Genomic DNA, 144,179 nt, shown 5'->3' with positions numbered 1-144,179 from the left:
GGCCAGCGGGTGCTAAAATTTGCCTCAGTTAAAATATAGGGAGCCTATGGCGCATGCGGTCGCTGGCCAGGCGTGCCGCACGAGTCATAGCCATCCCGTCTATTGGTTCATGGGCTTTGTGATGCGGTTGCAGTGCACAGAGAATCTTGACCTGTCATGTCAGCTAAGATGACTTACAAGATCTATGAACACAATTAATTAAACACAATAAAAGCAATATTATACCTAATAAAATATACAAGAATAAAAGAAACCCCGATTTTTAACAAAGATACAAATCAACTCCTACGCCCCCATCCCATAGCTAAATGCTCTAAGCCGAAATGGCAGCTTTCTTAATTGCGTTGAAACCCTTGCAGTCCTTTCTTGCCTCTGCAGTCCTGTTGTTTTATTGATTGCTCCACTGTCTTAATCTTCATATCCTTTGTTTCTCTGGGGGTTCAAAAGTCCGTTCATATTGCAGCTGTCACGTACTCCGGTCCACTCACGTTGACTGCGGCGTACTTAACTCTAAATAATCAGGTTCAAAGAAATGTCCCCTACTTTCCATGAAATCTCCCACAATTTCCTTCTTTTGTTTATGAGCAATCCAGACTTGACCAATAACTTGGGATGCCATTTTCCTCAACAAGCTAACTAAACAAGGTAAAATTATTGCAATAGCTAAAATCACGATAACTACAACAATACCCATGCGACATAATTCTTTAAACCAACCTGTTATCCCTAATGACCCAAACCATTCATCCAAGGGGTTCTCCTCTATTACCACTTTATTCATGTTATCTTTCAACTGCTGCAACTTTTTATGTATGGACTTCGAATGACCTGATATGTTCATACAGCACATTCCTTCAAAATCCTCACAGCCATGTCCTTGTGCTAACAATAAAAAATCTATAGCCGCCCTATTTTGTAAAATAGCATGCCTTATGTTTTCTGTGTCTTCTAAAAGATCACCTATAATACTAGATGTAAGATTTAACTGTTTTGACGTCCAACATGCTAAACGTTGCAACTCCCGTAACGCATTACCCGCTGCAGCCCCTGGTGTAAAAATAGATAGCAGCACTCTTGTGGCCTTGCCCAACAGTCGTACGTTATCGTTACAATCAGGCCCAAGATTTTCTATAGATCGCTTGTGTCTTCGATTGTCTGTTAAATTCAGTAACTGAATAATAGAGGGTGCAAACAATGTAAGCTTACCCAAGTAACGTGGTCCGCCAAAAGATCTCACTGGGATGCCGTGCCAAGCACGATCACCGCATATCAAAAAATATCCGCTTGGTAAAGCCTTGGCGGTATAATTAGTACCTATAAATATCTTACTCCCCTGGGTTTCTGCTCCCACGGCTCCTACACAATAATCCCTACTATCCATAAACTTATACCAAGAGCTTGGACTAGATACATTTGTCCACCCCGACATGTTGTGTTGCCGATAATAATTAATTCCTGTGCTGAACCCTCCTGCCAAATATACACATGACTTATTACCATATGTTGATCCTACTAAATCAAGCTCTTGCGGATCCCAGGGCAATGTAACATTAAGAGAATTGATAATCTTTGCAGTTGCTACCCCTGTAAGATTTTGACAATGCTGCTGTGGGATGTGCGACGAATACAAGCTGTAACAAGTCTCATTAATCTTTGTTTCATTCAAAGCACTGCCATCAGAAACCCATGCTCGAAAATCTGGCAGGTACAAATATGGCACTCCCACCAAACATGTTCGAAATGGATCTGAGGGTGTACTCATTGAGAGGCAAAAAGACTGTTGACCCATCTGGGTGGCCCAGGTTATCCACATATTTTGCCTTGGGTTAATTCGGTGTAATGGCAATGCTGGCTGTACCACCACACATATGGCGATGAGGCAGCAAAGTGTTTCCACCAACGGTGGCACACCTAATACCTTCTTGTCGTTCCATGTCTTGTCAATAATCTGATAATTTCTGGGCATCCGGACGTTTACCCCACATTATTTCCCCACAATCACTAATCAAATTATATTCAGCACACTCCTACCTAATGCAACCTTCTATAAGCGATAAATCATATACTTCACTATAATGTTTTAATCGGCTGGATCAGCAACTTCAGCACCCGCCGATATCGTGCCCGTTGCTGTTGGAACGATTCCGGATTCAGCATCAGCGCGAAGCCATGGCTTGACCCACTTGGCTGGGATCCAGCGAATGCCTCGATCTGTAAGCAAACACATATATCCCCTCCCAGTAAGCTTTACTTCTGCAGGTCCACGCCATTGTCCGGACTCTGGGTCCTTATACATTACCATGATTCCTGTATTCTGAGGCGTTCTTTCCGCCTGTAAAAGAGCATGGTGCACTACCATCGGTGGATCTTTGTGGTCACCTGTCAATCTAAGATAATTTAGCACAAATAAGGCTTTGGCCAGTCGCTCCTCTGGAAGTAGGCCTTGAGTTTCCCCCCTTTGTTTTTGCAACATGCTCTTCAAGGTTTGGTTAGCTCGTTCGACAATAGCCTGTCCTGTGGGAAGATATGGAATACCCGTACTATGGTGAATCCCCCACAAGTTACAAAACCGAGCAAATCGTGTGGAACCATAAGCCGGGCCATTATGAGTCTTAATTTCTTTAGGCACACCCAGTACTGCAAAAGAAGCGTGAAGATGTCGTTCAACATGTAAGGCCTTTTCCCCAGATTGAGCTGTAGCCCACATGGCAGCAGAACAGGTGTCAATAGACACATGCACATAACGTTTTGCACCAAACCACATTACATGGGTGATATCCATTTGCCATAACTGCAATGGCGAAAGACCTCGTGGGTTAACCCCACAGCCCAGGCCCAACCCTTCCTTTTGACACTCGGGGCATGCTTTAACGATGCCTTGGGCATCAACAAGTGGTAAATCAAATTGTTTTGCTAACATTCTAGCGGGTTGGTGCAAGAATGCATGTGATTGTTGTGCCTGCTGAAAACAATTCCCTAGAGGAGGCTCCCATGCCGCTGCAACTAATTGGTCAGCTCTTTTGTTTCCTTCTGACAAACCTGGTAATTTTTGATGACTCCTTATATGTGTTATAAAATACTCTACACTCCGGGAGTTTAAGCAGCGTAATAGTGACAAGAACAACAGTCCTAATTTTTTGTTTGTGACCTCCTTTATCATAGCCCTTTCCATTCTTTGTACCACCCCAACTACATAAAGAGAATCGGATACGATATTCAGTGGCTCCTTAGCCCAGTGTTGTAATGCCCAAAGTACCGCTTTTAACTCTAACACCTGTAAAGAATCCCCAGGTTCACCCTGTTCAATATGCTCACACCACTGGCCATTAGCATCTTGCCATGTACAGGCGGCTGTGCCTGTTCTTTTCCCGGCATCAGTAAATACCGTTACCCCGAATACAGGTATTTCCGACCGCCATGGTTTTTGCTCAAAAGTTTGCTGTTTCAATAGCGACCATAATTTATGTTTTGGATATTGGTTACTTACTGTACCCCCAAACCCAACTAATGCTACTTGCAACGTTACAGAATGCCGAATTCCCCATTCCAGATACCATTTTACCAGGGGTATCAACAAGATTTCCGGTTCCATCCCTGCAATCTCTACAATCCGTGTTCTTCCCTTAATGATCAGTTGTGCAAACAATTCCAATCGGGTTACAATAGACTTGTCTGGTCGCATGGCTAAGAAGACCCATTCCAAAATTCTCAAGGGATCTGGGCGCTTTGTGTTCCACTGACAGATTATTGCGTAGGGGTGTTGTCCTTGAGATTCCCCTGTATTAATGATCATTAGTATTATTGGTAAATCCTCATTATATCTAGATGCAAAGCCAAATGCAATCTTCTTTGATATGTGTTCTAAAGCTGCTTTCTGTTCTCGTGTCATTTCCCGTTTCTCGTCTGCGTGTACACTCGTACCCAGGAGTTTTACCAAAGGGGCCATATCGTCATTAGTGATACCGCAAAGATTTCGCACCCACTGGATGTCTCCCACAAGCTTCTGGACATCATGCACCGTTGAAATTTCTGATCTTATTTGAATCTTCTGAGGTCTAACACTGCTAGCCTCTATATGCCACCCCAAATACTTCCAAGGCGCTGTTTTTTGCACCTTTTCAGGAGCAATTATTAACCCGCGGTGGCTTAAAGTGTCCTGTAATTGATTTAAAATTTCTTCATGTGGCAGGCTCTTTCCTGCTATTAAAATGTCATCCATATAATGATAAATGATTAATTGGGGAAATTGCTTTCTAACAGGCTCTAATGCCCAGGCTACATACACCTGACACATCGTGGGGGAGTTGCGCATTCCTTGCGGTAACACAACCCAATGGTATCTTTTGTAGGGCTCTGCTTTATTGATCGATGGTACTGCAAAGGCAAACCGTTCCGCATCATCTGGGTGTAAGGGTATGGTGAAAAAACAATCTTTCAGATCTATAATTAACAAATCCCATTCTTCTGGAAGCATAACTGGAGACGGTAAACCCGGCTGTATGGCCCCCATATTGTGCATCACTGCGTTCACAGCTCTAAGATCCTGCAGCAGTCTCCACTTCCCACCCTTTTTTGGGATAGTGAATATTGGTGTATTCCATGGACTAGTAGAGGGAACTATACGTCCCGCTTTCAATTGTTCCTCAACCAACTCTTGTACTTTTTGCAGCCTTTCAGAATTCAGCGGCCACTGATCAATCCAAACAGGTTCATCTGTTTTCCAGCTAATTTTTAGGATTGGCTGCCTCTCAGTGACCGCTCCTAAAAAGGATGGGTCACTAATGTTGCTTTCATTTGGCTCAGTAAGTCACGGCCTATGAGGCCAAACAATTCCTTTGGGGTAGTCATGACATAGGGGCGTGTCGTAACACGCGTACTGTCGGGGAACACAAACGTAATCGGTAGCTGGCTTACTAAGGTGGTTTGTGTGCCCCCTATCCCTGCAATACCAAAATTTGGATTGATCAGTGGCCATGATGGAGGCCAAATATATCGCGAAATAATTGTAACGTCAGCTCCTGTATCGATTGTCATCGGTCTCTTGATGACAACTCCGTCAGGCCCCTCTAACTGCACTACCTTTTCTGGTTTACCTTTTGTTATGTCCATGGCAAAGTATACTTGCGGTTCCCCGGTGGAGCCGAATCCACCATCTCCACGCTGTGCTTCACCTGGGTTCGGAACACACGATCTGAATGGAACTAATTGTGCTAACCTAGTACCTTTAGGAATGGAAACAGGAGGGATTAAAACATGGATCATAATTTTCACGGTCCCACAATAATCTGCATCAATGAGTCCTGGGATCACCAGAATCCCTTTCAGGGCTGTTGAAGATCGTCCTATTAGAAATGCACTCAGCCCAAACCCCAATGGTCCCTCTATGTTGCTATCCACTAAGTGGACTCCTGTATCCACCAGGGTAATGTCTACTGCGGTTTCCACGTCCACTCCGGAGCTTCCTGCAGTGGCGGATCTGGCAGTTGTGAGGCTGCCTGGGGGTTGGCAGCCCAAGCCCCTTGCATTTGTGTCGTCGCGCGAGGGGCCTTCGCGCTCAGTGTAAAGTTTCCCTTCTTTCTACTATCTTGAGGGGTATGTTTATCTTTCTTACAATCGTTGCACCACCTTTTACTAATAAAAGCTTTACATTGGCTCCTGACGTGTCCAAGTTTGCCGCAATTAAAGCACCCGACCAAAAATTTCTTATTGGCTTTGTCAAAAAACGGCCTTATAGCTCCTTGTACAGTCGCAGCAACATAAGCTGCTTTCTGCGAATCCACTGATCGATTCATGTATTCTATCATGTCAGCGACCTCCGCAGTTTTTGGCAAATTACCCAACGCTTGGCGTGTCTTCTCATTCGCATTATCAAAAGCAATCATTTTAAATACTTTTTCTTTCATAGCATCGTCCATGTCAGGATGATCAAAAATTGCCTTATGCAGTCTATCAATAAATTGTGAGAAAGGTTCATTAGGGCCTTGTTTCACCTGAGTAAAGACATGGGCTCGTATCTTGTCTGGTAAGGTAATAAGGGCTTGATATGCCAAACTCTGTGATAGATGATGAACCTCGGTAATGCATTGCACCTGGGCATTCCCAGCTGCAAAGGGTCCAGTACCCATCAACATCTGCGTGGTTACCCCCCATAAGGGATCTGTTGGCTGTCGAGGAGCTGCCTGTTCCCGATCACAGAGCGTTTCCCAATGTCGCAAAAATACTAACATTTGTGAGGGTTCCAAAACTAATCGTACTATTTGCATAATATCTTGAGGGATCAGCGTATCAGCAGAAAAAATGAATTGTAGCAACTGTTGGGCTAGCGTAGATTTGATACCATATTGACTCACAGCGGTCTTTAATTTCTCAAGGACTTTCCAGTCAAATGCCTCCCACTTTTTCTGTCCGTTATTCTGTATAACAACTGGGAATGCTTGAATCATAGTCCCTTCCACAAGGGCATTTTTTATTACCCCCCTCCAATGCCTCTCTCTTTCATTTGCAGCGGCTGCTGCAAGCGGTTCCGCATTTATCGCGGACGCTGTTGGTTTCACCGTCTTCGGCTCCGAGAGGCTGGATGGATTAAAGTGCGATGGTGGTGAGGACAATGAGACCGGTATACGGCCAAAATCTTTACTGTCTTGTCTTCTCTGCTCACCCTTTCTAGAGGGCCCTCCCGGCTGGGAGGATAAACATCTCCTTGCTTCTGGTTCTTTTGATCGTACTGTCAGTTCTTGTAACTGGCTCACCACCTCTTTCAGGAGCTCTTCCACCGTACCACTTGATAATGACGATTCCTTCCCTTCTACAATCTGCCTATCCATATTAATTACTTCCGAGTCTGCCACGTCCGAATCAATCGGACGAGAAACGGCCCCCCCCATTTCCTCCGTCTCTCGTGGAGTAACAGGCAGGGGGACACTTTCAGCACCCACGACCTGGTTGGGTATAGGCAAAGGCTGTATCTGTACAGACGTCTGAGCACTAGCAGAAATGGATGCTCGGGGGGGTAGAGACAGCTGCGTAGAAAATGTTCCTCTAACTGCAGCGGGATAAGCCGACGCGGCTGACATGGAGGCATCAAAAGGGGTCACGGCCGCGCAGACAGCAGCGGCTGCCTGCCGTTCCGCCCTCATTGCCTGCAGCACATCCCGAACTACCTTCCAGTGCATTGCATATTTAATTGCTTCTTTTATCTTATCTCCCCCGGCGCTAATAGAGTCCCACAGCGCCTTGCCTACATCGTCCCAAGTCGTTACTTCAAATGCAACATTTATACTCGGAATAAGTTCTTTCTCCCAAGCCCATAAAAGTAAGCCCTTTATAATGGAGCTATCATATTTCAATCCTCTCTTAGAGAGAATATGTTGAAGGAGGTTTAGGACCGCTTCTTGCTCTTTGTCCAACCCCATCTCCTTCTCCGACCGCTCACCTGATTAGGGCGAGATTCACCAGGGTAAAATTCCCCTATTCCGCCGTGCGCACGGTCTTTGTCAGCCCCAGCTCAGCTGGTCATCCTGCCGGGGCAGCAGGGATAATTTCGGCCGGCTTCTCCCCTCCCTCTCTCCGTCGGCTCTCGTCGAAGAATTCAACACCGATCCGAGGGTCCCTGTTCGGGCGCCAATTGCGGAGGCACAGGACAGCACACACAGACCAATGTGATCAGGTGAAGTCCCCTTTACTAGAGCATCAGACATCATTTTATACATTAGTTACATCTGTACATGCGTTTAGCTATTTTACTATTGGTTGCACACATTATTCACGCACTGTCCACGCGCCTAGTTACACTTAATGATTGGTTATATCAACACTGTACACGCGCATAAACATAAAACATAATTGGTTCCACTAACTAAAACATACAAGACTTGTCTCAGTCTAATTGGTCAAGATAAACTGCCGAAGTGAGGTTGTTTGTGTCAAGTTCTCTTTATCGTGGAATGTGCACCTGTGTTTTTCTAATTGCTATCTTTCTTATTTTTGTCTTCTGTTTATACTGTTCAAGGCCTTCTAAAGGCGTCTGGAATGCTCTTGTGATTATTAGCTAAAAATGTTCCGCAACACCCCACAATCGAAGGGTCTTGAGAGAGACCAGGCAGGGTAGACAGCTGTTCAATTTCCTCCGTCTCCAATGCAGCTATACCAAAAGCCCATCGATACCCCTTTGGGTCCTTGAAATACCCTCTCCTGAGATAGTCTATGCCAAGGATACACGGAGCCTCCGGACCAGTCACAATGGGGTGTTTCTGCCATTCATTCCCAGTTAGGCTTACTTCAGCTTCCAATACAGTTAACTCTTGGGATCCCCCTGTCACACCAGAAATACAGATGGGTTCTGCCCCTTTATAACTTGATGGCATTGGAGTGCACTGTGCACTGGTGTCTACTAGAGCCTTATACTCCTGTGGGTCTAACGTGCCAGGCCATCGAATCCACACAGTCCAATAGACCCAGTTATCCCTTTCCTCCACCTGGCTGGAGGCAGGGCCCCTCTAATTCTGGCCAGAGTATCCGGTATTCACTTCTCATAAAATTGGCTCAGAAGTCCCTTCAAGAGGATCAGAAATAAGATCAGCCCTTCTACTCTGTTTGGAAACTGGAGCAGCATTTTTCCTGGTAGAATCCCCTTTTGTGGTGTTTTTTCCTCGCAGCTCATGTACCCGTGCATTTAGCACCGAGGTAGGTTTTCCATCCCATTTCCTCATGTCCTCTCCATGATCACATAGGTAAAACCACAGGGCACCTCGCGGTGTGTACCTTCTATATTCTCTCTCTTGGGCAGAGGAGCGCTCACTCCTAATAGCTGAGACATTGGCCCGTACAGGTGGGCAATAGGACATATCCTCTTTGAATTGCTGGAAATCCTCGGACAGCTTCTCCACAGCCGAAATGCAGGCTTGTAGGGAGGAGGAGAGATTTTCTTCGTATTGACGGAGTTGGCGAGCCACTTCATCCACTGTCGGTGCCTCTTTGTCTTTCCAGGTCATTATTGCCAGTGAGTTGGCATAGGACGATGGTGCGCTCCGTACAAATTTCCACCACATGGGTCGTGTGCATGGGACTTCGTCTGGATCTTTGGGTAATTGTGGGTTGTCCGGGTCATGATGAATCATCTCTAGCATGGTTAATTCCCTCAGATATTGGATACCTTTTTCCATGGTGGTCCACTTGCTTGATTGACATATAACATCTTCCTTTAAAGGGGTACCTTTCCTTCATGTTTGACAGGAGTCGCCTCCAGAGGCTGAGGGCTTGTGTTCCTCTTCCAATTGCCTTGTTAATGCCACCTTCCCTGGCAAGTGATCCCAGCTGCTTGGCTTCCCTACCTTCTAATTCCAAGCTATTAGCCCCATTGTCCCAGCATCGGAGGAGCCAGGTGATAATATGCTCAGCTATACGGCGGCCAAAATCTTTTCACATATCCCGCAGCTCACTCAAGGATAGGGACCGGGTTATTACATCTGGTTCTGCCTCTTTCTCCTGTTCCCGTGATGACCCTGGTTCACCTTCATCCTTTGCTAAGCGAGCTGATTTTTTTGTATATTTCTTTTTCTGTACGGAGGCAACTGATACTGGTGCAAGTTGATCCGCTGGTTCAGTTGCAGGATCGCTCGCCGGGTTTTGGATAACTGCAGCGTCTGTCGCCAAGGTTTGGTTAGCAGCGTCTGTCGCCAAGGTTTGGGTAGCAGCAGTGCTCGTCGCTGGGGCTGGAGGGACCGCAGTGCCCGTTGCCAAGGTTTGGGTAGCTGCTGTGCTCGTTGCCGCAGCTGGAGGGGTCGCGGTGCCTGTCACCAAGGTCTGGGTGGCCGCAATGCTCGTCGCCGGGACTGGAGGGGCCGCAGCGCCCATTGCCGGGGTTTGGGTGACCGCAGTGCTCATCGTTTTGTTGTTAGGTCCAGAGACCTTCTCTTCCCCTTGAGGGTGCTGAGTTGTGTCGAACGGGGCTCGATAGGCATGGGCCAGGCCCCAGCACGTTGCAGTGATTTGTATCTCTCTGGAGTTGCCGGGGAGACAGCATACCTTTTCCAAATATTTTACTAGTTCTTCTGGATTCTGCACTTGTTCAGGGGTGAATTTCCAAAACATTGGAGGTGCCCACTGTTCTAGGTACTTGCCCATACTACCCCACACACCCTGCCACTCATCATTATCCAGCCTCAGGGCAGACCTCTGGGTGATCTTCAATAGTTGTTTAACCTGAAACAAGAGCTGAACCACATTCAGGAGCATGCTAATTCCCAGCAGTAGGGCTAGGACCATGCTGGCCTCAACATCCCAAGAGTATTCAAATTTTTCAAAATTCCCAAACACCATTGTAACTGGACTGAAGGAGAAAGGAGAGGGGAAGAAAGGTACCCCACTCATAGACTGGTTTTCCAAGGAGGAAAGGTAAATGGTGTAATTATTAATAGTTTCCCACAGATGGCTCCCGCAGTATAAAGGTGACAATGCTGAGTGCAAATACCAGATTAATCCCTGTGATGGGTTGACCCTGGCTGGTTGCCAGGTGCCCACCAAAGCCGTTCTATCACTACCCCTCCTCAACTGGACAGGGGAGAGAAAATATAACAAAGAGCTTGTGGGTCGAGATAAGGACAGGAGAGATCACTCACCACTTACCGTCACGGGCAAAACAGACTCAACTTGGGGAAAATTAACTCACTTTATTACAAATCAACCAGAGGAGGGTAATGAGAAAGAAAACCAAATCTCAGAACACCTTCCCTCCACCCCTCCCTTCTTCCCGGGCACAACTTCACTCCCGGCTTCTCTACCAACCCCCCCAGCGGCACAGGGGGACGGGGAATGGGGTTTACGGTCAGTTCATCACACGTTGTTTTCTGCCGCTTCATCCTCCTCAGGGGGAGGACTCCTCACACTCTTCCCTGCTCCAGCGTGAGGTCCCACCCATGGGAGACAGTCCTCCACGAACTTCTCCAACGTGGGTCCTTCCCACGGGCTGCAGTTCTTCACGAACTGCTCCAGCATGGGTCCTTTCCACGGTGTGCAGTCCTTCAGGAGCACACTGTTCCAGCGTGGGTCCCCCACGGGGTCACAAGTCCTGCCAGAAAACCTGCTCCCTGGGCTCCTCTCTCCACAGATCCGCAGGTCCTGCCAGGAGCCTGTTCCAGCGCAGGGTTCCCATGGGGTCACAGCGTCCTTCGGGAAACCCACCTGCTCCGGCGTGGGGTCCTCCACGGGCTACAGGTGGATATCTGCTCCACCGTGGACCTCCATGGACTGCAGGGGGACAGCCTGCCTCACCATGGTCTTCACCACGGGCTGCAGGGGAATCTCTGCTCCGGCGCCTGGAGCATCTCCTCCCCCTCCTTCTTCACTGACCTTGGTGTCCGCAGGGTTGTTTCTCTTACATGTTCTCACTCCTCTCTCCGGCGGCCGAATCCCGCCTGTCCCAACTTTTTTTCCTTCTTAAAAATGTTATCACAGAGGCGTTACCACTATCGCTGATTGGCTCGGCCTTGGCTGGCAGCGGGTCCGTCTTAGAGCCAGCTGGTATTGGCTCTCTCTCTCGAACGCAGGGGAAGCTTCCAGCAGCTTCTTACAGAAGCCACCCCTGTATAACCCCCCCTGCTACCAAAACCTTGCCACACAAAACCAATACAATCCCACAACTTATGACTTTATCATCCCATAAACCAGTGTTATACAATACATCAAAGCGAAAACCTTAATCCACCTCCCACGGATGATAAGCAGCAGAAGAGGGACTACATATAGCAAGCGAGGTGATACATAACAGAACTTTAAAAACCAGAGCAACAACTCTAAGAACACATAAATCAACATAATGACCAGCGACTATTAGACCAATATAATGAATGCTTAAAACAAATTTGTTTTAACGAGCTCTGGTCAGGTTTGTCGTTATCTCAACCCTTCGGGCCCCACGTTGGGCGCCAAAATGGACTGTCGTGGTTTAACCCCAGCCAGCAACTAAGCACCACGCAGCCGCTCACTCACTCCCCCCCCACCCAGTGGGATGGGGGAGAAAATCGGGAAAAAGAAGCAAAACCCACGGGTTGAGATAAGAACGGTTTAATAGAACAGAAAAGAAGAAACTAATAATGATAATGATAACACTAATAAAATGACAACAGCAATAATGAAAGGATTGGAATGTACAAATGATGCGCAGTGCAATTGCTCACCACCCGCCGACCGACACCCAGCTAGTCCCCCGAGCGGCGATTCCCCCCCCCCACTTCCCAGTTCCTATACTAGATGGGACGTCCCATGGCATGGAATACCCTGTTGGCCACTTTGGGTCAGGTGCCCTGGCTATGTCCTGTGCCAACTTCTTGTGCCCCTCCAGCTTTCTCGCTGGCTGGGCATGAGAAGCTGAAAAATCCTTGACTTTAGTCTAAACACTACTAGCAACAACTGAAAACATCAGTGTTATCAACATTCTTCACATACTGAACTCAAAACATAGCACCCTACCAGCTACTAGGAAGACAGTTAACTCTATCCCAGCTGAAACTAGGACAAATAACCAATGGGGAAATTATGGAAGTCCAAAAATTCGAGCATTTGGTCCTACAGGACCGTTAAGGGGTGATGACTCTATACCAGATGACCAGAGACACCAGTTCCCACTGGGGACATACGTGGGCCAACCTGTCATGGTGAAACTGCCCTCCATTGGTATTGTTCCTATGACCTTAGCAAAACCCAGAGGCTTGTATGCCTGGGAAGCCTTAGACTCACCGCACCAGTGCCTGGTGGATAATTGTGGGAGCAGCTCAGAACACCTGGCATTTGTTCTCAAGAGTGACCGTTAGAATTTGTTGGGCTGCATGTTTGCCAAGCCTTTGAAGAACTAGTTTCACAAGGTCAGGTTGGAGGATGGCTTGGTGTAGGCCTGGGAAGATGTGGCTGAAGACAGTCACGAGTATGTGTATGGAATGTTTTTATCTTTAACTGTTCTGAGGACTGGCAAACATCCCAGCTGAGCCAGGTATGCCCTCCTGTGTTGGTAGTATTGGCTGTATGCCGTTAGTTCTTTCTAGACCTTTGTTGAAACATATATAAGTTTGATCCTTTTGTGAAATAAAGGGAATGTTGCACAGAGAGCTTGAGCTCTTGATTCAGTCGCCACAGATAATCCCTTACTTCTAACCCTGTGACCTGGTTTTAGGACCGAGGCCTAGTTTTGTGCTTTCTTACAGGACAATGAAGAAACGAGCCATTCCAGTGCTTCTACTGGTAGTGATGATGGTGGTAGGTGTGGATGGTGAAGATCTGGATGACAATGTTGTGGCAAAAACGATGGACATCAATATATCATGAGCCCTTGAGCTCATATGGGAGCAATGTAACAATTGTAGTTGGAGGTTCAGATTGGATGGGGGAGGAGGTTATACTCATGTTGTTTATAGTTGGTCACCAGGTGTGATAAATGCTAGTTTGGTACGGAACACCAGATGTGACTATATCCTCCAACTAACCCATGAGATCACGGGGTGGAGTTGGAATGGTACTACACTATGCCCCGAAATTCCATGGGGGACGACTGCATATGGTACTCAGTGGAACACCGACAGAGCATTCTAGAACTGAGTTTACAACTATCAACCTTAGCCAATGTTACATCTGCCAGTTTGGGACTCTTGAACAATCAGTTACAACATACCGGTAAAATGACTATCCAAAATTAAGCCATATTGGATTTGATGCTACTGAAAGAGAAGGGTGTATGTGGAGTTTTGAACCTGTCAATGGACAACTGCTGTGTTCACTCCAAATGTGTCAATGTAGCTTCAAGATCAAATCAACAGAAGAAAGTGGCAAGAGACTCAGAGGCAATTGCTTCTGTACCAGGGACTAATTGGCTGGGAAAGGTTTTGATATGTTAGGATTTTCTTTGACGGGGTGGATGACCAGCCTTCTCCAATTTTTAATAATGTTTGTAGTTATGATTATTAACTGTATTGCAATAAGTTGTATCAAACGCGTGCTAGTGAAGTCTGTACTAACAGTTAAGTATACTCCCTTTAAAACCTGTTTGTGCACTGGATATTCCTGTGTCAGATATTCCACTCTAATTCTAGACCAGAATGGAATGATGACCCACAATGAGCATCAAATTCATCAGACTGCGCTGCTTTTAACTTTGGAGGCAAGAGGTGACTGTACCACCACTCCAAGGAAACCAGTTGAATCGTGACTGTGGTCACGGGGTGGATTGTGTGGCAGTACACCCCCAACCCCCCCGATAGGAAACGAAACTTCTCCAGACAGGGAGGAGAGGAAAAAAAACCCAAACCCTAGAGGCCACAGGTTGAAAATTGAACTGACCAATCAAGATGCGCCAGGTACACAGAAGTGTTGACCTTTTGGCGAATAGGGATTAAAATGACCACAGATCAGATTCAACAAGAATATAAACGGGGTCCCACCAGAGGACATTTTTACGCCAGTCCTCCTTGGAGCAGCGGGTCTGCAGTCGGGGACTTTCCCCTTGGGTTGGGACGCTGCCTGAGGTAACTCCTCGAGGTTGAGAGCCCTCATCTTTTAGGTGAGTGATATGCGCATTTTGAGTCATCGTTTTAAATCTTAAGAATTCTTAAGTTGGCTGTGTAGTACTAATTCCCCTTACATCATTGAGCCTGTGGTTTACAAATGTTATCGGAGTTCTAACTAACTTTTACTGAAGAATAAATCTGATCTGTAGCACCTGTTGGATTTGATTGTGTGTGCCTCCGTAACACTTATTATCATCCAATTTCAGATAAATCCAAACACCTTGCCTTCTTTTGTTGAGCACAGCCATTTTTGAGTTTAGAACTTCACTGAGCTACATAGAATGATGCTTCCTCTTTATACTTCTGTTTTATTTCATCAACTTTCACATTGATTATTCAGCTAGTTTTGTCAGGTCATTCTGAGATTTTCATAGTCTTTTGGAGACTCATGTCTGAATAGCTTTCATCACCACTGAAAGTTACTGTCGATATGTTGTTCGTTAATAAAGCTGCATGCAATCAAAGTGAGGCAGTCAGAGACTTTGGGACTAAATGGGGATTCTGGAGGACTCTGAATGAACTTATTGAAAACACTTTCTCTTCTCAGCATGATTAATTGAAAATATGATATAGGAAAAACTATTTCAGAGTTGCTGTTCTGGGAATTGTAGTGATGTGTGATCTTGTTGAGTGGCTGTTTTCTGAATGACTATTAGAGACAAGAATTAATGTGAACAAGAATGTTTTTATTGTCTTCAGTGAACCTGCTGAGGTCTCAGTGTGTGTACACAGTGTTGAGACTTCACTTGCTATTTCTTTCTGTGACTGTCCTTGCTAAACTGAATGGTTTATTTCCAGAGCTCAGGAGTGCTGTTCACAACTTCTTCCTGTGGATGCCTACTTTTTGCTATCTAATATTCAGTTACAAAATGGTAGGCTCATGGTTAGCTAGCTATGCTTAATAGCTTCCTACTCACCCATAAGCTGAAATGCTGTGAAAAATGTGGAAGAGGATTTGGAAGGGCTACCTGGGACATTACAACTCTACTGGGTTACCGCTGACTTGCGAGAGAAATGACTGCTCGGATGACAGGCAGCTTTCCCAAATCCAGTTTATCCAATATATTCAGACAGCTGTTTGGGCACCTCTTTCTATCCTGTGCTTTATACTCAGGATTTGGGGTGCTATTTTCTTTACTGACCTGCTGTTGTGGTTTAACCCCAGCTGGCAACTAAGCACCACACAGCCACTTGCTCACTCCCCCCCCACCCAGTGGGATGGGGGAAAGATTTGGAAATAAAAATAAAACTTGTGGGTTGAGATAAGAACAGTTTAAAAGCACAGTAAAAGAAGAAAATAGTAATAATGGTAATACTACTACTAAAAATAATAATAATAATAAAATAATTAGATTTTACAAAACAAGTGATGCACAATGCAATTGCTCACCATTCACTGACCGATGCCCAGTTAGTTCCCAAGCAGTGGCTCCCGGCCAGCTTTCCCCCCAGTTTATAGACTAGACGTGACGTTACATGGTATGGAATATTCCTTTGGCCACTTTGGGTCAGCTGCCCTGGCTGTGTCCCCTTCCAACTTCTTGTGCCCCTCCAGCCTTCTTGCTGGCTGGGCACGAGAAGCTGAAAAATCCTTGACTTAGTCTAAACACTATTTAGCAACAACTAAAACATCAGTGTGTTATCAACATTATTCTCATACTAAATCCAAAACACAACACTATACCAGCTACTAGAAAGAAAATTAACTCTATCCCAGCCGAAACCAGGACACCTGCTTGTACGGTCATTGATATTTTTTCAAATTTTTTGGTAAAAAATACTAAAAAACCCAAAATGCAAATCTGCAGCATTTAGCTCCCTTTGCGTGACTGTAGTTAGTAGCACAAGCAGTTGAGCAGTAATAAAATAGGCTGTTTATGCCCAAATCCCATTCTTTTCAGTTAGTTTGTGAATTTCATCATCTGCAAACATCCATGCCAAAATCTGTCACCTGGATGTTTGTAATTTGAGGACTCAGAGCTGTGCAGACTTCTGCGTAAGGAGGCAAACCCACCTACTCATAAAGGGAAGGCACACTAAAAAATCCCCCTGGTCTGCAGTGATGCAATTTTGGGACACAGTAACACAAGAAATATAAACAGTACTGGAGTCTTCCATTCCAGACACTCTGTCTCCCTAATGATACATCAGAGTATTTTCATCTAACCTCTCCTGCTAAATCATTGGTAGTATTGGCTAGATATTGATGATAAATGTATCATATATTGATAGCTAAATATTGGTAGCTAAATGTATCATAATGCATCATTGTAACATCTCCAGTACCTGCTGATAAATGGCTTCAATCTCTTGCTACAACAGCAATTTATGAAAGAATATCATATAAACTTCAAGATAAATTCCCACAATTTGAAGAGATTACCTCTTTTTACACTTTATAAATAGAAGAAAAGATTCTATATCTCCTCCAATATATGTGTTGAAATGGTCTAGTCTAATTCCCAAAAGGACAAGTATAGAGCTCAAAGGGGAGCTCTTTGCTGGTCTAAATTGTCATAACTCCGGGAGAGCTATGGCAATTTACTCCAAAGAAGGATCTGTCCCTAGGAGCCTGTCTGCTGTTATCTCTCCAGTTCTCAAGCTTTACCAATGTGATTTCTTTTTTCTCTCCTTTTGAAAGGAACTCTCACCTGAAGACACCTAGCTGCTTTGGGATCCCCAAAATAGAACAGATGAAGAATCCCATACTTTTAAAAGAAATTATCTTAGTGATATGTAGTAAGTGCTTCACCTCTTTCAAATTATTTCCAAAGGGGCATAATATTTGTTTCTAATCATAAAAAGTCTTAAGGCATTTATTCTGTGGTAGGAAGCTTTTCTGAGCCAGATAAAACATTGACCTGATTCCCCTTTTGGCTGAACTCACACTCGTTAACATCTTGTGCTGGGCAGGTGGAGGGGTAAAAATTCCAAATCAAAGAAAATGCTGTCAAAATCTTTTTGAAACATTTCAATAGCCATTTTCCATGAAACACAACTGGAAAATGCAAAACAGGTGACAGTGAGGCACATAGTTTATATCATTGCTCACATTTCCACCTCTAAGTAGTTAATTTATCTCCAAGTTGTACTTGTAAAACCTTTATGTATCACCATCATTTATTTCTGGTATGGAATAAATGTACACATGCATTTCATCTAATCAAGGCAGTGTACAGACAGGAACTAGCTGACAAAGTGTTCCTCATGATTTTTTAATGTACCTCTTCTCTTTCCTATATTCCCTTCAAATGTCATCTCCTCTTGTCTTCTGTCAAACTGTTGCAAGCATGAAAATAATAAATAATACATACTTTGTATTCCAGCAACTTTATACAAATGCTCTTAACATATAAGCTCTCCAGTGAGACAAGGGAGAGAAAATTTGAGTTGTAGCGCTCTCATCTTAAAATGAGTGAGAAACCATTATGTTCCATTTGTGCCACATCCCACAGCCAGTGCCTGGGAGCTGAGGGAGGGAAAATCTTCCCACAGTACATACAGCATCGGCATATTGACAGTAACACTAGTCCTTGAAGCAGAGACCCCCCCAACAGCCTGCAGGGAAGCCCCCAGGAGGTACAGGTCCATCTGTTTCCCTGAGTCAGCTCATCTCACATCCCAGCATCGCTACAGTGATGTGGACTAACCCCTACCTGAGCACAGTGACAGGCCAGGGGTACGGAAACCTGCTAGCAAGAAGCCTTGGGGAAGGTTGCTAACATGTGAACAGCTCTTCCTAGGAGAAGAGGACCTTGTTTTTGTTGTGCTGGGGACTGCTGGGCAGCGAGGAGGACTTGCTCTTTAAGCTTTGCTCTGCCCTGTGTTTGTGTGCAGGACAGAGTCAGTCCTCCCTTTCTTCCTTCAGATATTCCAAACTCTCAGGAATTTGGCTAGGCATCCCTGGGCTCTCCTATCTCCACTTTCAGGGTGATGCAACACCAAATTAAAATAAGAATTAATGAAAGGTGCCAAGAATCCAGTGTCACTTTGCTGCTAGTGGATCCTCTGGCCAGTTAGGACAGCTTTAAGGTCCCTCTTGCTTTTCTTTTAACACAAAGAGAAAGCCAAAAGGGCCTTTATGTGGCCCACAGGCTCCCCTGTGCAGAAGGAATAGTGATTGTTGGAGGGCAAAAGGGGCTGATCAAGGACTTCATAATGAAGTAAAACAACAAATGCAGGACTCAACCACTGGTTCTAATGAAATGGTTTAGGGTAAATAAACACTCATGCATTTATACATAAAACCAAAGCTTGTATGGAGGAGATCAAGCCAAGCAAACCCCGTAATATTCAGCTATATGTTCATATAGTAAACTTAAGCACATTTCTTGGCTCTCAGACAAGACAGTTCCCCTAAGTGCACCTGTTTGGTTTGGGTTTTTTTTTTTTTTTCCTTTCCTTCCAGCTGCTCACAAGACCAATAAATGACTAATTAACACCATTATTGTAAAACAAGCTGCACAGCACAAAACCGTATTTACTGGAATGATGTCACATTATTGTTTCCATTCCATTAAATGTTTAATTTAGGCCTTTTATAACCCTTAGAGGTATAAACGTTATTCTTCCAGCCTCAAAGAAATGCAGTAGGAGGCAATTTTCCAAGTGGCGCAAAAAAGTTATGCACACAAGTCTCGTTATGCATACACTCAATAAGAAAATTTAGCTCCCTGCCCCCCCAGCTTTCTCAGCAAGACGAAGCAAGATTTAAAAAACAAAGAGATAAAACCTTTTGACCCAAGTGTCAGTGAAAAGAAGAGGATGTAATTTTTCATCAAATTATTCTTCATTACGATTTGACCTACTTCATTCCCTGTACATTTTAAGCAAAGCATTTGCAGAGTATAGGGTTAATACATACAAGCTGCATCATGTATATGCCCTTTTCAACTTGATGGCACAAGATTTGGGCTATGTTCTTCCCTTTTGTAACAGCAGGGTGTTTTAGTTTATTTGCCAGACAGACAGAGGAGGAATATGTCAAGGGTTCTGAAAATCAAGGGATTAAAGTAACTCAAGCATTCAAAGGGCCCAGCTGTTACTTGGGAAGAGTTACACAGAAATGAAAAAGCTCCAAATATTATGGGTTATTGCTGGCAAATGTTACCTGTGATATGCTGGCAATGGAGCTAAGGGTAATCATAAACTCAGAGAACAGGTCACGTACATTGTGTTATGTTTGCATTCATTAAGGCACAGAAATCTTCATAGATGTGGGTCAATAAACAGGAGAACAAGGTGCAACATTTCCTGTGATTCTGGAAAGAACAGATTTAAGAGATTCTGACTGTATTTCATGGGGCCGTATCTTACAGATCCTTGTTAGTCTTTACCTGCTCATAGTAATTTAAGCTTCCAATTTTAATCAGGATTAAAACCAGTGAGAAAGAAACCTTGATTTACATGGCTGATTTTATTTTTGCTTTGCATTTGCACTTAGTAATTATCTTCGTTCTCATTGACTGGCATAATGATAAACACAAGCTGATTTGCAATGTATATTTGATACATTTCAATATCTTTTTTATTTTAGCATATAAATATACACAGTGAAAGTGTGAGAATTATTGTAATTGTTCAGATGCTTATGTTTTACATTCATATTATCTCAGAAAATGGCAAAAGACTTCACTAAATGATGATTTTATTTGGAGTTTGTATCAAAATCCATTGGGGTGGAAACTAAAAATAAATTTAAATGCATAAAACTAGTTTAATTAATTGTATTTAACTGTCTTAAACATATGGCATCACTTTTTTTCCTTATAAACAGGAAATGTATTTAAAACTAGCCAGATTACTAAATGAACGAAGCAGATAGATAGATACATTATTTAGTGAACTGAGAAATTATTTCCTGTCTCCAGGAGCTAATACTTAGATGCCTAAGATGCAGATAAATGGCTAGTGAGATTATCAGAAGTGCCTATAGGGCACTCATTTCCCCTCATTTCCCCTGAAGTCAATAGGAGTTAGACATTTAATCTGTAGGAGGGATTTTGAAACTCCCACTGGTCATCTGTCTCTATCTCCAGGCACCAAAATATCTTTGGAAATCTGACCCTTCACCATTAGAGTTTTGACCATGTTATCTTCTCCACTTTTTTATTCATAGACTGGAAAAGAAAACAATCCTGCATTTTCAGCCTTCAATCCACTTCCAAATTTTGCATGAGCAATGCTAATTAAATGACAAAAATATTTGCTGTACCTGCTAGTTCAGCTAAAACCAACATCAAGGAAAACAGAGGCTTTTCTGAACAATAAAACATTTGAAAAAGTGCAAAAACCAGTATCAGCTTCACAATAAAGGCAGAAAAAAGAACAAATTTCTGGATTTCAAGACATAGTCATTATTTTAGGCAGGTCCTGCTTGACCAACCTGATCTCCTTCTATGACCATGTGACCCACCTAGTGGATGAGGGAAAGGTTGTGGATGTTGTCTACCTGGACTTTAGTAAAGCCCTTGACATTGTCTCTCACAGCATACTCCTTGAGAAGCTGGCGGCTCATGGCTTAGACAAGTGTACTCTCCGCTGGGTAAAAAACTGGCTGGATGGATGAGCCCAGAGAGTTGTGGTGAACGGAGTTAAATCCAGTTGGTGGCCGGTCACAAGTGGTGTCCCTCAGGGCTCAGTATTGGGGCCAGTTCTGTTTAATATCTTTATTAATGATCTGGACGAGGGAATCGAGTGCACTCTCATTAAGTTTGTGGATGACACCAAGTTGGGAGGGAGGGTTGATCTGCTCAAGGGTAGGAAGGCTCTACAGAGGGATCTGGACAGGCTGGATCGATGGGCTGAGGCCAATTGTATGAGGTTCAACAAGGCCAAGTGCCGAGTCCTGCACTTGGGTCACAACAACCCCATGCAGCGCTACAGGCTTGGGGAAGAGTGGCTGGAAAGCTGCCTGGCAGAGAAAGACCTGGGGGTGCTGGTTGACAGCTGGCTGAATATGAGCCAGCAGTGTGCCCAGGTGGCCAAGAAGGCCAATGGCATCCTAGCCTGTATCAGAAATAGTGTGGCCAGCAGGAGCAGGGAGGTGGTTGTTCCCCTGTACTCGGCACTGGTGAGGCCGCACCTCAAGTACTGTGTTCAGTTTTAGGCCCCTCACTACAGGAAAGACATTGAGTTGCTGGAGCGTGTCCAGAGAAGGGCAACAAAGCTGGTGAGGGGCCTGGAGCACAAGTCTTACGAGGAGTGGCTGAGGGAACTGGGGTTGTTTAGCCTGGAGAAAAGGAGGCTGAGGGGAGACCTTATCGCTCTCTACAACTACCTGGAAGGAGGTTGTAGTGAGGTGGGTACTGGTCTCTTCTCCCAAGTAACTAGTGATAGGACGAGAGGAAATGACCTCAAGTTGTGCCAGGGGAGGTTTAGATTGGATATTAGAAAAAATTTCTTTACTGAAAGGGTTGTCAGGCATTGGAACAGGCTGCCCAGGGAAGTGGTGGAGTCACCATCCCTGGAGGTGTTCAAAAAAAGCGTAGACGTTGTACTTCAGGACATGGTTTAGTGGGCATGGTGGTGTTGGGTTGATGGTTGGACTTGATGATCTTAAAGGTCTTTTCCAACCTAAACAATTCTATGATTCTATGATTTTAATAAAGTCCATGCTGACCTTAAAAATTTAATATTTTTTTACTAATTCCATGAGTAGCTTTGTTTTAGCCACTGAGAAGTAGGAGCATCTTTCTGATATACTGAAATAATGCTGAGAAAATCTAAGCTTTAATAGAGTATATCAGTGGTTTATATCTGATTTCACAGTTTTATTTTTAATGCATTTAATTTGACTAGATTTTTTAATTAAATCATCCATGTTTAGTCTAACTTCTGAGCACCTCTAGAAATTCCTAGCAACCACATTAGGTGCCTGGGCTGCTGGTACAGTCACAGGGGCATTACATATTTCCAACTAGAATCTAAGCAGGGCACTGCTGAAAGTACCAGTGTGAAAACCATACCTACCATCTCAACTGTGGCCTTTCAATGCCTTCTGTGATGTATTTTGAGGTACCCCCTTATACTCAGGATGCCCTGCCTGAACTCTCTAATGGATTTCGATAGCTACATCTTTGCTTTAAAAACCTAAATGTATTGGCACCCCTGCTTTACTCAGTAGGTCAGTGGTTTGAGCTTTCACCTCGCTTAAATTCCCTCTTCTGCCAAGGAAGTACTCCTAAGACAGTGTCCATATGACCAGGTAAGCAGGGACTTTCTCAGATGGGAGCCCTTCCTAATCCACCTGCTGAGGTTTTACCATTTTGCATACAAATATTTTCCCACAGGGAGATAACCTAACCACTTGGCTGCATTGTCACTCTTCTTTCTCTCTCTGTTTCAGTCATATGAAATTGTTACAGGAAACACAAAGCAGCATAAACAGGAGAAAAAAGGAGTGTTTTCCATGCCTAGTATTTTCTGTGCTCCCACCAGGGGCGGTCTCCTAGAAGGCAAAAGTGTGCATTGACCTACATTCTTCTAAATCCAGAGCAGGTTTGGTTAAGCTGTGGAGTAAAACCAAGAGCAAATAACCACTCCAAAAATGAAGTAGGGACAGAAAGCCTCGCTGGGATTTCTAAACTAGTCACAGATGTGACATGATGTGTATGGTGAGCACTGACATTTCTCTGCATGCCTAGAGGAATTTTCCCCATGGTCAATGTTGGAAATGTAGTGCCTACAAACTGTAAACATCTCCAAGATTAAAAGGGAGTTGAGTTGGGGGGTTACCTTTTCAATTTAAGCATTCAGTGTGGGATTCATCCCATCTAACTTCAGCCATTTGTAGATGATGAGTCATTGTCCTGGGTTCAGCTGGGATAGAGTTAATTTTCACAGGAACCTGGGAGAAGGGGGGGCACAGCCAGGACAGCTGACCTGAACTAGCCAAGGAGCTATTCCATACCATGTGACATCATGCTCAGTATATAAATGGGGAGCGGGCTGGGGGGGGGTTCTCAGCTTTTCGGTGGGGCAAGTGACGGACCGTCGGGTTCCGGGTGGTGAGCAGTTGCACTGTGCATCACTCGTTTTGTATATTCTTTTATTAGTACCGTTGTTGTTGTTGTAACTTCTCTTTTTGTGTTGTCCCAGTAAATTGTCCTTATCTCAACCCTCGAGGTTCCATTTTTTTTCTTTTCTCCTTTCTGATTCTCCTCCCCATCCCACCGGAGGGGGGTGGGAGGAGTGAGCGAGCGGCTGCGTGGTCCTTTGTTACCGGCTGGGCTGAAACCACGACAGTCCTTTCTGGCGCCTAAACAGGGGCAAGAAGGGTTGAGATAACGACAGATCTGGCCAGAGCGTGTTAAAACAAATTTGTCATACGCATTTCTTATATTAGATAAATAGATGCTAGTCACAATGTTGGTTCATTTGTTCACATGGTGACGTTTTGTAAGTTCTTATATGCTCTATGTATTCCCTGTGGTTACGTTTATCACCTCTGGGAGAGGGATCGGGATTGGGATTATCATTTTGCTATATTGGGCAATGTCGATTTGTGAAATGATTACATCACTGGTCATGAGGTTAAGCTGGTATCTGTATGCGGCAGTGATATCATTTCCATACTTCGGGCGCCCTCTATCTGATTTTATTGGTAATCGCACCCAATCCATGGGGAAGTCAAGGGGGGATACTTTCCCCCGTCCATTCACCTCCCTTCTCTCCTTCCAGCTAATTACAACAGCTTTTGAGAATTTTGAATATCCTTGGGATGCATAAGCCAGCATGCTGTTAGTGCTATGTCTCCCGAATATGTTTTGGGCCTTGTTTAGGGCTACAAAAAGGTTTTTTAAGAATACCACCCAGAGATCTGCCCCAAGGCTGGATGTTCATGGGTGGCTGTTACAGATGCACGACTAACCAAATCCAACAGGTGTTAAAACTCAGATTTATTCTTCAGCAAAAGTTAGTTAGAAGTCCGGTAACATTTTATAAAACCACAGGCTCAATGATGTAAAGAGAATTAATACTACACGGCTGACTTAAGAATCCCCAAGATTTAAAGTGATGGCTCAAAATGCGCATATCACTCACCTAAAAGCTGAGGGCTCTCTCCCTCGAGGAGTTACCTGGGGCGGTGCCCCGACCCGAGGGGGAGTCCCCGACTGCAGACCCGCTGCTCCGAGGAGGACTGCCAACGCGTCCTCCGGCGGGACCCCGTTTATACCCCTGTCGAATCTGACCTGTGGTCATTTAATTTTATTGGCTAGGAGGGTCACCTCGGTGTACCTGGTGCATCTCGATTGGCCAGTTCAAATTTCAACCTGCAGCCTCCAGGGTTTCCTTCCCCTTCTCCCTTCCTGGAGAAGTTTTGTTTCCTGCTGGCAGGATGGGGGGGGCGGGATGTACTGCCACAGTGGCATGGCATGTGGGAGGATATGGGCAGGTATCTAGAAAACTACTCACCTCCAGTGGCTTGGAAGTTCACTCCTGAACAACTACAGAACCCTCATGAAGTGATAGAATATTTGAAAGGAAAATGCTGTGGCTATTCCAGAGACGTACAACTCACTGCACTGTGCTGGGCCCTGGCCAGTATCTACCAAACACTGCTTGATATTAGGCAGCACCCTCAGGGGGAAGAGAGGGAAAACAGAGTGACAGGCACTGTGGCTACCCCAGCCCTGGCAACAGGCACTGCAGCTAAACCACAGAACCATCCTGTGCCAGTATCAGTCGCCCCTGTACAGAAGAAGAAACACACAAAGAAATCAGTTCGCTCAGTGAGAGATGAAAGTGAACCAGGGTCATCGCGAGAACAGGAGGAAGAGGCAGAACCTGAAATAATCACCCGATCTCTATCCCTGAGTGAGTTGCGCGACATGCGAAAAGATTTTAGCCGCCACCCAGGTGAGCACATTGTTACCTGGCTGCTCCGATGCTGGGATAATGGGGCTAGTAGTGTGGAATTAGAGGGTAAGGAAGCCAAGCAGCTGGGATCTCTGTCTAGGGAAGGGGGCATTGACAAGGCGATTGGGAGAAAGACACAAGTCCTCAGCCTCTGGAGGCGACTTCTGTTAGGTGTAAAGGAAAGATACCCCTTCAAGGATGAAGTTACATGTCACCAAGGCAAGTGGACCACCATGGAGAGAGGTATCCAGTACCTGAGGGAATTAGCCATGCTGGAGGTGATTTATAATGATCCAGAAAATGGGCAGTCACCCACAGATCCAGATGAAGTCCAGTGCACACAACCGATGTGGTGGAAGTTTCTACGAAGTGCACCACCAACCTATGCCAACTCATTGGCAGTAATGTCCTGGAAAGAAGGCCATGGACAAACGGTGGATGAATTGGCTGTCCAACTCCGGCAATACGAAGGAAGTCTCTCTTCCTCCCTACGGGCCTGTGTCTCAGCTGTAGAGGAATTATCCTGGGAGTTCCAGCAATTCAAAGTGGATATGTCCTCCTCCCCACCTGTACAGGCCTGCATTGCAGCTATTGGGAGTAAGCGTTCCTCTGCCCAAGAGAGAGGAGAGAGAAAGTACACACGACGGGTTAACCTGTGGTTTTACCTCTGTGACCATGGAGAGGACATGAGGAAGTGGGATGGAAAACCTACCTCAGTCCTGGATGCACGGGTATGGGAGTTACGAGAAAAAGCAATCAGAAAAGAGGATTCTTCTTGGAAAAATGCTGCTCCAGTTTCCTGTGAGCAGTCCCCCAGACAGAGTAGAAGGGCTGATCTCATTTCTGATCCTCTTGAAGGGACTTCTGATTCACGTTTGGGAAAAGTGAGTACTGGATACTCTAACCAGGATTAGAGGGGTGTAAGAGGCTGAATTGTTATCTCGAACCATTTGCCTCAAAGATTGTTAGGTATGAGGGACCGGGCTGTCATCAAGGAACTGTGAACTGCTCATCCAGAGCCCTTTGTCTCCAAGATGGCCGGTTTAAGCGGGACACTCCTCTGTCCATAAGGACGATTACCAGGCCATTGAGGCATTCAGGGGAGGAAACTGGGCTGGAGCTGATAAGATATTGGTTTCTGGTATCGATCACGCGAAGGTCGTGTGATGAATGAAACCTGCAGCGCATGACATCATCGAAATATGCCCTATAAAGAACCCCTAGAAACAAGTGGTGAGGGGGGCCTTTTCTTCCTCACCAAAGAATTGAAGATTGAGGACCAACGGGACGCCGCTGGATCCGTGCTGGTGACCATCCTTGCAACTCCCACCACCGACTGCTTGCCTGAGGGCCGACGGGACGCCGCTGGATCCATGGTGGTGACTATCCTTGCAACTCTATCCCGACTGCTTGCTTAATTTCTACCTTTTCTTCCATTCTATCCTATCGCTACCATTTTCCACTTTTGATACTTTTGATAATAAAACCTCTTTTGACTATACGGCATTTGACCTCGTTTGTGTCTTAATCTCGCTCTTGGGATCATATCGAAACCTTCCCCGACATTGGATCGGGACAAGGGGCCCTGTCTCCAGCCAGGTGGAGGAAAGGGATAACCGAGTCTACTGGACAGTGTGGATTCGATGGCCTGGCACATCAGACCCACAGGAATATAAGGCTCTAGTAGACACTGGTGCACAATGTACCCTAATGCCATCAAGTTATAAAGGGGCAGAACCCATCTGTATCTCTGGTGTGACAGGGGGATCCCAAGAGTTAACTGTATTGGAAGCTGAAGTGAGTCTAACTGGGAATGAGTGGCATAAACACCCCATTGTGACTGGTCCAGAGGCCCTGTGCATCCTTGGTATAGATTATCTCAGGAGGGGTTATTTCAAGGACCCAAAGAGGTACCGTTGGGCCTTTGGTATAGCTGCATTGGAGACAGAGGAAACTGAACAGCTGTCTGCCTTGCCCGGCCTCTCTGAGGACCCTTTGATTGTGGGGTTGCTGAGGGTTGAAGAACAACAGGTGCCGATTGCTACCACGACGGTGCACCGGTGGCAATATCGCACCAACCAAGACTCCCTGATTCACATCCATAAGCTGATTCGCCAACTGGAGAGCCAAGGAGTGATCAGCAAGACTCACTCACCCTTTAATAGTCCCATATGGCCCGTGTGGAAATCTAATGGGGAATGGAGACTAACAGTAGATTATTGTGGGCTGAATGAAGTCATGCCACCGCTGAGTGCTGCTGTGCCAGATATGTTAGAACTTCAGTATGAACTGGAGTCAGAGGCAGTCAAGTGGTATGCCACAATTTACATTGCTAATGTGTTTTTCTCAATCCCTTTGGCAGCGGACTGCAGGCCACAGTTTGCTTTCACTTGGAGGGGTGTCCAGTACACCTGGAATCGATTGCCCCAGGGGTGGAAACACAGCCCCACTATTTGCCATGGACTAATCCAGGCTGCACTGGAAAAGGTGAAGCTCTGAAACACCTGCAATACATTGCTGACATCATCATATGGGGTAACACAGCAGAAGAAGTTTTTGAGAAAGGGAAGAAAATAATCCAAATCCTTTTGAAGGGTGGTTTTGCCATAAAAGAAAGTAAGGTCAAAGGACCTGCACGGGAGATCCAGTTTTCAGGAATAAAATGGCAAGATGGGTGTCGTCAGATCCCAATGGATGTGATCAACAAAATACCAGCTACGTCTCCACTGACTAATAAAAAGGAAACACAGGCTTTCTTAGGTGTCGTGGGTTTTTGGAGAATGCATATTCCAAATTATAGTCTGATTGTAAGCCCTCTCTGTCAAGTGACCCGGAAGAAGAATGATTTTAAATGGGGCCCTGAGCAACAACAAGCCTTTGAACAAATTAAATGGGAGACTGTTCATGCAATAGCCCTTGGACCAGTCCAGGCAGGACAAGATGTTAAAAATGTGCTCTATACTGCAGCTGGGGAGAATGGCCCTACCTGGAGCCTCTGGCAGAAAGCACCTGGGGAGACCCGAGGCCGACCCCTGGGGTTTTGGAGTCGAGGATACAGAGGATCCGAGGCCCGCTATACTCCAACTGAAAAAGAGATATTGGCAGCATATGAAGGAGTTCGAGCTGCCTCAGAAGTGGTTGGTACTGAAACACAGCTCCTCTTAGCACCCCGACTGCCAGTGCTGGGCTGGATGTTCAAAGGGAGGGTCTCCTCTACACATCATGCAACAGATGCCACGTGGAGTAAATGGGTCGCACTGATCACACAACGAGCTTGCATAGGAAACCCCAGTCGCCCAGGAATTTTAGAAGTGATCATGGACTGGCCAGAAGGCAAAGATTTTGGAATGTCGCCAGAGGAGGAGGAGGTGACACGGGCTGAAGAAGCCCCGCTGTATAATAAACTGCCAGAAAATGAGAGGCAATATGCCCTGTTCACTGATGGGTCCTGTCGCATTGTGGGAAAGCATCGGAGGTGGAAGGCTGCTGTATGGATTTCTACACGACAAGTCGCAGAAACTGCTGAAGGAGAAAGAGAATCGAGTCAGTTTGCAGAAGTGAAAGCCATCCAGCTAGCATTAGACATTGCTAAAAGAGAGAAGTGGCCCGTGCTCTATCTCTATACTGACTCATGGATGGTGGCAAATGCCCTGTGGGGGTGGTTACAGCAATGGAAGCAGAGCAACTGGCAGCGCAGAGGTAAATCTATGTGGGCTGCCATACCGTGGCAAGATATTGCAGTTCAGGTAGAATTGCTAGTTGTAAAAGTATGTCATGTAGATGCTCATGTACCCAAGAGCTGGGCCAGTGAAGAACATCAAAACAACCTACAGGTGGATCAGGCTGCCAAGATTGAAGTGGCTCAGGTGGACCTGGACTGGCAACATAAGGGTGAGCTATTTATGGCTCAGTGGGCCCATGATGCTTCAGGCCATCAGGGAGAGATGCAACATATAGATGGGCTTGTGATCGAGGGGTGGACTTGACCATGGACACTATTGCACAGGTTATCCATGAATGTGACACGTGCTGCAATTAAGCAAGCCAAGTGGTTAAAGCCCCTGTGGTTGGAGGGCGATGGCTGAAATATAAATATGGGGAAGCCTGGCAGATTGACTATATCACACTCCCATGATCCCGCCAAGGCAAGTGCCATGTGCTTACAATGGTGGAAACAACCACTGGATGGCTGGAAACATATCCTGTGTCCCATGCCACTGCCCAGAACACTCTCCTGGGCCTTGAAAAGCAGGTCTTGTGGCGACATGGCACCCCGGAGAGAATTGAGTCGGACAACGGGACTCACTTCTGAAAGAACCTCATAGACACCTGGGCCAAAGAGCATGGCATTGAGTGGGTGTATCTTTTCCCCTATCGTGCACCAGCCTCCGGGAAAATCAAACGATACAATGGACTGCTGAAAAACTACATTGAGAGCAATGGGGGGGTGGAAACTTCAAACATTGGGATACACATTTCGCAAAAGCCACCTGGTTAGTTAATACTAGAGTATCTGCCAATCGGGCTGGCCCCGCCCAACCAAGACTTCCACATACTGTAGAAGGAGATAAAGTCCCTGTAGTGCGCATGAAGAGTATGTTAGGGAAGACAGTCTGGGTTAGTCCTGCCTCAGGCAGAGACAAACCCATCCAAGGGATTGCTTTTGCTCAAGGGCCTGTGTACGCTTGCTGGATGATGCAGAAGGGTGGGGAATTTCAATGTGTGCCTCAAGGGGATTTGGTTTTGGGAGAGAATAGCCAGTGAATTAGGCTGTATGATGTTAACTGCTAAATAACTTGCCAATGTATGTCATTGCATCTATAGTGTCTGTATGCCATATCAAGGGTATTACTGTAAGAATTACCCAAATGACTGAAGGATGGACTTTGAAACCGAGCCAAGTGCAACAGTGATAGAACTTGAACTGGTGCCCAGTGACTTCCTCAAGATCAACATCTTCGACCTGCAGACCACGGGCATGGGTTGCACCAAATGTACCAGCCGCAAGCTCCAGAGGCAGCATGCAACAATGCAACACCTCACACCATCTCTCCTATCCTGACGGACTGTTACAACAGATGGAGCCCCAAAGTCATGGACTAAATAAAATTGATGGACGCATTAGAGGGATGGCCCATAGACTAAGGGAATGCTATTTGTGTGTGTGTGTGGGGGGGGTGTCCATTTACATATATATATGTATATAAGACAAGGAAAGTGGTGGTGATTAATTGGAAAATGTAGGATCTGGGCATGATGTAGATGGTATAGAATAATGGGTGAATAATGTCCTGGGTTCAGGTGGGATAGAGTTAATTTTCACAGGAACCTGGGAGAAGGGGGGCACAGCCGGGACAGCTGACCTGAACTAGCCAAGGAGCTATTCCATACCATGTGCCATCATGCTCAGTATATAAATGGGGAGCGGGCTGGGGGGTGGGCTCTCAGCTTTTCGGTGGGCAAGTGACAGACCGTCGGGTTCCGGGTGGTGAGCAGTTGCACTGTGCATCACTCGTTTTGTATATTCTTTTATTAGTACCATTGTTGTTCTAACTTCTCTTTTTGTGTTGTCCCAGTAAATTGTCCTTATCTCAACCCTCGAGGTTCCGTTTTTTTTTGGTTTTTTTTTTTTTTTCGTTTCTCCTTTCTGATTATTCTCCCCATCCCGGTGGAGGGGGGTGGGGAGGAGCGAGCAGCTGTATGGTGCTTTGTTACCAGCTGGGCTGAAACCCTGACAGTCATCCAAACAGTTTTAGATATCCAATTTACAGAGCATGAACTGAACTGTTTCTCTTCAGTGTAAATGAAGCCTAATAGGCACAGACTAGACATGTAATCTTGATGCATCTTAAATTAAGCAAGATGAGACTTGCTACTAAAGTGTAATTCAGGTGTACTTGATATTTCAAGGGCTTAGTTCCCTGATATGCTCATGTTTTCTGCTGGATTAGGAATGATTGCTTCAATATGTACTTTGAAAGCTTTATATATATATTTAAAAAAATAAATTATATATCTGAAAAGAGGAAGGGTTTAATTCCTCACTGAAGACTAGAAATATGAAAATCTCATTAAAGTGGTTTGATCAGGCTAACTTTGGCAAAATCAGTATTGCTATAATACCTACAGCGTGATATTTTGTTGTAATCATTTCTAGCATCTCCTGCACCTCAATGCTCTGTGCATAAGAGAAAAGTAAACAGACCTCTCTCTCACTTTCCTTCCCCATAAAAAAAAATTAATAGTCTAAGAGCAGGACTTCAGTCTTACAGTTTGTTCTGAACAGGTGGATTTCTGATCCTGCAGCCAAGTCTGCAGTACAAGAGCCTGGTTCCTCAGTTTAGGTGCGTATGTTTTGACAAGAGACTTTTATGGATGGAGGGAACTATTGTGTGGTCTAACCTCCTGCACAGATTTCACCTGCTAATTTCTGCACTGAGCCTTAATTTGCAGTTAAGCTAAAACATATCTTACAGAAAAACATCTGATTGTAAACATCTCCCTTATCCATTGGTAGTTTTTCCAGTAGTTAATTGCTCAGTACTTAAAATATGGTCCCTTAATTCTATCCTGATTTTGTCTAGTTTGAGTTTGCTCTTGTATCCTACTGCTTATTCTTTCTGCTGGGTCGTGAACTTGCTGCTGTCAGAAATTCTTTCTCTATGTAGATTACAGATTGACCAAATCCCTTATTTTCTTTGCTGACTAAATACCCTTAGCTTCTTGTGCCTTGCTGTGTGGGATATGTTTTCCAGGTGCCGTATCAGTCCTGTAGATTTGTTCTGAGCCTTGCAAGCTTTTTTTCCATTTTAATGGTGTAGAACTGGGCATGTGATTCCAGCCAGAGCCTCACCCTTTTGGCATTTCTAGATATTAAGACTCCTACATAATACTGACATGTCGGTATATTCATGGATGATATCTGTTCTCTTTTAGCCATAGTATAGATGGGCTCATATTCAGTTGGTTAGCCATCTGTCATGGTTTAACCCCAGCCAGCAACTAAGCACCACAGAGCCACTCACTCCCCCCCCACCCAGTGGGATGGGGGAGAGAATCGGGGGGGGGGAAGAAAAACTCATGGGTTAAAAACAGTTTAATAGAACAGAAAAGAAGAAACTAATAATGATAACGATAACACTAATAAAATGACAATAATAATAATAAAAGGATTGGAATATTCAAGTGATGCACAGTGCAATTGCTCACCACCCGCTGACTGACACCCAGTTAGTCCCCGAGCGGCCATTCCCCCCAGTTTATAGACTAGATGTGACGTCATATGGTATGGAGTACCCCTTTGGCCACTTTGGGTCAGCTGCCCTGGCTGTGTCCCCTCCCAACTTCTTGTACCCCTCCAGCCTTCTTGCTGGCTGGGCATGAGAAGCTGAAAAATCCTTGACTTGGTCTAAACATTACTGGGGGGAATGGGGCTGGGAGGGATTGCCACTTGGGAACTAACTGGGCATCGGTCAGTGAGTGGTGAGCAATTGCATTGTGCATCACTTGGTTTGTATATATATTCCAATCCTTTTACTATTATTATTGTTATTATTATCATTATTAGTTTCTTCTTTTCTGTTCTATTAAACTGTTCTTATCTCAGCCCGTTACTTTTACTTCCCCCCCCCCCCCGATTTTCTCCCCCATCCCACTGGGTGGGAGCGAGCGAGCGAGTAGCTGCATGGTGCCTAGTTGCTGGCTGGGGTTAAACCATGACACTTCTCTATTGCAAAATAAACACTTGTGAGGATTCTCAGTGTGTTTTAGTCTTAATGGCTGCCAGGTCTCCCTTGATTGTCCGTGAATAAAATCTAACTGAGGGTGACAAAAAAATATGTCTGTCAACTTTGCTCATGCATTACAACAAAAATTGACTAGAGTCTTTGAATACAGGTAGCAATAAGCAAAACTACACAAGATAAATATTATGGTTTGTGGATACTCATTCACTTCAATTTCATCTACCACCTTGATTTTTAGATTGGGCATTCATGGATAAAAAGTGATCTGAAAATATCATGTGTGTCTTTTAAAATACAGTATCGTGTTATGTTACTCCCTTCACAGAAATTTGTTACATGGTGTTAGAACATGGGCTAAGCTTAATGTAACATGATGCATTAAAAACTGCACATCATGATTGTAATGTGTGTCAGAACAGTGAATTGTTATATCACATATCTCTTCATTTGTAGGTAGGGGACCCATGGAAATAATTCACAAAGGGTTATATTCTCCTTTTGATGCATGCACATAAATCCCTTTTTCTCTCACTGTTTCCAGCTCTTCACCTAATGGTTGGTCTGAGCTAGGAAAAACTGCTTTAAAAAAAGCCTTGAGTTAGCTAAAAAGGTTTGAATTGTATCTTAGCATTTATTATAGGCACAATTTAACCCTCAAAACTGTATGAGAGGGTTGTTTTGTAACATGTGCTCCCCAATAGTGTAATATTTGAGGAATCACCATTGCTGCCTTCTCTACCAAGGATAAATTGTACTCTCACTATGACTCTGCTGAAAATGAGTAGGTTTCCTTCTGATTTTATACTACCACATTCCAGTGGGCTACTTCCTTTTCACAGAAGCATTGATGAAATCAGAATCTGTCCCGGCAGTGTTGGTGAAGCTACAAAGGCAGAAATGGGAACGGACTGTGCCCCCAACTCTTTTCAGTTTCTGCCTGGTGACTCATTCCTCCTTTACCTAACTTCCCAACGTAAGCGAGCTTCTCCTGTAACAAAACACAGCTCCCATGTGATTCACTGTGTTCAGTAGGTATCTCAGAAACTCTGCAGCAGCAACCCATTTTATCCTTGTCCCATCCCATGGCTATGTGCTCATAACCTATGCCACTTGCCTGTATTTGTGGTGTTGAATAACTCTCTAAGCATTTTGGGGGGGGATATTTTTGGAAGATCATTTTGACCAGTGATGATCACCTAATAAGAAAGTGGGTCAAGAGATCTACACTACACAGAATACTGATACTGTTGTATGCTCACAACCAGGGAAATTCATTCTTGTGCACTTAAATGGTGTCTAGCTTTGTGTTGGCCAGCTGTACAGAGGTTAATTTTATCTACTGAATATATACAAAAAATTAAGGAGACACTACTAACCTTTATTCAAAATCTAATCTTATTTATGTAATAACCTTTAGAGAGGCTGAATGAAATTTGCTTTTCCTACAAAGAAGATAAAATTTGAAGACTAAACTTCCACATTTTGTTTTATCATAAATGAAAATGAAATTATATTCAAACTGCACAGATGGTTTCGATGGATAAACAAGATGATAGTATAAAAGCTCATTGAGCATTTACTTATTAAAGTAATGGTCTCAGTCCTCAGCTAAAGCAAACGTACATTTGGCACAGCTATGGCCATGGGTTTTTCAAGCTGTCTAAACCAACTGGTAATGGACAAGATGATGGAAACTGCCACTGGGGTTTAGTGGACTTCAGAGGTGACTGCACCTCTTTCTGCAAGATACGCTCTGACCTCAGCAGCATAGGTGGAAGTGGCATAATACCTCTAATTTTAACTATATAAGCTGATAAATGTGTTGGCTCTATAGTCCAAATGAACTAGTGGTATAACACAAAACAGCTCCACTGCAACAAATATCCATCCCTGTTATTTCAGGAACTCCCTTCCTAAAGCCAAGGAAACATCATGAATTTAAAGGGGAGGAAGGGATATGATGAGTATACAGGATTAATGAAATCTACTATTTACACAGCTTAGAAGTTGTGTGTTTCTTAAGGGTAGTCTTTAATTGGGAGACTGTGAATATTTCAGATCAAACGTCTATTATATAGTTGTTTATGTGTGTAGAGACCTGAGCTCATTAGTCTGATTAGCTGTTTCCAGTCCTTTGTTCTTAAATGAAATGGAAATGAGCAGTAATCACTATGTGTGCTCTTATCCAGAAGAAATAAATGAGATTTAGCTGGATTTTTTTTAGACAGAAGTACATCAGCAGTGACAATTGCACCCGCTCAAGTAAATTTGTGAAAACATGTAACAAACTGCCTTGGAAGTATTCCTTATAAGGAGCCAGATGAAAGCTGAGATGACCAGATGACAATGGTCAGAGGGAAGGAAGTCATATTCATGGCAGCTGCAGCTTTACATTTGAGATGCTGGGAGGGAGCGATACAGGAGAATATGGAAAGATACATATAAGGGTCCCATGTACAGAATTACTTGCTCCATATGTCAGCATAGCTAGAGCATCAGCAAATTATGTTTAGGCACCCGCCTCTATGCAACGGTGTGCACATAATGACTTAGGACTAATAAATCTTATGAAAAACATTCAACCAGATGCAACACAAGCAGAACGCTGCCAAAATTCATGGAAGAATCTACAGTTTCTGTACCACTCAAAAGGTACAATAGGGTTCACAATCTTCATAACGGAGTGTATTCACCTCTGGTGTAACTTCACTAATTTCACATGGAAACATATCTACAACTGACTAGGCTAGAAATTATTTCAAAGGAGTTCTGGAAAAAAACCCCAACAAACCTTTAATTAAAAAAGGAGTGCCTGTCTTGGAAAGCATTATGCATACTTTCCTGGATATCCAGATATCCAGACCCTTAGAAATAAAATCACTATTTTTTAAAGTGTTACTTTATAATTTTCAGGTACTAATACCAACTTTTATTAATAGTAAAGTAGATCATGCTTTTAGACACATTTTACACTATACTTCAGCATCCACCAGTAACACTTTTTTCATGTTATCATCATACATGCTTAAATATGAACTCAGATTTGATATATTATCATCTGTTTAGTTATCTGAAATAGCTGTAAGAAAACAATTGTATTCTAAAATTCAGTAGCTGAGCCTGAACACTGTCAGTGACGCGAGTTAATGCTTCAGGGCTAGAAATAAAACATTTGTAGCACTTGAAAACCTGAGTTACTTTTCTTAATACTGCTGCTTCTAAGCAATTTTTATTTTCATACTGTTGTTTGTTGTTGGCCTCCTCATTTATGGAACAACTATGTCAAATACAGAAATGACATCGAAGACTATTTTTGAAAAATTAATTGATGTGTAGGTGCACAGTGGTAATGGAGCTTCCCTTGTACAGGTCTGTATTTCCAAAGGGTATGTAGCGTAAGTGGAAATCGCACTGCCTTGGAATTGTTTAGAGAACAGCTTCAGCCCCAGCATGACTTGATACAACTTTCTAAAGCTGGATGAATAAGATTTGGGTTTCTGTCAAAGCAAGGGGCCATATTTTCCCTTATGCCTGCCAGAATGCTACTCTGCTTCCTCCTCTTCCTGCATGAGTGACGTAAGGTTTGCATATCAAATAAATAATACATCTGTAAACTTGTCTCCAGGTCACAGTCATTCATGGTGCTATGCAGGCTGTTCATTTTAAGACCTACATCTTCCTAGAGACAACCTGCCAAGCCAAGGCTGTTATTTGGGCTGGCCTAGCTTGTAGATACCCGGGAAGGTTTGCTGGGCTCTGTAACAGGGGTCATGTTCGTCCTCCTCTGCGAATAAGACACAACTCCATGGACTTGAGCAATCTTGGCCCTCCCTATACCATGTCTGAAGGAGGCCCAATAGTGCCAGCCACACTCCTACGGCTGCTGGCTTGTGGTAGGTTGACCCTGGCTGGGTGCCAGGTGCCCACCAAAGCTGCTCTATCACTCCCCCTCCTCAGCTGGACAGGGGAGAGAAAATATAACAAAAGGCTCGTGGGTCAAGATAAGGACAGTTTAATAAAGTGAAAGCAAAGGTCGCGCGCGAAAGCAAAGAAAAACAAATGATGTTATTCTCTACTTCCCATCAGCAGGCGATGTCTAGCCACTTCCTGGGAAGCAGGGCTTCAGTACGCGTAGTGGTTGCTCCGGAAGACAAAAATGCCCCCCTTCTGTCTCCCTTTACTTGGCTTTTATATCTGAGCTGACGTCATATGGTATGGAATATCTGTTTGGTTAGTTTAGGTCAGCTGTCCTGGCTATGTCCCCTCCCAAGATCTTGCCTACCCCCAGCCTTCCGTTGAGGGGGGCAAAAATGTTGGAGAGAGAGCCTTGATGCTGTGCCAGCACTGCTCAGCAGTAGCCAAAACACTGGTGTGTTATCAACACCTTTCTAGCTACTGATGCAGAGCACAGCTCTATGAGGGCTGCTATGGGGAGAATTAACTCCATCTCAGCCAGACCCAATACATGGCTAATGACCTATAACTGGCATGTCATGAAAAGGAATATGACATCCTCCCTCGCAGCTGGTTTTTCTCAAGAGGTATTGGTCACTAACAGTGTCAAGAGACAGGGCAAGTGACTAACAGAGGACAAAAGGATGTGAAAAACAAAAGGTCTATACAGACCTTCCTGAACTGTACTTCATCGAAGCTATATTTATCTTTCTTATTTATTCATTGAAGCTATTTTTTTTTCTTATTGATTTAGCTGCCAGTGCTAATGTTGCTTTTTAATTTGTTTCTACCTCAGAATAACTCCTATTGCTGCATCTGAGGGTGAATTCAGACTTTTTTTCGTGTGTGCTTATTAAGAAATGGTGAATTACACTTGGCCGCTCGAGGAGTGGTCGTAGCCCCACGCAGGCTACTGCGCGCCCGCGGAGCCCGCTCGCACCCGGTCCGGCCCGGCCCTTGCTGGTCGTTATGGGGACGCCTCCACCGGGCGAAGGAGGGAGGGACGCAGAGCTCCGCTCCCAGTGGTGCCGTCCAGGCTGGTGGCTTGGCGCATGCGCGGGATTGGGCTGTGCAGTCACGACGCTGCGCCGTACATTCCGTCCCTGCGCTACTAGGGCCTAGTCTGTGCTGCTCCTCCATCAGCTCCGTCATGGCCGATCCGCGCTTGAGGCAGATCAAGATCAAGACCGGCGTCGTGAGGCGGTGAGTGCGCGCGTGGGGGGTGGAGGGGGAAGCCGTTGGGAGAGGCTGAAGGTGGTCCCGCCGCTCTGGAGGGGGAGAGCGGGCTCGGGCCTGCTGCGAGCTCTGAGGGTACTCCCCGTCGCCCTGAGCGGGGAGGGGGCCCTGCCGCCGACGCGGCCCCCGGGAGCTCCGCCGGGCCGAGCGGAGGAGCTGCGAGCGGGGCTTCGTGCGCTGCCGGCCGTGCCTGCTGCGGGGTCTGGGAGTTGTTGTTGTGCTGGGGTGTTTTGCGGTGGGGTGGGGCTGCCAAGGTGTGCCGGAGGGTGGCCGTGGCACAAGTTCTGCCATGGCTGCTGGTTTCTTCCCCTTGTGCACCGTCGTCAGGAAAAGGCCTTTCTTTCCCGAGACCGCAGGTAAACGCGGGTTTTTGTCACGCTGCCTCGTCAGTGTACAGGGCAGTCTCGCCGTATACCTCGCAGAGGCAGGAAATCTTACCTATTTTAACAAAATAAATGTTGAATGGGATATTTTTGAATCGATAGTTCACACTGCAAAACCGATGGTAAGCTCACACCTGAGTCTCGGGTTTGTCTAGTTTTAACACAGTCTTCGTTTTTAAGAAAAGTCGCAGTTTATCTGTCTGAATCCCTCTTATTATGACTGTAAGCACAAGGCTTTGACATTAAATACTTGGTCACAGTGGGGTTTATTAAGGCTGCACCCTACAAAGACTGTACTGGTTCAGGGAGAGACAGGAATTAGTATGTGTGCTGGACCAGGATGTTAAATAGTCCAGTTTCATACAATCAACTCTGTATTATGACTTTTTAAAATTCAGTTAGTAAAAGACTAACAGTAAAATGGGTATACTTTCTAATACCTGATTAGCTTTTAAGGATTGGACTTCAAGACTAGAGAAGTAAAATGGATACAGGTTTATCATTATGTTTATGCTAGATAAAGACACTTTGAGTTCTCAAAAAAAAAAAAAAAAAAAAAAACCAAAACAAAACCTCAAAATGGGGAGCAGTTCTCAAGTACTGCAGCAAGCAAGAAATTGATTATATGATTGTAAGGTCCTGTTTCCTGTCACTGCAGGGCGTGCAAATCATGAACTTGTGTGTTATTTTTAAGCTAGAAAGTTTTAGTGTGGTCTGATTGAGCAGCTTGGTGACTGCTGCTCGCTCTGGGTCCCTTTCGTGACCTGTGTTATGGGTTTGTTGGACAGGAACATTGTAAATGTTCTCTTTGCATTTGTAAGTGGATGGTGGTTTGTGTCAGTTCTTGTAGACAAAGTATTCTGAGGTGTGGGAAAACTAGATTTACTTAGGTTAACATTTTTTTTCAGTCTCTCTATTCTTTCTGTCAGCCAAAAGTATAATTTATTGGTGTCTAGGTACTTTTGAGAAGACTCTTGTATCTATATATTGGGTTTGTGTGGCAAGGTTTTGGTAGCGGAGGAGGGGGCTACAGGGGTGGCTTCTATGAGAAGATGCCAGAAGCTTCCCTCATGTCCTACAGAGCCAGTGCCAGCTGGTTCCAAGATGGACCTCCTGCTGGCCAAGGCTGAGCCAATCAGCGACAGTGGTAGTGCCTCTGGGATAACATATTTAAGAAAGGGGAAAAAACTGCTGTGCAACAGTAGCTGGAGAGAGGAGTGAGAATATGCAAGAGAAAACCCTGCAGACACCAAGGTCAGTGAAGAAGGAGGGGGAGGAGGTGCTCCAGGTGCTGGAGCAGAGATTCCCCTGCAGCCCGTGGTGAAGACCATGGTGAAGCAGGTTGTCCCCCTGCAGTCCATGGAGGTTAACGGTGGAGCAGATATCCACCTGCAGCCCATGGAGGACCCCCTGCTGGAGCAGGTGGATGCGCCTGAAGGAGGCTGTGACCCTGTGGGAAGCCCATGCTGGAGCAGGCTCCTGGCAGGGCCTGTGACCCTGTGGACAGGAGCCCATGCTAGAGCAGTCTGTTCCTGAAGGACTGCACCTGTGGAAAGGACCCACACTGGAGCAGGGGAAGAGTGTGAGGAGGAAGGAGTGGCAGAGACAGTGTGATGAACTGACTGCAACTGCCATTCCCCATCCTCCTGTGCCATTCGGGGGGGGGGGGGGGGTAGAGAAAGTTGGGAGTGAAGTTGTGCCTGGGAAGAAGGGAGTGGTGGTGGGGAATGTGTTTTAATATTTGGTTCTATTTCTCATTACCCTACTCTGACTTTTGGCAATAAATTGAGTTAATTTCCCCAAGTCGAGTCTGTTTTGCCCGTGATGGTAATTGGTGAGTGATCTCTCCCTGCTCTTATCTCGACCCATGACCCTTTGTTATATTTTCTTTCCCCTGTCCAGCTGAGGAGGGGGAGTGCTAGAGCAGCTTGGTGGGCATCTGGTGTCCAGCCAGGGTCAACCCACCACAATCTAATAAGACACAATTTTACTTTTGTAGAATTTGTAATTTGTGGATGTTTCTGTACTGGCTTATTGCTGCTGTTTGATAGTTTTACTGAGAGAACTGTGTGGTAATACTGAACAGCACTTCAGATGACCATTGCTGTCCTGGTTTCATCTGGGATAGAGTTAATTGTCTTCCTAGTAGCTGGTACAGTGCTATGTTTTTGAGTTAGGTATGAGAATAATGTTGATAACACTGATGTTTCCAGTTGTTGCTAAGTAATGTTTAGACTAAGTCAAGGATTTTTCAGCTTCTCATGCCCAGCCAGCGAGAAAGCTGGAGGGGCACAAGAAGTTGGGAGGGGACACAGCCAGGACAGCTGACCCAAATTGGCCAAAGGAATATTCCATACCATGTGACGTCATGCCCAGTACATAAACTGGGGGGAGTTGGTCTGGGAGAGGGATCGCTGCTCTGGAACTAACTGGGCATTGGTTGGTGGGTGGTGAGCAATTGCATTGTGCATCACTTGGTTTGTATATTCTAATCCTTTTATTATTATTATTATTATTGTAATTTTATTATTATTAGTTTCTTCCTTTCTGTTCTGTCTTTATCTCAACCCATGAGTTTTTTACCTTTTTTTTTTTTTTTCTTCTCCCCCAATTCTCTCCTCCATCCCACTAGGTGGGGGGAGTGAGTGAGTGAGTGAGTGGCTGTGTGGTGCTTAGTTACCAGCTGAGGCTAAACCATGACAATTGCTTAATAATAAATCATCACAGAAGTTACCTGAACAAGCTTTTTCCTCATGTTTATAGACTGGGAAACAAAGGGAAAGTCTACATAAGGCAATGAACAACTGTGTGGAGATCCTGGTCAGAGCTGGTGCAGGCCTGCATGTTCACATGGTGAATGCTGTACCGTGTGGCTATGTCCCTTTGTGAGGAGATTGAAGTAGATGGACGCCTGTAATCTTGAGAGCAGACAACAGACGACCCTTTATTGCTAAAACACACACATAGTCACATATTCTGCAAAGTCACGGTACACGCGCACAAGCATAAAATATGATTGGTTATACTAACTCTGTACATGCATAAACATAGGACATAATTGGTTATACCAACTAAAACATGCGAAACTTGTCTCAGTCTAATTGGTCAAGATAAACTGCCAAATTGAGGTTCTTTGTGCCAAGTTCCCTTTATCGTGGAATGCGCACCTGTGTTCTTCTAATTGGCATCTTTTTTTGTCTTCTTGTTTATTCTGTTCAAGGTCTTCTAAAGGCGTCTGGAATGCTCTTGCAACCGATGTTAGCTAAATATGTGTCCACAATTCCCCCTTTTTTGTTTTTTGACAATTAACATGCTGTATTGCCCTTTGCAAATGCCTATGAACACAGTTAATTAAACACGGCAAAAGCAACATTATACCTAATAAAATACATAAGAATAAAAGACTGTTCAGGTAATGCCAATGCCACACAAAAAGAGGTTTGGTTAATAGCTTTAGCCAGTGTCACCCAAACGTTCTTACTGTCCCACGGCGTTAAACGATGTGGATCAATCACCGGTGTCACTGTCATGCTGCTTACTACAGTCAGTGTGTTCCATATCAATCTCAGCATAAGGTTTCATCCATGTAGTTGGAATCCACTTTGGCCCATTTTCTGTAATGACACAAGCATAACCTCGGCCCCACGTTATTATCAATGCTTCTTTGGCATCAGCATTATCTATTTGCTTTTCAATAGCATCTCGCAGACGATCAATAAAGGACATATAAGGTTCCGTATTACCCTGCCTTATACTTGTAAATGATTTTTCTGGCTTTCCAGCTTCAGGCAAGGTTACCATTGCCTTCAGAGCTAAGGAAGCTGATTCTTGTAATGCTTCCACCGGTAGCCTTGCTTGCCTATTAACATCTGCAAAGTCACCAGTCCCCATCATTTGTGCAGAAGTGATCACATACCGCGGATCTCCTTCTGGGCGGTCCAAATTTCTTAGTGCCGCTAAATCACATAATTCTGCCCATTTCACCTTCCATAATAGACGCTGAGTCGGGGTTAAAATCATTGTAGCCAATTGTGTACAGTCAAAGCCCGTTAAAATTTGACCAGAAAATATATTCTCCAATAACGCCTGACTAAACGGAGCAGACAGTCCATTAGCCATTACTGTTTTCTGTACTTCTTTTATTAAATCCCAATTGAAAGGTTGCCACACGTTTGGGGCATTCTGCCTGACTGCAACTGGAAAAGCCACAGGATTTAGACCTTCGGTTAATATTTTATCATTTATGTCCTTCCATTGCTTTTTTATAGCTTCTCCTGGGGATGTATCTGCCTCATAGGGAGGTGCAGAGGGGATAGGTCTCTGCTCGAGAGGCAGGTTACTTAAAGGTTGATCGTTGCCTCCATTAATGACATCTCCCTCGGTGTTTAATTGCTCATCACTGTCCGAATTATTTACCACCTTGCCACGTGCACTTTTCTTTTTTTCTGGGGTATCTTCAATTGAAATTTTTACAGCAGCAGCCACTTCCTTTTCTGCCTTAAGGGCTTTCAACGTTTCCAGCACCAATCTCCACGTAGCAGAGATTTTCTGAGCCTTCACGTCCCCACGCGATACCAAGTCCCAAATTACTTTTCCCATCTCTTCCCAATTTTTAATTTTAAAGACTTCTACATTCGAAGTGGGGGCACCATGGTCCTTAAGCCACTTCAGCATCATACGTAAAGTATTTGAATCATACTTAATCCCTCTCACGGAGAGGATATGCGAAAGCATTTGTACAATTGCCCCTTCTTCCACAGACATCTGAGCACCCATTTTAATCCTTCTAGCTGCTCACCTTACTTCCAAACGAGCAGGGTGATTGATCTCCTAGGAGAAAGTTGTCCGCTCAGTCCAGCTGGCTAGACGATCGTTCGGCTAGAGACTCCTCTGGACGCACTTCCAGCAATTCCAGTGTTTTCTCGGCCCGCAATCACGTCGGGGTCACCATTTGAGGAGATTGAAGTAGATGGACGCCTGTAATCTTGAGAGCAGACAACAGATGACCCTCTATTGCTAAAACACACTCATACTTATAGTCACATATTCTGCAAAGTCACTGTACACGCGCACAAGCATAAAATATGATTGGTTATATCAACACTGTACACGCGCATAAACATAAGATATAATTGGTTATACTAACTCTGTACATGCATAAACATAGGACATAATTGGTTATACCAACTAAAACATGCGAAACTTGTCTCAGTCTAATTGGTCAAGATAAACTGCCGAATTGAGGTTCTTTGTGCCAAGTTCCCTTTATCGTGGAATGCGCACCTGTGTTCTCCTAATTGGCATCTTTCTTTTTTTGTCTTCTTGTTTATTCTGTTCAAGGTCTTCTAAAGGCGTCTGGAATGCTCTTTTGACCGATGTTAGCTAAATATGTGTCCACACCTCTGGACGTGGAAGTGGTTTAATGATGCTAGCACAGAGCTAGCTCAGTGTCTGTATACCACTGTCCTTAGTGCTTCTAGCTCTGAGATTAGCTTGCATGTTCTTTGTCTTAATTTCTCTGCTGTTCCAGTTTAAGTGAGTCTGAGAGCTGAGAATGAGAGATTAGAAGTTAGTAGTGTTGTTATCCTGTGTGAGCAATTTCTTTACTGCTTAGCGTGGCTCTTCTGTTTGTTCACTTGATTTATGGAAATCCATGGATGCTGGTTTTGATTTTGTTACTAGTTTGTTGCATCCAAGTTAGAGTAGATTGCTTAAATTCCCACTGGATATTAGTTCAGTTACAATGATACTAACACAATTCAAATTATATACAGTCAAAATTAATAGACACAAAGCTTCTAATGTTTCTACTTTGTTTCTAATAGCACCCTTTCCCTGATGTTATACTCGCCTTTTTGCTGGCCCTCTGGGTCCTAAGGCCACTGGCTAAATTTGGTAGTGGGGAGGGGACAAATTCAAGCGAGTCATCAGCATCTCGAATTCTTTGCTGAGAGGAGTATGATGTTGATGGTTTTGTGCTTCTCTGAGTCTGCATATAGAAACGCGTATAAAAATCCACATCTTCATTTTTTTCATTGTTTTGTACTCCACACTTTATCTGAATTTACTGTATATGGTGTTTTGCATGTGTTGAATAGTTTTTCTTTGTTATCCTAAAACTGGTTTTACCTATCTCAGGGTTGCATTTCTTTGATGACCAGTACTTGACTATTGGTGAGTTGTTTATAGCATTGGGGCATTTCAGCATCTTCCTGTGCCTGTGTTTTCAACAGCAATGCTGTTACCCCATGCTCCTACTCTCATCAGTTTTGATCATTTCTGCTGCATTTTTATTCTAAATCAGAGATAGCTCATTCTTGTTAGTAACAAAAAATCAATACAGCAGTGTTATATCATGCAATTGTACAAAGCTGAGCAAAAACTAAAACCAAGTAGGTGATTGTTACCTAGGCATAATAGCAGTTACAGTTAAACAAGTAAAAGAAAGCTCTAGGCTGGCCAAGACAAGTCTGGGCAAAGTCTAACTATTCCTGAGAAATATTTTGTGAGCCTAATACAAATCCTGTTGCCTTTTAAAAACAATGCTTAATAAATTACATTATGTTTCAGGGGCACTGTATAGGTGGGCATTCCTCTGGGGTGAAACAGTTGCCAGTTGTGACAGAAGACTTGGTGTTGGTCCGTGGTGGCTTAAGCTAATCTAAATCTGAGTTGCTGTGTTACAGCTTCCTGCCCAGCACAAGGACTTAGGTGGCCACATATCTGTATATTTCAGGGAGCTGATCCACTGAAAAATAACCCAGACGTAAAAAGAAAAAGTTACTTTGAAGGATGAGGCCTGCCTGGATCAGCTTGCCACGCTGCTGTATACATTTCAGAGCTAGTATAAAGAAAGTGATGAAAACATCTGGGGAAATTATACAGGTGGAGTCAGCAGGATTCAGATTTGCTTTTGAAGAATGGCTGTGTGAATAAGCAAGTAAACAGCTTGTGTGATAACAATATGCACGTGTGCAGTCACTCTGCAGCAGCTGGCATACTGTAAGTGAAGGTAACTTTAAAAAAAAAAGTTATCATTTCCCCCACAAGGAGTGTAAGATACAGCAGCAGCTCCCACTTCTGTGACAGTTGTATGCAGATGCAAGAAGAGGCATAGCTCTGTCCCACTCCACCCTTCCTTCTCTAACTAGAAGCATAGTTCTGTACTATAGTGGGTGTGCATGTGACTTGAGTCAACTTAGGAACATTAATATTGCCCTCTCATTTGGGACTAGAGCAACTATATAGGTATTTATTCCTAGTGTGTGAGAGGACTCATGTAGAGGCTTATTAAACATGCTATAAAGTGACTGACTTAACACTTCAATTAATTTTCCTTAGTTTTTTGTGAATTTACTATTTAGAAAAGTGCATTGAATTTAGCCTGTAATACTGATTTTCAAGCACGTTCAATGCTTAGGCTATGAGTATATAAAATAAGGGTCAAGAACCATTAGGATGTATTGAACTTTTTTGACACTTCATTTGTCTTTTTTAAATTATCTGCTGTAGCCCATTCTTTTCTCTCATCAGTTACCGAACTCGTCACTTTTTTCAAACTAAGAAAAAAGCAGCTGTTTAATGTGGGATTATTTATTTATTTATTAGCTGTATATCATATATTCTTTGTGTACCCCTCTTGAGAGACAATATTCAGGCTGTGGATACTTTACTTTCATGCTGCTTACATGGGGATGTATCAATGAAAGAAATTTGAACTAGGAATGGGGAGAACCTTTTGCTTTTTCTGACAAATCAGATAGCCAGTGTTACAGAGGCATGCACAATCAAATCCAACAGGTATTAAAACTCGCATTTATTCTTCAGTAAAAAGTTAGTTAGAACTCTGATAACATTTGTAAACCACAGGTTCATTGAAGTAAGGGGAATTAGTGCTACACAGCCAACTTAAGAATTCTTAAGATTTAAAATGATGACTCAAAATGCGCATATCACTCACCTAAAAGATGAGGGCTCTCTCCCTCGAGGAGTTACCTAGGGCAGTGTCCCAACCCAAGGGGAAAGTCCCCGACTGCAGACCCGCTGCTCCAAGGAGGATTGATTCAAAAATGTCCTCTGGCGGGACCCCGTTTATAGCCTTGTCGAATCTGATCTGTGGTCATTTTAATCCCTATTGGCCAAAAGGTCACTTCAGTGTACCTGGCGCATCTTGATTGGTCAGTTCAACTTTCAACCTGTGGCCTCTAGGGTTTGGGGTTTTTTTCCTCTCCTCCCTGCCTGGAGGAGTTTTTTTTCCTGGGGGGGGGGGGGGGGGGGGGGGGGGGGGGGGGGGGGGGGTGTACCTGCCACAGCCAGGCTCTTGGTGATTGCATACTTTGATTAGCCAGTCTTTCAAAAAAGTAGATTTGATGAGCATGAATAATAATGTTTGCTGTACTTGTAGCTTATGTCCTAACAAGCAATGCTTCTGTTTAATCACTTCAAAGTGAGGATCAGGGATAACGTTGGTGCATTACTTGAGGAGGTCAGTCACCTCACAAATAGGGATGTAGACAAAGCAGAGACGTTTCATGCCTTCTTCGCCTTTGTCTTTAACACCAATGATGGGCCCTGGAGCCCTGTGTTTGGAAGACCATGACTAGGGGGATGATAAATTCCCAGCTGACCCTGAACTTGTTTGAGACTTGTTGCTCCAGCTGGATGTGCATAAATCTATGGGGCCTGATGGGGTTCATCCCAGGGTACTGAAAGAGCTGGCCGATGTCATTGCGGGATCTCCCTCCATTATTTTTCAATGGTCTCGGGAATCTGCAGAGGTCCCAGTTGACTGGAAGCTGGCAAATGTTGTCCCAATTTTCAAGAAGGGTAAGAAGGAAGACCCTGGTAATTACAGGCCTGTCAGTCTCACTTCAGTGCCTGGTAAAATTATGGAGAAGGTTTTTCTGGGAGTTACTGAAAAACACTTGAGAGACAATGCAGTCGGTCGTAGCCAGCACGGTTTCATGAGGGGAAAGTCCTGCTTAACTAACTTAATGTCCTTTTATGACAAGGTCACCCATCTAGTTGACCAAGGGAAGCCAGTAGATGTGGGGTTTTTTTGATTTTAGCAAAGTTTTTGATACTGTCTCTCACAGTATCCTTCTGGACAAAATGTCCAGCATACAGCTAGACAAGTCCATAATACAATGGGTGAGCAATTGGCTGACGGGTTGGGCTCAAAGGGTTATAGTAAATGCAGTTACATCAGGCTGGCAGCCAGTCACCAGTGGGGTTCCCCAGGGCTCAATTTTAGTACCAGTGCTCTTTAATGTTTTTATAAATGATCTGGACGCAGGAATCAAATGTGCATTAAATTAGTTTGCCAATGATACTACATTAGGAGGAGCTGTGGACTCCCTCAAGGGTAGAGAGGCCTTACAGGGAGATCTGGATAGACTAGAGAGCTGGGCAATCACCAACCATATGAAATTTAACAAGAGCAAGTGCTGGATTCTGCACCTGGGACGGGGTAATCCTGGTTATACGTACAAATTGGGGGATGAGAGGCTGGAGAGCAGCCCTGCGGAAAGACATCTGGGGGTTTGGGTTGATGGCAAGTTGAATATGAGTCACCAGTGTGCCCTGGCAGCCACAAGGGCCAACCGGGTCCTGGGGTGCATCAAGCACAGCATAGCTAGCTGGTCGAGGGAGGTGAGTGTCCCCCTCTACACCGCATTGGTGCAGCCCCACCTTGAGTACTGTGTGCAGTTTTGGGCCCCTCAATATAAGAAGGACATCAAACTATTAGAGTGTGTCCAGAGGAGGGTGACCAAGATGGTGAAAGGTCTCAAGGGCAAGACTTATGAGGAGCGGCTGAGGTCACTTGGCTTGTTCAGCTTGGAGAAGAGAAGGCTGAGGGGTGACCTCATCGCAGTCTACAACTTCCTCAAGGGGGGCAGCAGAGGGGGAGGTGCTGATCTCCTCTCTCTGGTGACCAGGGATAGGACACATGGAAATGGAATGAAGCTGCGTCAGGAGAAGTTCAGATTGGACGTTAGGAAAAGGTTCTTCACTGAGAGGTGTTTGGTCACTGGAACAGGCTCCCCAGGGAAGTGGTCATGGCACCAAGCCTGTCAAGAGTTCAAGGAGCATCTGTACGATTCTCTTAGCCATATGGTTTACTTTTAGGTAGTCTTGTGAGGAGCAGGGAGTTGGACTCTGATCCTTATTGGGTCCCTTCCAACTTGAGATATTCTATGATTCTGTGATTCAAAATGGTCTTACTCTTAGTAAATCCAAACTCAGACAACCTGCTGGATAGCGAGGGAATTGATTGGGGGGGGGGGGGGGAACAAACCCACTTTTAAAAATATCTTGTACTCATTTCAGATTGGCAATGATTTTGAAAACTACTGCGAACAAAGTCAGTTGGGGCATGTCAAAATAGCACTGACATTTGTCCATAGTTTCCATCTGATTAAATGGAAGTGACAGCAATAGATTAGAATGAGACTAAGACAATTCACATTGCAGTTGTGTTAGTTTAACTTAAACAACAGTGTTAAAAGATTGTTAAAATGTGGCTGACGTACCATAATTACAAATCTACAAGCCTTGATTATAGAATTTTGCATTATGAACCTATGGGGAAAGTGTATTGATTTTTGTGAAGCAGTCCTTTTTTAAAACCACCTTTCTAAAACTATGGAATCTTCATAAGATGTTCTTTTGCCTGTAGCACTGGTATTGATACTGGCTTTTCTCTTCGTAAAATATTCTCACATTGCCAAGCAACTTACACTATGTTTTTTTTATTATTATTTTTTTTTTTTCCCCTAAGCACAGAAAGTTCTGCAAGTTATACAAAACTGTTGGTTTCTTTTAAAATATAAATGTAAACAATTATTTTAAATTTAATTATTTTACTGGTGAGTTCAGGATACATTTTGTGCAAGTAAAGTATGAAGTATTGCAGAGAATGCAGATAGTCCTTTTCCTGTATGGTGACTATTGCTTATTCAAGCACAAAACTAGTTAATTTTCTTGGTTACTCCAAGAAACTTGCTATTTCTGGTGTAAATCACAAACTTTCTCAATCTTCTCTCCACCATATGAATTATGGTCACTTTCTTGCTTGTTTCTGATTAGCCATGGGCACCAGCCCTGATTCTTACCATCAATATATTGAGAAGAAACTTGTGTCTCCTTTCTTTATTCTCATTATAATTAGAAGATTGTATGCAATAATTGCTTGTTAGCTCAATTAATGGGAAGGGCTGGGATATCCTATATTATATGAGTATTGAGGAACGATCTGCAGAGCTGCTCAGCTATACTGAGTCAGCATGATAAAGTTATTTAATGTTTACACTGCACATCCAAGAGCACAGGGATTCAGGTGGGGTGAATATATTGCATGCACTGTCGGATACAAGCTGACTCTGTATCCAAATTAAATAACCCTGTCTCAGAGCGCAGGAGCATTGTGCAGCTGTTGTCTAGGGTTGTCACCAGCTCAGTCCTGGAGTCTTAACAGCCCAGCCTGTAAACTTGGGTTCAGTGCTAGCAAATGTGGTAGTTGTGGTCCAGAGCTACTTAGATACATCTTGAGTACTTTCTGTAGAGTTCCTGGCACGAGGATCGGATACAGAAAGTCCTGAGTTGGCCCTGCGGTTGAAGGCTGCTTCAGTCTTGTAGACTTACTAACTTAGTCTCTGTCCCACATAAAAACTGCTTTATGTGAACTGGTTGAGAAAAGAGCGCCCCTCCATTTACACAGTGCTGTGGCATACAGTTACCAACCCAGATACTTAGTTTAAGGGTAATTGCAAGTTGACTCTAGTCTTCAGAAACAAAACTACTTGTTCGAAGGGGTTCCTACTTCCCTGTGTTTTTTCAATGCATTCTTTCTTTTAAACTTCAGGAATACCAAACAGTACCTACACAGATTTTTATTTTATTTAAAAAAAAAAAAAAAAAAAAAGCTGTGAGAAGAGCGCAGTGGTTGCTGTGAAAATTGCATAGTGGTTTTCGTTGTTGCTTTTAAAATGTTTTTGATTTCACTTTTTTTACCTTTTGAGCAGACCTAAACACTGGTTCCTTTATAGAGGCATCTCGCATTTAAATTAGTAATGGTCAGACCTCAAAGATTGCCTCCTTCGCATTCCGTCCTCCATCCCGTTACCTCTTCTAAAAAAAAAATAAAAGCCTCTAGTGAAATGCATGATTCTGGCATCTCATTGGTTTTGTGTTTACAACTATCTTCTGCCCCCTGAGGCAAAACCGTCTTGTGCATTGACCATAGTAATCTATTGATGTCATCGTCTTAATTGGCAGAACTATATCACATATCAACCAGGTTTATCACCATAGGTGTCAGTAGGAATGCTATGTTAAGGAGGAAGGAAATTTTTTTTTTTTTTTTTTTAATTTGGGCAAGTACACATGCAAAAGCGGCGTTGCAAACTTATGTTCTTTCAGCAGTCTTTCAAAAGTTTAGAAATACTGTAGTTACAGTTGCTTGGTAACCCTAGTTTGGTGCCATTACGCATATGTGTAGTACTGTTGTCTTGTTTTTGATTGTACATACTTTTTTCATGGCATCCTTACCCATGGCATGGGGCCACATATTCAAATATGTGGATAAAACAGTTGCAAATAATAATTTTGCATGAATTAGAATGTGGCTCTATGGGGAAAAACTAAATTATTATATTAAACTTATGGTAGTGCTTTGTATACAGAAGATACTGTGCTAACAACCCTAATCCATCCTGGCTTGACTTTAAGTATTATTAAATTATATGCATCATGTAGGTGGAAATCTCATTCAGGATCAGGAGGCCCATCATATTTTCTTTAAACTGTATTCAGTCTCTTTCCTGATGCATTGTGAATTGCCTACACACGTAATATGACTTTAGTTCTATCTAATTTTGATCATTTTGACACTGTCTCTCACAGCATACTCCTTGAGAAGCTGGCGGCTCATGGCTTAGACAAGTGTACTCTCCGCTGGGTAAAAAACTGGCTGGATGGACGAGCCCAGAGGGTTATGGTGAATGGAGTTAAATCCAGTTGGTGGCCGGTCACAAGTGGTGTCCCTCAGGGCTCAGTATTGGGGCCAGTTCTGTTTAATATCTTTATTAATGATCTGGACGAGGGAATCGAGTGCACTCTCATTAAGTTTGTGGATGACACCAAGTTGGGAGGGAGGGTTGATCTGCTCAAGGGTAGGAAGGCTCTACAGAGGGATCTGGACAGGCTGGATCGATGGGCTGAGGCCAATTGTATGAGGTTCAACAAGGCCAAGTGCCGAGTCCTGCACTTGGGTCACAACAACCCCATGCAGCGCTACAGGCTTGGGGAAGAGTGGCTGGAAAGCTGCCTGGCAGAAAAAGACCTGGGGGTGCTGGTTGACAGCTGGCTGAATATGAGCCAGCAGTGTGCCCAGGTAGCCAACAGCATCCTGGCTTGTATCAGAAAAAGTGTGACCAGCAGGAGCAGGGAAGTGATTGTTCCCCTGTACTGGGCACTGGTGAGGCTGCACCTTGAGTACTGTGTTCAGTTTTGGGCCCCTCACTACAGGAAAGACATTGAGTTGCTGGAGCGTGTCCAGAGAAGGGCAACAAAGCTGGTGAGGGGCCTGGAGCACAAGTCTTATGAGGAGCGGCTGAGGGAACTGGGGTTGTTTAGCCTGGAGAAGAGGAGGCTGAGAGGAGACCTTATCGCTCTCTACAACTACCTGGAAGGAGGTTGTAGTGAGGTGGGTACTGGTCTCTTCTCCCAAGTAACTAGTGATAGGACGAGAGGAAACGGCCTCAAGTTGCGCCAGGGGAGGCTTAGATTGGATATTAGAAAAAATTTCTTTACTGAAAGGGTTGTCAGGCATTGGAACAGGCTGCCCAGGGAAGCGGTTGAGTCACCATCCCTGGAGGTATTCAAAAAGCATGTAGACAAGGCACTTCAGGACATGGTTTAGTGGGCATGGATGATGGTTGGACTCGATGATCTTGAAGGTCTTTTCCAACCTAAATGTTTCTATGGTTACTTTAACACTTCTGATTGGTTATCCCCAGATTTTGGGGGGGAGAAGTAGATTCTATGCCTTTTCTCCAAAACAAAGGTCTTGACTGAAGATGATGACCGTGTGGGGTTATAAAAGGGAAAATGAAGTGGTGATCTGTGGTAACCCCAATTGTTGCCACAACAGAGGCCCCATTTCTTGTTTTTCCTTCTCTAGAAGCAAAGTTCTTGGGTTCCTTAGCATTTATAATTTTCATCTTCTGTCCTGTTCCATTCTGTACCATTCTCTCCCAGAATTTTTGTCACTCCAGAGCCTCTTCAGGATGGGCTGATAAACTTTTTACTTTTCTCTAACTCTTGTCTTCAGTCCATCAGAGATGCTCTTTCAGTTTTCTTGGTTCAGTACCCCATCTCTTTGTCCTCAGCCATCCAAGTTGCTTCTTTTAGTGCCTCAGCAAATACTTCATCCCCAGCTAGTATCTTTCTGCTTTCTGAGTAGTCCATAACTTAAGAGCTTTCACTTTGGTTGTGTCTGTTGGATTCTTCCATTCCTCATTCCCTCTGCCACCCTCCATGCTCCCACTGGCTGCTGGCATTCAATGATGCCCTAACCAAGCAGACTTTCTTAGCAGGGCAAAAGGGGAACTGAACTTCAGCTGTTGCTATGGCAAGGATTTAAAAAAAATCTGCAGGAATATATTGCAAGAGCAGGAAAATGAGAGGCAAGGACAGAATGTGAAGCCCTGGAGATTCAGAGAAATCTCAAAATGGTATAATTTGCCTTTTTTTACTAATAAAAGAGATGCTGTAAAAATGTTAAAACCAAGTAATTTTAAAATTAAAATAATTTTCTAACTTAAAAAAACAAACAAACAAAAAAAACCCCCAAAAAACCAAACAACTGTAACTGATATTCATAGTCTTCACAGTAGTAGTCCCTGATAAATGTCAAGCCTGCAAATTTAACCTGAAAATGTCACGGTAACTCAGTTCTGTAAGCTGTAGATGCGGGGAGGGGTATGTGTGGTAAAAATAATGCATATACTTGTGTGTGGTTACATCTTGACTCGTTTAGAGAAAGTTTATCTTTTATGCTGATTTTGTCACTATCAAGAAAATGAATGCATAAACTTGAGATCCTGTCCAAATCGGAAAGTAGTCAGTTACTCATGGCTAAGAAAATATGGCAGTTATCACTAACTCTGTCAAGTATTGTATTTCTTTCCTCCTTCCTTCCTTCCTTGACTTTTCCTCTTAGGCCCCGGTCTGTAATGTGTGTGTGCTTATGTAACCTCAGTGAAACCAAGAACGTGCATAAGTAATTTGAAGATTTGGGATGTGCTAGTTTAAGCTCTGCAGGTAGTGATTTTCCACAGCACCAATGTTACTGCAGTTTTTGAATTATTGTGATATAATTGTGCGTAATATTAATACATGGAATTTATTATACTTGTGGTGGGTTGACCCTGGCTGGATGCCAGGTGCCCACCAAAGCTGCTCTATCACTCCCCCTCCTCAACTGGACAGGGGAGAGAAAATATAATGTCCCCAGATGTCACATGGTATGGAATACCCTGTTGGCCAGTTTGGGTCAGCTGTCCTGGCTGTGTCCCCTCCCAACTTCTTGTGCCCCTCCAGCTGCCTTGCTGGCTGGGTATGAGAAGCTGAGAAATCCTTGACTTCAGACTAACCATTACTTAGCAACAACTGAAAACATCAGTGTGTTATCAACATTCTTTTCATACTGAACTCAAAACATAGCACTATACCAGCTACTAGGAAGACAATTAACTCTATCCCAGCTGAAACCAGGACAGTTTGCATTGGTGTTAATCTGTACCCTGCAAAAAATAATAACTATCAGGACAAATACATTGTAAATCTTTGTTTAAAACAGACTGTAGTGGGGAAAAAACCCCTACTTTTTCTTTATAAGGCTTCCAAAGAATAACAGTGTGTCCTAGTTTCAGCTGGGATAGTTAATTGTCTTCCTAGTAGCTGGTATAGTGCTATGTTTTTGAGCTAGGTATGAGAATAATGTCGATAACACTGATGTTTTCAGTTGTTGCAAGTAATGTTTAGACTAAAGTCAAGTCAGTTTTAATTCATTACACTTAAGGCAGTAGTTAAAATGTACATAAATAGCAGGCTGTACCCTATTCTATGTGCTCAAAACAATTTATTTTTCATAATCTTTATTCTCAATTTAAAGTAAGCTACAGTCAGCTTCAGAAGGTTTCAGGTAGACATAAGAGCAGCCTCTTATGTTTCCTATGCTTATTCTGAAATCAGGTTAAGGTAAAGTTACCTTACAGATTCAATAGAATGGAAAAAATAATTATCACTGTTTTCCTGTAAGACTTTTTTCATTTCATTAATGCTTACATTATAGATATCTGTATTTTTGTTTTAATAAAAGAAAAAAAATCATTGATTGGGGAAATTTTAATATTTGCTGCTAATACCTTAATGCTTTCCTTTCTAAGATGGAAATAAAGTTAACTAAGGAACTTATAATCTCTTTTCCATAATTAAAAAAAAAAAAAAAAAAAACAACACACAAAAAACCAAACCCCTAAAGACTTAAGAAAGTTAAAAATAGAACTTTTCATCCCTCCCTGCCCTAAAGTGGGACTGAAGTAGAGAGCTTTTTTTAGAGGTGGAGTCATTGAGGCTTTGGAGTTCTGGGGGAGGAAGAGATGAAGCAGCTTGTGCTGGAATGGTCCTGTACTTCTAGCTGGTTGGGGATGTCTTGCTGCAGATTCCCCAAAGAAATGACTTTAGGTAACAGGAATGTTTAACTTGCATTCCGTATGCATAAAGAGAACATGTAGAGAATAAAAAGAACAGATCTCTGTTGGAATTTGAATGTTTAGAACTTTTGTAGACTTCTTGAGCAAAATTGGACTGAGAAGGTTCCTCTAGCCACTTCTCAAAGACTTTTCAGCATCTTGTCAGTGGTTTAAGTACTGATTGCTTTCAGAACAGTTCAACCATACAGGTGCTTTTTATGTTATAAAACTATGGGCAGTGGTTTGCAAATGTAATTTAGAGGAAGACTCTTGGCCTATTTAGGAACTGGTGGATATTAGGTATACAGTAAAAATGAAGCTCTTGTTTTTTTGAGGCTGTGACATCTTGGTTTGATCATAAGAATATATTTAAGCCTAAATAATATTTTCATAAGTTTTGGCACAGGAAAGTACCAATCATCTTAGATGTTTAAGATGTTCCTGTGGATGTCCATGAAATCTGGCAGCTGTTAACACTGTCAGGAAGGAGGGAGAGCCTTAGGCAACATAGTGGCCGAACTCCTTGGAGAGAATGGGAAGTGTGCTTGCCTGGCAAATATAATTTCTAAAGAATGACACCAGTGTAAACTATCGACACATGAAAACCATAAAGCACTTGAACTGGCTCAGAGGATCTCTGAGAAATTAGATTAATAGATCTAGTGCTGTTTAATTAATTGACACATGTGGAGTCAAAATAAATTCCTAAAGCAGTCTTTTTGGGAATTTGAGAAATCCCTAATGCCCCTTTCAATACAGAGTTCAATATAGAATGGACCGAAGTTAGACATTTCTCTTGCTGGTGTATATACACTTTTGAAAATGGAAAAATTCAGTAAAGCATTTTCTTCTTCTTTATTGAAAACTGAAAGCTGTTTGTGATGAAAGTAGTGGAAGCCTTTGGAGTGGCTTGTTTGCTGCCTTGCCTGCTGCCTGCTCAGGTGACTTAGGTCAGAATGAGTAAAACTTTTTTTTTTTTTTTTAAGTGAAGATCATGTGAGCTTAGCAAAGTAGATGTTAACCTCTAGCAAGAATATGCAGTATTAAAAAAAACCTCTTAACTCACATTGCAAGTATGTGATTATTATTTTTTTTTATAAGATAAATTCCTAAAGGAGATTCTCTTTGACTACTAATGCTTCACCCAGAATACCTGTGTGTACAAGAGGAAATAGTCTGGAATAGTTAAGTTTAAAACATCATGCTTGTGCTTTAAGAAATTCCAAATTCTTGACTTGCTGTCTTTTGAACATCAGCATTCTGCACAATGCATGCCCTGGTCTGAGGGTGAGCAGAAAGGGAGGAAATGGGAACCTAATTTCTTTAGCCTCAAGGTAAGATGTGAAAGAGGAATGTGCAAAATAAATACTAATTTTATGTAAAATACATACATTAGTAACAATTACAAACTTTTTGTGTTGTCTGTTGTACAAACCCAGATATTTATCACTGGTTTAGAATACTTTTACCAAGTTTGAATAATGGCTTACTTATGCCTGAAAAAAATATTTTCATGCACATAATAATCTGTCTTATTCAGTGATAGTATATTCTTCTAGTGAAATAGAATTCAATGAACAGTGGCCTCTATTCCAGACCATTTATAATTCTGCAACAGCGTTGGGTGCACACTTACTGAAGTGTGACCTCAGGCAAGACCTGCAGTCACAGTGCAAAGTAAAATGAAGCATTGCCACTGCTTGCTTCCTTCTCTTTGGAAGCTAAAAATACTGTGCATGGCTTTTCTACGGTTTTGCACGTTTGAGTTAGCTCCTTACACAGTGGATACTCTTAATAAAATGACAACAGCAATTTAGTTTTGTCATTTGAACTGGCACTGGCTACATGGCTCAAAAATACAGTATTAGTTGAATGCGTGTTGAGTCTAATTCTTTTTTCCATTTTCCAGAGAGCTGCTTTTCCATTAACTTTGGGAAAACATACTGGCAGATTCATTTAAAATAAGCTCAGCTCCACCCTTCATATAAGTGACTTAGCCTGTGCAATAAGAAATTAAGATCAAGGGATGTTTTTTCATTAGCCTGTGGCTTTGTTGTTTGCATTACGAAACACAACTGTATCTGCAATATAACTAACTCATCTCAAGGAGCTTTAAGACACTTACTGTAGCATATGCTAACTATTACAAGATGCCTTGATGGAAAGATATTAAAATTGCTGGTAACTGACATAAAATATGACAAAGTGTTTTAGGCTTTCTGAGCAAAGCAACATACATTACGGAGGAGCGGCCCCCTGATTAATGAAGGTTTGCTGAGGCATACGCAGCTGATGTTATGAAAAATGAATTCTTTGTTGTGCTGACAGCCCAGCAACTGCAGTTGGAAAAGATTATTAGTGAGAATCATTATCAGTAGCGATATTTTCAAACTCTATTATAGCAATCAGGCTAGAATTTATTCAATAGATTTACTTTATTTGGTGGCAATTGATAAATAATCAAAACTTATCAATGTGCTTGCACATATTTCACTAACAATCAAGCAAAAGTGGTCCATTTACCACCTGACTTGGTCCAAATTAGGATTAAATTGATGATCAATTAATCTTAGAAGGGGCAGTGTTGTATTTTGTGAAGGAGCAGCAGCAAAAGTGGCAAATAAATGGAGTAAAGTCAGGAGATTAGAATGAGCAGAAATAAGCTCAACCGCTACATTTTGCAGCTAATGAACATGCAGCTGGATTGCAAACGACTGGATTTATAGTGTTGGTATAAAAATAAAACTGGCTGTAGTTTAGAGCTGTCGCAGGCATGGAGACAGAAATTGGAGCATATATGACATCACCCTTCTACAAATAGAAAAGGCAGAGCAGAGTCTCAGATAATACCTCTAACTATGTCATTGACAAAACAAACAGTTTATAGGATAAAAATGTTTTTGGGTCAGAGATTTGGGGACATGGTGAAAGAGCAAAACAAATGTTTATTTTGGTACTTCCATCCATTGCTCTGGCAAGGCTTTATATTTTTGTACAAACAAACTTTGTACACAGCAAATGAGTATGGAAAAATTCTTGGTTTATACAGTGCCTCTGACACACAGCATAAAAATCTCCACCAAGAATTCAAGAAATGTACACATACAATGTCAGGCTTCTGAAATATTTCAAGTTGGAAAGCTAACGATAACCTTGTTTTCAACTACATGAAGTCTTATTTCAGTTTTCAGAGGATAATTTAGGTTGGAAAAGACCCTTAAGATCATCGAGTCCAACCATTAACCTAACACTACCCAGTCCACCACTCAACCATGTCCCTAAGTGCCACATCTACATGTCTTTTAAATCCCTCTAGGGATGGTGATTCAACCACTTCCCTGGGCAGCCTGTTCCAATGCTTGATAACCCTTTCGGTTAAGAATTTTTTCCTAATATCCAATCTAAACCTCCCCTGGCACAACTTGAGGCCGTTTCCTCTTGTCCTATTGCTTGGTACTTGGGAGAAGAGACCAGTACCCACCTCACTACAACCTCCTTCCAGGTAGTTGTAGAGAGCGATAAGGTCTCCCCTGAGCCTCCTTTTCTCCAGACTAAATGACCCTGTTGTCCTAAAAGTGGATTTGTTACCCGGTGTGCAATAGACCAATCTCACACACTCAGGAGAGAGATTGCTTTATTCTGCGCAGGGTGCTTGGTGGACTTTCCACAAATCAAGCACACCAGATTCATCAGGTGCATCCCTTTTATACAGTAACAATTGCATCTAATTTATTAAACTACTCCTACCTAATACCTATTGAAACTATCTAATGCATATGCATAGATTACATAACCACGACACATCAGATGCCTTCTCTGCATGCGTGGGGGTCTCAGGTGGTCTTCAGTGGTCCTTTGAGGAGGTGTCGTCTCCTCACTTCGACCGCTAAGTCGCTCTGTATCGGGTCAATGGTTCATTTTCCTGCCAAGAGGGTTACACCATCAATCAGGAAGAATAGAAAGGATCAGAATTGGTGTTCCAGGCGAGGCACCATTAAACAGGAAGAATAGAAAAGATCAGAATGATCTTGGCTAACTAACTTAATTTAAAACAGGACTTTTTAATCTACCACAGGATTTTCTGTATCTGACAATCAACCCCAGTTCCCTCAGCCGCTCCTTATAGGACTTGTTCTCTAGACCCTTTACCACCTTTGTTGCCCTTCTTTGGACATGCTCCAGCACCTCAATGTCTGTCTTGTTCAGTTTTGGGCCCCTTACTACACAGTATTCAAGGTGTGGCCTCGCCAGTGCTGAGTTCAAAGGGATGATCACTTCCCTAGTCCTGCTGGCCACGCTATTTCTGATACAAGCAAGGATGCTATTGGCCTTCTTGGCCATCTGGACATGCTGCCAGCTCATATTCAGCCAGCTGTCTACGAACACCCCTAGGTCCTTTTCCGCCAGGCAGCTTTCCATCCACTCTTCCCCAAGCCTGTAGCATTGCATGGGATTCTTATGACCCAAGCGCAGGACTTGGGGAGGGGAGACCTTATAACTCTCTACAACTACATCTGTATAAAATAAATTTCAATATCCGAGTCTATCCAAGTGATACATTGTAAATAATAAATGTTGTGATCTACCTTTCTGAGTTTGAGGGCAGACAAAAGTGAATTTTTTTTGAAGTGTAGAAACAAAGCTGTAGTTATTTTTGAGGTCAGTTTCATGCTGATCAATGAGATACTGTTGCATTATAATATACTTTATGGAGCTTTGTAGAGGCTTTTCTGAACAGAATATTCACCCTGAACTTGGTGTATACCAAACTTAATGCATTTATTCTGATAATACAGAATACATCTTAAAGGTATGGTATTATTGCTTAACTGTAACATAAATAAAAACATGCTGGGAGGTTGAATTTCTTAGTCCTTGTTATTCTTAACCGTCCTTTATGTTTTGTTTGTGTATTGCATTCTAAATTACTCTTCTTTCAACTGAAGTTCTGTCTTATGTTGCCTTCAGTATATCTGGTGACTTCGTTTCCACTTAGTTATCATATATCATAGTTGCACTTGAGAAGAATTTGAAAAATACAATAGCATTTTAAGGTAGCTGAAAGGATACGTGTCATGGTTTAACCCCAGCCAGCAACTAAGCACCACGCAGCTGCTCACTCACTCCCCCCCCCCACCCAGTGGGATGGGGGAGAAAATCGGGAAAAGAAGTAAAACTCATGGGTTGAGATAAGAACGGTTTAATAGAACAAAAGAAACTAATAATGATAATGATAACACTAATAAAATGACAATAGTAATAATAAAAGGATTGGAATATACAAATGATGCACAGTGCAATTGCTCACCACCTGCCGATCGATGCCCAGTTAGTTCCCGAGCGGTGATCCCCCCACCCCCACTCCCCCCAGTTTATATACTAGATGTGATGTCACATGGTATGGAATACCCCGTTGGCCACTTTGGGTCAGCTGCCCTGGCTGTGTCCTGTGCCAACTTCTTGTGTCCCTCCAGCCTTCTTGCTGGCTGGGCATGAGAAGCTGAAACATCCTTGACTTCAGACTAAACATTACTTAGCAACAACTGGACACATCAGTGTGTTATCAACATTCTTATACCTAGCTCAAAAACATAGCACTGTACCAGCTACTAGGAAGACAGTTAACTCTATCCCAGCTGAAACCAGGACAGTATCCACCCCTTATTGTATACCATTGATGTCATGCTCAGTTCCCATACCTTCAGTTACATCCTGATGAGACAAGGGGAGTCAAAAGAATCTCAGTAGACATAATAAAGGGGGATGAAAGATGATGTTTAGCGCTTACATTGTTGAAGTTAGCTGACATAGAGACAGTCCTTGATAAGAAGAGCTGGTCCCAAGAACCAGCCAATGAGGTAGAGACAGTTCCTGATAAGAAGCAGGAGCTGGCCCCAAGAGCCAGCTAAGACTGGTCTTGCGGCTTGGGTGAATACCAAGAAACCACTGAGCCTGCGCAAGAAAAGAGGTTACTAGTGGTGACGAAGAGAAGTCATCTATCTTCATCTCTGCGACCACCAGACGACCACCATAAAGAGGCACTGCGCAAGCGCAGTTGAGAGGAGACTATGGAAATGACCTCTCGGAGCTAATTTTAATATGAAGCGGGGATAGGTCATGCATATGTATAGGCGTATTGTGAATATGTAACACTTGACTGTATAAACTTGAAACAAACTGCCGAGTCGGGCGCGCACGACTGGTGGGACTACCCCCTGTGCTGCCCAGCGCTGAATAAACATACCTACTTTTCAATCTCACTGATTGTGGAGTCTGTTTCTGCATGTCACTGGTCAATCATCATCACCTTTTCCGTCCTTTTGAGATATATAGACAATGAGAGATATATATATTATATATACACACACAGAGAGATATCATTCCTTTAGTTTATGGGTCATGTTCATAAAATGTTCGTTGAGTTCATTTAGTTCCTGACTTTGGGCTCCATCTGTCATACCAGTCTTTCTGGGCAGGAGGGATGGTGCAAAGTCCTCTCAGTCGGTAGAGCAGGATTGGGCTTCAGTGTGGTATGGGGAGCGGGTGATGTTGGACGCAGCACGAGGATGGTGTGCACTGCTGGATTATTGCATGCTGGAGTCAGTTCTGGTTCCATCACTACTGCACTTTGCTCAGTTTTATCACAGTTCATTCTTGCTTGATCTAAGTGATTCTTAGTGTAGTACTATGGATATAGCATATAACAATTATAGTAATGATAACACACAGTAGCAGGGTTATATAGCAACAAATATCATACAGGTTAATTCTGGCTATTCTCACCTAAAATCAAATCCCCTTGAGGCACACATCAGACTTCCCTATCTTTTCGCATCACCCACCAAGTGCACCCAGGCCCTTGAGCAAAAGCAATCCCACGAATGGGTTTACCTTTGCCTGAGGCAGGAGTAACCCAGACTGTCTTCCCTAACATATTTTTTATGTGCACTACAGGGACTTTATCCCCTTCTACAGTATGTAAAAATTCTGACTGGGCAGGGCCACCCCGATTGGCAGATCCTCTGGTGTTGACTAACCAGGTGGCTTTTGCTAAATGTGTATCCCAATGTTTGAAGGTTCCACCCCCCCCATTGCTCTCAATGTAGTTTTTCAGCAGTCCATTGTATCGTTTGATTTTCCCGGAGGCTGGTGCACGATAGGGGAAAAGATACACCCACTCAATGCCATGCTCTTTGGCCCAGGTGTCTATGAGGTTGTTTTGGAAATGAGTCCCGTTGTCTGACTCAGTTCTCTCTGGGAGGCCGTTTCACCATAAGACCTGCTTTTCAAGGCCCAGGATAGTGTTCCGGGCAGTGGCATGGGGCACAGGATATGTTTCCAGCCATCCGGTGGTTGCTTCCACCATTGTAAGCACATAGTGCTTGCCTTGGCGAGTTTGTGGGAGTGTGATATAGTCAATCTGCCAGGCTTCCCCATATTTATATATCAGCCATCGCCCTCCATTCCACAGGGGCTTTAACCGCTTGGCTTGCTTAATTGCAGCACGTGTTGCACATTCATTGATAATTTGTGCAATAGTGTCCATGGTCAAGTCCACCCCTCGATCACGAGACCATTTATATGTTGCATCTCTTCCCTGATGGCCTGAGGTGTCATGGGACCACTGAGCCATAAATACTTCACCTTTATGTTGCCAGTCCAGATACACCTGAGCCACTTAAATCTCAGCAGCGTGATCCACCTGTTGGTTATTTTGATGTTCTTCAGTGGCCTGACTCTTGGGTACATGAGCATCTACATGACATACTTTTACAACCAGATTCTCTAGCCGAATCAGTGCAGCAGCCCAAATGGGTTTACCTCTGCGCTGCCAGTTGCTCTGCTTCCATTGCTGTAACCACACCCACAGGGTATTTGCCACCATCCATGAGTCAGGATAGAGATAGAGCACTGGCCACTTCTCTCTTTTAGCAATGTCTAACGCTAGCTGGATGGCTTTCACTTCTGCAAGCTGACTCGATTCTCTTTCTCCTTCAGCAGTTTCTGCGACTTGTCGTGGAGAAATCCATACAGCAGCCTTCCACCTCCGATGCTTTCCCACAATGCGACAGGACCCATCAGTGAACAGGGCATATTGCCTCTCATTTTCTGGCAGTTTATTATACAGCGGGGCTTCTTCAGCCCGTGTCACCTCCTCCTCCTCTGGCGACATTCCAAAATCTTTGCCTTCTGGCCAGTCCGTGATCACTTCCACAATTCCTGGGCGACTGGGGTTTCCTATGCAAGCTCGTTGTGTGATCAGTGCGACCCATTTACTCCACGTGGCATCTGTTGCATGATGTGTAGAGGAGACCCTCCCTTTGAACATCCAGCCCAGCACTGGCAGTAGGGGTGCTAAGAGGAGCTGTGTTTCAGTACCAACCACTTCTGAGGAAGCTCAAACTCCTTCATATGCTGCCAATATCTCTTTTTCAGTTGGAGTATAGCGAGCCTCGGATCCTCGATATCCTCGACTCCAAAACCCCAGGGGTCGACCTCGGGTCTCCCTGGGTGCTTTCTGCCAGAGGCTCCAGGTAGGGCCATTCTCCCCAGCTGCAGTATAGAGCACATCTTTAACATCTTGTCCTGCCCGGACTGGCCCAAGGGCTACTGCATGAACAATCTCCCATTTAATTTGTTCAAAGGCTTGTTGTTGCTCAGGGCCCCATTTAAAATCATTCTTCTTCCGGGTCACTTAATAGAGAGGGCTTACAATCAGACTGTAATTTGGAATATGCATTCTCCAAAAACCCACAACACCTAAGAAGGCCTGTGTTTCCTTTTTATTAGTCGGTGGAGACATAGCTGCTATTTTGTTGATCACATCCATTGGGATCTGATGATGCCCATCTTGCCATTTTATTCCTAAAAACTGGATCTCTGGCGTAGGTCCTTTAACCTTACTTTCTTTTATGGCAAAACTGGCTTTCAGAAGGATTTGGATTATTTTTTTCCCTTTCTCAAAGACTTCTTCTGCCATGTTGCCCCATACAATGATGTCATCAATGTATTGCAGGTGTTCTGGAGCTTCACCTTTTTCCAGGTGTCATGGTTCAACCCCAGCCAGCAACTAAGCACCACGCAGCCACTCACGCACTCCCCCCCCCACCCAGTGGGATGGGGGAGAAAATCAGGAAAAAGAAGCAAAACCCACGGGTTGAGATAAGAACAGTTTAATACAACAGAAAAGAAGAAACTAATAATGATAATGATAACACTAATAAAATGACAACAGCAATAATGAAAGGATTGGAATGTACAAATGATGTGCAGTGCAATTGCTCACCACCTGCCGATTGGCACCCAGCTAGTCCCCAAGCGGTGACTCCCCGCCCCCACTTCCCAGTTCCTATACTGGATGGGACGTCACATGGTATGGAATACCCTGTTGGCCACTTTGGGTCAGGTGCCCTGGCTATGTCCTGTGCCAACTTCTTGTGCCCCTCCAGCTTTCTCGCTGGCTGAGCATGAGAAGCTGAAAAATCCTTGACTTTAGTCTAAACACTACTTAGCAACAACTGAAAATGTCAGTGTGTTATCAACATTCTTCACATACTGAACTCAAAACATAGCACCGTGCCAGCTACTAGGAAGACAGTTAACTCTATCCCAGCTGAAACTATGACACCAGTGCAGCCTGGATCAGTCCGTGGCAAATGGTGGGGCTGTGTTTCCACCCCTGGGGCAGTTGATTCCAGGTGTACTGGACACGCCTCCAAGTAAAATCAAACTGTGGCCTGCAGTCCGCTGCCAGAGGGATTGAGAAAAACACATTAGCAATGTCAATTGTGGCATACCACTTGTCTGCCTTTGACTCTATTTCTAGTTCTAGCATATCCGGAATGGCAGCACTCAGCGGTGGCGTAACTTCATTTAGGCCTCGATAGTCTACTGTTAGTCTCCACTCCCCATTAGATTTCTGCACTGGCCATATGGGACTATTAAAGGGTGAGTGAGTTTTGCTGATCACTCCTTGGCTCTCCAGTTGGCGAATCAACTTGTGGATGGGAATCAGGGAGTCTCAGTTGGTGCGATATTGCTACTGGTGCACCGTCGTGGTAGCAATTGGCACTTGTTGTTCTTCAACCCTCAGCAACCCCACAATCGAAGGGTCTTGAGAGAGACCAGGCAGGGTAGACAGCTGTTCAGTGCCCTCCGTCTCCAAGGCAGCTATACCAAAGGCCCGACGGTACCCCTCTGGGTCCTTAAAATACCCTCTCCTGAGATAGTCTATGCCAAGGATACACGGAGCCTCTGGACCAGTCACAATGGGGTGTTTCTGCCATTCATTCCCAGTTAGGCTTACTTCAGCTTCCAATACAGTTAACTCTTGGGATCCCCCTTGTGACACCAGAAATACAGATGGGTTCTGCCCCTTTATAACTTGATGGCATTAGAGTGCACTGTGCACTGGTGTCTACTAGAGCCTTATACTCCTGTGGGTCTAACATGCCAGGCCATCGAATCCACACAGTCCAATAGACCCCGGTTATCCCTTTCCTCCACCTGGCTGGAGGCAGGGCCCCTCTAATTCTGGCCAGAGTATCCAGTACTCACTTCTCATAAAATTGGCTCAGAAGTCCCTTCAAGAGGATCAGAAATAAGATCAGCCCTTCTACTCTGTTTGGAAACTGGAGCGGCATTTTTCCTGGTAGAATCCCCTTTTGTGGTGGTTCTTCCTTGCAGCTCACGTACCCGTGCATTTAGCACCGAGGTAGGTTTTCCATCCCATTTCCTCATGTCCTCTCCATGATCACCTAGGTAAAACCACAGGGTTCCTCATGGTGTGTACCTTCTATATTCTCTCTCTTGGGCAGAGGAGTGCTCACTCCTAATAGCTGAGACATTGGTCCTTACAGGTGGGCAATAGGACGTATCCTCTTTGAATTGCTGGAAATCCTGGGACAGCTTCTCCACAGCTGAAATGCAGGCTTGTAGGGAGGAGGAGAGATTTTCTTCGTATTGACGGAGTTGGCGAGCCACTTCATCCACTGTCGGTGCCTCTTTGTCTTTCCAGGTCATTATTGCCAGTGAGTTGGCATAGGACGATGGTGCGCTCCTTACAATCTTCCTCCACGTGGGTCGTGTGCATGGGACTTTGTCTGGATCTTTGAGTAATTGTGGGTTGTCTGGGTCATGATGAATTGTCTCTAGCACAGTTAACTCCCTCAGATATTGGATACCTTTTTCCATGGTGGTCCACTTGCTTGACTGACATATAACATCTTCCTTAAAGGGGTACCTTTCCTTCATGCTTGACAGGAGTCGCCTCCAGAGGCTGAGGGCTTGTGTCCCTTTTCCAATTGCCTTGTCAATGCCACCTTCCCTGGCAAGCGATCCCAGCTGCTTGGCTTCCCTACCTTCTAATTCAAGGCTGTTAGCCCCATTGTCCCAGCATCGGAGAAGCCAGGTGATAATATGTTCACCTATACGGCAGCCGAAATCTTTTCGCATATCCCACAGCTCAGTCAAGGGTAGGGATTGGGTGATTATTTCTGGTTCTGCCTCTTCTTCCTGTTCCCGTGATGACCCTGGCTCATCTTCATCCTTTGCTAAGTGAACTGATTTTTTTTTTTATATTTCTTCTTCTGTATGGGGGCACCTGATACTGGTGCAGGTTTGTCCACTGGTTCAGTTGCAGTACTGCTTGCGGAGGTTTGGGTAGCTGCAGTGCTCGTTCCCGGGACTGAAGTGATCGCAGTGCCCGTCGCTGAGGTTCGGGTGGCCGTAGTACTCGTCGCTGGGGCTGGAGGGACCGCAGTGCCCATCGCCGAGGTTTGGGTAGCCGCAGTGCCTGTCACTGAGGTTTGGATAGCTGCAGTGCCTGTCATCTTGTTGTTAGATCCAGAGACCTTCTGTTCCTCTTGAGGGTACAGAGTGGTGTTGAACAGGGCTCGATAGGCATGGGCCAGGCCCCAGCATGGTGCAGCAATTTGTATCTCTCTGGAGTTGCCAGGGTGACAGCATACCTTTGCCAAATGTTTTACTAGTTTTTCTGGATTCTGCACTTGTTCAGAGGTGAATTTCCAAAACGTTGGAGGTGCCCACTGTTCTAGGTACTTGCCCATACTACCCCACACACCCTGCCACTCATCATTATCCAGCCTCAGGGGAGATCTCTGGGTGATCTTCTTAAATAGTTGTTTAACCTGAAACAAGAGCTGAACCACATTCAGGAGCATGCTAATTCCCAGCAGTAGGGCTAGGACCATGCTGGTCTCAACATCCCAAGAGTATTCAAATTTTTCAAAACTCTCAAATGCCATTGTAACTGGACTGAAGGAGAAGGGAAAAGGGAAGAAAGGTACCCAACTCATAGACTGGTTTTCCAGGGAGGAAAGGTAAATGGTGTAATTATTAATAGTTTCCCACAGATGGCTCCCAAAGTATAGAGGTGACAACAATGCTGAGTGCAAATACCGGATTAATCCCATGACCGATAACTTTATCATACCATAAGCCAGTGTTACACAATACATCAAAGCGAAAACCTTAATCCACCTCCCACGGATGATAAGCTGCAGAAGAGGGACTACATACAGCAAGCGAGGTGATACATAACAGAACTTTAAAAACCAGAGCAACAACTCTAAGAACACATAAATCAACATAGTGACCAGCAACTAGTAGACCAATATAATGAATGCTTGTAACAAATTTGTTTTAACAAGTTCTGGTCATGTTTGTCATTATCTCAACCCTTTGAGCCCCACGTTGGGTGCCAAAATGGACTGTCGTGGTTTAACCCCAGCCAGCAACTAAGCACCACGCAGGCGCTCACTCACTCCCCTTCCACCCAGTGGGATGGGGGAGAAAATTGGGAAAAGTAGTAAAACTCGTGGGTTGAGATAAGAACGGTTTAATAGATCAGAAAAGAAGAAACTAATAATGATAATGATAACACTAATCAAATTACAACAGTAATAATAAATGGATTGGAATATACAAATGATGCACAGTGCAGTTGCTCACCCCCCGCTGATCGATGCCCAGTTAGTCCCTGAGCGGCGATCCCCCCCCCCCCACTCCCCCCAGTTTATATACTAGATGTGATGTCACATGGTATGGAATACCCTGTTGGCCACTTTGGGTCAGCTGCCCTGGCTGTGTCCTGTGCCAACTTCTTGTGCCCCTCCAGCTTTCTCGCTGGCTGGGCATGAGAAGCTGAAAAATCCTTGACTTTAGTCTAAACATTACTTAGCAACAACTGAAAACATCAGTGTTATCAACATTCTTCTCATACCTAATTCAAAAACATAGCACTGTACCAGTACTAGGAAGACAATTAACTCTATCCCAGCTGAAACCAGGACATAAATAATGATACATTTATTAGCAGTGGCACTCCTATTAAGGGTAGGACTTGGCTTTGTTCAGAAGTTGGCATTTGGGTACAAATCCAACAATCACATTTGCAGAGTATTTGAGTTATATTCTCTGTTAAGATTAAATGGAAATTCTGATCCTAAGATGATGTCTGGCACACTTGACTCATTGCTACCACAATTGTTACAAACAAAACATAAAAATCAGTCATAACTTTTTCAATTTCAGTTTAAGGGGAGACTCTTGTTCAACTGTCCATGAGGTTGGAGCCCTCTTAATTCTGGAATAATGAATCCATGGACCTTTCCTTTGGACCTTGACAGCTGTATAAGTAGTCAGGAGTACCTGGAATGCTCCATTCCACTTCTCAGTTAGCAGCTCCGAATTCCATGACTTGACGTAGACCCAGTCTCCAGGTTGAAATGGATGGGCTGGTGTATCCAGGTCCAAGGGCCTGCTTGTTGTTACGTACTTTTGCAATTCCTGTAAAGTCTTTCCCAAGGACATTAAGTAATTATTCAAGCCCATTGCCCCTTTAATGTGGATTGTTCCTGGTATATGTGGGGCCTGGTAAGGCCTTCCATAAAGTAACTCGTGAGGGCTCAAACTTTTTTTTACCACGAGGTTCTATTCTGATTCTTAACAGCGCTAAAGATAGTGCTTGTATCCAAGTCATTGATGTTTCCTGACATTTTTCCAATCTGTAATTTAAGTGTATAGTTCATTCTTTCTACCTTTCCACTTGACTGTGGCCTATAAGGGATATGGAGATCCCACGTTATTGCTAAGTTTTTACTTAATTGTTTTATAACTTCAGCAACAAAATGTGGTCCTCTGTCTGAGGACATTCCTAAAGGAACACGAACCTCGGGGTAATTTCTTTTAATGAGATCTTAGTTACTTCTCTGGCTTTATTGGTGCGACAGGGAAAAGCTTCTGGCCGTCCAGTAAAAGTATCAAACAGAACAAGGATGTATCAGTATCCCCCTTTTCTAGGTAATTCAGTAAAATCAATTTGCCGATAGTCTCTTGGGGAATTTCCTCCTTTTGTAACCCCCAAAATCAATTTATTACTGGTATTTGGGTTATTTTTTACAACAAATTTCACATTTTTCTGTGATGGATCGGATAATTTCTGTCATTGCTCGGCTTATAACTATCTTTTGAAGATGTTTTACTAAATTTTGAGTTCCCCAATGTGCTTTATTATGTTCTCATTTAGCAATTTCTCTCATTAGTGAGGGTGGGATCACTATTTGTCCTGTGGGTGTAACAGCCCACCCATCTGTCTGTTCCTGTGCCTGTAAGGCTTTTATTAATTTAACATCTTTACTATCATATTTAGGTGTTGTTTCTGGTAAAGTTATTTCTTTTTCTGGTAATAATGCCACGATGCCTGTTTCTGCAGCCTCTTTGGCAGCTTTATCTGCCAATTGATTACCTATTTCTGGTGGGGTTTTTCCTGTTTGGTGGGCTTTGCAATGCATTATTGCTACCACCGTCGGTTTTTGAATACTCTCTAATAGTTCTTGTATCTGTGCAGCATGCTTGATTTCAGTTCCTTGTGCTGATAGTAGTCCTCTTTCTTTCCAGATGGCTCCATGGGCGTGTACAACTCCAAAAGCATATTTAAGAATCTGTCCAAATAGTAACCTTTTTCCCTTCACTCGGTTCCAGTGCTCGGGTTAAGGCTATTACTTCTGCCTTTTGGGCTGATGTTTTGGGAGATAAGGCTCGTGCCTCTACTATGCCATCTAAGGTTGTCACAGCGTATCCTGACAGTCTCTTCCCATCGCGAACAAAACTGCTGCCATCAGTATATAACTCCCAGTCTGGATTTTCTAATGGAACATCTTTAAGATCCGGACGGCTAGCATATATTTCCTCTACTGTTTGTAAGCAATCATGTTCTGGTGAACTCTCCACTCGATCAGTGGAGAGGAATACTGCTGGATTTACAGCTGTAGTGGTCTTGAGATTGATGTCATCTTGTTCTAATAGTACCATTTGGTATTTCAGCATACAGCTGGGGGACAACCAATGCCCCCCTTTTTTTGTTCTAAAACCGTGGCTACCATATGTGGTACATACACAATAATTTCCCGAGTTTCTGTTGCAATTAAGATGTCATCTACATATTGTAATACAGTTCCTTGTCCATTTTCTTTTCTCCAAATCTCTAATTCCTTCGCCAGCTGATTTCCAAAAATAGTTGGGCTATTCTTGAAGCCTTGTGGTAGAATTGTCCAAGTATATTGTGTCTTTTGCCCTGTTTCAGGATTTTCCCACTCAAAAGCAAAAAGCTCCTGACTTTTAGAGTCCAAAGGGATGCAGAAAAAGGCATCTTTCAGATCTAAAACCGTAAACCAGCTTTGTTCACTGGTGAGGGTAGTTAGTAATGTATATGGGTTTGCAACTACTGGATGTATATCTTGTAGTATCTGATTTATTGCTCTAAGATCCTGGACTAAACGGTAGTCTTTTCCATTAGCTTTCTTTACTGGTAAGATAGGTGTATTGTATTTTGACTCACATTCTATCAGCAACTTTTATTTCAAGAATCTTTACCAAGCCAGTTCTCGCTTCTAATTTTAAAGGGTATTGTTTAATTCTTGCCAGTGACGATCTTGGTTTTAGATCAATTCTTACTGGTTCTGCTCTCTTAGACCTTCCTGGAACTTCTCCTGCCCAAACGATGGGGATCACTGCATCTTCTGTTTCTCGAGGTATCTTGTCCCTTTTGGGATTTGTATCCTGTAACAACAAGGCTATGGCTTCGACATATTTAGATTCTGGGATTAAAATTTCAACTTCCCCATCCTTGAATCTGATTTCAGCTTCTACCTTTTCAAGTAAATCTCTACCCAGTAAAGTTTTCAGAGAATTTGGCAAATACAAAAACTGGTGAGTAACCCATTGTTTCCCCAATTTTAATTTTAAAGGTTTAAAGAAGGGGTTTGTTTCACGGGTCCCTGTCGCACCAATAACATTTACATTTTTATTACTCAATTCCCCCTCTAAAGTATTTAAAACAGAATAGGTGGCTCCAGTGTCTACCAAAAATTCAATTTCCTCATTTCTCAGCTTAGCTATAACCACAGGTTCCGCTGGGAGAGGTTCCTCCAGTCCCTATCAGTCCTCTCTCACTGCTTACTTCAAACACTTCTCTCAGCACAGCCACAAACACACTTGATTCCTTTTTCTTTTAACATTCCTAATCCTTATCTCACTTGTAAATTCCTTGCAAAAGCAGCTGTCAGTAAATCAGCCTCTTGTTGCTTTGCTCCTCTTTTTTTTTTCTCTGCTCAGTTTTCTTCTTTTCTTCGTGCTCATCATATACAAACACAGCAACACTCAAATTATTTCTCTAAATCAGGGGCCATTTGACCCACAAGGACACTAATTGTGGGTGCATCATTAAAATTTTGTTAGCAGAGCTTGTCTGAGTCCCCCAAAATCACTGGGACGCTCGTCAGGTCTCTGCCTGCATTCTTGCACTTTTAGTCCAATTTACCAATTCACCCCTAGTTCTCCACATGCCCTCATGGCTTCTATTAAATTTCAGAGCCCTGTCTGACAAGTGGCTCAGTCTCCTACATTGTTATAGTCCCAGTTTCAATCTTTTTTTTTTTTCTTTTTTTTTCTCTTCCTAGCCTGTTCTGCTATTTCTGCTCAGGGAAATTTAACACTCATCCTTCTCCTTTTCCAAAGCTACAATGAGGGGATCACTAGGTGCAAGATTTATACCGCATTCCTTTTGCCACTCTGGACGTCTCCTCAAAGTAAAGAACATATCCACATGCAACATTTCATCCCACTTTCCTTCTCTCCTCAAGAATAACATTAATTGTAATAAGGTGTTATAATTTAATGTACCATTCATAGGCCACTTTCCCCATCATCCAATTTATACAGTGGCCACCATTGATTACAGTACTTAATCAAATTTTCCCTTGTCAGGACCCCACCCAGGGGTCTGGCAATCTGTTTCCAATGTCCCAAAATACATCCAAGGTGACTTTTTCAAAATACCTCCCTTAGACGATTCCCCACCCATATTAAATATGAATACCAGAACAACTATATGATCCAAGCAAACAAAACAAATCCATATTTCCAATAACCAAATTCCAATAACCAGGCACAATTATATCATTCACAACCAAAGCAGTATTACCGGTCCAACCGGCCGGGGACTCTAACCCCGTAGTTACTCTAGAGCCGGGGACTCTAACCCCGTAGTCAGGGGACTCTAACCCCCCCCCCCCGCAGGTGCCTTTAGTCCAACCTCTGTGGGCTTTACCCGCCATCTGACAAGGCAGACAGTCCAGGGACTCTAACCCCAGACAGTCAGGTGACTCTAAACCCCAACACTTGGGGACTCTAACCCCAAGGGAAAAGAAAGAATGCCTTCTCACCTTTCCAGGGGACTTGCCTTGAAATCTTTGGGTCTGGGGATCAGAGGTTCTCCCTGAGAAATCCTCAGTGCCAGCTGGAGGTCCAGAGATCCCATGGAGCCGTCGATGTTCAAAGGCAGTGTACCATCTGGGTTGCCAAATTGTTACCAAAAAAGCCAGTCAAAGAAACTCTCTAAGACTTGATTTTGGAGTTTTAGAAAGCAGGCATTCTTTATTGCAGCGCTGGGTGCATGGGGGATCGCTCCACCTATCGTGCACACCATTACCTACAACAAGCAGAAATTTATATTATTCCAGTCATACATATTCATATTATCATTTACATAGTGTCCACCCTTTGGTCATGTGTAGTGTGGGTCATCTCTTTCTCCTAGTTAACTGGCCTTGGCAATTTTTAATTACAAAAACTCAGCAGAACTCAAAGCTTATCATCAAGGCCCAAGGCTTCTTGTCTGTTGATGCACATCAGGCCCAAGGCCTCCTGTCTGTTGGTGCCTCCAACACATACCATTGACAAAGCTCAAGGTTTTCTTATCTAATTAGCACATACCAAAATTCTGAAGTTTTCAAGCAAGCAAAAGTTCGTTAGTACAGCGATACAGTAAAATTTTCCTTCTCCTGCCTTTGTTCAAGGCATCAGGTGCTAGGTGACAGAATTGTTTAAAAACAAGAGAATATTTTAAGGAACCACTTATTGTAGAATAAAGGCTTATTACATATGACAATGTTGTGGTTTAACCCTAGCTGGCAACTAAGCAGCACATAGATGCTCGCTCATTCCCTGTTTCTTTTTCCTCTCCTCCCTGCCTGGATAAGTTTTGTTTCCTGTTGGGGGGGGGGGTGTACCTGCCACACTCCCCTCCCAGTGGGATGGGGGAAGAGAAGCAGAAGGGTAAAAGTGAGAAAACTAATGGGTTGAGATAAAAACAGTTTAATAATTGAAATAAAATAATAATAATAAATTGTAATGAAAAGAAAAATAAAAGAGAAATAAAACCCAAGAAAGACAAGTGATGCAAATGAAAACAATTGCTCTCCATGAGCAAGTCCTTGAGTAGCTGCCCCCTTGCGACCCCCCCCCTAGTTTTATTGTTGAGCATGACATCATATGATCTGGAATATCCCTTTTGTCAGTTGGGGTCAGCTGTCCCAGCTGTGTCCCCTCCCAACTTCTTATGCTGCTCCCCCAGCCTACTTGCTGGTGGGATGGTGTGAGAAGCAGAAAAGGCCTTGAGTTTGTGTGAGCACTGCCTAGCAATAGCTAAAACATCTCAGCATTATCATCACTGTTTTCAGTACAAATCCAAAACATAGCCCCATACTAGCTACTATGAAGAAAATTAACTCTAGCCCAGCCAAAACCAGCACATTCTCCACCCTTTATTCCATACAATTTATGTCATGCTCAGGTCTTACACTATCCAATACATCCTTATTAACCATCCTTTAATATAATACACAGATATCATTCCCTTAGTCTATTGACACCCCTGTGAAATGTCTGTAAAATGTCCATAAATGTCCACTGAGTTCATTTAGTCCATCACTTTGGGCCCCATCTCTTATGGTGGTCACTCAGGACAGGAGAGGTGGTCTGTTGCGTGGAGTTATTGGGCACCAAAGCCAGCTCAGGTCGGGTCACTGCTGCACTTGCACTGCTTCTTGTAAGGCTTGTCCTCCATTGTTTCAGGTGGTTCCTGCTATAGTAATTCCCATAACATGCAACTCAAATCCCAGGTTACAACAATTTAAAGGTATTTCCATTAAAATCTCCACCCCTGGTCCCTTTGGACCAGACCATCGGGTTTCGCGTTGCAATGAAATCCTCTCCTTGCCCCTGCTCCGGCTTGGACTTATCCACAGACTGCAGTCCCTTAGGGGTGTACCTGCTCCAAGTGGAGCCTTATCTATGAGCCATAGCCTCTTCAGAGGTATACCTGCTGTGGTGTAGACTTATCCACAGCCACAGTTGCTCTGAGGTGCACCTGTTCCAGCGTGGCCTTCTCCATGGGTGACAATGTCTTCAGAGATATACCTGCTCCAGTGTGGCCTTATGCACAGCCACAGCCCCTTCAGGAGTAAACCTGCTCCAACATGGCCTTACCCATGGCTGCAGTCCCTCCAGGGGTGTACCTGCTCTGTCATGGGCTTATCCATGCCCACACGCTTTGAGGTGCTCCAGCATGACCTCATGCACAGCCACAGATGCTTCAAGGTGTACCTGCTGCAGCATGGACTTCTCCTTGGGCCACAATCCCTTCAGAGGTATACCTGCTGTGGCACAGACATAACCACAGCCGCAGACGCTTTGAGATATATGTGCTCTGGTGTGGACTTATCCACGATCACAGATGCTTCGGGGTGTCCTGCTCCTGCATGGACTCATCCACAGGTCACAGTCCCTTCGACTTGAGTTCACACTGGAGTTCCAGCCTGTCCAGTACAGCAGCACAGAAACAGCAGTGATGCCCTGGCTGTCCTCCAGCCCTGGCGCATTGCCATTGCTGTTATCAAAATGTTCCAAGGCACAGCAGAGTAAGATGATAAGCACTACAGCAAGCAGCGAAAGCAAAAAGCAGCCACTAACAAGCACTAGACTCTAAAATACAGTAAGGCAAGCAAGCCCCATGGCAAGCACAGGAGCCTGCCAATAACAGCTATAAATTCAATCTAGCACATTCCAATCAAACCTGTCATTATCTCAAACCCTTCATGCCCCATGTTGAGTGCCAAAAAGGACTGTCATGGTTTAACCCCAGCTGACAACTAAGTACCACACAGCCACTCACTCTCTTCCCCCCCCCAGTGGGATGGGGGAGAGAATTGGAGGAGTAAAAGTGAGAAAACTCATGGGTTGAGGTAAAAACAGTTTAATAATTGAAATAATAATAATAACAACAACAACAACAATAATATTTTAATGAAAAGGAAGGTAACAGAGAGAGAGAAATAAAACCCGAGACAGACAAGTGATGCAAATGAAAACACTTGGTCACCACCAACCGATGCCCATCCAGTCCCAGAGCAGTGGCCCCTGCCCCAACCTCCCCCCTAGTTTTATTGGTGAGCATGATGTCACATGGTCTGGAATATCTCTTTGGTCAGTTGGGGTCAGCTGTCCCAGCTGTGTCCCCTCCCAACTTCTTGTGCAACCCTAGCCTTCTCACTGCCGGGGGGGGGGGGGGGTGGGTATGAGGAGCAGAAAAGGCCTTGACTCTGTGTAAGCACTGCTCAGCAATAACTGAAACAGCCCTGTATTATCAACACTGTTTTCAGCACAAATCCAAAACATAGCCTCATACTAGCTACTATGAAGAAAATTAACCCTATCCCAGCCAAAACCAGCACAGACAAGTATAACTATAAGTAATCCATATTGTTTCCTTTTTTGATTTTCAATTCTTGCAGTTAAAAGTTAAAGTTACTGTAGCTTATATTTTGTATGACACTGTAAAATATTTGCTAAAGTTATGCTTGTAGTAGTGTGAAGGACTGAAAGAGGTAATGTCTCAAACATTATGGTGGGGCAAGTTCTGCTTAAGGAGGAACTCTTCCTAGCAAGGAACCACAGGTGAAAAGCAGCCCATCAGCACCCATCAGTAACAGGAGGGGGAGGGCATGTCAGAGAGTGCACAGCTCCCGGTTCTGATGTGCTGAGCAGGACAGCTCACCATGCAGGGAAGGGGCAGTTACTCCCCAAACAACCCCCAAGCCCAAAGGCTCAAAAACCACTCCTGACACCTAATTAGCCTAATAAGTTCGAGTACCCACCCAAAGGAGGGGCAAGGTTGATAAAAGGACACAAACTGAAGTCCTAGGTGTGTGTGCCTACCGCAACTGGACCCCTTGACTGACTGAACCAATGCTGGACCTAGGACTAGTAAAATCTTTCTCTCTTCCTTTTTCTCTCTCTATCTTGTTCTCTTTTCTCTTCCTTTTCTGTAATCCCTACACCTTATCCCTTTAGACATAAACCGTTGACCAAGTCTGGGACTAGAAGTGGATCCAGCTGCCCCTGGGCTCCTCTCTGAGAAGGAGTCTAGAAAGCAAGGGGGTCTGCTCTGAACCTTGTAACTCAACGGGAGGGCTCTCCTTATTGTCTTTCCTGAACTGATCCCCAGATAAGCAAGGCCTGTAGTATATGTTTGGTGATGTATGGTTAGCACATGTTACACAGTTTACTGACATGGTTTCATGCCAATTTTTGTTGTGAGCATACCAATTTTTGTGGTGACCATGCCAGTTCTTGTTGTGAGCAAATAAAAATTGAGTTTTGTGAGTTAAAGGATCCCTGGTGTCGTTTCACCTTAGTACTGACCTGAGAATCAGCAAACCTGAGTCGTTGTCCTGAGAAATTAGGATGTGACAAGTAGTTTTTATGGTTGTGGGTTTTTCCATCTATAAATGACTTGTGTACTTGAAATTTAACAAGTTATGGTCTGGCTTTTTCTGGTACCTACTGAGCTATTCTTACTCTGTTCACTGTGTATGATCACACCATATGTAAAGATTTTGGTTTAGTATTCATTTTAACCTGGGTGGGGATAAAACCCCCCCACCCCCAGAAAAAAAGAAAACAAAACCAAACAATAAAACAAACCAAAACAAAAACAGAATCTTGCTTCTAGATAGACAAAGGGTGAAGGGAGAGGAACAAAGTATCCTGTGGGTATCTTGGTGTAGAATTCTGCTGAAATTTTTAAGGAAGAGGTGATTAAGGGATAGTATTGCTCCATTATGAAATTTCACTTTCCTTTTGAAATCAATAGTTTGCTTTAATTTAGCATATCCCAAGCTATGTATTCAATAGAAACAGCTTCATGGCATCTAGAGGAAGGATCTACTACAGAAAATGTTTTCAAATCAAAGCTGCTTAATATCGTTAATATCAGCATCCCAATCTTATGAATGATAAATGGAACATTAAATTGGGCAATTCTGATTACTGAACAAAGTGCAATGGAAAACATGTCACAGAAAGCAGTTTCGTATTTCAGGTTTCATGTAATGTTTCCAGTTTTGAAAGCAGAATATTTCAAGTTCTGCTTCTGAAATGTACAATTAATATGGAAATAGAAGTAGGTAGATAAATATAGATGTAATTATTAAGCATTCAGATCTGAGAAAGGTGGGCAAAAAATCAAGTTAAAATTTAGTTCTAAACTAGGCCAGAACGTGCAGTCCTTTACCTTCTGAAAAAAGTAAGCAAACTTGAATAGCAGTCAGTTTGAAAAGTTAGTGTGCATAGAGGGAGATGTGAGTGTGAAAACGTAATGTGAAAACATAAGTAGTGACAAACATTGTGCATTTAGTTTCAATGGCATACACACTTTAGTAAGTGAATCAACATAAAAACTGCTTTTAATCATATCTGTCTCCCCCTGCTCCTCAAGGGAATTTTCTGTTCTCATTCAAAAAAAATCAGCTGTCTCACAGGTTGATTAAAATTAATTTTTTTGGAACCTAAAAATAGTAAAGCAAATAATACTGTCTGGAGCAACCTTGATCAAACAATTAACTCATCCTCTATTAAATCAATATTTGCTGATGCTAATACTGGAGCTAGTTCCAGTAGTTGGAATTACAGCCCCTGATTTAGTATCTTTATTAGTACTAATTAGGCTGCTGTCTTTCCCCAGTACTACTGGCCTAGATGATACCTACTGTCCTGGTTTCACCTGGGATAGAGTTAATTGTCTTCCTAGTAGCTGGTACAATGCTATGTTTTGAGTTCAGTATGCAAGAATGTTGATAACACTGATGTTTTCAGTTGTTGCTAAGTAATGTTTAGTCTAAAGTCAAGGATTTTTCAGCTTCTCATGCCCAGCCAGCAAGGAAGCTGGAGGGACACAAGAAGTTGGCACAGGACACAGCCAGGGCAGCTGACCCAAAGTGGCCAAGGGGGTATTCCATACCATGTGACATCATGCCCAGTATATAAACTGGGGGGAGTGGGGGTGGGGGGATTGCTGCTTGGGGACTAACTGGGCATCGATCAGTGGGTGGTGAGCAATTGCACTGTGCATCATTTGTTGTCCTGGTTTCAGCTGGGATAGAGTTAACTGTCTTCCTAGTAGCTGGTACAGTGCTATGTTTTGAGTTCAGTATGAGAAGAATGTTGATAACACTGACATTTTCAGTTGTTGCTAAGTAGTGTTTAGACTAATGTCAAGGATTTTTCAGCTTCTCAAGCCCAGCCAGCGAGAAAGCTGGAGGGGCACAAGAAGTTGGCACAGGACACAGCCAGGGCAGCTGACCCAAAGTGGCCAACAGGGTATTCCATACCATGTGATGTCCCATCTAGTATAGGAACTGGGGAGTGGGGGCGGGGAATCGCCGCTCGGGGACTAGCTGGGTGTCGGTCGGCGGGTGGTGAGCAATTGCACTGCACATCATTTGTACATTCCAATCCTTTCATTATTGCTGTTGTCATTTTATTAGTGTTATCATTATCATTATTCGTTTCTTCTTTTCTGTTCTATTAAACTGTTCTTATCTCAACCCGTGGGTTTTGCTTCTTTTTCCCGATTTTCTCCCCCATCCCACTGGGTGGGGGGGAGTGCGTGAGTGGCTGCGTGGTACTTAGTTGCTGGCTGGGGTTAAACCATGACACTTACACTACATGCTCTACATACTGCTTCTTTATAAGACTGAAGGCCTTCTCCTATGGTGTGATTCCACAGGGGTTGAAGCCAGTTCAGGTGAGTGTTGCCACAGCCCAATTTAGATCAACTGTTGTGGAATCACAGCTTAAGGCTATTTTGGCAAAACAATTTTTAATGATGAAAACTCTGTCAAAAGCGGGGAGAATTCCTGATGTTTCAATATCAGCATATTCTCTTTGGAATTTTTCTCAAGATATTACTGCAGTGGTGCTTTTGTGGCAGCTTCAGTTCAAAAGGTTCTTATCAACCTAGTACTCTTCTGTCCATCCTCAGCAGCACTTCTAGTAGAGCACTTAACTGTGACAAATTAGGAATTAATTTGCTCTGATGTGCTAACGTGACCAAGAAGCTCTCTACAAGACCTTTATTCTCTTTTCGTTTGTATAATATTCTTTGCTTCTTGGATCTGATTATGTTCTTTTGGCTGTTGAGTTCTCCTTAAACAATCTTATCTAATATAGGCTGATCTGATATAGACTTGTTCTTGTTTGGGGAAGGATTTTCTTTGGCATGCTCTCAGGTTTGCACTAGCATCTCAATGTTTGTTTTGCTCTTGAATTAGCTAATCAGCAATTACTTCTTCATTCTCCAGATCCTGAAGGATGTTTTGGTTCGAATCTAGCATTATGTAATCCAGCATATACATAATGAACATACATAACAAAGTAGGAGATGTAACAGCAAAATTGCAATAACAACAAATAATTAAGCCTCATAATGGAATTGTAATGTAAAAATTACTGCAGGACATCAGACTAGACTACCTTAATATTCCCTTCTGACCTTCAAATTTTCTTGCATTACTCTTGAATCTACGCTTGTTAGCAAAAAGCATCCTGCTCCCAAATATGGGTCCATTATTAGGATTAAAAGATGGATTCTTTTCCCTTTGAAAAATAATGCCATAAAGAAAATTGCTATAATGTAAATTATAGAACTGTTACTTTTGTCTATAACTCTCAAACCATTATCAAGGTAAACAGAGAAAATACTCTAGGGAACACAAGACTATGAGGCTACTGTGTTATTTGGGAATTTTACTTTTCATTATTTTGTATGAAAACTAGTATGGGAAATATTGCATTTAATAGCATGACATGGAATTGTGATCAGGGAAAAAAAAACCAAAACAAACCATTTTGGTATCATAGTTTGTGAACCTGAAAGTGCTTTTTCTTTTCATTTACACGTGATAATTTTTTTTTAAGAGTTACTACTAAGAAGAATGTCCATCATTTTTTGGTGCAGGTGCAGTGGTGTTATTTAGTAGTGAATAAGAAAGAGGAAAGGCCACATGACTATAACAGCCAATATAGGTCACTCACAAAACCATCTGAGTCTGGATGGTGATGAGAAAGTCTGGCAAATGCTGATTTGAATGTCAATGATAAGAGTGTTGCCTTTGCAGACATCTTAATATTAAGTTTGTTTTGGCTACCTATGATGTGAGGACTTTTTTTGAGATCGAGAGCGAGCTTTCTCCTCTGTAGTACTGTCTTTATTTTTATTAGCAGTCATCCAGATCTACAAGGCAGCTTCTTATCTGTTTCTATTATGTATTTGAAATGAAGTACCAGTATATAGGTTTTTTAGGATATTGTATATGGATAAGCCCACACAGAATCTTTAAAAATATTTTTAATTTAAATTCATAAGAATTATTATACATTATAGCTAAATTCTGCATTTCCTAGATGCAGTTTTTTGCAGTGGTTAAGAGCCTTTTTTTATAAAACTGTATTATCTTATAGGGCTGCAGCTTTCAGGGTTTTTTTTTGTTTTCAATGGCATAACTTTTTAACATAATAGAACCAGATTAACACAATCACTTGGTTTAATTGCAGATTGGCAAAAGAAAAAGTTATGTATGAAAAAGAAGCAAAACAGCAAGAAGAAAAGATTGAAAAAATGAAAGCTGAAGCATGCAATGATTATGGAATTAAGAAGCAGGTAAACTATCCTAAAACTTGTTTTATAAAATCCTTCTTTGCTCTGATTTAATCATAGTCATCCTTAAATAAAAGAATCTCCTGTGCCTTTTTCCAGACTCCTGTTATATAAGTACTAGACTGAAATCCTGTCAATTATAAAAGTCATAATATGCATTTGTAGAAACTTCCTTTTCTCCAGAACTGTTAAATTATAAGGAGACTGGGTATGGATCGTTTAGCACTTGGTGTCAGAATGGCTATCACTCAGTAACAATGGGTACGGTTTAGAGTCACTATTACAATATGATAAAATTTTTCTTGGAAGGTTCCCCATAAAGGACAGCCATTGCAGACAGTTGTACATGCCCTCTTAGAAGGAGTGTCAAGTTTACTTGTCACTGAGAGAAGGCTTGGGTTTGGGAGATTCATTTATATTCTTTACAGAAGTGTGGCATGTCTGTGTTTAACTGTGGCCTTTATATTCTTTCAGCTAAATATGTTATCTTTTAACTATGTTTTCCCAAGCATTTCCCAGATATTTTCTCTTAAATCTTCACAGAAACTGAAACTGTAAATTAAAATTATTTTCACTTTTTTCAGTAGTCTGGTGACTTCGTGTTTGTCATGGTTTAACCCCAGCCAGCAACTAAGTACCATGCAGCCGCTCACTCACTTCCCCCCCACCCAGTGGGATGGGGGAGAAAATTGGGAAAAGAAGTAAAACTCCTGGGTTGAGATAAGAATGGTTTAATAGAACAGAAAAGAAGAAACTAATAATGATAACACTAATAAAATGACAACAGTAATAATAAAAGGATTGGAATGTACAAATGATGCACAGTGCAATTGCTCACCCCCCGCTGATCGATGCCCAGTTAGTCCCCAAGCAGCAATCCCCCCACCCCCACTCCCCCCAGTTCCTATACTAGATGGGACGTCACATGGTATGGAATACCCCATTGGCCACTTTGGGTCAGCTGCCCTGGCTGTGTCCTGTGCCAACTTCTTGTGCCCCTCCAGCTTTCTCACTGGCTGGCATGAGAAGCTGAAAAATCCTTGACATTAGTCTAAACATTACTTAGCAACAACTGAAAATGTCAGTGTGTTATCAACATTCTTCTCATACTGAACTCAAAACATAGCACTGTACCAGCTACTAGGAAGACAATTAACTCTATCCCAGCTGAAACCAGGACAGTGTTATAAAACCTACTGTTCTCCCATCTTAATTTTTAAACAATTAAATAATAGGTTAAACAAAATCCAATATAAAAATAAACAAAAACAAGCTAGGAGAAAGCCCTTTTAGAACAAACTTAAACAACTTATTTTAAAAGTTCAGATTTCAGTTCACGTGTGCGTGTCCTGCCTTGCTTTCATTATGCCATGAGAAAGAAATACAAATAAAGAATAATAATTTGTATACAAATAAAGAATTGTATTTATAGAGCTGAGCTGTCTTCTGCCTCACCACAGACTGAGACTCCAAGATCCTACAGAAATAGTATTTCTGAAGATCTGCTGGTGCTAACAAGAACTAATGAATGCAATTCCCATTTTTAGTGTCCCCCATTCATCAGGTTATTTGACTGCACTGTGGTATTTCCACAGTGACCTGGCAAGATATCATCAAAGTCAAAAACAGCGGAGGCTGGGAACTTCTGCTGTGAAATGAAATGTTACACACTACTTGAAGGTATTTTCAGAGACCAATGACAAAAGCCTTTAAAGAGAATAGTCTTGATTCATTCAGAAATTGCCTGATCCACTTTGAAAGCAATCAGTTCCTCTAATAACATCTTTACTTATCGTTCTTTTAGAGCACTTTGCATTCTGGAAGTTGTTCATATTTTAAGTTATCAAGAACTTGGAGGCTCAGAAAGAATGTGCACGCTTTTCATAGGATCAAATTTCTTACACTAAAGAAAATTATATAATACCAGGAGAGCTTGCTCAAAAAAACATTTTGGATAGAGTTAATACTTTGAGAAGTTCTTCAGGAAAAATATCTGTATTTACACATTTTAAGAATTGCTTTTAGTTAATAATTCTGAATCTGAATAACTTTAAAAATATGGTTATAGACTTTATTTCAGTAATGAAAAATAGCATTTGGGGGATGAGAATGAATTCAATCATTTGAGACTAGGAGAATAATTTTAATTTATTTTAGCTGAGGTATCAGCTAAATCAGATATGTATATACAAACCAATCCAGAGTTGAGGGAGGGATGCTTAAAAGCATTACTTACCTCTTAATGTACTACTATTGTCATTTAGCTTTCTAGTTACAACTCTGCAGTAGAACATATGGTTTAACAGTACAGAAGTGTCTAAGGAAAAATTTACTTTAATAATGCCATTCCTAAAGCATATGTAGACTTTAGGGTGTGTCTGGTCTGTAAGGAGGGATCAGTCCCTTTGTAGAACAATAGTTAGGGTTTGACTCAATATTTTTCTCCTAACTCCTTATACAGTTGGGCACCTTGTGGTTCCTGTGAACTCAGGTGATCTCTAGCTGAGGCAGTGACCAACTAGGGTAGTTGGCAGTTGTTAGATACTAGCCTTTACCTGCACTGTCCAGAAAGACTAATTTAATGAGGAGCAGATTTAATATCTGAGAAACAAAAAGGACAGTTTGCTCGCAGTGCTGGTATACTCTGACCAAGAATATAACTTGAAGACCCCGTATATTACCATTGTCCTGGGTGCATGTTGTATTTGCATTACTTGCTGTGTCTCAACTAATGTACTTCAGCTGAATCCAAGCTGGGTGAGATCTACTTGTGGTAGGTAGTATATCCCAGGGAAAGAATCGCTAGCATTACAGGGCAGGGAAGCCCTTCCTTTCCCATCACTTACAGTTTATTTAAAAAAACAAAAAGAGAAACCCCCACACCAACAAACAAAAACCAAATGAAAACAACAAACAACCCCCCCCCCACAAAAACCCCCAAACCAAAAAACTACACTGTTTTCTATCTGGTTTTTATCTACAAAAGGCAGATGAGAAGTTTAGAATTTAAGGAAAAGCTTATAACAATTTATTGGTAGAAAAAAACATAATAAATGAAGAGCAGTATTTGGGGGAAAAATACTATGAAAGAAAATATTTTCATAAATTTTATATCTCAAAATCACACTATCTTCAACCACAAGACTTTTAGGAAAAAGGATTATTAAGTATTTTAATAAAATACTAAATTGAAAACTGTTAATAAAAACTGAACTATTTTATACAAAACAGGTTTGTACAAGTTAGAAAAAAAGCATTAAAAGACTTTTGATGTATTCTATCAGGTGTAAATTCTGCATATAGTTTCTGTAGAGGGTCATGAAGACCCCTGACTGGTAGCAGCAAATAATGCAGTTGTACCTCTGTGTGGATTTTTTTTGTAACGAAGCCTTAGTTTCCACACAGTTGTAATGGTTCTTGATATATGAAGGCTTTACACAGGGCTTCATGATACTTTATCTGTAATAGAAACTTTTCACTGTAGTTGCTCATGAATGCAGACTAATGGTAGGAACCAGTAGTTTTCTGTATTTCTGTGGTTGTTGATTTGTTCCATACATAAATAACATCCTGTCCTGGTTTTGGCTGGGATAGAGTTAATTGTCTTCCTAGTAGCTGGTATAGTGTTATGTTTTGGGTTCAGTATGAAAAGAATGTTGATAACACTGATGTTTTCAGTTGTTGCTAAGTAATGTTTAGACTAAGTCAAGGATTTTTCAGCTTCCCATCTCATGCTTTTATCTTGAGGCTTGTGAGTGTGGGAAGAGCCTGAGGTATCTACTCTTTATTTCCTCTCAGTGGGATTGGTAGATCTACTCTGGAGTTTTTGTTAACAGTCAGCATTTTTACTGATAAATGATAATTTTAATTTTTTTTAAATAGTTATCCTACAGTTCCAAATGATTTCTTGTGTAATGTTATTTCCAGATTAATTAAAAATCCAATGGATTTAACATAGAATTTAATACCTGTATGCCAAAGAGTACATACAGTCTTGCTAATACACAGTTTTTCTCCAAGTATTAGTGAAAATGGCAATATTTCTTTTGCTTTGTTAAGTGGAAGGTAGACTATTTCCTAAAACAGCTAAAAAGAAATACATTTGGAAACAATTTATATTGTTTTGGAAAATTATTGTTGAAGATGAGAATGAGCTGCTGTCCTGGGTTCAGGTGGGATAGAGTTAATTTTCACAGGAACCTGGGAGGGGGCACAGCCAGGACAGCTGACCTGAACTAGCCAAGGAGCTATTCCATACCATGTGACATCATGCCCAGTATATAAATGGGGAGCGGGCTGGGGGGAGGCTCTCTGCTCTTGGTGTGGGAAGTGCTGGAGCATCGGGTTCTGGGTGGTGAGCAGTTGCACTGTGCATCACTTGTTTTGTATATTCTTTTATTAGTACCGTTGTTGTTGTAACTTCTCTTTTTGTGTTGTCCCACTAAATTGTCCTTATCTCAACCCTCGAGGTTCCGGGTTTTTTTTTTTTCCTTTTCTCCTTTCTGATTCTCCTCCCCATCCCACCGGAGGGGGGCGGGAGGAGTGAGTGAGCGGCTGCGTGGTCCTTTGTTACCGGCTGGGCTGAAACCACGACAGTTGCTAATCTTGTTACTGGAGGAGTTCTAGCTGAAAGGAACATTGTAATGTTCTGTAACTTTTTCATTTCTAAATGTCTATTTTAGCATCAAAGAAATACTCTAGTTAGCTCATGTATTGGGTCTGGCTGAGATGGAGTTAATTCTCCCCATAGCAGCCCTCATAGCGCTGTGCTCTGCATCAGTAGCTAGAGAGGTGTTGATAACACACCAGTGTTTTGGCTACTGCTGAGCAGCGCTGGCACAGCATCAAGGCTGTCTCTCCAACATTCCCCCCCCTCACCAATAGGCTGGGGGTGGGCAAGATCTTGGGAGGGGACATAGCCAGGACAGCTGACCCAAACTGACCAAAGGGATATTCCATACCATATGACTTCTGTTCAGCAATAAAAGCTAAGAGAAAGGAGAGGGCAGGGGGCATTCTTTATTACAACGTTTGTCTTCCGGAGCAACTGCTATGCATGCTGAAGCCCTGCTTCCCAGGAAGTGGCTGGCCCTTGCCTGCTGATGGAAAGTAGAGAATAAATCTTCTGTTTTCCTTTGCTTCCATGTGCAGCCTTTGCTTTTGCTTTTATTAAACTGCCTTTATCTTGACCCATGAGTTTTTTCCATCTTATTTCCCCCCTCCCCCCCCCCCCACTGAGGAGGGGGAGGGATAGAGAGGCTTGGTGGGCACCTGACATCCAACCAAGGTCAACCCACCACAGCTCAGTTGGCTTTTTAAGTTTTTAACTCTTTCCACCCCCCACCCTATTGGTTCAAACAAAGTTTCAATCTTCTCACTGATTAAGTACAGTAAGATTAGATGAAACATACAGTTTCACTGCAGTCTGATTATTTTCACAAGTTATTGTTTTTTCTAAGAATATATGATCTTTGCTTAATAATCTGAACTCTGTAGCTCTAGCTGCCTAGGTAAAGAGGCAGTGGAAATGCTAATGGAGGGTCTAATGCTCCCCCTTATGTATTTGGACAGTATCCTTAACAAGCACAATTTGTTTCCTTAAAAGCTAGCAACTTGGAATTCTCTGTACTAAATACAGAATAATATTCGTAACGTACAGGTGATATTAAAAATGCTTTCAAACTTTGGTTTTATTGCCTAACGTGCTTTCTGAAAGAGACCAAATGATGAAAAATCATTACTGTGATCTTCCTTTTTCCCTTCTGTTTTCCAGAGGCTGTTTTCCTTTTTATCTAGGCAGGTGTAAATACCTTTTGGATTCCAGATTTTTATACTGAAGATTAAAGGCACTTGTGCAATATTTGGAATAAGTTAGTATGGCAACATTCCTATGGTAGAAAAGACTTGCCACCTAGATGTGACATGATTCATTTCTTCTGTAGCTGGGCTCACTTTTCCTCTGCTCTAGAGGGAGGAAAAAAAAATCTGGACTTGACTTTTCTGCCTTCTGTCTATCTAGGGAACTTCCCATGTCTGTTCTGCTTCCAATTTTAGCACAAATATTTCCCCAGGTATTTTGCCTCCACAAAACAGATGGGGGATTCCTCCCAAACCTTCAGGCTTATTCTAAAACATCTCCTAACCAGCCTGCTACCTTTTAGCAAAGCATGCATTCAGCATCTATAATGCTATCTTAAGCAAACAAAAAACAACAACAAAAAACCCCAACCCTCTAAACCTCTCCCCCAGGCTTAACCTTGGCAGAGAGAAAATTTGGTTATTTGTTCTAACAAGGTTGAGCCATTCTTGTTGGGAAAGCAAGTCTGTCTTTTGTCAGTGTTTTCTTCATGCTACTTCCAAAGAAACCTCTTCATTCAGATGTTTACCACCTCTCACCTGTTTACAGGGTGAGGCTTTATACCTGCATCAACACAGATCTGTTCAGGTAGAATTTAGAGTTGCTGGGAGGAAATGTGCTGCCTGCTGATTAAATGACAACTTTCTGTAATGGATAATTCCATTATCATCCTCTAAGTTAATTTTAAAGGAGCAGTATCTGTAATTTATGATACAGAGTATTTAATTAAAAACTTTTTCAGTGGAGGACACGGAGTTTTGCTTCTGTCCTCTGAACAGTATCTCCATTTTTTAGCTTCAAGTCATGTGGTGTTCTCCCTCCATCCCCTGCTGCTGGCAATGAAGAAAACCTTACAGTTGTACACTAGTGGAAAACAGCCAGTGACAAACTGTTTTCCAAAAAGACCAAAGGAACCTTTCTGCCTTTTATGTCTTAAGGTGATCTGCTATAAAAGAAACAGGATTGGCCCTCACCTGAGAGGAGCTGCAGAGAAAGCTTGTTTGAAATACTGAGGTGTTTAGATCTAGAGGGTTTTCTTCTCTTCCAGCTTTCTTGCTACAAATGGTAGTCGATACATGGTCATTTCAGTGCCTGAAATGCTCAAGCACTATAGAAACAAATCAAAGTTCTCCAATTCTTTACTGCAAGCTTTTGTTCGTGGTCCTTCAGAAGTGTTTTGATCAAATGTATTTGGCAAAACTCACAACAGACTGCAGTGTGTTCTTGTATCTTATATTTGTGGATGGCTCAAGCTTTCTTTTGGGCCTGCTATGTGAAAATAAAACAAGTTGCTTCAAAGGAAGTAGAACTAATAAAACTTGGTTTCCTACAGTTTTTTTTTTTGGGGGGGGGGGGTGTCCCCTCTATATGCCCCTTAATGCTGTGTCTCCTGTGAGCTCCTGCCTTCCCTATACCCAGCTTTCTCCTACATCACCTATGCTGTCCTACACCCTGTGTCCCCTTGCCACCATCCTGGCCCACCACCTTGTGCCTTTATATTCCCTGATTACCAGTGAGGTGAAAAGTAATACCATGCTGTGGATTTAAGTTACAAATATGTTGATTAGACAACCAGTAGCCTTAGCATCACTGTTTACTTTGTGCTATGTTTTTTTCCTTAGTAGGATTATTAATTTTGGAACCATTGGTATTCATGATTCTTAGAGATGTCCTTTTTTTATTTTGGATCTCTGTCCTTCCATCAGATATGGCTGTAACTGGTCAATGGATTCCAAGTGTTTTACAAACTTTCTGATGAAAAGTAGTTCGAACAAGTAGCACTTTTCTTAGCAAACTGAATTATTTGCATGCTTTTTCTTCTCTACTACTGTCTTTGAGTAGATCCATACTGTTATGATTATGTTTTCAGCTGTGCAACAAAGGGCAAGTGATTATGAGGCAGTATTTAAAAGCATGTGTGTGTACGTAATTCATATATATATGACTCGTTCACATTTCTAATTTTTCTTAGCCTATCTTTTGTCATATAAAATAATATTGTCACCATACCCTGTGACCCAGTAGTTTATTAGGCTGTCCTTCTTAAGATCAAGGAACAACAGTGTCCTATGGAGGATTTCTTGTTGTTTTCAAATTATTTGTGGGTCCGCACATCTCTCAATCTCTTGTTAAGTTGTGGGTAAGCTGAAAGAAAAAAAAAAAAAAAAAAGAAAAAAAAAAAAAAAAAACACCCACCCCAAAACAAAAACAAAAAAAACCACCAAACCCTGCTTCCATCTTTTTGAAACATGAAACTGTTGTCCCCGTTATAACAATACATGTCAGGCTGAGCAAAATTGCTTCCTGTTGCAGAATACTTGGTATCAACACTCATAAGCAGTAATATTTATTTGTGTTCTTAAAGTATCAAAAATTTGTTTTAGTATAAGTGCTTGAGTGAGCCAAAAAATAGAGAATCTGCCTCATCTGAGCAGCTCTGATCTGCCGAGATAAGTCAAAATACTGGCTTTGAACTTTTATTGTAGGACCTGCTAAAATCAAAGTTCCTTATGTTTAAAGCCTTAGGCATTGCCTCCTCAGCTGTTTCTCATAGAGTTGTGTTTGGCCTTTGTGCTTATTTTGAATGTGTAAAATAATTGTCCAATTTTTGTTATGGTGCCCTTCCACTTAAGCAACTGGTAGGTGGATCTGTGTGTTTGCATCTATTTGGCTTTTCTGTTTCCAGTTCTGCTTTATCTGTCAGTGCAATCCGGAATTTATGGAAAACAGATTTAAGGTTATTGATAGTTGTTGTAGTTTAACCCCAGCTGGCACTAAGCACCACACAGCTGCTCGCTCACTCCCCCCCACCCAGTGGGATGGAGGAGAGAATCGGCAAAAAAAAAGGTAAAACTTTGGGTTGAGATAAAGACAGTTTAATAGGACAGAAAGGAAGAAAATAATAATAATGATAATAATAATAACAACAACAATAATAGAATTGGAATATACAAAACAAGTGATGCACAATGCAATTGCTCACCACTCGCTGACCAATGCCCAGTTAGTTCCAGAGCAGCAATCCGCCCCCTGGCCAACTCCCCCCAGTTTATATCCTAGACATGACATCACATGGTATGGAATACCCCTTTGTCCAGTTTGGGTCAGCTGCCCTGGTTGTGTCCCCTCCCAACTTCTTGTGCCCCTCCAGCTGCCTTGTTGGCTGGGCATGAGAAGCTGAAAAATCCTTGACTTAGTCTAAACACTACTTAGCAAGAACTGAAAACATCAGTGTGTTATCAACATTCTTCTCATACTGAACCCAAAAAGAAAATTAACCCTATCCCAGCTGAAACCAGGACAATAGTGCATTATATTATGCACACTAGTTCTTTGACATCTGAACCAATTTACAAAAAATCCACATCATGTTTAGTAAATAGGCTATATACACTGCAACAGTTAGAGAGCTCCATCACATCTGAGCAGACTGCTTGCTTTTGAAAGATGCCAGACATCTGCTCCCTTAGTAGAAATACCTTCAATCCTGAAAGACAACTGACCAGAAATGTGGCTCTTTGAAGAGATTTGTTTAACTGGATTTTATCATTACACTTAAAGGAATAGGGACATCATCCTCACTAGTCACAGTAGCTCTTCTGGTCCTATGAACACTTATTGACAACAAATTCAATTTGTTTCTCTCTGTACATACTTTTGTGCTTTATTGCTTTTGTCTTAACACTTTATTTATATGCACTTCAGTTACTCCAGTTTTTTAATACTTCTATTTGGCATTGTAATTCACAGAAACCTTGAAGATATTTATGGTTCTTTGCAAAGTTAGATCAGTTTCATGTAATAACTTCCTCTGTGACCTGGTTATAATTTAAACTCCTTAGAATTTAGTCAGAAAGTTTCTAGAATGTGTTGGGGGAGGGGAGAAGGCTGCTGTTTAAATTTTGATAGAATTTGGAGACCTAACGCTTTTTTAAAATTCCAGTCCTAAAGCTTATCTAATTATTTGAGCTTTTGACTTTGCTTTATTATATACATTTGTAACAGTAAATGGTCCATCTGGGATTATCTTGGAAAAAAAGTGTTTTATGTAGAAGTTATCGACTAATAATCTTGGTTCCACAAAATTCCTGTTCCAATCTTCAACTGTTTGTACCTACTGAATGTAGTTACAGGATTTATCTTCCTTCTGTTTTTTATTTATTATTGCATAACTGCAGGCAAATGTAAATAAAACTCAGGTACCCCTTTAGATCACAGTCAAATTCTGTTTTGAACAGTGTGGTTAGGGTAGTTTTGTTCTTTTCTTACAACAGCTAGGACTACAGTTTATATGCCTTCCCAGATTGCTTATTGAGTGGCATATATCAAATAAGTTACTACTTTCTATATCATCCACCAGCTTTACAACACACAACTATTTAGCAATACCAGCCCAAGGAAGTCATTATTGGATATTCTCACTCCTGTAGGTATTCTTTGTAGAACAAAGTTGTAGTACATAAAGCAGAAGGCATTATCTCATGGCATACCTCATTCTATAGAAGTTACAAATCTTTATTCATTCACTGCTGAAAGTGTAACATGCAGACTGACTAGTCTTATTTTTAATACAGTCCAATGCTGAATGCTTAAAAGAAAGTGATAATACTGATGAGAACTGGAATTTGGGGATGCTTAACTTTTTTTAAACATTTGTCACCCATCTTTGCTTCAAAGTAGACAGGTTTTGCCCTAGATTCTCTGAAAAAAAATTAGAAACAAAGTTTTTAAACCCTTTCTCTCAAAAATGACTTGAACTAAGAACTTAAGCATATGACACTTAAGAATGATGATAATGCTGTACTACAAAAGGCCTTCCTGTATGCATAAATACATTCTTAGACATAGCTTATCTTCCCTTTTGTGATGACAGTGTTCCCTTCAGTACGGCAGCATTAATACTGAAAGAATACAACATAGGAATGACAGAATGAAGTAAGCCATTTAAAGTGAAAGCTGCCTGTTGCAGGTTATCCTGAATGCAGAAGAGGTTTCATACTTATATCTAACCTATTTTAATTTCTAAATAGATTTAACATTATTGAACAACTCTGCACACCTTTTCTTCTCGGTGGTTGGATTTCAGATCCAGAAATGTTCCATGAAATAAATGTTCCCTTGTATAAATCTGAATTTTTCTGTAGGAGGGAGCAAGATGTTCAGATTCGGTGGGGTGCCATTTTAGTGATTTTGTTCATGGTGAGAATAATCTTTCTCCTAAAATGAAGCACAAGGATAAGTAATAACTTTTTATGCATGATAAGCATCAAAAATATGAGCCTGCTGGTCTTTGCTTTTCATTTTTCTTTACCTTTCTCTTTCAGTCAGAGCTTCCTGCAGTGTGCACACAATGTGATCAATATCTCAATAACTTTTTTCAAGCAGTAATTATCTCTATGTGGTATTATCTGAACACTGTTTTTCTTTATTACCCAAAAGATGCAGGAGATATTTATATAGCCAGCTGATCCCATTCTGGATGAAGCTGCTTCACGACAGCAGGAGAAAGTTTGTTTTAAATAGCCTTTTTAACAAATGCTGTATGGAAAGCTTACCAGGCAGTACCTTTTTCTAAGGAAAAAATTATTCTAAATACTCTTTTACACTTAATACTTTATATTTCATTAAGCACAAAGTAAATGGAAGTGTCCTGTAAATTAACAGAGTTTTAAGTAATTATGCTAAGTGTATCTTTTAATAAAAAAGCCTATTCAGAAAATAGGTACCACTGTTCTGAAGTTCCTAGATGATGACTGGACTACTGATTTTTCAGAGTAAAGACTTGTCTTAAAAAATAACACTCCCATCTGGAATATGTTCTCATTTTATTGGCTTCTAATTTTCACAGATTGAGATCTTACAAGAGTCACGAATGATGATTCCAGACTGCCAGCGCAGATTAGAAGTTGCACATGCAGATCTTGCTCAACTACTAGTAAGTATAGCACCAAAATCCACCAATCAAGAAATGCTGCTGTTCCTTGATGAACTTGGAGAAACATGCTTGCCTGTAGTGCAATTGCAGCATATTAGAATTGGATTGAAGAATTACTTTTTATAGGTCCCAAGACTAGCATCCTATAACATACCAATATTTCATTTTAGATAACTGTCTTTGCAGACTTGGTCTTCAGTCTATGAAAACTGTGTGTGTTAGAATATTAGAAGCTGTCTTTAAGGGAGTGCGCACTCAACATACACTTAAATACTGAACTGTTACAATGGACTCTGAATTCCCGTGTGTCATGGTTTAAGCCCAGCTGGCAACAAAGCACCACAAGGCTGCTCGCTCACTCCTCCCCCCCCCCAGTGGGATGGGGAGGAGAAAATATAATGAAAAGCTCGTGGGTCGAGACAAGGACAGGGAGGGATCACTCACCAATTATGGTCATGGGCAAAAACCAGACTCAACTTGGGGGAAAAAAAACCAAAATCAATTTAATTTGTTACTATTCAAATCAAAACAGGGTAATGAGAAGTAAAACAAATCTTAAAACACCTTCCCCCCACCCCTCCCTTCTTCCTGGGCTCAACTCCACTCCCGATTTTCTCTACCTCCTCCCCCTGAGCAGCGCAGGGGGACGGGGAATGGGGGTTGCGGTCAGTTCATCACATGTTGTCTCTGCCGCTCCTTCCTCCTCAGGGGGAGGACTCCTTACACTCTTCCTCTGCTCCAGTGTGGGGTCCCTCCCATGGGCTGCAGTCCTTCACAAACTGCTCCAGCATGGGTCCTTTCTGTAGGCTGCAGTCCTTCAGGTACAGACTGCTCCAGCACGGGCTTTTCCCACGGAGTCACGGCCTTCTTCAGGGGCATCCACCTACTCCAGCGTGGGCTCCTCCATGGGCTACAGGTGGGCATCTGCTCCACCATTCACCTCCACAGGCTGCAGGGGGACAGCCTGCTGTCTCACTACAGGCTGCAGGGGAATCACCTCCTCCAGCGCACCTCCTCCCCCTCCTTCTTCACTGACCTTAGTGTCTGCCTAGGTGTTTCTCTCACATCCCACTCCCTTCCCGCTGCAGGTTTTCCCTTCTTAAATATGTTATCCCAGAGGCGCTACCACTGTCGCTGATTGGCTCTGTCTTGGCTAGAGGTGGGTCCAACTTGGAGCTAAGGAAGCTTCTAGCATCTTCTCACAGGAGCCACCCCTGCAGCTTCTCCCCTGCTACCAAAACCCTACCACACAAACCCAATACACCATGATAGTTACATGATCAGAAAAAATAGTTCACTTGCTTTAGGTAGTCTTTCTAGATCATGTAGATGTATATAATATGCTTGTAGTGAACTGAAATAGTCAAAATACTTTGCTTACTACTTTTATTATGCTATGGACAAGAAACAAGACAGCTGAGTCCTTACTGAATACTGCTTATATGATTTATTAGTGAGATGAGAACTAGTGCTGCATTTTTAAGCTATGAATACCTGCAGGAATAAATAATATCTTGTACAAATAGATTCACTGAAACTATACTAAGTTTGAGATAGTCATGCTTATTTTAAAAGCTGATTTTTCACCAAGAATTCTGCTACACATGTAAATGCTACTGTGAGGCTAAAAATACATACCGTAAATTAAGCCTCAGACACATTTGACAGCTAAAATGCAAATCCCTTTTCAAAGGAAAACTCAAGGTGTCTTGTCCTCTGGTGGTATGCCTCTACTGTTTTCCAAAATAAAGACTCAGTACCTGGCAGGCTTTAGGGTCCTTTTGTCATTCAACTCGTTACTTGACAGTTAGCTGGTCTAGATTTCAGCAGCATGCAGAAATGATGCTATTGATCCAAACGCTGTGCTGTACAAAGTTAAAACGAGGAATGCGGGGAGTTACTATTCTTATTAAGAATTTGGAAGTCTTTAAAGGTTGCTTTCTGTTCTTAGCTCACTTTCAATGCTTAAAATCAACTGTGTAGTAGTATGTTTTTTTAATTGTCAGTCTTGGCTTAAGCTTTTTCCTAATGGTACTCTTGTTCTGAGTTCTGTTGTTATTGGTTCCGGTTATGCTGTCCTTGGTTTTAAATATTTATTTAACAAAATAAAGGTATGCATAGATCAAATCTATTCACACATAACAGCCATTACCCTGGACCTTAAGCAGGACAAAAGAAATTACTTGTGCTTCGAATTATGTAAAACTAGTGTTTTCAATAATGATATATCCCTTGTTTCATAGTTTCCTCCTTAAATTTAATTCCATGTCCATTATTTTCAAAGTACTCAAAAGTTTTGTTTTTAATTCCAGGAAAATGAAAAAGAATTGGAAGAAGCCGAAGAGTATAAAGAAGCACGTTCCATACTAGAGTCAGTGAAGCTGGAAGCCTAGAAGTTTTCCAGTAGTCTCTTTATATGCATTAGCACTGGGTCCATTCTACACTTTTATTTGACTATGGCTCTATTACTATTGTTGGCTTGCTAAGGTTCCCTTTATGCAAACTGGCTTTTCTCTAACTGCAAGATGCATCAAATAAAGGATGTTCTGAAACATCTGTGTGTTCCATATTCAGGCAAAATAGAAACATTTCCAGTTCACCTCAGTTACAGAAAGGAAAAAAATAAAGCCTATTTAATGTAAGCATAATAGTGTAATAGCTAATATACAGAACTTAATCTGAACAATTCAGGCTAAGAAAGTTTAGCTATGTAAGGAACGTGAGGGACCAATAAATACATTAGAGGCACCTTATATTTGAAATAATTTCAAGCCATTATAGCATAACAATCTGTATTGAAAGAAGAGATGGAGTAAATGACCCTTCAATGTCACTCATCTTTTTTTGTGATGCAATTTATTTGTAATTTTATTAAGTATTACTCCTTGTTTATCTTTGAGCCCAAGACAGAATTAAGAGCTGATTCCCAATCTTTCTCAGTTTGCCTGGGGTTGATTTGTAGACCCCAATTCATACAGTTACCATTGATCAAAATTCTGTTACTTTTTCAAGAAACAGAATTTAGCAGATGACTAGTATGTTGTCAATTGGATCTGCTGGTAAGAGTTATGCTTTTCCTGAAAGCACCTTGGCTTAAGTGAGTTTCTTTGAACAAAGCTTAAACCCCAAAAGCTGAAAGAGAACTAATAGGTAAGGGAACAATGCTTAATCTGCCTGGAAGACCAAACATGTACAAAAGCTGTGGTTCTTTCAGAATGGCTTCTCTAAACAGCAAAGAGTAAGCTCTGATGAACAAGCAAGCTTTTTACGTTAGTTTTTCTAGGTTGAAAGTTTTTTGGCATGTTCCTTAAAGGCAACACAAAACACAGTGTACCTTTTGTGTGGTGCTATATTGAATACTCTTATTGAATTTTTTTGTTAATTTGCCTGAGTTTGGGTAAACTGCAGTTTCAGTACCTCTATTTGTGTACCTTACTCTCAATGTGCTTAATAAGTCTACTTCTCCATCACTCTTAAGCACTGCTCTGACATTGTCAACACTGAAAGATTTCTGATTGACTGCAGAATGACCTTCTTTTGAAGTAAGTGACCCCAGACCAGTATTAAACAGCGCTATGAGATAAAAAACATTTGTGACAACACTATGGTTTCATAAGAGTATATGCACACCTTACCAGCATCGTGTATATACCAGCATAGGCATGTAACTGCCAGACACTGCTCTGTTCACAGGGCAAATGAACTGCTACTGAGAACATCTGTCTTTGCATACTCATTTCAGTCAGTTTCTTCTATGAACCTTCACCAGGAACAGCGGCTGGAGCAGACAAAGCCTGCCTTAACTGACCAACTGCAGTCAGCGTAATAGTAACTATGCTTGCAGGCCCTTGAATGGAATGTGGTGAATAAATGCTGAGCTGAAAAGGGGGGGGGGGAAGGTGTCAAGTCTGCTGGGTAAGGCAGAATTTAAAATAAAAATTACTCTTCAGAAGAAGAAATAATACACACTTCTCAAACACAAACCCACAGAAAAATGACGTGCAGTTGCCGAGTATCACATGCAGGTCAGCATGAAATCTAAACATAAGCGGGACCTGTAGTGGCTGAAGGAAAGTAGCACTGTGGTGTGGCTTAAGTTGGCATTTAGAGTTAAGGGCGCATGGGACTGAGTAGTTAACATATAAACCAGACTCCAAGGAAAAGTTTCTTGGTGCAATAGTTTCTAGGGTAGAGTGGTTTCTCATGTTTGCCTATACATCTCTGTCCAAGCTATTTTCTAGCTCCCTCTGATTATGAACTAAGATGATACTCTCCCCTATCCATTTCTTCTTCTCTCTTACTAAGTTGTCCAAAAGACTGAGCATATTCTATTGTACAGAAAATAGCCAGCTTCACTGATGAAAATCAAGGTATGTTCATACCTGAAAGGACTTGCTCTCTTCTTGTCTCCAGGTGCCCCTGAAAGTGTCTGAAAGGACAGCAGCATGATATCTGTAAAAACTATACCAAAAAAATGTGACAAGGCAGCAATAACATAGGGCTGGCCCTTGGAGGGTGATTGGCAAATCCATGCAGGTAATGCATTATTCATGCTAGTAGAACAGTTGATCCAGTGATATATTATGGCAGACTAAATTTTTCCAGCAGTGCTCTGAGCGGCCAGATGCAGATTATTCATAGAGAAGATGATTTTTGCTGACAAAACATTTTTCATTTAGACTGGGGCCAATTTCCATACTGAAGTAAAATACAGAAAATTAAGCCTAAGTAGTAGTATTGTTGTTATTGTCCTCTCAGATCCCAAACTCAAAAGGCAGTGGCACATCAAGTGACACCATGTTATTTCTAATTTTAAAGTTACCTACTCTTTTTGGAGATACATAGTCTGCATTAGCAGATACAAGAGACCATTCCAAAAAAGAAAAGTCCTGTGGGCAACATTTTTGACCTCTGTCCTCTTTGAACCTTGTCGCTAGCTTTACTGATGCCTTTCAAAGTCTACCTAAGATTGACATGAGCTGTATTTACCCTTACATATGATGATACATGTTCATTTATCACTCAAGAGTGCAGTATGAAAACTTCTATCATGAATGCATTTTTATGCCCTGGACATTTCTCTCTCTTGCTGGCAGAATAATTTTAAGAAGTTTCTCAATTATTTGCCAGCTGAACAAAGCATTTGTTCTACTGAAAGACCATAGCAGAACAGGAGTCCAAAGATGATTTTAGAAGAAAAAGGTAGACAGAAAATAACAATTTGTAAGTAAGTTATCATTATAAGTCCTGTGCCCATTGCTCTGATCACATGCTTGCTAGCTACTACCTGCTTTTAAGTTTACCCTTGCACAGTTAAGATTTTTGCCCTTTGATTCAGATGTACTGCATCTGAAATAGAACTACAAAAAAAACTTGATATCTTCACCCAGAAACTAATATCGTTCAAGTCCTCAGTTATACTGTATATTCAAAACTGAAAGTAGTTTCAAAACTCTGTTTGTCCTGTAATTTAAACTCCTTCCTTCACTTGAAAAACCTCCACGATACACAGGTAATTTCTTGTAACTGGCTAATTTGCAGGCCACTTGCTTTTATTTATTAGCCAAGCAGCTACCACTTCCTTGAAATATGGAAATCTGCTCTTATAATTGGCCATACTATACTACAGACCAACCAACAACACAAATAAGACAACTGAAATTTTTCACTCAAAAATAGATTTTGGGATGAATTAAGAAGCATGGGGAGCAGGGGAAAGCACAATCTGGTCCAAAAGCACTTGCGCAAGGAACATCACTATGTATAGGTCATTTCTAGCCGTAGCTTACTAGCATAAAAGGGATGAAACTGAATAATGTATTTTTTTTCCAATCAAAAATATTGTTCATTGAGTTGAATTAGCTGAATTTCACTAAGATCACACAGCATAGGTTAAAAGGAGATTTATCCATTGAAACACAGTTTCAGAAGGGACAGGGTGTGTATTAGAGCCAAGACTTAAGTAAACCTCCAACAGAATAAGCCTGCTTCCCCTATCCTGTAGGTACATAATTAGCTACAAAAAAGGACTACAGTGTACATCTCCAGGGAGGTTATGCTCCAACTTCCCTTAAGAGAAGGGAAGAGCTAACTGTACATGAATATTTTGGGTTAAATCTACAAAAAGGATAAAGGTGGTACAGCATGTCCTGTGCTAAATGCCTTGAGGTAGGAAAAGGGGACTGACTGCAGAATGCAGAGCCAATTAGCCCAGTGCCACTGAATCCAAGGGCAACCATTTCATAGATGTCTAATGCTCATGGCTCTGCATAATATAATGTACTCCATGCTACAAACACTTCTGACACACTCCGTCAGATTTTGACTTTCAGGCATGGGAAAAGTTTGAGCTTCCAGAATGGCATTCACAAGAGGCAATAAACTAAGCAAGAAGTTTCTAGCCAGCAGGAAATGTCAATATTAGGAGCAGGAAAAGGCAGGCTTTATCTGCCATCTAGAAGACCTATTTTCAAATCCTTTCTGCTTAACCGAAGGCAGAGGCTTGAATCCAGATCTGCCAATTAAAAAAACAAAAACAACAAAAAAAACCCAACTAAAAAACAAACCAAAACCACACAAAGTTGCTCTATTTCCTTAGACTAATGTACTGGTTTGGCAACCCACCTTCCACACCTCTAGTGAAAGCCTTCAACTCTGAGCTGCAGTCAATCTCCCACACTCCTCTAACTGAACTGGCTTTAAAATCCCAGACTGAGAGCTCTCCCACTGAATACCTAGCAGCCACAGTTCAAAACATTCTCTTGGGAGGGGGAGGGGGGAGAAGGATTGAAGTCCTTGGTCTAAATCAAGCAAGCAGAGACGTTCCAATCCAGGAAAATGCTTAACTCCTGGGCAATACCTGCCACTCATTCCTAATAGACTGGGGTCCTCAGAATTTCCACATAAGTAGGACAGGTAGATGCACAGCCCCTTACACCAGGTAGTTACCAAGAGTTTACTACTAAAATTGAATGTTCTGACCACCCCAAAAGGTGCAGTTCTGTTCAACTGATCTATATGAGAAGAGGTAAAAGAGGAAGTGTGCATATTTAATATGTGGGCAACATAAGGCTATTCAATATCTTGAAGGACAAGATTAGAAATCAAAATGTTTCTAACGAATTGGAGAAAGTTTAGAAAAAATGAAATTCAGTAAGAACATATTTCAATAAGGAAAAAATGCAAAATTTTACATGGCAGCAGAAATTATCTACTGCATAAACACAGGAAAAGGTAAAAACTAGACAGAATTTCTGAAAGAGATGTGTTTTAGTGAATTATATGCAAAACACTAGCCTAGCTCACAAGACATGGGCAACAGCCCTTACACTTTCCTTCATATTAGTAAGGCTTCATCTAGAAGCTGTAGAGAAATTCCATGCGGGGACGGACGACAGGACACCAATATGATGATCAAAGTCGCCAGTTTATTGAGCATAGCAGATCGTTCTTATACAATTCTCTAAGTTCCTTAAAAGCTCTGATTGGTTGCTGCATGCAAGCATATAGTGTCCACGTGCATAAACATAAGATATAATTGGTTATACTAACTCTGTACACGCGCATAAACATAGGACATAATTGGTTATATCAACTAAAACATGCGAAACTTGTCTCAGTCTAATTGGTCAAGATAAACTGCCAAATTGAGGTTCTTTGTGCCAAGTTCCCTTTATTGTGGAATGCGCACCTGTGTTGTTCTAATTGGTATCTTTCTTTTTTTGTCGTCTTGTTTATTCTGTTCAAGGCCTTCTAAAGGCATCTGGAATGCTCTTGCGACCGTTAGCTAAATATGTTCCCACAAGAAGCATTATCACAGCTAGAAGCTACAACTAAAGGAATGAACACATAGGAAAGATTCAGAGAAAAACAGTGAAAACTACAAAAAAGACTAAAAAACGGTCTCTAAGGAAAGATGGAACAAATTCAGACATTTTGGCCTGGAGAATACCGAGGGTGGTAAGAGTCTTCAAGCATGTAAAAGATTATGGAGAAAAGGAATAAACTTTTGCTTAGCAGAATAAGATGCAATGGGCTTCAGTTACAGCAAGGGAAAAAAAAAAAAAAAAGTTGGAAAGCTTCCTTTCTCCTCAGAAAACAACCAAGACAAACAAAGCTCTGGAACAGACTGCCCAGGGAGGCTGTCAGAAATGCATTCATAGAGGTCTTCTCTTGACCAGGCAGCTCTGTCACGTGACACGGGGACAGTTGATCCTGCCTCATACTTGCACATTAGGCAAAGGCATCTAGAGATGGATGGAGCAACCATCCTTCCCTCAGCAGCACTTGCCCCTTTAGGCTCACCCACCCACCCAGAAATGTAAAAAAAAGGCAAGATTTGTGACACAGCTGAAGTGAACTACTCAGAATACAGTGAAGAGGTGATCCCCAGAGCCCCCTCAAAGGAGATTTCAGTGATACAGATCAGACCTTTCAGACCTTGCACTGCACATTACAACGCAGTGGCTGAAAAAAGCTGAAAATGGTCCTCCTGAATGAAAGGACTAGATTATGATCCAGATGAAGTTATTTTTTCTGGCTTCCCACTTGTTTTTATTCACATTTCTGAACACCCACCACTAACGCAATGCCAAAAATACCTCAAATTTCCCACTTGTCAGTGGTGTTTATTTTGTGCACAAAAAACTCATTCAGGCAAAGATAAGCCAGAAGTTTGGACTGAAGCTGAGAACTAAAGGATGGAGCTTGCAAGGCACCAGAAGTGAACTGTGGGGCCTGCTGGAAACAACTGGGAGGAGTGCAGCAAATTCAGTTGAAAGTCTCAGCCTTAGTAGAGACTCAGAGCAGGACTGCAACCTTGAGGGAAAGGAGAAAACAAGCTGCTTATGGCCTAACCATATTAACAGCCCTCATTCCACCTGATCTCTCTGGGCACCTATATTGGATTTGCATGGCAAGGTTTTGGTAGCAGGGGGATTACGGGGGTGGCTTCTGTGAGAAGCTGCTAGAAGCTTCCCCCATGTCTGATAGAGCCAACGCCAGCCGGCTCCAAGTCGGACCCGCTGCTGGCCAAGGCTGAGCCAATCAGCGACAGTGGTAGCACCTCTGGGATAACATATTTAAGAAAGGGAAAAAAGTTGCTGCACAACAGAAACTGCAGCCAGAGAGAGGAGAACATGTAAGAGAAACAACCCTGCAGACACCAAGGTCAGTGAAGAAGGAGGGGGAGGAGATGCTCCAGGTGCCGGAGCAGAGATTCCCCTGCAGCCTATGGTGAAGACCATGGTGAGGCAGGCTGTCCCCCTGCAGCCCATGGAGGTCCATGGTGGAGCAGATCTCCACCTGCAGCCCATGGAGGACCCCTTGCCAGAGCATGTGAATAGGCCCGAAGGAGGCTGTGACCCAGTGGGAAGCCCACGCTGGAGCAGGCTCCTGGCAGGATTTGTGACCCCACGGGGGACCCACACTGGAGCAGTCTGTTCCTGAAGGACTGCACTGCGTGAAAGGGACCCATGATGGAGCAGTTCATGAAGAACCGCAGCCCATGGGAAAGACTCACATTGGAGAAGTTCATGGAGGACTGTCTCCCATGGGAGGGACCCCATGCTGGAGCAGTGGAGGAGTGAGGAGTCCTACCCCTGAGGAGGAAAGAGCAGCAGAAACAATGTGTGATGAACTGATCGCAACCCCCATTCCCCGTCCCCCTGTGCCGCTCAGGGGGAGGAGGTAGAGAATTTGGGAGTGAAGTTGAGCCCAGGAAGAAGGGAGGGGTGGGGGGAAGGTGTTTTAAGATTTGGTTTTATTTCTCATTACCCTACTCTGGTTTGACTGGTAATAAATTAATTTTCCCGAAGTCGAGTCTGTTTTTCCCATGATGGTAATTTGTGAGTGATCTCTCCCTGCCCTTATCTCGACCCATGAGCCTTTTGTTATATTTTCTCTCCCCTGTCCAGCTGAGGAGGGGGAGTGATAGATCGGCTTTGGTGGGCACCTGGTGTCCAGCCAGGGTCAACGCACCACAGCACCAACTCTTTATTAGGAGCCAGGACTACATCACAGACAGAAAACACAAAGGAGAACCACTTACTGGGTTCTCTTCCATGTGCAGTCTTGGCTATACTGTGTTATTATATGTAACAGAGGCCTCACAATAAATCCAAACAATGGGCTTATGGCTTCAGAGGAGATGGCACAAGAGATGTGATACTGCCACCTTCCCCCAGTTTTCTAAATACATATTCAACCACAGTGGCAAAAAAAAAAAAAAAAAAAGAGCAATTGAACTTTGCTGATTACTTGCTAGCATGTCCTAGGATCGAGCATTTTGGGTCAAATGTCACTGGAACTCACCAAATTCCAAAATCTAAAACCACTCAGTATAAACGTTACCTTTAACAGGAAGAAGGAAAACTTCAACTTTACAACAGTTATGTTTCCTTATTGTTCTGAAGTTCCTGTAGATGTTACATTAGATGGAAGGAAACCCAATGACCCACAGAAAGAGCCTCAATTAATAAGGTTAACAGAAGTTGAATAGGTTGAAATTAGAAAAATAAGCACATTATTTATGTATCAATTACTACTTGTTCCCCATTTCAACGTGTCGTGGTTTAACCCCAGCCAGCAACTAAGCACCATGCAGCCACTCACTCACTCACTTCCCCCCCACTCAGTGGGATGGGGGAGAGAATCGGGAAAGAAAAAAAGTAAACCTCGTGGGTTGAGATAAGAACAGTTTAATAGAACAGAAAGGAAGAAACTAATAATGATAATAATAACAATAATAAAATGACAATAATACTAATAAAAGGATTGGAATATACAAAACAAGTGATGCACAATGCAATTGCTCACCACTTGTGGACCAACGCCCAGTTAGTTCCAGAGCAGCAATCCCCCCCAGGCCAACCCCCCCAGTTTATATACTAGGCATGACATCACATGGTATGGAATACCCCTTTGGCCACTTTGGGTCAGCTGCCCTGGCTGTGTCCCCTCCCAACTTCTTGTGCCCCTCCAGCCTTCTTGCTGGCTGGGCAGGAGAAGCTGAAAAATCCTTGACTTCAGACTAACCATTACTTAGCAACAACTGAAAACATCAGTGTGTTATCAACATTCTTCTCATACTGAACCCAAAACAGCACTATACCAGCTTCTAGGAAGATAACGAACTCTATCCCAGCCAAAACCAGGACATATGACTAGAGTCACTCAAGCTCCACCTAAAAATAAGAAAATGTAAAAGGGCTTAAGAGAGGAGGAATGTTAGGGAAGACACCATCATAGACAAGTTGGGAGGACATCGCTGACTTCTGGGACCAGTTGACAGGCTGAACCTCTCTTCCCCCCCATAGGGACGCCTATTGGGTAAAATTCAAACCCTCGGTTATACCGAGTGATTCCCCAGGAAACTTAGAAATCTCTATAGAGTTTTTCCATAATTTAGTGTGCTTGTAGTTGACTGTATTATTATTTGCACATGTTTTGCAGACAGTGTATTTATCACCGGCAATCCAAAAGAACCTGTACTCCTGTTGCTTTAATAAACTACGCTGCTCATTAATCTAGCTGTGATTGTTCGTTGAACGCGACCAAACTCCTTAATTCTGGCAATTCTAGTGCGTTGAACACGGCTAAATTGAAAGTACAGTGCACTATTAGTGCATCCGTAATCGTGATAGTTCAATACATTGAACGCGACCGGACTTATAGTGCTGAATTCGGCATCACCCAGAATCTAAGCCTAGCCGCCACCAGCCCCTCTGATATCTGAGGACAAGCTGGAATGCAAGGGGGTTTCTTTTCTGCCAAACTTCATTACGCTTTAACGCAACAGTCCCCTAGATCCCATAATTGTAGAATGGGGATTTGCAAAACATGGAACCTACTGTAACTTATTCCAGGCAGGACCCAATGCACCCAAACAGCCCCTGCTATTCAATTCTACAGCTTTTAAAGAACCTGAACAGCGTTATTCAGAATGGGAAAAGGGCCTATTGTCCCTAGTTCCTGCTGTCAAACAAATAAGGAAATTACATCAGTGTCCTAGTTTCAGCTGGAATAGAGTTAACTGTCTTCCTAGTAGCTGGTACAGTGCTATGTTTTGAGTTAGGTATGAGAAGAATGTTGATAACACTGATATTTTCAGTTGTTGCTAAGTAATGTTTAGACTAAAGTCAAGGATTTTTCAGCTTCTCATGCCCAGCCAGCGAGAAAGCTGGAGGGGCACAAGAAGTTGGCACAGGACACAGCCAGGGCACCTGACCCAAAGTGGCCAACAGGGTATTCCATACCATGTGACATCACATCTAGTATAGGAACTGGGGGGAGTGGGGGGGGGGGGATTGCTGCTCAGGGACTAACTGGGCATCGATCAGCGGGGGGTGAGCAACTGCACTGTGCATCATTTGTATATTCCAATCCTTTTATTATTGCTGTTGTCATTTTATTAGTGTTATCATTATCATTATTAGTTTCTTCTTTTCTGTTCTATTAAACCGTTCTTATCTCAACCCACGAGTTTTACTTCTTTTCCCAATTTTCTCCCCCATCCCACTGGGTGGGGGGGAAGTGAGTGTGGCAGTACATCCCACCCCCCCCCCCCCCCCCCATCCTGCCAGCAGGAAACAAAACTTCTCCAGGAAGGGAGAAGGGGAAGGAAACCCTGGAGGCTGCAGGTTGAAATTTGAACTGGCCAATTGAGATGCGCCAGGTACACCGAGGTGACCCTCCTAGCCAATAGAATTAAATGACCACAGGTCAGATTCGACAGGGGTATAAACAGGGTCCCGCCGGAGGACACGTTGGCAGTCCTCCTCGGAGCAGCGGATCTGCGGTCCTTGGGCCGGGGCACCGCTCGAGGTAACTCCTCGAGGGAGGGAGCCCTCAGCTTTTAGGTGAGTGATACGCGCGTTTTGAGCCATCACTTTAAATCTTGGGGATTCTTAAGTCAGCCGTGTAGTATTAATTCTCTTTACATCATTGAGCCTGTGGTTTTATAAAATGTTACCGGACTTCTAACTAACTTTTGCTGAAGAATAAATCTGAGTTTTAACACCTGTTGGATTTGGTTAGTCGTGCATCCGTAACAGTGAGTGGGCGGCTGCGTGGTGCTTAGTTGCTGGCTGGGGTTAAACCACAACAATCAGGGACAACCTGTACAAGTCAGAGGTCCCTTTCACTTGCTCGAGTCAGTCTTAAAGGGTATGGTGCCTCCTGAAGGTATTGCACAGAAGCCCACAGTCAGGAAACAGTGCGCCTACCTGACAAGAGTAGCTGATTAAATGAATCTTACGGAAGGCCCAACTAAACCTTTGAAACTTCAAGTATCAGTAAACACAAACCCACTTGCATTAGCTCAACCTTTTAAACCCTCTCCTCTTTACCCCACTCCCCCTTTATCATCTGAAAGCACTTTGAAGGGTGTTTGGTTTACAGATGCATCAGCCAAAAGAGCGGATGGAAAATGGAAATATAGAGCAGTGGCTTTGGAAGTGAAAAACAGTCAGCAGAAGGTAGAAGAGGGAGAGGGTAGTGCGCAGGTAGGAGAATTACGTGCGGTAATGTTAGCAGCTGAATACAGAGCTGATATAATCTATGTCGACTCTTATGCTGTATGGGCTGGAGCAACCCAGGGGCTTTGTCAATGGGAAGCATTAAATTGGGAAGTAAACTGAGCACCTGTGTGGAGGAAGGAGGACTGGCAAAAACTTCTTAGTATAACCAGGAACAGAGAAGGAAACCTGTTAACAATAGGATGGGTGAAAGCCCATTCCACTAAGTCAGATACAGCATCGAAACTGAACAATCAGGTGGATGCATTGGCACATATACATAGTATAAAGTTAAAGAAAGAGCCACAAGAGAAAGAATGGTATTGTTTAGGTGAATGGTTGCATCAACACTTAAGCCATATGGGAAGAGAAGCCCTGTACTTTGTGGCACAAAGTAAAGGACGGCCCCTTAGTCGTGCTGTATGTGCTACTATTATTTCAGAATGTCCACAATGTAGATTAAAACTTACTATGGATCATCCAGCTAAGGCCTCACCTTTACATACAAGGCGAGGTAAAACTTTACGGTCTGCATGGCAAATAGATTATATAGGTCCTCTGAAGCCATCATTAGAATATAAATATATCCTAACCGGAGTAGTAGTATCAGGACTAATCATGGCATGGAGATGTCAGGCCATGACTGGTCGCAGTACCATACAGGGTCTGACATGAGTTTGGGGCCTACCAACACCTGAAATGATTCAAAGCAATAATGGTTCACGCTTCTCCAATAAAGAGGTCCAAAATCAGGCCAAACAGAACAGAATCCAATGGGTATTCCATACTCCTTACTACCCTCAATCAAATGGGATGGTAGAAAGAGCCAATGGTTTATTGAAACAGTATTTAAAACCCCATGAACCCCGTTGGGAAACTCGAGTGTGGTAAGTAGTTCAGCAACTAAACAACAGGTATGGTCTAACTGGTAGTCCAGTTGTTCACGCATTCTTTCCCACCGTGATGGCACCCCATGACGCTCTTCCCGCAGATGGTAGAAAATTCCCTGTGACCTTTCAACCAGGGCAACCTGTCATGGTCAAACTACCCCAAATAGGCATAAGTACCAATGATCTTGACTGAACCTCATGGCTCTCTGGCCTGGAAGGCAAAAGATAGTAATAGTGCTGAACATCGTACGAGTACCAGATGGATATATCCCAGTTATTGAACATAACAGGGTAACTGGTCCAGACATGCCCTGCCAAGACTATTGTGTTCTTCTCTCTTGCAGGTATAATGAATAATACCAGCAGGGGAATACCCCCTGGAGAAGTTGTCACTATCGCTGGAGGCCTATTTCTCTCCTGTCTCCTAACCATCTTGGTCTGCATGGACCAGCTCCAGTGGAGGTATTGACAAGCCCGATGCACAGGGTGGAGACCGCCACTTCTTTTATTTGTACTAATCAATATGGTAACAGTTGTAACTGTGCTTAAGTCTGAGCGCATTACAATGACAATTGCTAACAACACAAGCTATAATTGTACAAATTTAGGAATCCCACCCATTAACATGAATTTGGCAGAGTGAAATATAAGCTAATATGTGAAACACAACCCCCAAACAACGAAGGGGAAATTTACTTATTTAGTTTTCAATATAGTTCCTTTGAAAAGTGGCATAGATGTAATGAGGCTAGTAGCTGTTCAATTAGTGTTACATTAAAAGAAAATATCGAAAGAGAAATACTATGCACCTGGAGATATAATTTATCCACAATTGAAACTGGGATAATTTATATCGGCACAGCAAAAACTACCTTAGCCCCCACAATGCATCCTACTACCTCCAAGACCCCCGATAAGACTGTTGAAACCTTAACCCCACAGATTTCTGAAATTGGACCCTATGCTATTAAATATACAGGCCAGCAACAAGTGCTATTTAATCCATCGTGGTCCCTCAAGCAAGTGGAACTATCAATGCAGGTTAATATCTCTGCAAGTAAACCTACCTGCTCACCATTCCTAAATACATCCTATACAGGATGGTTAGCATGGTTGCATGGGCAAACCCTCACCTCTCCAAAACGAGCAAGGAGAGACGCGACTGGTGTCCTGGGAACAGGATTAGGAGTATTAAACAGCATAGACACTGAAGTTTTGGCAAATTAAGCTCGGCAACAAGTGATTTGTATAAATCCACTAAGATCATCTTTGCTGGCACTAGGAACTAGTCAATTGCTCTTAACTGATATATTGCCTAAATGGGAAAGAATTAATGAGAAGGACCACCAACTAATTGTAGACGCATTTGGCATCACCCAGTATCCAAGCTCAGTTACGGGTGCAATCCACTATAGCAGCAATTATAAGGGAAGGCGATGAGGACACCTTACCCACACTGAGATTCAAAGGGTAATTTGGGAAAATGCAACTCAATTCGAAAAGGATTTCCAATCTTGGTGGTGTCTAGTCAACTTCACTTATGACCCCACCAGCCACAACTTTTGTTTGAACAATACGCAATCATTGCGCTGGGATTAAATCACCATGGAACTATACTCTATCCATTAGAACATAGAGTATGGGCCCAACAAAATGGGAACAAATGGCAAACTGTTGATGTTGACGCATGTGTTGTACTGAAACAGCAAGGATTAAGGATTTATTTGTGAAAGTAATACCATTAAGGCTAAAGACGTCTGTCTTGACACTGAACAAAATGTTTGTCATTTTGAAATACACCCTGATGAAACCCCTGAAACTGTACTTGTATATGTTGGAAATGGATGTGTTTGCAAGAGAACCATTCGTGATTCTATATTTATTGACAACACCACTGTAGATATACACAATCACTCAAATATCTGCATTTGTAATTTTACTAAAATGATGGGATGCGACTTTAACTATTTAGCTCCTGTCACAACCCACCAGTTGCTACAATCTAACTACACGCTGTATCAAGATTTATTGCCTACCCCCATTGGAATGAATCTCACATTGGTAAGAAAACTGTTGCAACATGATGACCCATGTCAATTGCTAAAATGAGTTTGAAACAACAGACAAAGAATCCTAATTATCATCCATCATGACTCAGAGGAGATACACCACATCCTAAAAAGAGTGAGGAAAGATGGAGAACATCACTGCTGGGAAACTCTCCTTGGATGGTCACCAACAGCAACTGGAGCTTTGAATTTGATGTTACACCCAATTGTAGTCTTGTTGATCTTTGTAGTTTTGTGTTTATTATTATCCCTTTGTTTATATATCAAATTATGGTGCTTATCTCAACATATAATAGCTATGAGCAAACACGTCTATATTAAAGAAACAGCAAATCTGATATATTAACTTATTTACCAGCCTATTGAAAAGCTGATGTCTTTACCACCCTATATTTATGGCACCACGGTGACCATACCACGACTCTGTGAGGTAAAGTGGATTGACTGTAGTCATGGGGTGGAAAGTGTGATGGATGCACTCCTCCTGTCCAGGCAGATGTTCCGCAAGTAGGCCTAACCAAAGTGAATCCTATTGTGCAAGGCTATCAGCAAGAACCCAGCACCAAAACAAAAAAAAAAAACGGTTTGGCTGGAGACTGGGCTGATAAGCAGCCAAAACTGCATTAACACAGCAGAAAATCTGACTACGAGTCAACCACTTTGCAGTGTATTTATCACCGGCAATCCAAAAGAACCCGTACTCCTGTTGCTCTAATAAACTGCACTGCTCATTAATCTAGTCGTGATAGTTCGTTAACACAACCAAACTCCCTAAGGCTGGTAATTCTCATGCGTTGAATGCAGCTAAGCCAAGAGTGCAGTGTGCTATAAGTGCATCCGTCATTGTGCGACCAGACTTATAGCACTGAATTGGACATTACTCAGAAACTAAACCTAGCCACCCCCAGCCCCTCCGACATCTGAGGATAAGCTGGAACACAAGGGGGTTTATTTTCTGCCAAATTCCTTTACCCTTTAACACAACAAGCATAAAGAAAAAATGGCTTTTGGTCCTGTAGCTTCCCTAGCAGAGGATACAAAATTCTGGGTGCCAAGTCTCAGCTTCCCTCAGAGCACCCTTCTTACAGTGAACATCTGCTATAGTTAACCTGTGCTTTCAGTTGAGAAGGAATGGCTAAGTTTAAACGTGAAGAAATCCACAAGATTTGTGTTGATGTTTGTACGATTCCTCAACAAAGCTGGAACATGAGAAAACTGTCCCACATGCATGACAAATTTAGGAGGCAGAGATGCTTCTTTTTGGAGAATGTAAATTCCAACACTGTAAGCCATGATTGAAATATCAGCCACTGGCCAGACTAATCAGGAAGAGAGAGGCCTGTGGGCAGAAGAGTTTGTGACTACACAGAGAGGAGCACACAGGTTAAGCAAACAATGGTAGAAGGTCTGAAAATGAAACCCTAACAGAACACAGAAGAGTGCTTTTTGAGAAAACATTTATTTACCTCTTTCCAGCCAGTAGCCAAGTCTCCCGAGACCCCTGATTATTTTTTTTTTCAAAACGTGATTTGCAATGTCTTCCAACAGACCCAATCATCCAAAAACCAAAAATGTTTTTTTCATAGAGAGAAAAACAAAACAAAACAAAACACAACCTTAAGAGAGCTGTCCCTTAGGGCTACTTTAGGATTTCTAACATATTTATGGTCATAAATCTAAGTACTACCAATGGGATATCCTGAACTAGAGTCTGGCTGGCCCCAGCATGTCCCCATTGTTTTACAAAGTACCAAAATGGGAGACAAATGTCACTGTTTGGGATATATATATATATATAAGCTGTTGTCTTGGTTTAACCCCAGCCAGCAACTAAGCACCACACAGCTGCTCGCTCACTCCCCCCACAGTAGAGTGGGGAAGAGAATAAGAAGGGTTTACCCTCGCTTTTAAGTGACAAAACTCATGGGCTGAGATAAAGACAGTCTAATAGGTAAAGCAATAGCTGTGCACACAAGCAAAGCAAAACAAGGAATTAATTTACTGCTTCCCATCAGCAGGCAGGTGTTCAGCCATCTCCAGGAAAGCAGGGCTCCATCACACATAACAGTTACTTGGGAAGACAAGCGCCATCACTTTGAACATCCCCCCACTTCCTTCTTCTTCCCCAGCTTTTATTGCTGAGCATGACATCATATGGTCTGGAATATCCCTTTGGTCAGTTGGGGTCAGCTGTCCCAGCTGTGTCCCCTCCCAACTTCTTGTGCACCCCCAGACTACTTGCTGGTGTGAGAAGCAGAAAAGGCCTTGATTCTGTGTAAGCACTGCTCAGCAATAACTAAAACATCTCTGTATTATCAGCACTGTTTTCAGCACAAATCCAAAACATAGCCCCATACTAGCTACTATGAAGAAAATTAACTGTATCCTAGCCAAAATCAGCGCAGCTGTAAATAGTCTAAGACTACAAAACCCTCTACACACACAAATACACTGAAAACACAGAGGTAGTCAGTTAAAAAATAATCTCACCATGATAGAAGAGCAGGACAAGTCTTCAACCCAGGGGCCACCAGTGCTCCTGTGACTCTCAGCTCCTTCACTGCCGAGCACAGACTTCACAGATTTTTTGCTAATGTCACACAGGCCCTTTTCCTAACAAAGAAACTTGACCTTTACCACATATTGCAGGTATCAGGCTGAAAGGTGAAATGTTTTTGATGATAAGAACAAAATGTAGATTCCATCTCCTCTAAGTTACTGAGAGCATAAGCAAAGAAAGAAAAATACCCTGGCCTTTATTTTATTTTAATATTTCTTATTCAAGCTGGTTTTCTTGATTAGATGATAAAACACCAAGACATGCCTGATTTTACACTATTAAAAGGAAAACAAAAAGCTGGGGGGGGGGGGTGAAAGCAAAACAATGCTTTCCCCTCTGTCACACAGCAGAGCCAGCATGTAATTTTCCCAGGGAACATTAGGCTGCCTATTATCCCATTTGCTTCCCTTTTATTTTATGTAAATACAACACTTTGCTCTCAAACAGTCCTGTTCCCTCAGAGGTGCCAACCCACTCCCCACCCCACCACACAACTCCCCACAAGCTCCAGCCCAGCCATTAGAAGCAGCCCCCCCTCACACAGCCCTGGGCTGAAGCAGCACCACTACCTGCAGTGGCTTCACTCAGGCCTCTCTTCCAGTACCTCTAAACCCCCACTGAGACCAGCCACTAGCCCCTTTCTTTACCATCCCTGTCCCAGGCTGCCACCACTTCCCACCTAGCAGGGCCTAGAGCATGTGTGGCGGGTAGCCATCTTGGCAGCCTCACACCCATGGCAGGCAACAGACAGAGCAGCCATACTGGTACTCCTCTGTGGGTGTTCTGCAATTGATTTTCTTAATTAGCCATTTTGGTTCTAATCTGTGTTCCTCGACTCGGCTGTTGGTTTCTGGTTTGTCACCTAGAGGGTCAACTTCTGTTCTCACAACTTTTCACCTTGCTGGCAGAGCCAAGCCAGGACAGGCCTGAGGCTGGGTGCTGCCCATGGCCTCACACAGCCCCACCCACCACAGACAACTCCTCGAGGAGCTCTGGGGACTGCCAGGGGTACACAGCACAGTCAAAGGAATAGCAATAGTAGAGGCTTTCTGCAGGCTACGCGGGAAGGCTGTGGAGAGCACCGGGTGTACCAGGCAGGTACACAGGAAGAGGGAGTTAAGTGTTTCTGTTCCTCATTACAAATGGCCACACTAATAGCTTTAAAAAAATTAGCCATGATCAAAATACCTATCTCCAGGTGGTGCCCGCGGGCAAGGAGAGCACAGCCGGGCGTTCGTGGGCATGTAGGTGTCCGTCCTCCGGTGAGCACGCTTGCGGGGCGGGCTGGGTGTGGAGGTAGGGAGCCGGAGGTAGGGCTGATGCCGGCCGAGAGCATCTCAGCCTGGCACAAGGCACTACGCCGTTGTCCTCCACACACAGTAACGGGGGCTCCGGTCTGGGGCCACGCCTAGTTCTGCAGCCTGCCCAGCCGTAGGAGCCCGGTACTGTGTTTTCTCATCAGTTTAGATATTTTGTGCAACTCCCAATATTCACCCAAGCCTCATTATCACTTCTTAATGAGGCCCCTTTACTCCGTGACGTGCAACCGCTCTATCTCATTAAGGAAATCGCTCTTCAATGCCGATTATTTTATTTGCAGCCATAATTATATTTCTTTCGGCTAAATCACGGTTTAATCGAGCCCACATGGAGGGCAGCAGCACTAATTACAGAGGGAGATGCGGTGGCTTTTAGCCTGCCCGGTCGGAGGAGGAGGTGCTGAGGCGGGTGCAGCGCTTCCCTCTCGCGGCCAGGGAGGTGGTCTCAAACACAACAAGTTATTACTTCTAATTCCCCGATTGTCACCAAATCATCTGCACGAAACAAGAATCTAATTTGTTAGTTAAGCTGGCATTTCTGCAGATGGAAGAATCGATTTTTCTCTTTAGATTTCTCTAATTGAGTGAATATAGACGCCTCGAATTAGCCGTGCTCGGGCAAGAGGGGAAGGGGAGAGGGAGGGGGGAAAAAAAAAGTCAACAAAAATCGTCCTTGTAAAATAAGCCATATTACCTCTAGAATTGTCCGTGTCCTCCGTTCCCCCCCCCCCCCAATAATAAAGGAAAGTGGATCTAAAGGTCCTAGATTGAGTGACAGTCATATTTCTGGAACTAACTGGTTTTTAACAGAAAAGGTTAGGACAGCTGGAGAATGCTAAGTAGCGGCGCGAATGAGAGATGGTTGAGCTCTGAAATTGCTTACAGAATTATATTTTTCTTGTGATTTTATTAAGTCACTCCTTACCTCCAGAATGCGTGAAAATATCTACTTTCCACTCAGATACACCACATTAACTTGTTGGAGGCGAATTTTTTTTTTGTCTATTTATTTGCCAGGTAAGATTGATGCAGTCTTATTAGCACTATATCTAGTTATAGGAAGAGATAAGGATGAGATGTTTTCTTTTTATTCCAATTACTAGACTTGTCACCTAACTGAATAATCTAGTTATAGGAAGAGATAAGGATGAGATGTTTTCTTTTTATTCCAATTACTAGACTTGTCACCTAACTGAATAACTGATATATTTGAGTAAATAGAAATCAGAAAAGCAGTGAACTTAACACATACAAACAAAATATGTATGTTCCTTATTACTATATACCACCTATGTAATTGAAGAGATTAAAACTACGGTGTTAAAAAGGAGAAAGTTAAATACTCCACGTCAGTCTCCGATGTATATTCTTTCATTGCCACGCCTAGCGGTTTATTTATCCAGCCGGATGGGGAGATTTCGCATTTTAAAATATGGGTGTTAAATAAATTTCTCAAATCTCAGTAGGAACAGTCTTCCTGGAACTGTGCTCTTTCCCTAAACAGAAATGTATCTGAAAAATGCTTTATACTGGCGTTAACTTCGCTTTCGGGGTAACCCCGATAATTCCTGTCTGACTGCATAAGTTACAATACAGTACGTTATACTTGGGCCCCGCATTTTTAAGTTTATGATCTTAATATTATGCCAAAAGACTATACATACATACACACAAAGCTGGAGGGAATGGGGGAGGTGACTTTTGCGTATAAAAAAGTTTGCATTTGGACGGGGGAGAGCGGGGGGGGGGGGGGGGTCAGGCATACCTTATATTAAAATAGGTTTTTCCCCATAAAAGACTTGTTGTCATAGTTCTGACGAAAATTAATTGATAGAAGCCATCCTCTCAATTTAAAGCAACTGCTTTGCTGTCGAGAGCTTCCCCGCAGTCTGCCAGCGAGGAGACAATCGGAGATGCTGCCTTTGACTTAGCCAGAGTGAGATACAGATACTTAGATAAATAAGCAAATAGGAAAACGATGTTCTTAAACGTATTTGAGAATAGATGACAAGATACTCGAGCTTTCCTGCCGCGCTCAGAAAGGCTATTTTCGGAACATCTGACGGCTGCGTTTCTGATCAGCTACGATCGTTCTTGCCTCGGATGAGTTTAAACTTCATAAAGTTACTTTCAAAGAAGTATATTTATTATAGCTACAAAATACTGCATGCATCCTAATGCCGTAAAGCAGCGATGATCATCATATTTAGCTCTGACTAGAATGAATAAATTGGGATCTGTAGCGGCTAGCAGCCTTGTCCTTCATTTCTAAAGGAATCATATTTTTCGAGTGGGTTGATTAAAATAAAAACACGTGTTTATGTTTTTCTATTTCTTAACTCCAAATTACACCTAACGAAAGGATATAGTTTGATTTGTCATTTGTGTTTAGGCTATGCCGATATGGAAAAGTAAACAGTAGCCGAAGTCACTTGATTTTTTTTTTTTTAAGCAAATAGTGCTCAGAAGCATAGCTGTAATTTACAATGAATTAAAATTGATTCTTTTCCATATTTTCTTGCCTGATGAAATGTGAGGTTGTTAATTATTGAGGGAGGCGCTTTTCATTGAAGCAAACAATATTATAATACAGCACTGAGGAGCGGGAATGTGAATATTAATATCCGATATTTCAGGACTACTACCTAGAAATAATAATAATTAAAAAAAAGCAGCGCGAACTAGCTAGGCAAACAAAAGTTACATTTGATAAACGCTGGGAGCGTGTGCGAAGTGCAAAAAGCAATTACGGTGCTCTGCATACAGCAGGCCCCCTTAACTGGATGGATGTTCAATAAATACATAAATATCAAATTGCAAACCTTATCAGCCATTTACGCCAAGCCACCCTGCTGACTTTAGCAGTTTAATCTTATTTTATCGTGTTTCTCGCTCCAAATATAATTATTCTGATAAAAGAAGATTCTGTTCCTAAATCAGAGCAGAATTTGTTTATATTACAGCCTCATTCAATCAAGGCTTGAATTTAGCTGAGAGGTTGGAAAGTTCTCTACCCTTTTTTCCCAGGGTCACAGCACTGGAGAATTAGGTTTATATTGCTTCCAAACGCGACACGCCCCGATCCCGGGGACCTTACTCAGGTAGATCGGCCAGCGTGGGCAGGAGGTGGGGAGTGGGGGGGGAGGGGAGAGCCGACCCCAGCTAGGATCCCAGGATCGGGCTCGCCGGAAAGGGAAAGTGGGGGGGGAGATGATCTTCCAGTGCCTAGCCCCTTGGCAGGCGCTCCTGTACGAAATTCAATCTCTATTTTTTATAAGTAAGCTGTTTAAATAAATTTTATTAGGGGCAACCAATGTATTTTCTGGTAGGTCCCTTTGTTCTACGTGTGTGTAAGAATCTAAAACCTATTTACTGAGGGAAAAATCACTGGATCCGTCATAGAAAATCCTTTTACTTTGCTCTGAAGTGATTTCTGAAGATACCCTTGTCACTCTGAAGATTTTGGGCCATAGTGCTAAAGCCTTTCCTTGTTAGGATCTTCAGTTCCTATGATCATGTGGGGAATACCGTAAATTATAACAGGGAATGGACTTGACTGGCAGTTTTCTGTCTACACTGGGAAAATGGAAAGATGACAGGGAATAAAATCCTTGGAAATACATCTCCAACACTGCCCGGATGAATTCAGATACTTGACAAAACAAGGGTGTGCAGAAGCGGAATGTGATTAGGGTATAGACCCCATTGTCATTTTCTTTCTGACACGCTGAAATGTCAGCCCCGCTCGCTCTTTACTCTCCCGCAGACTTCCTTCTCTGATTTCCCCCCTTCCCTTAAGACGACTGTGCTCTGGAGTCTTGGAAGAAACATTTTAGTTTGTTTATACTGCTATAAAAATCAACAGCATTAGAAAAGTCATAAAATGAAGCGCACTATCAATCACACCGCAACATTGTTATTCAGCAGTTACTAACAGAGATTGATAATCCTTTGATTTCATCCCATTGTTATTACTCTGATGTGTCTGCATATTGACTATTACACATTTATTTATCGACCTGAAACATGCAAAACCACGGAATAGATACACATGCACGCCCCGTGACTGTCCGCAGCACGCTCCGCAGAAGCCGGCCGCAGGCACCAGTGGCTACAGCTAAAACTGAACCCCCAAAGCCCCCGGCCGACCCCAGACCACTCCCGTAACTCCGGCGCGGAGCTGCGGCGCCCGCGCCCAGGTAGGGCCAGACCCGCCACAGCCGCGAAAGGCTGCGCGCCCCGCGGCTCCCACCGACCACTGCCTGCCTCCCCGCCGGCGGGCGCCCGGCCCGGCCGCGCACCGCGCCGCCGGCGGCTCCCCAAGCTCCGCTCCGCAGGTCCCGGCGCTCGGCAGCGGTCCGGGGGCGCCTCTCGGGAATTTTCACCACCGGGGCTTCACCTGCTGCCCTGGAGCTGCACATAGATAATAATTTTCAAAGGAAAAAAGCAAAGCAAATGAGCCATTCTCGCCGTTCCCCATCCTACCGGAAAAGAAAAAAAAAACAAACCGAAACTCCCACCCCACCTCCATCTCTTTCTTTTGCTCTCTGTGTCTCTCCAGCTAAATTGTGGCCTAGCTCTGGGTCTCTCTCCCTGCTCGTAGCGGCCGTTCCCGGGCACCCAGGTTCATTGCAACAGCCCGACGTCTCGAAAGTTGAATTGAATCAATATGTAGCCAAAGATCTGAGCAGGGAGGAGGGAAAAAAAAAAAGCATCAAAACTTCCCTAGAGACTGGTCGGCCGGTTCCTTTGTCTCCTTGTTCAGTCGCTGCCGAAACCCCTGCACATCTGAGCTGCAAACAAAACCACTCTTGCATCTCTTCACACGCAGCATTTACAGTGTTTTGTGTAAAAGTCAATTGGATGGTGGGGAAAAAAAAGGCTGTTGGCTCTGTATTATTTAACACAGACTTCAGTGGCCTCCCTTTTTGGTGGAAGCTTTATTTGCACTAAATGAATAATCTTAATTGCATCACTTTTGAATTAAAAATCAATGTTAATCATGTTGGAAGTAGTAAATATCAGTTTTCATTGTGCCCGAGTAGAGGGTATTTTTCTTTTTTTTTTTTTTTCAAATAAAAATACAAGTCAAATCACTTTTAAAGGGCATTATGTTCTGCTACAAATATAATTTAAACGGTTTGTTTAGGAGCGGATCAGAAATGGTACAGAATTTTGCACTTAATTTCCTCAGGTATCATTTACAATAAGATCCTCTTGGCTTGACAGCCAAGTCTAAACAGTAGTAAATTAGTACAAATGTATACTGATTTTACTCTAATAATCGTAATGAAAGCTTATAGATTTGGCACTAATTACATAAATGCCTAATGATCTTGAAAATTACTCTGGTTAGAAATATATTACTAATCTAAACTTTGTTGTTGGCTGGCTTTGAAAAATCAGAACATTATAAATGGTTCGCTTCACTTGTGCAAAGCACTTTGTTCAAGTAGTTTAACATATTCGAGACGAAAATAAAAAGCATTTAACTTTATTTACTGCTTTAAATTGAGTTTGTAGGCGAGCCGAACTTGGAAATTTTACCCGAAAAAATAGGGCTTACGGGCTTTTAAATCCCAGCCAGAGAGGAAGCGCTCCCTGGGTGGCCGGGACATGCAGTGTTTGGTTCCCTTTTCCCCGAGTTGCGGTGTACTTGTGTATCAAGCCGAGCCGGGAAGGAGGTGGCGGGGAGCCCCGGAGGGCCAGGGGAGCCTGTGCGGCCCGGGCCGCTCGGGGAACTCGCGGAAGTTTCTCTTTCCTCGCCTCCCCGCCGCCGTCGGGGCCAGGCGGCGGCGGACAGGCGAGAGCCGATCCGTGGTCTCCGCCGCCGCCGCCCCCCCCGCCACCGCTCCGCGCAGCCGCCCGCGCTCACCCACTTACATTCCCCCCCCCCCGGTGGGCGCTGGGCTTGCAAGCCATCCCCGGGAGGCAGACCTGGTCGGGTCCGAGGGTGCGCTCCGAGGAGGCATAAAAAGAAAAAAAAAGAAGAAAAAACAATAAATCAGAGGTGACCCGGACCGGGAGGAGGGTGTCAAATGTGCATTTGGAAAAGGGCGCAGGGCAGAGGGGGAAGGAGGGCGGCGAAGGCAAGCGGAGCAGGGGAAGGGAGCGGCGGCGCGGGCCGGGGCGGCGGGAGGCCGGGGAGGCGGCGGGCGGAGCGGGGCGCTCCGGGCGCTGACATTTGCAGGCGGCCCTCCTGATTGGTCCCTGCGCCGAGCTGCTCACGCGTTCACTGAAGTGTTAAGCACCTCCCCGTCTCTCTAAAGGACATTATAATGCAAGAGATCCCCTTTTTAACCACACACCGAATTTTCTTTCATTTAGGAGATCTCTCTATATATCTATATCTTATATCTATTTTAAATGAGTTAAGGCCGCTAAAATTTGGGGGGGGGGGGGGAAACAACCTTCACCCTGGAGCGGTGTGCGATGCTGTCTCATGCCGACCTCCTGGACGCCAGTCTCGGTGAGTTTCCACCAGCATCCCCCCCGCCCCGCGGCGGCTGCACCGGCGACGGCGGTGGCGAGCGGGAAGGAAGCCGGGGCAGGAAATTGACAATTTGTTCCTTATTTTACCTTAATGCGATCTAAATGGGCTAATTCCTTTAAAAGTAATTGTACTGTATTAAAGTTTAATGGGATTTAACACCGTCTTAAAAAAAAAAAAAAAGAGAGGGCGACCTACGGAGTATGTAGATCTACAGCGAATTGTAGATCATTTAATTTTTCTCTCCCCTGTTTTTATATACATACCTACACATTAGTACTATGATTTATTATTATTATTATTATACAGATGAGCTCGATGGTATTTACGAAGTAGTTCTGGGTGGCCTTTTCCTGCTCGCCTGCTCGCTTTCCTCTCCCCTTTCGTTTTAAAATATCTGTATCTACCTATTTATGGTTATTCATGCATTTGTTCAGAGGAGCGGAGGAAGGAGAGGGGAAAGGTGACCAGGGTGACCGAAGTCCCCGCACATCTGTCGGAGAGTTAAAACTCCCGGCAGCAGGGCGGCTCGAGTGTTATTTCTTTCTCTCCGTCTCTTTCTTTTATCAGCCCCACTGGAAAACCCAAGCCGAACCCGGCAAAACTTGCCCCCGCGCCCCCCCCCTCCCCGGTCTCGCAAAGAGGAGGTCCGGCAGGGAGCTGGTTATGTAAGCAGGAAGAGGAGCTGCTCCGTATAAAGTTTTCTCTTCCCCCGCCCCGAGTTGCGCCGGGTCGCGGGCTCTGCGCGCCGCGGAGCCGAGCCCGTGCTGCGGGGCTGGCGGGCGGCCGGGGGGCGGCCGCGCTGGCTGGATGTCTCTCGCTGGCTCGGTGCGCTGGAAAGAGGCTCTGATGGATACATGCCCGGCTGCAGGGGAGTGACCGCAGCTCCTTTGCTTCTGCAGGGATGAAAGATGCGGCCGAGCTCCTGGGACACCGGGAGGCTGTGAAGTGTCGGCTAGGCGTAGGGGGCTCTGATCCGGGGGGACACTCAGGAGACATGGCTCCCAACTCGGACACGGTGGAAGGGACCACCCTACTGCCGGGGGAGGACATAACCACGGTGGGATCCAACCCCAGCTCCTTAACCGTCAGTGCCAAAGACCCCGACAAGCAGCAAGGCCAGCAGGGCGGCCAGAACACCAGCCAGGCTGGGCAGCAGCAGGGGCAGCAGAAGCAGAAGCGGCACCGCACCCGCTTCACGCCGGCGCAGCTCAACGAGCTGGAGAGGAGCTTCGCCAAGACCCACTACCCAGACATATTCATGCGGGAAGAGCTGGCCTTGCGCATTGGCCTCACCGAGTCCCGGGTGCAGGTATGAGCAGCCGCCCCCGCGCAGAGCTCGTCCCCACCGCGCCCGCCGGCCCCTTCCCCGGGCGCACCGACGACGACGAGGCCAGGCACAACGGGGGTGGGGGGTGTGGGTGCCCCCAAACCTCAGCCCGACGGCGGGAGAGGAAACCTACCCCTGAACGCAACGGTTTGCACAGGAAGACTTTAAACCGCTTCCCCTTCACCCGCCCCTTTCCGCGCGCGAGACTTAAGCTGTCCCCGCTGGAGGGTGGAGGGGCCGGGGGCGGTGCGCCCCGGGGTGTCCTCTTGCCCCCTACCCACCTGCAACGCGGTGGTCCCGAGTGGAACGCGGGCAGAGTTTCTCCCGCTCCACAGCCCAACCCGGGGCAGGAAAGAAGCCGGGGAAGCACAGCCCGAGACGGGCGAGTCTCAGCCCTCGCAATAGCTAGGCGCTAAGAGACAAACCAAAACCGCGGGGAATTGCCCGGTGCGGAGTTCCGGCGGCAGCGAGGCCGCGGCTCTGCCCAGGCGCCCCGCGGGGGGAAGGGGTGGGGGCGCGGGGCCGCTGTCCAAGGTGCTGCCGGTGGCATGGCCGCAACTGCCGTGACGGGCCGTCTCCCTGGCTCCGCCGCAGGGAGGGTCAGAGTGGGGGGCGGAGGAAGACACACAGGTTTGTGAAAAGGCACTTCGATAAAAAGCACTTGTATTTGGAATCGGAGTTTCCCCGTACTGGCTTTTATAATGCATGGGGACGGCAAAGCTAACGAGTAATTTCAACATCTAGGGTGTACTTTGTTCTCAAAAGTGTGTACATATATACACACACATATATATATTTGTACACAGGCACATAAGAAACCATTTAGTCAAATAAATGTAAATTAAATTTGGAAAAGGGGGAGATGGATCTAACTGCTAGGCTACTCAGATGCGGCTTTTGTGGGTAGAGGGTTATTTTAGCGACTTTCTGGGCGAGCCTCTTCAGAGGAATGAAAGCGTGTACAATGGAATCATTTGTGGGATGTGCTTTCCCTGCTCAGCACAGTGCACCGGGAATGCCGCCGCACTTCACCGGAGCAGGTGTTCAAAATTCCTCTCGGCAAGCCTAGGCTCCTCAGATAAATAAAGACACATCAAAAGAAATCCCTAAATGAACGTTTTTATGAACAGAAACTGACTCCGTTCTCGAATGCGACAAAAAATGCACGTCTGCCTTTAAAAAGTAAACCAATTTGACTCAGCCTACACAGGACTATAATTAGTTTAAATTAAGAATGAAATTAGATTCACAAATAAAATATAATTGGACAACTGACTCTATGAAAAAAGAAAACGAGGTCTATTAAACTTTATTGGGTTTCCCAAAGGTTAATGATACCAATTTCAATATTAGGAGTGTGGTAAATGAAGTAAAATATAAAATATAAAATAGAAATAGTTATTTTCTAACAGCACATTAAAGAAATTCGTAGGAAGAAAGACAAAGTGTTTTAATGGTCTCAGCATAATCTTAAACCAATCATAATAGCTCGTGACTGCTGATAAAAACAGTTTAATAGAGTGGCAATTTAAATATTTTTACAATAATGTTCTGTAGTTTAAAAAGTAATCAGATCAACATAACCTTCTTAATTAACACTTCAAAATTATAACAATTATGTAATAACGTAATTTATGTAAAATGTATTTACTTCACAATCCACTGTATCAGTGCTCCTTGACCAAATTTAAATTAAATATTAATTGGTTTATGTTCTTATACAAGTACTTTATAGTTTTCTTTATAATTAACAGATTGCCTACACATTCCTTGCAGTATATGGGCTCCACACTGATTAAGGAATGATCTAAATAGTTAATTTATGGCGGCTGTATATGTTTTTAAGGGCTTTAGATGCCAGAATAAATTATCTCTTTCCTCCTTTTAGATCTATATTTGATGTATATGATACATTTAAATAATTATTAAAGCAGCTGGTGCTTAAACGGGAGTCCAATTGCTCTCTGATATTGCTCCGCTTTTCAGGCTGGTATAATAAAACCATTCTTTTTATAGCATGCCATTATTATAAACCAATTCCAGAATTATTTATAACCTGGAATGGCTTATTAAACAGCAATGCAAGAATCATGCAAATTATGCAATCAAATGCAATATAATAAGCATAATCATTAGTCTCTAGCACGGATTAATTAACTTTCATTATTTTATTTACATAAAAACCAAATCAGTGAAATAACTTCTGCACAATCAGGCTTGCCTTTCAATATTTCATACGAACAAAAATAATGTCCTGTAATTCCATTGACTGTGTCCCCCACAATGGTCCCGTCACCTGCCACATCTTAATAGGAGACAAGCTGAGAGTATTTTCTAGTTTTCTAATGGAATGAGAAATTGCGTTTTCTTCCTCTCCCAGCACTATTAAAGTGTAATGAATTCGGCCCAGAGTTCACGGCTGGCTGATCGAAATGAATCTGAAATCTGAGCTTTAATACAGCTCTCCAGATTTCCTACCAAATCTTCACATTAATCATCCACTGGATTCCAATGAGATCTTCATAAAGCTTTGGCTCCTAAAAAAAAAAAGTTATATTCTCTCCCCTTCTCTCTCTCTTTCTAACCCATTTATAGATGGGGAATTAAATGGGCTATATATTTTAAAATACATTTACAGTATGTCTATATTACTGTAACAGCAGATATCATCAAGGTAGATTTTTAGATTCCAACCTCTATTAGATTCTCACCGTTGTATTAATAATTTTCAGGGGCTAGTTGCATTTTAAAAGGAATCCAAAGTTGCCAAATGCTCACGGTTAATATATGTCTAGAGTTGTCATGTGTGCATTTTCAAAATCTCCTCCAGGTTTTCCCCGTGTTTTAATCTGTCATGCACTAGTTTTCAACTGGAAACATTCACATTTTAAAAGCATATGCAGCATAGCTATGAACTGAGGCGATCAGACCTGATGGAGATTCTTTACACGAGTAAACCATGAAACATAAAAAGATTTTGTAGCCACAATTTAACTATTAACCCTAAAACATAATTGAACGCGATTTTTCGATTGTCCATATACCATTTAATTCCTTAACGGCTGTTCATTCCCGCTAACAGGCGCCCGTATTTCTCAGTTTAGGTACGTAGCATTAAACGACAAACTCCAGCAGGTCCGAGCATTGCGCTAATCTGGATTTCAAGTGGACCCGTTTTTTCCTCTCATAACAAACATCCCGGTGCTTTCGGTAACGGTGCAGCGAGACCCACGAAATTATCCCTGCCGGCATCGTGAGCACCCGCTTACCTAAACCACCTCTGTTTTTTTTTTAAAAAAAAAAACAAACGCGGGAGGTTTGGCCGGAGGGTTTCCTGCCCGCGGAGCAGCCCCGGGACCTGAGCGGCGCCGGGCGTGGGGGCTCGCCCGGGGAAAGGCTTCCCGCCCCGCCGGCGCCCTGCTCCGATGCCAGATCGGGAGTGCTTCCACGCAGGGGCAAGAGCCGTGGGCCGGTCATTTATTTTTGCTTTGTGTTATTGTTTTTTTCAGGGGGAGGCCAGGCTCCTCTCCCGGAGCCTCCTCCTGAGCGAGGGAGGCTACAGACAGCTCAATCCCGGGAGAGACACATAGATCTCTTTCATTATAAAAAGTTTCAGCGACTTCATTAACCCGCCACGGGGACACGCGTGGGGCTACAGCAGGGCCATGAGTGTGAAGAGCAGGCATGGAAGAGACAATGGCCGGGGAGGGGTCTTGGGGGGGCGACAGGAGATAAAGAAGGCCGTGACAGGTACCGAGAGGAGCGGGCGGAGGGTTGGGGAGGGAGTAAATCCCGTTTAACCAAACCGCACCTTCATAAAAGGTTCGCCTCGGTCGCACCGACGGGCGCGGAAATCGGTGACATCGACAACACCGAGCCCTCCGCTCCGGCGGTGCCAGCGAGCCCCGGCAACCCCGCTCGCTGGGAGGGCCGGGCAGCCGCGGGCCCCGGCCGAGCCCTGCCGGGGGACCCGCTCCCGCGGCGCCCCCTACCGCCGTCCCGCCGGGTCCGGCCGCGGCGCGGGTGTCGCTAACGGTGTGTGTCACTGCCCGCCGCCCGCAGGTCTGGTTCCAGAACCGGCGGGCCAAGTGGAAGAAACGGAAGAAGACGACCAACGTCTTCCGCGCCCCGGGCACACTGCTGCCGACGCCGGGGCTGCCGCAGTTCCCCTCGGCCGCCGCCGCCATGGGCGACGGCCTCTGCTCCTTCCACGCCAACGACACGCGCTGGGCCGCCGCCGCCATGCCGGGCGTGTCGCAGCTGCCGCTGCCGTCGGTGCTAGGCAGGCAGCAGGCCATGGCGCAGTCCCTCTCCCAGTGCAGCCTGGCGGCCGGGCCGCCGCCCAACTCCATGGGCCTCTCCAACAGCCTGGCGGGCTCCAACGGCGCCGGGCTGCAGTCGCACCTCTACCAGCCCGCCTTCCCCGGCATGGTGCCCGCCTCCTTGCCCGGCCCCAGCAACGTGACGGGCTCGCCCCAGCTCTGCAGCTCCCCGGACAGCAGCGACGTGTGGCGGGGAACCAGCATCGCCTCCCTCCGCCGCAAAGCACTCGAGCACACAGTCTCCATGAGTTTCACCTAACAGCCGCCGCCTCTCCTCGCCCGGCGTCCCCGGCCCGGCCCGCCCCGCCCCGCCGCCTTCCCCTCACCTTCCACTCACCTGACTTACCAGGGAGTCGACTCAGGATCTGAAATCAGATGCCAACTGACTGGTTTGTGGGACGAGAAACACCCCTCCACCCCTTAGCCCCCGCACACACTCCCGCGGCCCGGCCTGGCCCACCTGGCGGCCGCCTCTCCCCGGCGGCGGAAGGACTCGCCGGACCCCGGGGCCTCCCCGAGCCCGGCTCTGCCTGCCTCCCTCGTCAAAACCCGGCGCACCCGCCAGCCACCTGACCGGCTTTGCAAAGAAACGCGGTTTGGGTTTTTTGGTGTTTTTTTTTTTTTTTTGTGGGTTTTGTTTGTTTGGTTTGTTTTAATTTAAGAGCAGTGATCTTCCGCCGGCCCCGTCCGCAGCGAAGGCAGGAGCTGGACGGCGCCCGGTCCGAGGGTGCCGTCGGGAGGTGGCCGGGAGGGTTCGTGGAGTGGTACGAAGACCCCAGAAGGAATCAAATCCATTTTGATAAAGCATTTATAAGTGAGCGAGAGAGGAAAAATAAAAAAAGTAATGTTGCTTTTTGTAAAACATAAAAAAAAGCAAAACAGAAAAAAGCAAGAGAACTTCCCTTTTTCGGATCTTTGATTTCGTGACAGTTGAGTTGCCAATCTGCCCCACGTTTATTTACGCATATATTTATGTTCCTGCTGCTATTGTCCCTCTTGCATCTTTGGCTTCCGCCGCGGCCACGGCCCCGGCCCGGCTCCGCGGTCCACCCGCCTGCATGTGCTGGTCACCCCGCCGCAGGGCAGGGACACTGGAGGATTGAACAAACGATGTGAAATAGGATGTTTTGTGTAGATAAAGCATTCTTGTTACATACTGGTCGATTCATGATATGTTTTAACTTATTGTCTGTGCTTATTTATTGAATTTGGGGTTTCTTAATAAATGTTTGAGCTAATATAAAACATATTATTTGACTTTTCCGGACACGTTTATATCAAGTTAATGTAAATGGATAAATAAAATAATTTTCAGTATGTGATATGAAGAATTGTGGGGTTTGGTGTGGTGTGTGAGATATGAGAGGTGTCTTGAACCACAGGCAAAAAAAAGACTTCTTTTTTTGGGATTCACTGATTCCTTTGTCATATGTTTGGGAATGGTTTGGTTGCTTGAATTTTGCATTGAAGCCTTTAATTTATCTCAATTTTAATACTTCATGATTAATAAACTTTTGTTAATCTTTCTGCGTAACTGGCCTTTAAACTGCAAGAAACAAAAAGTTCCGCTGCGAAGCAAGACAGAGGTGAAGAGTGAGCGGGGACACCTGCCCTGGGGCTGGGCCGTCAGCGAGCACCGCCCACCCCGGAGAGCCGCGGGGCCGGTGCGGGGCCGGGAGATGAGGGCCGGGACTGGAACGGAAGCGGGAGCGGAGGGGCGCTTTGCCACAGACCTTTTTGCTGGCTCTGAAATGAGTGCGCGGCTGCTGGCAGGGCTAATCCCACGGAAGAGGGATGTACTCCCTTCGATGTACTCCCTTCCAAACTTTGACACGGGGGAAAAAAAGTGCAGGACTTTGGCAAGCATCTTACAGCCTGGTTTGGGTTTATATTTTTCTTTTTTTCCCCCTCCTTTCTTTTTTTTAATGCAATGCACTGAGATCTCTTCCACTTATATATCAATTGCACACCTCTTAATTACATGCCTGAGAGTGCCCAGCTCCATAAGTACCCACAGAAGAGTCCTTGCCTGTTCCAAAGTGCATATTATGTATGCATATTTAATTTAAAAGAGAAATAAAAGGAGAATAAATTATTGGAGATTCAGGCTGGGAGTGAGTCCGCTGGGGGTCACCTGAGGAAGCAGCCCTGAACCCTTCTGCAGGAGCCTGCTGGCCCAGGTGCCAAAACAACCTGGGATGCTCTTCCTGAGGTAGGTCAGGCCAGGCAAGACAGGGTCCATACCATAATCCATACCATGAGTAATGCCTGGGGTAAGAAGGCATGATGCCCTGTCCCTCCTTCCAACCCTCCCTCTACTCCCTGGCCTGGCCTTGGGCCAAGCAGTTGCCCCCCTGCACCCAGGCTTGGCTCTGAGTTTGAAATTTGTGATCAGTTTAGATCAGCCCTCAAAGATGTGGGCACATGGGGCACGTATGGAGCAGGGCTGATCAGCATGCCCCCAGCCCCCTATCCCACAGGTGCCCCTGTGTGGGCCAAGGGGAGAGGCTCACGCATTGCACAGCGGCACCTTCCCTGTGCTGTGGCCCGCTGGGAGGAAAAGCAGGTCTCCACTTACATGCAGAGGCATGCAAATCTCACTCTGCTTCTCCCAAATGTATGGAAGGTTGTTTACAAGCATGTAATTTTTACAGCTGCTTTATATTGCTATAAGCAAGACAGCTTTATGATGCAGGAATGTCGTAAAGTGCAGTATGGAAGATCTTTAAAAAATATGTGCTTTTTAATGGTAGAGGAAAATGCTTTCTCTGACTGGGGGCAGGGGATTGAGATGCAACCTGTAAGATCCAACTCTTGACACCAAATGTTGCAAATCTATGGAAAGGGCCTTACAAGGGTCCTTCTGGTTAATTCTTGCTCCTAAAACATCCATAATTTCTTCCATATTCTAATGCAACTGTTGTCCTGGTTATGAGCAAAGCTTTTTGATCATACCCAATTTTGATACAACATTTGTTTCCATGGCAATAGATCTTTGTGTTCTGAGTCCTTGAGATTTTTGAAATTATACGTACTCTTAGCACCAGCTGAAGCTTTGCAACATAAAACATCTAAGCTGACGCTCTTATGTCTTTAACATGGATGGAAGGAAGGGGACTGCAGGTTTCACTCATACATGTTACAGATTGTATGTGAATGATTTTATTACAAAATCTCACCCTCGCTGATATTAAAAGATAAAAATTAAACAGCACTGACTAGTTCTACCTAACAACAAGAACAGCTTTGCTTCATTCACATAAAGCAATCAAAATAAATGAGTGAATTCCATATAAATCGAGAGAGAACATTTATGCCTGTGGTGGGTTGACCCTGGCTGGGTGCCAGGTGCCCACCAAAGCCGCTCTATCACTCCCCCTTCTTAGCTGGACAGGGGGGAGAAAATATAACAAAAGGCTCGTGGGTCAAGATAAGGACAGTTTAATAAAGTGAAAGCAAAGGTCGCGCGCGAAAGCAAAGAAAAACAAATGATATTATTCTCTACTTCCCATCAGCAGGCGATGTCTGGCCACTTCCTGGGAAGCAGGGCTTCAGTACGCGTAGTGGTTGCTCCGGAAGACAAAAATGCCTTCCCTTCCGTCTCCCTTTACTTAGCTTTTATATCTGGGCTGACGTCATATGGTATGGAATATCTGTTTGGTTAGTTTAGGTCAGCTGTCCTGGTTATGTCCCCTCCCAAGATCTTGCCCTGCCCCAGCCTGCCATTGAGGGAGGGGGCAAAAATGTTGGGGAGACAGCCTTGATGCTGTGCCAGCGCTGCTCAGCAGTAGCCAAACACTGGTGTGTTATCAACACCTTTCTAGCTACTAATGCAGAGCACAGTTCTATGAGGGCTGCTATGGGGACTATTAACTCCATCTCAGCCAGACCCAATACAATGCCAAATAACAATTAGCCTATTACTGACTAAGTACCTAACACCAGGCACTGGGACTGTTACAATCTGGGCTTATTTGCTTACATTAAGGTGCATTTTAACTTTGAGCAATTCCACCCAGCTTGTAAATAGACTGAGATTTGTTTGTATATATGGATTCATTTCCACACCAGCACATATCCACATAGGTTTACTTCCCTCTAAACACAACATCACCTCTAATGTCTAAGGAATATACATAATGATAATGTCACCGAACCTTTTATTTGCTCTCTTGATGAAATGCTTTGACACTCTCTCTCTCTCTTTCTCCTCTCTTCCCCCCCTCAAATCCCCCTGGAAGGCAGAATCTGCTCTTACCCATTGCTGGAGATTGCATTCACTGAGCAATTACTAACATTGGAAGAAAGTTTGTGCAAGGCAAGGGATCAGATAACATTGCAGCACAGCTTATATTATTGTACTAGCAGCAATGATCCCTGCTCTTAGAAATGAAAATGTGGTTTAATTAGTGTTGTGGTCTTAAAATTTTCATTTTTCAGAATAAAAATTTCCGCACATGAAAATGTATCTTGCAGTAATGGAGGTATGGCAGTTAACCTGTCAATTGAAAGTATGTAACCTTCCTTTTCTCCTTTTCATGACAAAGGTAATCTCATTTGAGGGCATTTATGTGAAGAAATAACAACATGGCATGGTGAAACCACTGGCTCATTAATCTTGGCATCTACTTCCTGCAGGGCTTCTTGATTAGTTAGATTCATTCATCAGGTATTTCGGAGTTTTTGATTTCTCACCACTGGCTAGGTTCACTGAGTTCGGGCTAAATTGAGCCAGAAGCAATGTTTATTAGTAATTTTGTAATACAGACTACCTTAATAATTCAGTACAAATCTCTCATCTGAAATATATCCATTCATGCTAACACCTAATGCAGTTTACAGCTGTGTTCAGAGACAACTGAGAACACAAGTGATTGGGCATGTATTTTCTAAATTATTAATATGACAGCTAATAGCAAACTCCTCTTCATTTCTAGTGCTGGAATTAAGATCCTTTTTTTTTTTTAAAGCAAGCCCTGGCAAAGAGGGGACCACCTCCTGCCTGCCATTAAGGCTGAGCTCAGACCAGTTGGTCTGGAAAGCATGGCCTATTTAGCCTTTCGGCATAAAGACAAAAGGGAGAACAAAAGAATTTTAGTTTTTCCCTTATGTATGGTTGTATTGGGTTTGCATGGCAAGGTTTTGGTAGTCGGGGGGGCTACAGGGGTGGCTTCTGTGAGGAGCTGCTGGAAGCTTCCCCTATGTCCCATGGAGCCAATGCCAGCCAGCTCCAAGACAGACCTGCCGCTGGCCAAGGCCGAGCCAATCAGCAATGGTGGTAGGGCCTCTGTGATAACATACTTTAAGAAGGGGGAAAAAAACCCAACCCTGCGCAACAAAAACTGCAGCCGGAGACAGGAGTGAGAATATGTGAGAGAAACAACCCTGCAGACACCAAGGTCAGTGTTATGGGTTTGTGTGGCGTGGGTTTTTTTTGGTAGTGGGGGAGGGGCTGCAGGGGGTGGCTCCTGTGAGAAGCTGCTAGAAGCTCCCCCCCCCCCGGCTCCAAGTCGGACCTGCCTCTGGCCCAGGCCAACCCAATCAATGACAGTGGTAGTGCCTCTGGGATAACATATTTAAGAAGGGGAACCTGCAGTGAGTAGGGGGATTGGAATGTGAGTGGAACACCTATGCAGATACCGAGGTCAGTGAAGAAGGAGGGGTGCCTGAGGAGGTTGATGCCCCTGCAGCCCGTGGTGAGATGGCAGGCTGTCCCCCTGCAGCCCATGGAGGTGAACGGTGGAGCCGAGGCCCCCGAAGATGGCCGTGACTCCATGGGAAAGCCCACACTGGAGCAGTTTGTGACTGAAGATCGGCCTACAGAAAGGACCCATGCCAGGGAAGTTCGTGAAGAACTGAAGCCCGCGGAAAGGACTCATGTTGGAGAAGTTCGTGGAGGACTGTCTCCTGTGGGAGGGACCCCACGGTGGAGCAGGGGACGAGTGAGGAGTCCTCCCCCTGAGGAGGAAGGAGTGGCAGAGACAGTGTGTGGCGAGCTGACCCCAACCCCCACCCCCTGTTTCCCTGCGCCGCCGGCGGGAGGAGGTAGAGAGAACCGGTAGTGGAGTTGAGCCGGGAAGGAGGGAGGGGTGGGGGGAAGGTGTTCTAAGGTTTGGTTTTACTTCCTAATATCCTTGTTTTGATTTGATTTGTAGCAAATTAAATTGATTTTGTTTCTTCCCCAAGTTGAGCCTGTCTTTTGCCCATGACCATAAGTGGTGAGTGATCCCTCCCTGTCCTTGTCTCGACCCACGAGCCTTTCTTTATATTTTCTCCTCCTCATCCCACCGGGGCCGGGGGGGGGGGGGGGAGGAGTGAGCAAGTGGCTGCGTGGTGCTTTGTTACCGGCTGGGCTTAAACCACGACAGTCAGTGAAGAAGGAGGGGGAGGAGATGCTCCAGGCGCCGGAGCAGAGATTCCCCTGCAGCCCGTGGTGAAGACCATGGTGAGGCAGGCTGTCCCCCTGCAGTCCATGGAGGTCCATGGTGGAGCAGATATCCACCTGCAGCCCGGGGAGGACCCCATGCTGGAGCAGGTGGGTTCCCGAAGGAGGCTGTGACCCCGTGGGAAGCCCACGCTGGAGCGGGATCCTGGCAGGACCTGTGGACCCATGAAGAGAGAGGAGCCCACACTGGAGCAAGTTTTCTGGCAGGACTTGTGACCCCACGGGGGACCCACACTGGAGCAGTCTGTTCCTGAAGGACTGTACCCCATGGAAGGGACCCATGCTGGAGCAGTTTGTGAAGAACTGCAGCCCGTGGGAAGGACTCATGTTGGAGAAGTTCATGGAGGACTGTCTCCTGTGGGAGGGACCCCATGCTGGAGCAGGGGAAGAGTGTGAGGAGTCCTCCCCCTGAGGAGGAAGGAGTGGCAGAAACAATGTGTGATGAACTGATTGCAACCCCCATTCCCCATCCCCCTGTGCCACTCGGGGGGAAAAGATAGAGAATTCCGGAGTGAAGTTGTGGCCAGGAAGAAAGGTGGGGGTGGGGGGAAGGTGTTTTAAGATTTGGGTTTATTTCTCATTATCCTACTCTGTTTTGATTGGTAATAAATTATATTTATTTTCCCCAAGTCGAGTCTGTTTTGCCCATGATGGTAATTGGCGAGTGATCTCTCCCTGTCCTTATCTCGACCCACAAGCCTTTTGTTATATTTTCTCTCCCCTGTCCAGCTGAGGAGGGGAGTGATAGAGCAGCTTTGGTGGGTACCTGGTGTCCAGCCAGGGTCAACCCACCACAGTGCTATAAATATAGGAAAAATCTAAACACTGCAAAAGGAAAAGGAAGAGAAATCCTCAGAAATTAGCATCCTGTAATGTCACACATCTATCTCAACTGCTTGATAGCTGTAATAGAGTTTCAGCTTGGAAAAAAGGGACAAAGACACAAATGCCCTGATCCTGCAGCCTTTAAAGCCCATGCTGACCTATCTGTGAGTTCAGCAGATGCATGTGTGAAGATTTGTGGGATCAGTGCTCAAGATTGTTCTGCCAGAAAGCTTTCCCCCATTTCGTAAACTCTCTTTTCTAAAAGAAATGACAGGACCACATACAGACTGCATTAAAATGTCTGACTGCAGCTTGTACCACATCTGCTCATCCAGTCATAGGTAAAAGCCAGGGCCTGAAAGCCAGTTTGACTTTATGAACATATGCAATGTACCCAAAAATCTCTGGGCAAGGCAGCTGACAGCCATGGCTTAACTCAGAGAAACAGAATTCGTCCCAAAAGATGTAGGACCTACAGGCTCCTTTTAAACATTATGGACTGATCTTCACCCATGGCAGTGATGCAATTGTAAGAGGAAAACTGGGGGTGGTGGTGGAGAGGTGGAGTAGGGACAGCACAGTTTTAATTTTTCACCTCATCATGACAAGAATAGCAGCAAGAGCCAGAGGGGCTGGTCATGCCTGGGATGTGGTAGGGGACTCTGTTTGATTAACCATCATTCTTTTATTTGAATAGTGCTCAGGGGTTGCATTAATAGCCACGTAAAGCCCTATGGGAGATTTACATCTACTCCTCAGAGAAAAAACTGCAGGAGGGTGTCTCTCTTTTCATGCTCCTCACAGCCAGGGCTCATGTACAGATGAACCCGTCTCTGTCTTCCACCTGGGATGTTGTACAATGGTATGGGTGGGAGGTCACCGCTCTTATTTGCCAATAAATTGTGCCTGCTTCAGCTTCTTCCAAGACCATCTTTGAGGCTCAAAAGCCCTGCTTCACTTTTACATTGTATCATTCATCAACATTTATGCTTAAAAACATTTTTCAGAGCTAAAATTATGCTTTTATGAGTTTTGAAATCTGCCAGAGGAGAATCACTCTCCGGGAGGAAGGAATACAGAGATGTTTGTGCAGGATTTGCTATTTGAGATTACACAACTGTTCTGCAGAGATCCTTACCCTCCTTTGAAGGCTGACATTTCAGCAATGTCACCCAGCTTACAGGCTTGTGTCATTAAGCAGATATCCACTGAATTCAGATTTATAAACAAAACTGAGTGTAAAAAGATATTTCAGCAGCTACATGGCCACAAAACATCACCAGAAATTAACCAGCTTTGCCCTTTCAACTGGAGAACAAAATGAGAAGTCTACAGAAGGTCAGACATATAAAAATGCATCGAGATGAACAGGGAAGAATATTAAATTACTAAATGAAGAATTACACTTGGTACAGTTGGTGGCTCTAATCTTTGTGTCTGTTATGAGCAATAATTAACACCCACAACTGTATTCATTGTCATCTTGTGTTCTTATCTTCAGGTCTTGGTAGCAAATAAATTACTCATGCTTTATTCTTGACATTTTAATGATTATAAGAAATACTTAATGATAATTCCACTATATTTTATATTACTTTCACTTTGCCTTTTCTGCTTTAACTTCTGTGCAATTTTAAGCTCAGGTTTGCTATGAACTGTGACCGGACAGATCCCCGCAGGGGTGGGGAATCCTGCTGTGCTCTGAGGGACCCCATCTAGGTAAAGATAGCTACAATGGAGATGCTTTCTAAAGGATGTAGGATCCTGTGTTATTAGCTGATTGCTCTGGCTTTTCTTAGTATCTCACACAAGAAGCTGCTGCCTCTGACCCACTCATCACATGGTTTGTATCCTCACTTAAATCAGACCTTTCTCATTTCCGTTGGAGATGATTCTTGTCCCTTCTACAATAAATTGCTCTAATAGTCTTTCATTCATTATCTCCTCTTCTCTTAGCCTCTCCAGTAGGGTGTAAATCTGTAGATTTCATTCGTGGATGTTACAGTCAATCAATTACACCTGAAATATAAAGCCAGCCTGTTACTTGTTGATGCCTTCCATACACATCCTTCTTTAAGTTATAACTCTGACAGCAGCTGGTTACACCATTACTTACTAAATGAAAGCATCCAGTATTGCAGGTATTTTTTTGAAAAGCATCTGTCTTAGTACCTAAGTCTCCTCTTCAAAGTAATGTAGGCTGCCAAGTTCCATCAATTTTAATCCTCGTTACCTTCACCAGCTTCTTATCAAACTCCACAACTAGTTCAGAATTTTCTTCTTTATCAAATGACATCCTCTAAACTTGTTCTGTCTAAAGTCTCTACCAATACACAAATCTCTTCTTTCCATTAATTGCACTGCTCTGATCCTGGCCACCTTTGATGTTGCAGTTGCCCAGTTGTTCTAGAAGTGCTCTTTCTACCAAGCCACAAAGTCCCATCTCATCTTTAAATCTCATCTTGATCCTTATATTTTACCTCTAGCTTCAGAATGACTTTCTGAGTAAAGCAGTTTGGGATCCTCCACATGAAAGATTATCTACCTGCCTGTTCCTACTTTCACTGATGCCTCTAGGATTTTGACACATCACATACTCTTCTGATTTAACTGTGTGAATCACACCAGGTGAAAAAGGATTTAGCACACCATTCCTGGCTGTGCCTTTTGCCCTCACCGTCAGCCATCATCATGTGTGCCACTCCACTGGTGAATTTCCTTGAAATCACTTTGATACATCTATGTCATGTCTAGGTCTTCTCATTTCCAAACTGGCAGAAAAAAATCAAACGAGCTGGCACTTGACCCATCAGCAAATAATTTATTGGCAAAAGGCTTCCTCATTCTACATACTCAGGGAAGTTTTAAACGGCCCTGCCTCATATCAGGGTCTGTGCAGCAGTGGAAAAATCCCAAAGGCATCCTGTTTGCCTCAGCACAAGTTCCTTGAGAGGCTCCCAGGGAAGCAGCTTGACTGGCAAAGGCAGTTGGAGTCCCACTTGCACCCTGGCCAAGCTACACGGGCCAGAGTAGCTGCATGTGGGGCCAGGCCATTGCTTCCACACCTTTTGAGGGACTAACATCATCTTGGGAGTACCTGGACAGGATGCCTCTGCTTACAGCTGTCTGCCCTGCTTTGCACAAGAATGCATTGTATGAAAATTTCTCTCAGTTTTGCATTCCTGTGGAGAAATATCCATAATGCAGTATGTTGTAGAAACCTACAATGTGCTGCGTTTAAGCATTGACAGCTGACATGTTGGCAGCTAGAGTGTTCCTGACTTGTTGAATTGCTCTTTGACTGCTTTCCTTTACAGCATTACCCCAGAGAACAAGCAGCTCTCACTTACCTTGGCTTTACCAAGGATTATAGCAGCATTCCTGCATTTACTAAAGGTGGGTTTGCATTTTCACACATTCCTAGTTGGTTTGGGTGCCTGCATCGATGCACCTGGGGCTGATTTTCAAGGTGGTGGTACCTGAAACTCCAAGACTTATGCTGGAGTTGTTGGTGCCCAGGCTCTCTGAATATCAGATTCTTGGGTTGTTGCATAGGTCATTGGACCCTGCAGGCATGTAGAAAATCGTTAGATACTCTTAAAGTTTATTCTTATGGGCTGAATTCAGACTGCAGTTTATAGTCATTTGGGGAGAGGACTATAGGCACAAGAGATGGGTGACAGGCTTTCACAGCAGGGTGAGGAGACCCTGTTCCTCTCCATTGCCTAAGTGGGGGACCAGGCTGCAGCAGCCTTGCTCCAAATCACTCCTTGCTGGTTTCATTTTAGGTACCATAACATGTTCAAATGTCCTAAATTTCACCAGTATCCCTGCACTCACTTGGGGCATATCTCTGAGAACTCTAAAGAGTGCCAAGAATAAGCCAACAGGAAATACAAAGCACCAGGTTTATGCTGAATTTAGGTTGTCTGTAGATGGCTCAACGTGACTTGGGTGCCGCTGCAGAACTTTGTCTTGCGCACTGTGATCCAGTTACAAGTGCCAGGGCTTGGAGTCCAAAATGCAATCCCAGACATGATTCACTGGCCTGGAGTTGTATTTGGTGAGTAATAATATAAATTCCAGAATCTTACTATGGTTTATTAGCATGTGAGCTGATTCACATTGCCACAGAAAACCCTTGCTTGCATATGAATGTTGTTATGCTATCAACTGCTTCTGATACCTCAAAGATTTTTTTCTATTTTCTCCCTCCTAATCTATTTTTTTTAGGCCAACAACCCTACTTCAATGCCAGCATTTGCCTTTCTAATAATGTAACTGTGACGGGTTGACCCTGCCTGGATGCCAGGTGCCCACCAAAGCCATTCTATTACTCCCCCTCCTCAGCTGGACAGGGGAGAGAAAAATATAACAAAGGGCTCGTGGGTCGAGATAAGGACAGGAGAAATCACTCACCAATTACCGTCACGGGCAAAACAGACTCAACTTGGGGAAAATTAACTCAATTTATTACAAATCAACCAGAGTAGGGTAATGAGAAATAAAACCAAATCTTACAACACGTTCCCTCCACCCCTCCCTTCTTCCCAGGCACAGCTTCACTCCTGGATTCTCTACCTACCCCCCACAGCAGCACAGGGGGACGGGGAATGGGGTTTACGGTCAGTTCATCACACGTTATTTCTGCTGCTTCATCCTCCTCAGGGGGAGGACTCATCACACTTCCCCTGATCCAGCGTGGGGTCCCTCCCACGGGAGACAGTCCTCTACAAACTTCTCCAACGTGGGTCCTTCCCACGGGCTGCAGTTCTTCACGAACTGCTCCAGCATGGGTCCCTTCCATGGCGTGCAGTCCTTCAGGAGCACACTGTTCCAGCGTGGGTCCCCCGTGGGGGTCACAAGTCCTGCCAGAAAACCTGCTCTGTGGGCTCTTCTCTCCACAGATCTGCAGGTCCTGCCAGGATCCTGCTCCAGCGTGGGCTTCCCATGGGGTCACAGCCTCCTTCGGGCATCCACCTGCTCTGGTGTGGGGTCTTCCACGGGCTGCAGGTGGATATCTGCTCCACCATGGACCTCCATGGGCTGCAGGGGGACAGCCTGCCTCACCATGGTCTTCACCACGGGCTGCAGGGGAATCTCTGCTCCACCATGGACCTCCATGGGCTGCAGGGGGACAGCCTGCCTCACCATGGTCTTCACCACGGGCTGCAGGGGAATCTCTGCTCCGGCACCTGGAGCATCTCCTCCCCCTCCTTCTTCACTGACCTTGGTGTCTGCACAGTTGTTTCTCTTACATGTTCTCACTCCTCTCTCTGGCTGCCATTTCTGTGTCCCAGCAACTTTTTCCCTTCTTAAAAATGTTATCACAGAGGTGCTACCACTATCGCTGATTGGCTCGGCCTTGGCCAGCAGTGGGTCCGTCTTAGAGCCTGCTGGTATTGGCTCTGTCAGACACAGGGGAAGCTTCTAGCAGCTTCTCATAGAAGCCACCCCTGTAACCCCCCCCGCTACCAAAAACCTTGCCGCACAAAGCCAATACAGTAACTATTTACTGCATCAATGTGCTATACTCTAATTTCATGTTGTCACACTCTCCACAACAATTTTCAAATAAGAAAATTGCCAAAACCCTTAGTGAGAAATTTCTACCAGAGGGAAAATGAGAAACGCAAATGGTGCAGACTGGTTACCATGAAAAGGCACGGAGACTGAAGTCACACTGTGCCTCTTCAGTGTCATCTCCTTCTGGACTCAGGCTAAGACACTCAGACCGCATGTGCTAGAAAATCTGATGCTTATTTTATCTTGCCATGTGTTTTTTCCATATAGATGCTGAAGTTTGCTCCAAATCCCTCTGGACAGCTCTGCACTGTGTTTCCATCATCATCTTTTGTTTCTTTCAGTCTACAGAGTTCACTACTTTCTTCAGTGACAAATGTCCATGCAGTGATCAGTTAATTATTATAAACACAGGAATTACTTGCATTGAGTTATATCTCCATGACTGAGCTAGCCTGACTTAGGCTTTAACTGGATCAAATTCACTAGATAAATGAGAAGCAAAAATAACTGAATGGGGTGCTTGTTATCAGCAACAGTCAAATGTTTCTCTGAGCTCAGTCCCCAAACTACCTACAGCTGCTCACAGTTGCTTTGTCCTTGTCAAGGTGGTCCTTTGGAATAAAGAAATAGGCTGGATTTGCAGTGCCTTGTCAGAGCTGTCCCACTGCATGGCCTCTGCAGGCTGTGGCAGCCCAGGACATGCTACAGTCATCACGCTCAGGGAAGGGTAGAAAAGGAGTTTTAGGAAGAATGGTATGTTTTAGGGCAGCTTGGCTATATGAGAGCTGACCTCTAGGATGTTGCTCACTATTTTCATACTGTTTCCCAATTTCCATCCCACATGCCCCAGAACTTCACCAAAATTACCCCTGAATCGGGCAGTGGCTGCCAAGCTGCTCAGCTGCCCTGGCACAGAGAGGCACACCTGGCACCAACACGTCTCTGCCTCCCCCAGTGGCAACATGTATCTCAATTTCCATGAGCTGACTCCAGCTGGAATGGATGCATCAGGTGTTAGCCTGGTCCATTTGCACCCCAGAGGTCAATAACACTCCTCTTCAGGTGTTACACCAGGGTCGTTCACTGCACAGATGAAGGTTAAACTGCTGCAGAAGATGCCACTGCAGAAGGGAGCAGCTCAACCATTGCCAGGCTGGCTGACACTCATTAGCATCTGCTTCTCCATGTGCTAGTAGTACATGGACCATGTCTTCTGCAATCTGGGGAACAAGAAATCTCCAAAACGAGATCCACAGGTCTGCTTTGTAACAAAACAATTTAAGACTGACCCAGACAGAATGTTCCTCAGCTATTACACAAACTTCTGAGTAGAACAAGGTCATTTATTTCTGGAACCAGTGCTGAAGGGAATGAGGGCTATCTGCAGTTAAAAAAAAAAAATATTTGTAATGGTACACATTTAGAGTCTCCCTTCTCAATAAAGAAGCCAAATACAAATCGGTACTGTAGGCTTATGAGCCACATAACTGCTGGATGTCTGCATGTCTTTCTCCATATAATAAACATGATATCATGTCATGTTTTATTTCCTGTGGCTTGAAAATCTCACCGATGAAGTTACATATTGTCCTGTATCTGACATGGTGTATGGATTATCTGGCTCATAGTTCACAAACAAGTTTCACTATGTCTAGTGCAGAGACGACTCATGGGGAGCTGTGTAGATAGCTTAGTCCTGGGTTGTCTGATAAGCCCTAAACTAAACAGGGCGGTGGCTGTGCCATTCAAAGAACCAAAACCTGAACTGTAGCGTTGCTACATATCAAGGTGCCGCGATTAGATCACTGGTTGGCCCGGACCAGGGAAGAGACAGATAACACACATGGTGTGAGCGCCAACTCCGTCTTTTATTGCGCAGTTAATTCCTTTTATACTAACAACGGTAGGTGGGATTACTGATATGTCATAGGGAGGCGACGACTAGCCTTCTACCTTTCCATGACATCGCGAGATCTTCCGAACGCCGTACCCTACATTTCCCCCTCCTCATGTCCAACTAGCTCCTATTGGTTACACACATTATTCACACATTATTCATGCACTGTCCACGCATCCAGTTGTACTTAATGATTGGTTGTATCAACACTGTACACGCGCATAAACATAAAATATAATTGGTTATACTGACTAAAACATACGAGACTTATCTCAGTCTAATTGGTCAAGATAAACTGCCGAATTGAGGTTGTTTGTGCCAAGTTCTCTTTATCGTGGAATGTGCACCTGTGTTTTTCTAATTGGTATCTTTCTTATTTTTGTCTTTTTGTTTATTCTGTTCAAGGCCTTCTAAAGGCGTCTGGAATGCTCTTGTGACCGTTAGCTAAATATGTTCCCACAACAATTCCCCCTCCCTTTTTCTATTAGAAGAGCATTAGCAGATCTAGTCACCACCATCCGCGAACTCAGCCCAGCAATCGGTAGGTGCCAGCTTTACGTGGGCGTCCCCACAGAGGCAACGATGGCCTTGCCGTACACCAGCCCGATGCTCTTCGGAAAATCCCGGTATTTGTACATTTGCAGAGGAACAGATTTCAGCACACGTGGCCAGCGGGTACTAAAATTCGCCTCGGTTGAAACATGGGGAGCCTATGGCACATGCAGTCGCTGGCCAGGTGTGCCGCACGAGTCATAGCCATCCTGTCTATTGGTTCACGGGCTTTGTGATGTGGTTGCAGTGCACAGAGAATCTTGACCTGTTATGTTGGTTAAGGTGACCTACAAGATCTATGAACACAATTAATTAAACACAGTAAGAGCAACATTATACCTAAGAAAATACAGAAGAATAAAAGAAACCCTGAGTTTTAACAAAGATACAAACCAACTCGTAAGTCCCCATCCCGCAGTTAAATACTCCAAGCCGAAATTACAGTGTCCTTAATTGCTATAAAGCTCTTGCAGCTCCTTCTTGCCTCTGCAGCTCTGTTATCTTGTTTATTAATTGCTCCAGTGTCAGAAATTCATAGCAGATACCCAAGACGTCACAAGCCAAGAAAGGATAACAGCAATCTGTAAAGAAAAACACTCAAACACTACGAGGTTAGGGCAGGACGAACCATACGACTAGGGACCCATTTCAGTAGCCCTTCAGGCGTCTGTACACAGGCGTACCCCCGCCCGAGGCAACGCAGCTCAAACGGCCCGTCTCATTGGCGTGTCTGGGGATCACGCACACGGACCAGTGGGTAGGGGCCTTTCTCTTCCGTAGTCGTAAAATGTCGTTGCGCCGTCGTCTGGTCCAGGTCCCCCCGAATTGTCTGATTTAATGAAGTTAACGCAGTTAACAGGAGACACTGTGTACGGAGAACAGGTGAATTATCCCGTAAGCAGGAGGGCTCCGCCTGCTCCCCCTCCCTAAGACGATCTAGCAGGGTCTTTAAGGTTCGATGTGCTCGTTCTACAATGGCCTGGCCGGTGCTGTTATAAGGAATGCCATGTACAAGGGCTATACCCCAGGTTGCACAAAATTGTTTCACCTTTTCCGCAGTATAAGCTGTACCATTATCCGTCTTGATCTGTCGTGGAATCCCCAGTTGGGCTATGCAAGCACTGATACAAAAGAATTATTATCAGAATCAGAATCCTGCTCATTAGCGGCCTGCTTACAGACTGCCTCCTCAAAAGCAGTATCAGGTTGTACCCGCCTGCAAAACTTGTTGCAAGGCTGCCACTATCGGACGCGCTTCCCGGTGTTGCTCTCTCTCCAGTACATGGCGTATCATGTTACCTAGGGACGAACCCACTGGCAAATGAGAGACAAGCGCTGCGCTCTGTGGGTTAGCTTGAGCCCTAGCACATTCAATCAGAATCGCCTCTTTAGCCGTCTCCGGAAGGTTTGCCGCCTGCACAGCAAGCTGAAGCCGATCTAAAAAGGCAGTAAACCTCTCGGCAATCCCCTGCCGAACTTTCACGCAAGGGGGGTCCGCTCTGTCCATGGCCGCGACAGGCCTAAGAGCGGCCAAGGCAGTTGTTGCAACTGCCGTAAAGTCACGCCCGCACATGCCCCGTGCCTGCGCCTGAGGCGTTGCAAACCGTCCCTCCCCCATGAGCTGCCGAACCGCCCGCCGCAACTCCTCTCATGGATACTGGGGGGGGAGGCGGGCGCATCAGGTCCCGCTGGTGCCGCCTCTGCAGGAAAAACCTCCGTCTCCGCCGCACCCTCCGTGCCCATGTCCGCAATCAAAGAAAGACGGACCACTCTGCGAGCCCCGCTCCACGGTCGCCCGCTCCGTCTGAGTCCGACCCGCTGTCCCCGAGGGCGCTGTCCCCGCTGTCCCCGAGGGCGCTGTCCCCGCTGTTCCCGAGGCGGCGCTGCATCCGCAGACACAGCAGCTCGCGCCGCCAACCAGCACGCCTTAGCCTCCCGTACCGCCGCGACCACCTTCCCCCAACTCTGCAATATTTCAGCAGCTCCGCGCTCGGATCGGAGCAAGGACTCCCGAATCTCTCCCCAATTTGGGGGGCTCAAAACTTATCTAGGAGACCCAATGTCTCCCCGGCGCAGCATCCATTGGATGCATTCGTCCGTGGGGCCCCTCCTAATCGAACCGTGGGCACCCACCTCATCAGCTAACTCCTTTAATACCTTAATCGCTTGCGCAAGCCTCATCGTCGCATGTGCGACCGATCACGTCGGGTTCACCACTATGTAGCGTTGCTACATATCAAGGTGCCGCGATTAGATCACTGGTTGGCCCGGACCAGGGAAGAGACAGATAACACACATGGTGTGAGTGCCAACTCCGTCTTTTATTGCGCAGTTAATTCCTTTTATACTAATGTCCTAGTTTCAGCTGGGATAGAGTTAACTGTCTTCCTAGTAGCTGGTACGGTGCTATGTTTTGAGTTCAGTATGCGAAGAATGTTGATAACACTGATGTTTTCAGTTGTTGCTAAGTAGTGTTTAGACTAATGTCAAGGATTTTTCAGCTTCTCATGCCCAGCCAGCGAGAAAGCTGGAGGGGCACAAGAAGTTGGCACAGGACAGAGCCAGGGCACCTGACCCAAAGTGGCCAACAGGGTATTCCATACCATGTGATGTCCCATCTAGTATAGGAACTGGGAAGTGGGGGCGGGGAATCGCCGCTCGGGAACTAGCTGGGTGCCGGTCGGCGGGGGGTGAGCAATTGCACTGCGCATCATTTGTACATTCCAATCCTTTCATTATTGCTGTTGTCATTTTATTAGTGTTATCATTATCATTATTAGTTTCTTCTTTTCTGTTCTATTAAACCAT

General features: G+C 43.8%; 2 protein-coding genes across 2 annotated transcripts; both read left to right on the top strand.

Moving 5' to 3' along the window:
- Window positions 1-38,138: 38,138 nt before the first annotated feature.
- On the top strand, window positions 38,139-96,465 carry LOC121232797 (tubulin-specific chaperone A). Its single transcript, XM_041121268.1, has 4 exons — window positions 38,139-38,311; window positions 81,738-81,843; window positions 93,546-93,632; window positions 95,945-96,465. The coding sequence occupies exons 1-4, from the start codon at window positions 38,259-38,261 to the stop codon at window positions 96,023-96,025; spliced, it is 327 nt and encodes a 108-aa protein (XP_040977202.1). The 5' UTR covers window positions 38,139-38,258; the 3' UTR covers window positions 96,026-96,465.
- A 23,951-nt stretch (window positions 96,466-120,416) lies between these two features.
- LOC121232786 (homeobox protein orthopedia-like) lies at window positions 120,417-126,385 on the top strand. Its single transcript, XM_041121245.1, has 3 exons — window positions 120,417-120,453; window positions 121,377-121,786; window positions 125,867-126,385. Exons 1-3 carry the CDS (start codon window positions 120,417-120,419, stop codon window positions 126,383-126,385), a joined length of 966 nt encoding a protein of 321 aa, XP_040977179.1.
- Window positions 126,386-144,179: the final 17,794 nt, after the last annotated feature.

Source organism: Aquila chrysaetos, chromosome W (genome assembly GCF_900496995.4).
Source record: "Aquila chrysaetos chrysaetos chromosome W, bAquChr1.4, whole genome shotgun sequence".
Taxonomy (NCBI): domain Eukaryota; kingdom Metazoa; phylum Chordata; class Aves; order Accipitriformes; family Accipitridae; genus Aquila; species Aquila chrysaetos.
The sequence above is the reverse complement of the archived record's forward strand: the minus strand, read 5'-3'. Positions and strand labels throughout refer to the sequence as shown.

Bases quoted from the DNA above. Each gene is read 5' to 3' on its own strand.
- LOC121232797 (XM_041121268.1), top strand. From the start codon at position 38,259: ATGGCCGATCCGCGCTTGAGGCAGATCAAGATCAAGACCGGCGTCGTG. The intron at 81,844-93,545 runs GTAAACTATCCT...TAATTTTCACAG, and splicing joins ATTATGGAATTAAGAAGCAG to ATTGAGATCTTACAAGAGTC. The intron at 93,633-95,944 runs GTAAGTATAGCA...TTTTAATTCCAG, and splicing joins CAGATCTTGCTCAACTACTA to GAAAATGAAAAAGAATTGGA.
- LOC121232786 (XM_041121245.1), top strand. From the start codon at position 120,417: ATGCTGTCTCATGCCGACCTCCTGGACGCCAGTCTCG. The intron at 120,454-121,376 runs GTGAGTTTCCAC...TTGCTTCTGCAG, and splicing joins CCTCCTGGACGCCAGTCTCG to GGATGAAAGATGCGGCCGAG. The intron at 121,787-125,866 runs GTATGAGCAGCC...CGCCGCCCGCAG, and splicing joins TCACCGAGTCCCGGGTGCAG to GTCTGGTTCCAGAACCGGCG.